At 32.1% G+C, this 144,179-nt stretch overlaps 13 protein-coding genes, 2 long non-coding RNA genes and 2 pseudogenes across 33 annotated transcripts in view; 9 read left to right on the top strand and 8 right to left on the bottom strand.

Annotated features, from left to right (window-relative positions):
* The window catches only part of LOC107933581 (protein LOL1), a 2,194-nt gene extending 505 nt beyond the window's left edge, over positions 1 to 1,689 (top strand). Inside the window, exons 2-6 of one of the 2 annotated variants that reach the window (XM_016865837.2) lie at positions 154 to 303; positions 720 to 833; positions 940 to 1,053; positions 1,137 to 1,246; positions 1,336 to 1,689. In XM_016865837.2, coding sequence (XP_016721326.1) covers positions 243 to 303; positions 720 to 833; positions 940 to 1,053; positions 1,137 to 1,246; positions 1,336 to 1,380 — 444 coding nt within the window. In that variant the 5' untranslated portion in view covers positions 154 to 242 and the 3' untranslated portion in view covers positions 1,381 to 1,689. Of the gene's footprint in view, positions 1 to 111; positions 304 to 719; positions 834 to 939; positions 1,054 to 1,136; positions 1,247 to 1,335 lie in introns of both variants that reach the window. The other variant, XM_016865838.2, reaches the window with a different exon arrangement.
* A 2,289-nt stretch (positions 1,690 to 3,978) lies between these two features.
* LOC107933582 (late embryogenesis abundant protein 6) lies at positions 3,979 to 4,618 on the top strand. Its single transcript, XM_016865839.2, has 2 exons — positions 3,979 to 4,153; positions 4,246 to 4,618. Exons 1-2 carry the CDS (start codon positions 4,067 to 4,069, stop codon positions 4,507 to 4,509), a joined length of 351 nt encoding a protein of 116 aa, XP_016721328.1. The 5' UTR covers positions 3,979 to 4,066; the 3' UTR covers positions 4,510 to 4,618.
* Positions 4,619 to 4,664: 46 nt separating this feature from the next.
* Positions 4,665 to 7,795, bottom strand: LOC107933580 (uncharacterized). The gene is made up of 2 exons (XM_016865836.2): positions 7,245 to 7,795; positions 4,665 to 5,160 (listed from the first exon to the last, which is right to left on the bottom strand). Exons 1-2 carry the CDS (start codon positions 7,479 to 7,481, stop codon positions 4,921 to 4,923), a joined length of 477 nt encoding a protein of 158 aa, XP_016721325.1. The 5' UTR covers positions 7,482 to 7,795; the 3' UTR covers positions 4,665 to 4,920.
* Positions 7,796 to 17,938: 10,143 nt separating this feature from the next.
* Positions 17,939 to 22,710, top strand: LOC107933558 (AP-2 complex subunit mu-like; annotated as a pseudogene).
* Positions 22,393 to 26,699, top strand: LOC107933578 (AT-hook motif nuclear-localized protein 13). The gene is made up of 6 exons (XM_016865834.2): positions 22,393 to 22,710; positions 22,796 to 23,366; positions 23,456 to 23,511; positions 24,026 to 24,157; positions 25,696 to 25,857; positions 26,058 to 26,699. Exons 2-6 carry the CDS (start codon positions 22,814 to 22,816, stop codon positions 26,343 to 26,345), a joined length of 1,191 nt encoding a protein of 396 aa, XP_016721323.1. The 5' UTR covers positions 22,393 to 22,710; positions 22,796 to 22,813; the 3' UTR covers positions 26,346 to 26,699.
* A 2,807-nt stretch (positions 26,700 to 29,506) lies between these two features.
* Positions 29,507 to 31,140, bottom strand: LOC107933544 (AT-hook motif nuclear-localized protein 23). Its single transcript, XM_016865781.2, has one exon. It carries the CDS (start codon positions 30,765 to 30,767, stop codon positions 29,904 to 29,906), a length of 864 nt encoding a protein of 287 aa, XP_016721270.1. The 5' UTR covers positions 30,768 to 31,140; the 3' UTR covers positions 29,507 to 29,903.
* Positions 31,141 to 56,847: 25,707 nt separating this feature from the next.
* LOC107933548 (transcriptional regulator SUPERMAN) lies at positions 56,848 to 58,022 on the top strand. Its single transcript, XM_016865784.2, has one exon. It carries the CDS (start codon positions 56,977 to 56,979, stop codon positions 57,778 to 57,780), a length of 804 nt encoding a protein of 267 aa, XP_016721273.1. The 5' UTR covers positions 56,848 to 56,976; the 3' UTR covers positions 57,781 to 58,022.
* A 6,411-nt stretch (positions 58,023 to 64,433) lies between these two features.
* LOC107933592 (uncharacterized) lies at positions 64,434 to 67,618 on the bottom strand. 2 transcript variants are annotated; one of them, XM_016865848.2, is made up of 9 exons: positions 67,045 to 67,618; positions 66,328 to 66,479; positions 65,972 to 66,067; positions 65,814 to 65,876; positions 65,554 to 65,622; positions 65,333 to 65,435; positions 65,172 to 65,243; positions 64,888 to 64,976; positions 64,434 to 64,798 (listed from the first exon to the last, which is right to left on the bottom strand). In XM_016865848.2, exons 1-9 carry the CDS (start codon positions 67,343 to 67,345, stop codon positions 64,646 to 64,648), a joined length of 1,098 nt encoding a protein of 365 aa, XP_016721337.2. In that variant the 5' UTR covers positions 67,346 to 67,618; the 3' UTR covers positions 64,434 to 64,645. The 2 variants fall into 2 exon arrangements, with proteins under 2 accessions (XP_016721337.2, XP_040954439.1); XM_041098505.1 differs by lacking the exon at positions 67,045 to 67,618 and adding an exon at positions 66,774 to 66,795.
* A 585-nt stretch (positions 67,619 to 68,203) lies between these two features.
* LOC107933559 (phosphatidylinositol N-acetylglucosaminyltransferase subunit P) lies at positions 68,204 to 72,948 on the top strand. 11 transcript variants are annotated; one of them, XM_041098495.1, is made up of 7 exons: positions 68,229 to 68,528; positions 68,838 to 68,878; positions 68,967 to 69,569; positions 70,439 to 70,724; positions 71,435 to 71,507; positions 72,279 to 72,397; positions 72,535 to 72,948. In XM_041098495.1, the coding sequence occupies exons 4-7, from the start codon at positions 70,538 to 70,540 to the stop codon at positions 72,657 to 72,659; spliced, it is 504 nt and encodes a 167-aa protein (XP_040954429.1). In that variant the 5' UTR covers positions 68,229 to 68,528; positions 68,838 to 68,878; positions 68,967 to 69,569; positions 70,439 to 70,537; the 3' UTR covers positions 72,660 to 72,948. The 11 variants fall into 11 exon arrangements, with proteins under 11 accessions (XP_040954428.1, XP_040954437.1, XP_040954438.1 ...); XM_041098501.1 differs by adding an exon at positions 68,663 to 68,698 and having other exon boundaries at positions 68,794 to 69,569; XM_041098494.1 differs by lacking the exon at positions 68,838 to 68,878 and having other exon boundaries at positions 68,204 to 68,528; positions 69,526 to 69,569.
* A 3,173-nt stretch (positions 72,949 to 76,121) lies between these two features.
* LOC107933549 (uncharacterized) lies at positions 76,122 to 76,837 on the bottom strand. The gene is made up of 2 exons (XR_001693655.2): positions 76,699 to 76,837; positions 76,122 to 76,627 (listed from the first exon to the last, which is right to left on the bottom strand). It is a non-coding gene; the product is annotated as an uncharacterized lncRNA (long non-coding RNA).
* A 15,172-nt stretch (positions 76,838 to 92,009) lies between these two features.
* Positions 92,010 to 92,997, top strand: LOC107933560 (protein HAIKU1-like; annotated as a pseudogene).
* Positions 92,998 to 93,667: 670 nt separating this feature from the next.
* LOC107933564 (uncharacterized) lies at positions 93,668 to 94,806 on the bottom strand. Of its 2 annotated transcripts, none has more exons than XM_041098493.1 (4): positions 94,609 to 94,806; positions 94,340 to 94,480; positions 94,077 to 94,262; positions 93,668 to 93,988 (listed from the first exon to the last, which is right to left on the bottom strand). In XM_041098493.1, exons 1-4 carry the CDS (start codon positions 94,789 to 94,791, stop codon positions 93,836 to 93,838), a joined length of 663 nt encoding a protein of 220 aa, XP_040954427.1. In that variant the 5' UTR covers positions 94,792 to 94,806; the 3' UTR covers positions 93,668 to 93,835. The 2 variants fall into 2 exon arrangements, with proteins under 2 accessions (XP_040954427.1, XP_016721287.1); XM_016865798.2 differs by having other exon boundaries at positions 94,587 to 94,734.
* A 2,871-nt stretch (positions 94,807 to 97,677) lies between these two features.
* On the top strand, positions 97,678 to 101,710 carry LOC107933545 (uncharacterized). The gene is made up of 3 exons (XR_005916887.1): positions 97,678 to 98,135; positions 98,347 to 98,536; positions 101,470 to 101,710. It is a non-coding gene; the product is annotated as an uncharacterized lncRNA (long non-coding RNA).
* A 1,578-nt stretch (positions 101,711 to 103,288) lies between these two features.
* On the top strand, positions 103,289 to 112,650 carry LOC107933543 (uncharacterized). Of its 6 annotated transcripts, XR_005916885.1 has the most exons (5): positions 103,311 to 103,579; positions 103,669 to 103,829; positions 104,533 to 104,641; positions 110,243 to 110,333; positions 111,731 to 112,650. XR_005916885.1 is itself a non-coding variant. In XM_041098492.1 (4 exons), exons 3-4 carry the CDS (start codon positions 110,243 to 110,245, stop codon positions 111,121 to 111,123), a joined length of 801 nt encoding a protein of 266 aa, XP_040954426.1. In that variant the 5' UTR covers positions 103,289 to 103,579; positions 103,669 to 104,641; positions 110,209 to 110,242; the 3' UTR covers positions 111,124 to 111,624. The 6 variants fall into 6 exon arrangements, 3 of the variants coding, with proteins under 3 accessions (XP_040954426.1, XP_040954424.1, XP_040954425.1); XM_041098492.1 differs by lacking the exon at positions 111,731 to 112,650 and adding an exon at positions 111,044 to 111,624 and having other exon boundaries at positions 103,289 to 103,579; positions 103,669 to 104,641; positions 110,209 to 110,963; XM_041098490.1 differs by lacking the exon at positions 111,731 to 112,650 and adding an exon at positions 111,044 to 111,623 and having other exon boundaries at positions 103,291 to 103,579; positions 103,669 to 104,641; positions 110,243 to 110,963.
* A 9,756-nt stretch (positions 112,651 to 122,406) lies between these two features.
* LOC107933572 (transcription factor MYC2) lies at positions 122,407 to 125,105 on the bottom strand. Its single transcript, XM_016865820.2, has one exon. It carries the CDS (start codon positions 124,812 to 124,814, stop codon positions 122,787 to 122,789), a length of 2,028 nt encoding a protein of 675 aa, XP_016721309.2. The 5' UTR covers positions 124,815 to 125,105; the 3' UTR covers positions 122,407 to 122,786.
* An 11,522-nt stretch (positions 125,106 to 136,627) lies between these two features.
* On the bottom strand, positions 136,628 to 137,609 carry LOC121219876 (putative gamma-glutamylcyclotransferase At3g02910). Its single transcript, XM_041098489.1, has one exon. The coding sequence runs from the start codon at positions 137,206 to 137,208 to the stop codon at positions 136,708 to 136,710; it is 501 nt and encodes a 166-aa protein (XP_040954423.1). The 5' UTR covers positions 137,209 to 137,609; the 3' UTR covers positions 136,628 to 136,707.
* A 4,129-nt stretch (positions 137,610 to 141,738) lies between these two features.
* LOC107933535 (uncharacterized) lies at positions 141,739 to 143,101 on the bottom strand. Its single transcript, XM_016865772.2, has one exon. It carries the CDS (start codon positions 142,615 to 142,617, stop codon positions 141,997 to 141,999), a length of 621 nt encoding a protein of 206 aa, XP_016721261.1. The 5' UTR covers positions 142,618 to 143,101; the 3' UTR covers positions 141,739 to 141,996.
* Between the last annotated feature and the right edge of the window lie 1,078 nt (positions 143,102 to 144,179).

The raw sequence follows: 144,179 nt of genomic DNA, 5'->3' as shown, positions 1-144,179 counted from the left end.
TTTTGTTGTTATACATACACTCCTTTCCCATCATTTCCCTTTCTGTTTCATTGGCAACTGTTTTAATCTTCATTATAGTCCATTCTGATTCCACTTTCTGAGTTTTTGCAGTTTCTAAATTTCTTGTTTCTTACTTTTTGTGGACATGGTAAGAATGGGAGAAGGATTGGTGCTATCTGTTTAGAAGGCAGTGAACTATTAGGATCCCCCAAAAGGGACTTTACCCTCTGCCTGATTTTACAATGCCAGTTCCTCTTGCTCCATATCCAACACCTTCAGGGTCATATACTCCTCCTGCGAATGGTATCTTGTTCTTCCCTGCAACAGATTTATCTTGAAACTGTGTGAATTCTATTATTGTTTAGTTGCTGTGATGAAAGAATGACCTTCTTAAGAAACTTTGATTAGCTGCAACAGCTAAAGCCATAGGAATAGCAAATCTAAATAGATTTATTGATATCTGAACTATGGAAGAATATCTGCAGTTACTGATGAACGGTTTAGGTTGCTGCTTTCCCTTTTCTGATGTGCATGTTGCCAGGATATGAGTAGTGCATTAGGGTATAAATGAATGGTTCAAGTTTAGTTTTCAAACACTAGTTTGCTTTCTGACAAGCTTGGTCTCATCATAATATGAACCTATCTTTCTAAATCAACAAAAGTTACTATGTTTTTTTATCCATTATCAACTGATATTGTAGCCAAATCTATGTGAGCAGGGGCTCAAAGCCAGCTTGTATGTTCTGGATGCCGAAATCTATTAATGTATCCAGCTGGAGCAACCTCTGTGTGTTGTGCTGTTTGCAATGCAATAACAGCTGTACCACCTCCTGGTACATCATCTGCTATTCACTTCATACCCTGAATCTTTCTTCTGTTTTAAGTTATTCTTATATCTGTCAAACGAAAAAAATGTTAATCGAAAGTTAGAAATTACAGGCACAGAAATGGCCCAGATAGTTTGTGGAGGCTGCCATACCTTATTGATGTACATTCGTGGAGCCACAAGTGTTCAATGTTCATGCTGTCACACTGTCAATTTGGCCTTGGAAGGTATGCCTAACAAGTTATGATGTTCCCTAAATTCAACAATGTGGGTTCGTAAATCTGGTAGATTAAGCTTCCAGTTTTTACAGCAAATCAGGTGGCACATGTAAATTGTGGGAACTGCAGGATGCTACTAATGTACCAGTATGGAGCAAGATCTGTAAAATGTGCAGTTTGCAATTTTGTCACATCAGCTGGGGTCAGTTAACTGTTTAATAACCATACAAAGGGATTACACAGTTAGTTCATCTTGCGTCTGTTTGAAATTTGTTTCATTGAATGATGCAGGGATCAGCAAGTGGTGCAGCAGAACAGAAGTTGAACAACACCTAAATTTAACTTCACAGTTGAGAAAAAAATACTAGTTTACAACTTTGGTTTTGCATATTACAAATATCCTCTTCCATTGCACCCCTCAGCAACATAGAGGAAATCAAATCCTTGCATTGTATAGAGTTGCCCTTTCTTTTCCTTTTTTGCTTGCGTGGCCTGTTACTGAATAAGCAGTTTTTGACTTTCTGTTTTTTGTTTTTAAAGTTGAACAATCGTTTATCATATGATAAGATAAACTTCATTTTCATTTACAGTGCTATCAGCTATGTATGAGTGGCATTAAATACACGGCATTGAAGTTTATCTCTAGTACTTTTTTTCCTTTTTTCCTACTTAATTGTCAATGCTCTAAAGGTTCAAACAACTGTTTCAATGTCATTCAGGTTGTACCAAATACATTGAATTTTGGAGACCATATAGAATTTTCGTTTAACATTTAAGTTTTTTTTTTTTTAAAATTAATTGGGTTGAAAGTCAAGTTGGAATTAAAGGGATTGTAGCTTTCAAATTTTTTTGGCACCTACTAATCTATAGCAAGGTATAAATTTTTTGTTCAACATAAGATTATGTTCTAAGGTAGTTTCTGCTATACTGGCAAATGTATAGTTCTTTTGGTATTATGTGTTTTGATGTACGGTTTAACTTTTTTAATATTTTTAATACATATTATAATTTAAATTATGGGACATGAAAAATTGAATTATGTAAAAAAAATATATTTATAAAAAATTGGTATAAATAATGAGACCTTCATAAATATTAAACTTTATAAAGGTTATGGTGTATGTATATTTTCTTTATTTCTCTATATAAAAGATATAAAATAACAATAACAACTTTAAAAATAATGTAATTTACTTTATAAAGTAAAGGATTTTCGTTATTATTCAACTAAGTTGGTTCCAGTTGACTCGTAACACCGACTTAATTAAGTGCTTAATATATACTAGATTATGGTATACTCACGATGTGGAAAAAAAATAATTATGTAACAAATCTATAAAAAATAATAATAATAAATGCCAAATGTGACTTCTATTGAAATGACAAAGTTGAAGTAATGAAGATTTTAAGCTCTTCGTTATAAATCTCATCATTTGAAAGTATTTTTCTAAATTATATGTAAAAAGATAAAAATATTCTCTACCACAGTCGAGTTAGGATCTAGTTGAGGGTGACACTTAGGCTTTTACTAAATCCACCATCACTCCATAGTTAGCATGCTCTACTTAACCATTCATCCTACTCCATTACAAATATATCATATTGAAAGCCACTACCATCTCCATGGATGTTGGATGCATCCATCTCTATCCGCTTTATTTCAATTTAATTTTTACTACTTATCTTTAATATTTTCAATCGTTTTAAAGGCGAGTGGATATTTATACATAAAATATATGAATTCTTTCTACAACACATTATTAAATTTTTACCCTTTTAATAGTTATATATACAAGGGTAAAATGATAATTTTATATAGTGCTGGGAGGAGCGAGGTAAGTAATTATCATAATCACTCCATACCCACTATCCAAAAAAAAAAAATCTACCTTATCCCACCCCGCATCAACTTTTCAAAAATAAATTTGTTCCATTTGAAGCGAACCAATTCGAAATCCATCAATCAGTTCGATTTTTATCATCCCTAATGACACTAAATCAAAATTTTAAATAATAATATATACATGCTCAAATACGTACACAAATATATTTATATGAACATATTAATTTTAAAATTACTTATTATGTTCAATAGATTATATTTTATTTCTAAAATTAATTATAAAAGATAATAACAATGAGATAAAAATATTTTTAATAAATAGTTGAAAATATTAAAATTTTATATCAAGAATTAATATGCACCGGTATAGACCAAGACACGCCAATATAATTAGTAACAACCAAAATGCAAAATTTGCATGAAGTGAAAATTAAAATTAAAATTAATTGACATAACCTTCTGACTTTACAAAAAAGTTTTTTTTTTTTTTGCTTCTTTTAACCTTTGAATTTGTTTTTTTTTTTGTTAAATCAACTCAAAATAGATGAAAAAATTAAATGGTAATTAACTTTGCTGATGTAGAATACATGTAGATTGTCACGTAGATAACACATAAGCATTTAATTGTTTTTAAAAATTTAAATGATATTAAAAAATTATAATTAAAAAAAAACGTAAATTTAAGGCTGCAAAAATATTTTTTTTTTGTAAAATTGAATAGCTAAAAAAAGTTATTAAGCCATTATTGTGGTTTATTACCAAAACAGGTTCCGACCGTGTTGGTACGAGATTCCTTGTTACGTTTCCCCATAAAGATTAAATACTCGTGATGCTAAATTATCAGCTCAACTGCTCGAAATTATCGTGGATTCTTTCAACTATACTCTGACTGCTCTCTCTAGGTTGATGTTTATCTTATATATTATGTTTTATTTTTATCAACAACTCGTTAGAAAGATATAGATAGGTAGCTGGAGGTCCAACGTGGCAAAACTCCACGGCACTGCATGCATGACTCGTGGCTAAAACTTCAACGTGGCAACTTGAACGTTTTTGTTCATAAAGATGGCTGCTGGTTATAATTTCGTGATGATTACTATATTAACGGAGAAAAACCGAAGGAAAGTGCATCAGATTTCAATCGTTACCGTTTACAGCTAAGTTTGATCGAGAAAAACGATGCACACAATGAAGGAGAAGATTAGCAACATGGCCAGTAGCGCCAAGGAGCATGTCAACATCGGCAAAGCTCAACTTGAAGAAAAGGTACGTAGCTTCCTCTTTCCTTATTTTTCACCATAAAAGAAATAAAGAATGAAGGTAGTGTGTTTTATGGTATTTAATTAATTGGATTGCAGTTGGAGAAAGCATCGGCTTCTACGGAAGAACAGAAGGAGTTGGCTCATGAGCGTAAAAAAGCCAAGGAAGCTCGAGCAAAGATGGAGTTGCATCAGGATAAGGTCAAGCATATACAGGAGAAAATGAGGGCTAAACAACCCCAATATCTCCATGGCTATGGCTATGACCTTGATCATGACCCAACAGTTGATAGGGATGAAACCACCGCTCCTCCCTATCATCATACAGCGCATCCCCCAACTCACGGCCATCACAAGTATTAATCAGGTTGACCACTCTCATGGCCATGGCAACACTATCTGTGTTTTAGCCTCTTGTTTCATTTGCTGTCCCACTTATGACGTTTATCTGTAATAGTAATTCAAACACTCATCCATCTTTTCTTTTCTTTTTTTTCCCTATAATAGTCTCAACAAAGTAATTAAATGAGAATATATATATAATATATTAGATCATTCAACAAACCACTTATACAAATGCCTTCATCTAGTGTTTCTAGCCAATATCCTCTTTAGAAACCACCTTACGTACATGATACTTATACAGTGAAATGAAGCTTATTACCATTAGTACAGAAGTTGAGAACCAAAGGGAAAAAAATATAATCAAAAGAAGTTGATTGGTACTACGCACGCATTTGATGCAAGACTTGACAAAGAAAAATAAACCAACAATCATATCCACTGTAATCTTCCTTGGTACTCTACACACTGCTGGATTTTACCATCATGTGACATGACTTGGGTCTTCACATTGGCTGCTCTCGTATTATACTTCACTTGGAACTTGGGGAATGCCTTCTCATTTTCTGCATTAGCTGACCCTGATGTTTGTGGCAAAACTTCATCCAAGAACTCATCCGCTACGTCTCCATCTTCATCTATCCTAAGACGCTTTGCATACCATTTCAGACCCTGCATCCGAAAAATCAATACAGGCTTCATGAATAACCTAATGAATATAGTGTAGAATGTAGAGGGCAAAAAGGTGGGGGTGCTTAACATGTCACATATTGACCTCTCAGCTTAAAATAAGAAGGGATATGCTTAACATGTTCACTTCAGAAAACAAACGAGCATGGGAATGCGTGCCTAAACTAGATTCATTCTTTTGGGCCTAACACAGCATACATTACTCCTTTTATTCCTTGCTGAAACTGGATACGAACTATCTGTTTACTTCAAACATGATTGATCTTAGCAACTCAATTTACATGTCAGCATGTATAAATACACAACTCCTCTATTATTGTCATATTAAGCAAATCATGGTTCAAACAGACAATCGCTCAAGTCTTCCAAGGTAGTAATGTTAGTTTTCTCTCAAGTACTGCTTATGACACATCTAGCTATCATCAAAATAGAGGAGCCTCTGTCGTCTTAAGAAGAAGACAATAGAGACAGAACAAATCAGTTTGCATGTACTTGAACTGTTAAAGACATGTCGCTACATGGCACCATATCTATTCAATAGGATTAAAAACAACTGTGGAGATCAGCCTTCATCCCCAAACACAGAAGATCTTGGTACAAATTGATATATAAGTTCTTCAAAAAGCAAGACAACACACAAGTTTTCAGTAAGATTGGAGGAAGCATTCCCTTTTATTTAGTTGGTCAATTGTAACAGGATTCACAGGATCTGAGGGGAAGAAATGAAAGTCAATCCCAAGTTCAAAGAGAAAAGGGAAAGAATAATCCAATGTTAAAAAATAAGGGAAAGAACGTAAATTTAAAGAAAATAAAAAAGATGAAAAAGGATTGATGGTAAAAATGCAAGTCAAAGACGAGGAATGTATTACATGCACTACCATAATTAAACCTAAATATAACATGAACTAGAATGCATCTTCCTGCAATGAGCATCAAACCATCAACTATATCTGGATCTTAGGCCAATCCTTTACATCTGGATCTTATTGCCTGCTTTATATACACAGCTAACACTCAACTCCATAAGTTCATTAACTTCAACAGCAATCATACAGGTCAATTAATTTCATTGACACTAAAGTACAGCAACGTTGATTGGAAATGCATGCTGCAGAATTCAGATAACACATCATACACTCGATGGAACGCAAACAAAAAAAGAGAATCCATTATCCTTCCATTATACTTGACTAATGGATTCTACCAAGTTAAAAAGTCACAAAAAGCAACCGTTAAACAAAATTCTGGAATCTTCATTTGAAAATAGCTTCAAACAAGAACAATATCAACATAACACCAGAAATGGATAAAAAATTTAAAATAGAAAATTATAAGGGAGCTTGATAACCATAAGACACGTGCAATATCAGCAGTGGACAATTTTAACAATAGAAGCAGAAGTTAGCGACATAAACGAAATCCAGAACAGACCCTGAGAAGAAAGGGGGATTGCACGATTTAACTACAATGTGATCTAGGTTTGCCACTAAATCCAAGATTGGGAGTCTAACTGTGGTAGCGTGCATGATCAGAAAGGAAACAGCAGCAATAAAACATTTTTATAGCCCACTTTGCATTCAATTTCAGCACATTATCATATGTGTTCATACGGGAAGAAGATGATGTTGCCTGAAAAACGCCCTCTAGCACATAGTTCCTGTAGTCAATGACATCAAAGATTCTGTATATCCAACATACCAAGGGAAAAGGTTATAGTAAATCTTCAAATGCCAGCTAGCCTCAAGCTATTTAGAACCAAATTACACAACTCAGAGATACTTTCTCCCTTTCTATGTTCAGTGATTTGTTCTATCTGGTCTTAATCCCAAACTACTAATAATTACTTTGAACATTGCGTTCTTCTTTTAACCACGCTAAATAGGACAAGCAATAATTAATCTCTTAAGCATAAAATCACCTTAATGTTTTCTAATTTTATTACCTAGAAGTCATCTCATAACAAAAAGTAACTACATTTAACATTATAACAATCAACGATACATGAAGAACCCATATTACAAAATTCGTTAAAAAAATTAAAGGGAAAGAGAGAAATTGAGAAGGACCTGGACGCCGCCGTCAGAGGAAGAGCAGGGGAGGAGGAGAGGAGCAGGATGGGGACGAGCGGCAGCGACCTGAACAGGGACGCTAAAGCCCCTACGAGGAAGCCCAGTTTCTTGGAAAACGGGAGGGTTGTTGGGTGTTTGGGAATTGTTTTGAGGGTCATTTTCTTGGTCTTTCACTTCCTGGCCATCGTCTCTGGCAAGGCCCAGCAGCCCCGCTATTCTTCTAAAGAATCGCATAATTAAAGATCAATTGTATTCGATCACCGATTAGATGAGCTCAGCGGAGCAAATCGAGATTAAGAAAAAAAAAAGAGAGAGAGAGAGAGAGGGGATGAAATCAAAATTGGATGTGTAGGGTTTGGAAAGAGGGGAAAGAGGGCAAGAGATAAAGGTAAGGTAGGGGTCCGGTTCGTAGTGGACAGCAAGCTCCAGCACCGGAGACGATGCGCAGAAACGTGATTTATAAACACATCCAGAAGAATTCGTAAGGTTAAACTATCATTATGTATTTAGTTATCAGTAAGGATAATTAAAGAAAATATAAAAACTAAGGCATAATGACATTATTTGGTTATCTATTTTATTTTTAAAACCTTTCATTTAGTGATCCATTTTTTTAAAAATTTAACTTTTTTTAACTTTATTAATGCGTGGATTGTTACTTCAATCAACATTTAATTATTTTTTTAAAAATTTCTAATTTTTTTAAAATTTCTAAAAGAATATTAATTATATTAAGTATTTTTAAAAAATATTTCAAAACTATAAAAATATATTTAATATTTTTTAAAATTTTAAAAAATTAATTAAATGTCGACATATCATTCACGTATCAATCCACTTGTATGCAATCAACTAAGTCAACAAACTAACTTTTTTCCATCTATTTTGGGTGATTTGACAAAAATTACAAGTTTAAGGGTTAAAAGAAGTGAAAAATTAGTTGAAAAACTAAAATGATTTTTTAAAAAAATTGGAGGGCTTAATAAGTCATGATGCCATAATTATATGTTTTATCTATGCTACTATTATTATTTAAATTCAATTAAAAATTATTTACAACTTTTCTTTTTCTTTTTACATATTAATAAAAATAACTCTTTATTAGTAGTAAAATTTTATATACTTTATATTTTCTATGTTTATAAGTATAGGCTTTAGAGAAACATCATAAATATCTTATTGATTAATAAAATACTATCTTTTCTTTGTTCACATATCGGTGCTAGAATGAGGATTCATAGCTGGGACCTCTGATATCTCAATGCCTCTTACTGCTCAATTACTCCAAGACTTTTAAGTCTTCAGATTTATTTTGCTAGAAATTTTAATTTTAATTCATGGTTAATTATGATTGATTTAATTAACTTGTTTTATTTCTATCTTTTTTAGGATGACTAAAGATTTGATTTCAACATTAATTATGGTTATTGATCTTGGATTTATCAAACAAAATTTAGATTTATGTTTATGTTTATGTTTATATTAATTTGAATTTTAATTCATGATTAATTATGATTGATTTGGTTTCATGATTAATTATGATTGATTTGGTTAACTTCTTTTAGTTTCGTCATTTCAATGATGGTGAAAGATTTGATCTCAAGTGTTAATTTTGGTTCTTGATCTTGGTGAAAGATTTTATGCCTAGTAGTTTGCTAATTCACTTTCATTTAACCTGTTCCACGAGGAGTTGGGAATTTGATGGTCAAGTTGAATGTCGGCAAAATCAACTTAGCTTTTCCCATTAAAAGCCTTCCAAAATGGCATTGAATGCAAATGGTTGGTTAACTACTAAGACCCAACTTTGACTGTTACTGTGCAATCTCCTTCCTTAGAGTGACCAGGAGGGTAATAGATCCTTTCACTTCGAAGGGTTGGTTTGCAAAACCATATATAAGGCTTGCTTTTCCTAACTACGACTCCGAGAGGTTTAACTTCTGAAAAGTTTTCCAGTGCAATACTTCTACTGCACATCCACTATCAATCAATATTCATTCAACATCATAGTTCCCAATCTGAGTTGTTACCCCTAGAGGGTCATTAGTTGTATCATTTAGGACTGTAGCTAAATCCTTATTTTCAAAAGTTATCTTTCAATCATTGGGAGGGTGAACTCTTTTTGTTGTTGTGTTTATGGAGTAAACATTCCTGGGATTAACTTTCCATTTGTGGGAGAAGGTTGCCTTGTCTACTCCCCCCACTATCACATGGATCACTCCCCTTACGAGTTATTTTCCCTTTGTCTTAGAGTGCTTTTGCCTATCGCTTTTATGATGTAACCTACCATGGGCTTTCCCATCTACAAATTAGGTTAATTGGCCTATTTGTATTGCACTTTCAACTGCATCTTTGAGGGAGACACATTCCTTGATGGTGAAACTTACACCTTTGAGAAGAGTTTTTCCTTAGGCTTGGTTTTATTAGAGGAAAAGGATCTAGTTTTCCCGAATTTTTTACTTGATTTCAATAGGGTGTACTCACCATATTGTCTCCAAGGTCATTTGGACTTATACTCTTTTCCTCTTGCAAAATTGAATTATTTTAAATGAGCATTGTGAGGATAATCTTCAAGTTTTCATTTTCTAAATTTAAAATATTTTAGGGAAGATTGTTCTCTTTTATTGATTTTTAGGGACTTTGCATCCTCTCTTTGTCACATCCCAAAAACTAGGTTAGTAGAAATTGGGTTAATGAATCGACAATGATCATGTCTGATTTTTTTTAGCGATCGAGTAGTTGTGGAGCTGTCCTTGTTGATCAGTGTTCGAGTTCCTTCCCTCTCATTATTTTCTAAATAATTCAGCTTAAGTACAACTTCCAATCATTCATTCTAATCATAGCCACATGTTTGGGCCTTAAATTGAGCTTTCGAGGTCCTACAAACAATTTAAAAGCAGCTAGGGATAAATTTGAATAAATTAGAAAATTTTGAGAAAAACATGAAAAATTAGGAAAACAGAGGTCACACGGCCGTGTGACATAGCCCAAATCGTGTGGACCTTAGAAGTAGAGACACACGCCCGTGTCTCAGCCCGTGTATCCGGCCGTGTGGGTATTCGAAATAGGACTACACAGTTGTGTTGCAGACCGTGTGCCAAACCGTGTGTATATTTGAAGTTGGGTCACACGACTATGTCGCAGGTTGTGTGCTAGACCGTGTAACAAATTGTTTTGAGACACATTGCCATGTTATAAATCCTGTCTCAGACCATGTAAAACTTATACCTAAAATATAAATGTCACACAGCCGTGTGAGGTAACTATGTGTGACACACGGTCGTGCAATAGCCCATGTCCCAGGCCGTGTGCTACCAAAATAGCCCATAAAACAAGCCATTTCTATACCAACCCTTGCCCAACAAGTTACACCATTTACACATGCATTCAATTGACCAAAATACTCATTAAACACACATAAAACATACCAAATCAATCAACCTATAAATTCTAACCAATATACCATTTAAAGGCACCTCAATTCATGCCAACTTCAACTCACATTATAACCTAAACTTACATCATCACATTCACAAACCATTCATCTATTTCAATCACATATGGCCATACCTCAAGTCATATATTTACATATCAACCAAAAGTGACCAAAGGCATATTCATACTAAGCATTTCAAATCCAAAAAACATATATTCAAAGACAAAACTAAACCAAGTGGACTAAATAACATTAATCACAACACCTATTACATTAAGCCTTATACATGTCATTTATAACCTTAGCCAAATTATTCAAAAACTACCAAATTGATTATTGGATAGTGTGATAGGAGTCCGATAATGTTCCAACCGATCGAACTTCCAATGATCTACAAAAAAGAGGAAAACAACTACGTAAGCAACTAGTGCTTAGTAAGCTCGTATAAGAGAAACTTAAACTTACCGTTCCTCAACATTCAATCATTCAATCATGCTCATTAAATCATATAAGTACTTGACTTTCCTATTCACAACAATCCACATCATTAGTTGAGAGTTTAAAAATATAACATCAAATAACATGACATATATCATGAAATGAAGTTGATTCCTTCATCTTTCTCACATGATTGATTAGTAATCTTTCCCATCCTTTTTCAAGTACCAAATTTACCATTTCATAAGATCATTAACAATAATTACTTTGTATTCATGTCTTTCTATTAACCTTTACTTGCCCGTTGAACCATATAGAATAACACCGAATACTCAGGAATGCTCACACATAGTGTGCCTTTTCAAGTAATCATGTCCTTTTCAATAACGTTCACACAAGCTGTCAAATAGGCTTGCTCATACGAGTTATGGATCGAAATGTTAGCTACATGATGCTGCTCATACGAGTTGTGGAGAATCCGCAGCAAATGCAGGACCTCAGCCATCGGTAGGACATCAGAGACCAACACCCGAAACCGTATAAACCCTAATGACATGTCATTTGTATCCTAAGAATTCTTAAGGTTCAGATGGAATTATTTAACCGTCAATTATTCAAAACATCGTGATATTGTCAAGTCAAATTATATTTAACATATTATAAAGAATAATCAATTCAAACAATTATTAATAAGATTATAACTCATACAAACTTACCTCGATAACTATGGTTGCAAAAACAGAGTTGTAAAGTAGTTCGTGGCTTTAGTTTTTCCCTGATTTAAATCCAGTTGTTGCGTATCTTGATCTAAATAATAATTTCATTCAATTAAGTAATTCAAATAACTTCAAATATCCAATTCAAACCTATAATCCATATTAATGTAAAATTATGAAATTACTCCTAATATTTTAATTTTTAAACAATTTAATCCCTATGCCCAAACTTACAAATTCACCATTTTTCTAGTAAAAACATACTAGCCGATTTTCCCCTAGGTTTATACCAATCCACATTATTCCTCAATTTGCATGGAATTTTGCTATTTTAACTAATTAACCCTTAAACACAAATTCATCAAAAATCACTTAACAAAATAAGTTTATTTAACAACCAAGTTTGATAATCTATCAATTAAACTCAAAACACATTAAAATTCATCCATAGTATGTCCCTCAACCTTTAACAGTTATGCAAATTAACCTTCGGGCTAGCTAGACTAAGTTAAAACGAGCAACAAAACATAAGAATCATTAAAAACGGACATTGAAAACATACCATGCAATATATTCTAGCTTGGTCGAAATCTTACACCTCCTATAATGGTTTTTCGGTTTTTTCAATACCAAAATGAAAAAGACGATGATTTTTAGTTAGTTTAATTTTAGGTTTATTTAGTAAATTACCAACTTAACCTTTAAGAATCATAAAAATTTCACTAAAATCAATCCATAACCTTCCACTAACTTGGAGTATGGTAATATTACCAACTAAATCCTTTAATTTACATTTATAAAGCCATTTAATCCATTTAATTAATATAAACCATCTTTTGGATCTTTCATGATTTGGTCCTTTTTGCCTAATTAACCATTTAAACTTTAAAATTTCTTAACGAAAATTTAATATGACCTTAAAATAATCCTCTAGATATTAAATAAACATTAAAATATTTACCCACTCATTAGAATTGTGGTCCCAAAACCACTATTTTTGACACCACTAAAAACAGACTGTTACATATTGTGTCAATTTTGAATGTTGGTACGACTTGACACATATTTTATACCTAATTTTGAGTAATGCTTGAGGTATGAATTAGTAATGATAGAGTTGGATATAAATTCTATGCTCAAATAATTGAAAATGGTACGTTATAGTGTATGGTATAAGATATGCATGTGGTCTTTGATATGGTGTATGTATATGTAAATTTGGCATTGTCAAAGTTAGAAATTGGCAAATAACTTATATAGAATCTTATGGCATTTGAATAGGTGACTTAGGTTGATATGAAATTGATTAATGAATTTTAAAGGTTGGGTACGTTTAAATGGTATGAAATGGTGCCAAATTGAGGCATATTAGATTGGTTGATTTTGGAAATGGTTAAATAAATGTTTTAGTATGTGTATTGGTTGATTTTATGCAGGTTAAGTGTGCAAGTAAGTATCGTTTATGCATTTTGTTAAATTTGGCATGAAAAATGTACCAAAATTTTATTTTTTTACCATTTTGGCTCAGAGGTATTAGTACATTAAGTAAGAGTATCAGTACTATAACAACCCATTTTTCAGTGGTGTTAGAAATAATGGTTTCAGGATCATAATTCCAACGAGAGGGGCCATGATTTTTTAATTAATATTTATGAGTTAAATATAGTATAATAGTGAATCATGAATTAATATATTTTATTAATTGGTCAGTTGGTCAAGGTACAAGTGGTACGTACCAAAAGTCAAGTGGTTTTAGAAAATGAGGTATCTGGACCCCCTTTCTATAAACTGAACCTGTGAATATTTTATAAAATATTTAAGGAGCTGATAAATAGGCGAATTGAAGTTAGTTCAAAAAATTTTAGTGTTTGGATAGTTAATTATGAAAAAAGGACTAAATCGTAAAACTATAAAAATTAATCGGTATTGATTTTTAGTAACTCAATGGCTTAATTAATAAGTGATTAAGGTTCAAACTGGTAATTATGCCATAATTCTATAATGGTGGTTGGTTGGTGTGGTTTTCTAACATTAAATATTTATTTTTAATTAAATAATTAAAATGAAAATAGTTAAAACATAAAATAATTAGGAAATGGTCATCACTTTCATGTTTTTTCTTCTCCCAAAACCGAAAACACCATGGATGAATACTCCAAGGTTCGGCCAAGTTCATGTTTATGCATGTAAGTCTTTTTGAAGTCCGTTTTTCGAAATTTTTATGTTTTTGATGTCGTTGCAACTAGGTCCAGCTAAACCGTATCTCCATTATCAAAACTATTAAAATTTTAAAATGTTTACATTGATGAAAATTGAATCTTTTGATGTTTAATGGTATGATTTTGAGCTTAGTTGTGAATAGGGATTAATTTGTTAAGTAAATTTTGTTAGTTTTGCATTTAAGGACTAATATGTAAAAATGTTAAACTTAGCATGAAATTATTGAAATTTTTAAGTGATTGAAGGATGATATTGGATGGAATTGTAATCGATTATGTGTATTGGGGCTTAAATGTGAAACTTTTAATAGTTTCGGGTTTAGGGACTAAATTGAATAAAGTGTAAAAGTTTAGGGAAAATTTGTAAAATAAAAATTATAAGTCATATTTATTAAAATGAGTATGATAATTTATTTATTTTTAATTTAATAAATTGAATTTAATTATTATATAGATTAAGGATTGAATCGTACGGATGATAACAAGAGAAAAGGGAAATTCGTGAATTAGCCCCTACGAGTCAACCGATAGCGTATCTTAGGTAAGTTCATAGATTAGATATATGTTTATACGTTCATGTTACATGTTGCATGAATTAATTAATTAATTAATTTGTGATTGAATTATTAATATGAAATTGAGAGTATTAACTATTTAAGGTTGAATGTAAGTGAGTAAGATTTACTTGAAATGTGATGAATGTATATGTAAATATTTATAATTCATGCTATCTTGAATTAGATAAAATTGATATGTGATTGAATATTTAATATCGGATTGTAATGATAAATTGTTTACAATTAAGTATAAAGGTGAAATAGTATGTAATTGGAAATTGATGAATGATTGTGAAATATGAATTATATGATCTTGAAATGGATGTAATGGAATTACAGTCTGTGTACGGATATTATGGAAGTGCCTCTAATTTTTTAATGTGATGAATTCAATTAAAGTGCCCGTTTGAACGTAGTAAACGAAGGATACGATTGGCATGCCAATAGGGTTATTTGCGCGTTGTACGGGACATATGTGTGATGGTACGAAGATATTACTAATTATACTGGAATCCAGCATTTGTTGCGGATTACCGAGTTATACTGGTGTGGTGGAGGGATGTATTGATACTGATTATATGATGCTGACGGGCTTTGCACTTCGATGCTCTAGTGTGTTGTAGTTTCAGCTCTTATGAGTATTCTGGTGTGGTGTAGTTACCCATGTATCTGTATCTGTTTATTATAGTTCGTCGGGCCATATGATGAATATATATGTATTGAATTCATGAATTATTTGGAGATGATATGTTTATATGAATTTTGAAATGTTAAGTGATGAAATTGAATAATTAATAATTATGTATTTAAAAGTTGTTCGAAACGATATTAAAACGACTGGAAAGTTTATAGTATGTATGAAACGCTTACCTGATAAATGCAATATTGGTGACAAAGTTGTGTGTATAAAAGAAATGGAAGATGAATATGAATTGACATGATCAATTGGTTAATACGATTTATATATTGAATCTTTCCTAATTGAATGATACGAAAGTATGTTGTATTGAATGATTGAGAGATTATACAAATGATATGTGAAACACTCACCTTATTGTTGTAAATTTCTTGACAGGGAATACATATTAAATTAGTTATATTTGTTTACTTAATTGTAAACCAAGGTAAGAATTTTGTTTAAGTAATTATGAACTTACTAAGCTATATAAGCTTAATCTGTTATATTCACTTCAAGGCTCACACTATCAAGTTTCTGTTTTGGTATTTTTTGACTTGGTTATTCCAGTTTGTGGCATGTATATAGGGTTTTGAAGTTGTCAAATTTAAGGTTTTAGTTTAATACGTAAATAAGCGAATGTTGGTATATGATGTAAGCTTGTGTTTCATGTTGATCTTGTGATGAATGTGGGGTAAGTAGTAGAATTATCATGTTGATCTTATTTAGTTTGAATATGTTTTGTGTCATTTGAATGGTAGGCATGTTTTGGTTTTGATATCTTACTTGTGAATTGATATGGAAATGGTCATTTACTATTGGTAACTTGTGGTTCTAGAAGTGAGTATAATTGTCTTTGTTAAGTAGCATGAATGAGTGATTTTGGTAATTAGATTTGAAACCTTATTGATGATGAAATAAGTTTCATATGATGATTGCATACTTAGTTATTAATTGTAATAGATAAGATGGTTAATAGATCATGATTGAACTATGACATGTTTGTAATGGATTGAGTGAGTTTTATGCAGGTCATATGTGTACCTATTTGTATTTATGAATTAAAATATAGCTTTGGGCATGAAATGAATTTTCAAACTTGTAATTTTTAACCAATTGGATAGAAATATCAATACTAGGGACCAAAGTATCGATACTTGACCAAATAAACAATGTTTTCAAATTACAGAATGCCAAAATGGTATCGATATTGATTTTGGTATCGATACCTATCACAAAAATATCGATACTTATTTTTTTTTGGTATTGATACTTAGCCCAAAGTTTTGCAAAATTTACAATTTGGTCATTTTTCATGCTCGAATTTAATCTATTGTATTTAGAAGCTCGGTTTAGTTCTGTTTTCATTGTTAATAACTAATGTGTGTATTTATATGATCATTAAATGTTTTAAATTACACGTGATTATTCCAGATTTATTCGTAACATCTCGTAGCTCGGGTTCGGCAATCTGACCAGGTATGGGGTGTTACAAGTAGTTAGTGATTTTCTTCAAAATTTTTAAACATCGAACTTTAAAATGGTATCGATACAAAGTTAATGTATAGATATCTTAAAAGAAGTATCGGTATTTTAAGTCTGGTATCGATACCTTTGGTTTAAATTAATTTTTTGAAACATCGAAGTTCATATTAGTATCAATACCTAGATAGGGTATCAATTCTTGATCTGAAAACTTTAAAAATATTGTAATTTGGTCCTTTTTCAAGCTCGGGTTAGGAAATGAGCTTTCTTAAGCTCGTATAAATCTCAAAAAAGATTGTATAATGTGATTATGAGTTGTTTTGATGATGATTGCTTGTATTATAATGTAAAATGATTATTAATTGTTTGTAGTTACTCTAGTAATGACTGTAGCATTTTGTAACTTGAACCCGACGATCAAGCCGGGTAAGGGGTGTTATAGATGACTAGGGTGGTGATTGGACATGTTAATAATTTTGGATGAGACATGATAGTTGGTATCATAAATGACAGTTAGGTGGGCCCTTGTACAATCTTGGAGTAAGAAGAGTTGTCTTGAGGGATTTTCACGAGAAGTTGTATCGAGAGGTTGGCCACAAGGAATGGTTCTTGGCTTGGTCACAAAAAGTGGATGTTTGAGGAGTCTTTCCAAGGTGTAGGGTATAACAATATTCAAAGGTAACAATGTTAATTTTTAGTATTAAATTTAAATTTTAGAAGTGATTTCATGAAAATTAATTGTTAATATTATTATCTTTGTCCTTTCAAGTTTATGTTAATATAATAAATTTAGCCTTAATTGTGAATTGATTTAATTTTACCTTTTATTTGTTAAATACAAGTGGATCATTATGATTTTTTAGAGTTAATTCACTGAATTTTTTTATTATAAAAAATTCAATGAATGTTAATTTCCAAAGTTGTTAACTAATTATAATATTTTATCAAATTAACCCTAAAATTTGAATTAAACACTTAAAAATAAATATTTTTTATTTTTTAATAAAATAATCACTTTTATCAAATATAAATACGAGTAAAAACAAATATATCGACCACTTAAAAAAAAGTTAATCTTCTGTATCTTTTATGTCCCTCGACCATTAATCCTCTCGACCTTTTCTTTGAACACATTTTCCATTCCTTCATAAATTCTCTTCTTCATCGATGCGAGGATCACCAAAGAAAATTCGAAGCAAGCGTCCTCTACTTATCCAGATTCGGTTCCGCCACTGGTTTCTGCCGTCGCCAGCTCAATTGGAACGCAAGCTTAGTTGTTTTTTTCAAGTATGATAATTGCTCAAGTGTTTTAGGTTTTTTCCCCCCGCGTGTAGTTGATTTAGTATAATTTTCATATAGGGGAAATATGGTGGATTCCTTCCTATGCACATTTTGCTAACCAAGGAACCCGTTACATGTCCCGTGCGACAGATTGGAGATTGCTTTTAATTTTACATGAGAATCAGCAATGTATACACCGGTAGATGTTGTCATCTAACTTGTGGGGTTCAATTAAAATTTTCAAGATTTGGGGTCCAATTAAAAATTTCAAACTTTTTATGATTTAACGAGAATTTTCAAAACATTTTTGGGGTCTAATTAAAATTTTCAAAAATTTAAATTTTGGGGCTAATTAAAGTTTTCAAAAAAATTGGGACTTAATGATAAATATTCAAAATTTTGTGGTTAACGTTCCGCCTCTGTATACATATTAATTATCGTTAGTAGTAATGCTAATGTAGCTTGTGCGTTCAAGTTTGTTGTTGACGTACAGTAGATATCTTTGTTCTCATGTTTCAGTTTATTGGATATTAGATATAGAAAAGATTATGCTGTCATTTATACTTCTGCAGGCTGTTGCATTGCTCAATCTTATTTAAGTGGCGCCTTTGACGGAAATGGTGTTCATAATAATCTTATTTAAGGACATTTGAATGGTTTGCCTTAAATACACATCCTCTTGCTTGATTTATAGTTCGTTTTACTATTTTTTTTGGTTTAATTCATGATGTTCTGTAACTTCTGTTGCTATATCGTGCATGAACTTACATTTGACTCTTAACTCCTGGAATTATGGACTGCAAATCTGTAATAAGAAGCTTAGATCGACATGATTAATACTGGTAGCAACTAGTAACTGAATGTGTTGATTTAACTGATCAATCAATCAACTATTGAATAATGATGAATACAATTTCTGTCTCTTAAATTGCATGTTAACTTCTGTACCATACATTTATAATGAGACATTTTGTGCTGCTGAAGGGAAGTTGGAAGGTTGAAGAAAGTTGTACACTCAGGAAGGAGTGCAATCTCCATTTTCATCCAAGGTGAGCTGTATTTTATGTATTATAGGTATATTTTATTTTGACAATTGATGCATGTAGGTAATACTTGTATGGCAAAGGTAGGTATATTATTGTGCTTTAGTTTTTATGTAAAGGTGCATTCTCATTGACCGTTTTCATTTTCTATATGCGTTAAACAGGTAGCCATCAGATGAGCCTGTTCCAAATGCAACTTCACAAGTTACCAGTGCTGTTGGCTGGTGAAGAGAAGGGCTTGCTTATAAAAAGGAATTAGGTGCTAGCTTCTGAATTCTGTCAAATTCCTTTCTATCAGATGTGGTGGCTTAGGTTGTAACCGTTGTTTGTTTCTGATGTTTCTGGACATTGTGGAAAGTGTAAAGCTGCTTATGTCTTAAAAAGGTTGGTGCTGGTTTCAGAAGTGTTCTTGTTTGTTGATGTCTGTTTGGCTGAAAATAAACCATTTGGTGATTACAGGCAGTGTGCTTCATTGTGATGTTATGAGGAAGAATAAAAGATTCTTAAGAAGTGCTTCCTCTCTGGAATGCCTGATTCAAAGTTGGACTTGAGAAAGAATTACAACTAAAATCCCATCCTACTAAAGGGTGGCTTCTGATTGCATTCAAGTCCCCGTCTAATACTGTTTCACTATGTTCATATGTCACTCTCTTGTTTTCTTGCTTGTTAAAGTTGCAGTGTTTATGATGGAATTTTGATTATTCATGTGACTTTCAAAAGCATTTCGTATTGGATTGCCTATTTTCTTAAACTCTGTGACTTCTGTTAATATTGCTCCTGTTGCCATGATGTTAAAATTTCCTGATATTCGTTTCAGAGCATACTAGTCCAGCTTTGTTTCTGTGTCTTACAATGCTATATTCTGCAGTGGCAAAACTATTAAGCTGGACAATGTTACTTTCCATCAGTATGTGAATCTTACTAGATTCAAGTCAGAAAAGACAGTTAGTTTTGTGCCACCAGATGGTGATTTTGAATTGATGAAGTTTGTGGTTTAAGTTTGTGTTATTTAGTATGTAAGGTCAGTCACATAGAAGTTTGTTACTTAAGATAATTGTGAATGATAAATTCTATATCTATCTATAGTTCGCTTCGAAGACTACCAAGGTGTGTTCATTATTTGCTTGCTATGTTACTTTTAGAATGCTTTTGTTGATCATGGAGCCATTTGAACCAAGTAATCCAGTTAGATTGTGAAAACAAATGCTTAGTGGTGCAATCTCTATCTATTCCCTTTTATATTGGTGACGCCTGATCATATTTCTATGTTTCTTGCACTCTAAAACTGTTTTATATAGACTTTTTAATATTCTTTTTGACTTGATGGACGCATAGGTACTGTTTCACTGAGGGTGTTAGTCTTCCTTTCCAGATATTGCCAACAATTAAGGAACTTGGTCAAACATTGATGCAAGTAAATGTTAAGGTTTATAATCATACATTTTGAAATTGTCCATATTTGGAAGTTTGTGGTTCTGTTGGCTTATTTATATTAATATTTCAGGTTAAAAGCGTCTTTGGAGTAAAAATGTTTGCACTTGTAGTTATCAGAATTCCTGTCCCAAAACAAACAGTGAAACAAGTTTCCAAGTCACATCAGGTTGAGCAAAGTATAATGCTTCCTATTGATAGCTTGCTCTGGAAGTAAGTGTTTAGTTTGTTAATATGCAATGTGGGTGCCAAAGCCCCAACCTCAATCCTGTTCCTGCACCCATCTCTTCGGAAATTACCCAATGAGTTTATTGTCCTTTACTGCTCAGTAGTTTTTTCATGCCTGCGGTTTATATCTAGATTGACTTCTGCAGTTGCTAAGTGTTAAAATTCATGTGATTCTCTAGGATAAGAAAATTCCCGGGACAAACAAAGCCGACCTTGAGTGCAGAAGTTGAGTTAATTTCCATGATGGCTGAAAAGAGATCTTGGATGAGACCACCAATTCAGATGGAATTTGAGGTGCCTAAATAGATTGCTATCTTACTGCTCAATCATGTTGAATCCATTTTGCTTTGGTTTTAATTTCTCCTGAAAAATATAGAAAAAATGTTGTTCTTGAAACTATTCTCCTAGTTTTTTGATGTACTTATTACCCTCATTATCTGTAATCTTTATCATTGATGCTGTAGATTCTTTTTTACCCTTCAAAGATTGCTGAATTTTCATGTATGTTAGATGAATAGGAAATAGGGAATCAGTGTTGCTACCAGGAATTATTGGATGATCAATGGATTATGAAGGGAACTAAGGTCTTATTTGGTTCTCAATGAAACATCTTGGGCAACAAAAACTGATTATTTGTGTATCATGAAATTGCTGAAGAACATAAATTCTAGGTGACTTAAAACAGGGGATATTGACACCCTACCATGCTTTTGCAAAACACGTGTCTTAATGCCTTCTGGTGAAAGAAATACAGATGAAACTTATCCCAAAATTTCCTCTCAGTTTCCAATGTTTACAGCCTCTGTAAGCATACCTATATATTCTGAACGTATTTTGTAATTCTTGTAGCTGAAGATGCTATTGTTGACTTCATAATGTCACAGGTATGGGAGAAGAGTGGGTTGGCCATATTACCAAGGGCAGGGCTGGCTCATATGAGATCAGGTGCTAGTAGCTTGGGGTAGCTACTGTGAGATTGTATCCACATGTAACTTGAACCATGATAAAGTGGAGGTTTTTGCCCAGTAAAAGAGCATAAAGCATAGCCCATTTCAAGCATATTCCATAATTTTAAGCATCATTCTTAGTGTTAGCTCCATTATCAAAGTGTCTGGGAGATATCAGGTGCAATGTTTTGGTAGGTATCATAGATGGTTGAATGGTGTGGCCAGGTAAGGCGTGGATACCCGAGTCATGTGTTGACTACTGAAATTGAGATTGTTGTTGTCATTGATATTGTTAGAGCTTATCTTATCCATTTTCCCCTCTTTTAGATAAATTATGTACAACACCCATTAAATTCACGGCAGTTACATACATCTGTATTTCAGCAAAGCAACCATCCGTCGAAGTAATGCATTGTCTGTTATGTTTTGCCCTTTTCCTTTTCGTCAAAGATGACGCCAATACCATATCTATCACATGCAGCCTACTAAATTTCCTTGCCTCTTAAAGAACGAGGTAATAAATAACACAAACCACAATTAAAATGATAAGTATTTTTTTTTTGGACTCTTAACAAAAATTCACTAATGTAAGTGCTTGAATGTGTCAATTGGGACGTTAAATTATCATTTAATGTCTATAAGACTGAAACTTTGAATTAAAAATGTTGCTTGAAATTTTTACCCTCAAAATAATCACATTCGTACGGGTTGAAATCCGGCAGTTGGCTCCCCCACGACAAAATCTAGGGGCAAAAAAGGTGCACCTGGAAATGTATGAAAACCCTAAACTTAAAATAAATAAATGAATAACAAAAACCCTACTTTAAGGTGGATAATTATAATAAGGAAATGTTATATTAATTTAATCTAGATGTTGAGTTTTTTAATTCCAATGGTACTCTTCCTTTTTGGAGTTGGCACTTCTTTCAGTTCTTGAAGTAGATAACTCATACAACTCTTGAACTTAACTCCTTCGAGTTATTTTCTCCAACACTTCTTCGCAATTTCAGTTGAGTTACAAATTACACTTCTTCTTTCTTTTCATTTTTTCCCTATTTCATCAAACTCTGAGAGAAAGAATTTCTTGTTTTTAGAAAGAAAAAGAAAAAGAAATGGAGTCGAGAGCAGTGCAGGGAGCGGCAGCGGGGGGAAGGGGATTACAGGCACAACAAGCGCAGCAGATGGTAATAGGACCCACGTCTTCATCGTATCCGTCCAACTCCACCTTGATCACCTCTAATCAGACGGCTAATATCCCTCCTTCTTCAGCTCATCGTTTCTCTTTCAACCCCTTAACTTCGCCGCCTCAGCACCATTTACAACAGTTTCATCAACAGCATCATCATCATCAACAACATCATCAAAACCAACAACAACTCAAGCCGCTTCATTCTTTGAACTCCGTCGCCTTTGATGGATCGCCGCAATTTCAGTACAATACAGAGCCCACCATTAAAAAGAAGCGAGGTAGGCCTAGGAAATATGCTCCTGATGGTAACATTGCGTTACAATTGGCACCCACTACCCAAATTCCTAGTCACTCCGCCAATCACGCTGGTAACGACTCCGTCGGTTTACCAAGTGTTGGTGCTGCCGCTGAACCGCCTCCTAAAAGGAATCGTGGAAGGCCGCCCGGTTCTGGGAAAAGACAGATCGATGCATTAGGTAACTCTTACTCTCAGTGTCAAATGTTATATCTTCTTCTTTCATCATAATTCGTTGTTTAAATTTTGTGCGTCTGTTTCTCTGGTTAGGTGGAGTTTCAGGGGTGGGATTTACTCCTCATGTGATCACCGTGAACACCGGTGAGGTGAGTGGTGTATATATACTTTGTAACGATGGTTGTTTTAGATGGAATGGAGAATGTGTGAAGTTTTCTTGGTCTTAAGGGATTTATATTGGGAGATGATTAAATTCTCTTATATTGTGTTTTCAAATGTTTTAAGCTAGCATGAAAGAGTGTCTTCAGACCCTTTGTAATACAACTGGAATTATGGATATGGAAAATATTGCATAAAAGCAACTCATCCTATAATTGCTAAGCCGAGCACCATGAAGTAATTAAGATCTAAATACTGAATTGAGCAATGTAAAATATGTAGAGCATGTGGATCCTAGCTTGAGTCATGTCATATTTACGCCTTTTATATGCTGTTTCATAAATTCATTGTTGGAGATACTTCTCTGTTTATCAGCCTTAAATTTTATTGCTTGCCAATAAACGTGCAATACTATTGTATTTGCAGAGGTTCTGATTGATCATGTTTGTAATTCTTGAACGTTATTTATGATGTTCCTTAACAGTATAGCCTTTTCATGTGTAGGATATAGCATCAAAGATTACTGCTTTTTCACAGCAAGGGCCACGCACGATTTGTATTCTCTCTGCAAATGGTGCTGTCTGTAATGTTACACTCCGCCAGTCTGTATTATCTGGTAGTATGGTGAAATTTGAGGTATTTTTAACATCAATATAATATCCATCTGATAAACTAAGTTTGATCTTGAATGAAATCATCTGGTTAGGACCTTGGCTTAAGTTGGACTGCTTACATATTTACAGGGCTGCTGAAGTTTAAACTTTCTGCACTTTCCTTTAACATAAAAAGGCATTTCCTGTCTCCCCATGTATGTGTTTGTGAGCTTGTGTGTATATGTCCACAATGCACACACACATCTGTTGGTGTCTTTTTTATTTTAGAGAATAATTTATTTACTTTTTGCAACTTTTAGATGCATTTTAATTTAACCTATCATAAGTTTTTTGTTGCATGTTAGTATCTCAGTCTGAAAGCAAATGAATTAGTTCAGAAGAAAAGGAACTTATGAATGTGAATACAGATCTGCCAAGAGACTAATGCTCATACCTTATGTCTTGTCTTTTTGGCTTAGTGAAGAACAATGTCTAAATGACTTTGTTGATTGTTGCTTGCGAGACCACTGTTAGATTTTAAGTTTTGAGGTAAATCCTCAGTTTCATGATTTATTTCATCTATTCCATGACCAGAACAGGGGGGGGGGGGATACTAGTTGCACCACAATTTTGAATCAAAAGAGATTTTAATAAATGGAAAATCCATTCACTCTATCAATAACCCAATGAAAAGACTGAATAATACTGGGAAAATAGTTAACAGAGTAGGTCAGTTATTGGAAGGATTTTTATTGTTAATGTCATCTTGTTGATAACAGTGGATTTTTGTGTTCATTTTGCTAATTGGCTCTTTTGATGTGCAGTTCTGTTAGATGAACTTGTTGGTTTTAGATACAATTATTAGGTTTAGAGCTAACATTTCATGTCAGGTAACAAATGGGTTTACCATTACCATCATTTAGTGACAGCAGCAGCAATATTTCAAACAAAAAAAAAAAAACAAAAATAATGCTTAGCTGGCTCCATTTGGAGGTATAAAAGAGAATTGATGTGAGAACTATTCTTGAAGCAAAACCAACTAGAAGACAGCATGTATGAAAACCTTATATTGGAAATCCATGTACCAGAACACAATACAAGCAAGCCCATATAAGGTGCAATCTTGAGTCACTGGTCTCATATGTACTGCTGTTTAAAGTCAAATTATTGATGATCCTCCATTTATACTAGCTAGTCAAATAAGTTTGATTTGAAAGAAAGAGAGGAACAGGTGAGTGCATGTGTGAGAATGAGATCACGTTATAGTTGGATGATTGGCATGTATAGGTTGTTGAGGTCAACTGAAGAATATAAATTGAAGTAGGCTAGTAATGCCATGCAGCCATGGGTTGTTTGTCTATTCAGTCACAGGTTTTTCCCCTTGAGTTTACTTTCTGAGATTTATATAGCTAATGGTATGGAAAGACATGTATAAAGCTGAAATCTCAGCATTACATGGCTATAGACACATGAAATATTCTCAAGCTGAAATGGTCCATGCAGTTTTAGCAGTTTGAATTATAATATTTTATCAATAATGTGCAATTTAGTTATGGCAATATATATTTTTTCTAATTGCAGGGCCGATATGAAATTATTTCTTTATCAGGTTCGTTCTTGGTTTCTGAAAACAGTGGTAGTTGCAGCAGGACTGGTGGATTAAATGTTTCCTTGGCTGGGTCTGATGGTCGAGTGGTAGGTGGTGGAGTTGTAGGCGCACTACAGGCAGCATCACCAGTTCAGGTATATCTGATACTTATACTAAATCTCGTAACGGTATGATAGAATTTTTGCTGCATTCACATCTCAGAAGACTAGTAGTTTCAGTTTAAATATGTGCATTTCAGACACCATGCAACTGGGTAATCATCCGGGTACTAAGGGGGTTGCTTCTCATGGCATGACATAAATTTATTTCATTCTTGTTTTCTATCTCCTGCCAGGTCATTGTTGGCAGCTTTATTGCGGATGGGAGAAAACAGAACTTAGATGTTTTCAAAACGGTACCTCTCATGCCAACGTCAAATATGCAAAACTTTGGGGGTCCAGGGACAGCAGGTAGTTCTCCGTCGCAAGGTGGGTCAAGCGAGTCTTCTGATGAAAACGGTGGTAGCCCTCTTAATGGAGGGTCTGGATTCTATAGTAATTCGGCTCCTCCATCCATGCATAATAATAATATGCAAATGAATTCACAAATGAACTCACTTTGGCCTGGCCACACTCAACAATGAAGATGCCTGCTGCATTCTGAATTAAACAGTTGAGCGCTTGGGGCTCGGGCATCAACTTGGTGACTGTTCTTGCATCGAATATGCAACACCCTTAGCTGTCAAACTGGGAAAGAATGGTGGAGAATCAATTTTCTTATAGATCCAGTCTTTTGTTCTTTCTTGTTGAGTAGTTTTTTAAGTTTTCTTCACCTCACTAAAAAATGACTGCTTTTGACACCTTTTTCTTTAGAATCTCAAATTTACTTTGGTCAGAGTGTTTGTTCCTCCTCTTCTTCTGGTTGGTGCTTTTAGAGTTTAGATGTAAGACTCGTGTTTATGGATCTGAATATGATAGGAGTCTTCTATAGTTCTCAATGGGATTTGTTGTCACCATTGACAATGCATCTATATCAATTATTACACTTACTCCAACAATAATTAGGCACTGTGCAAATGGGTTATTATATTCAGCCCAACTGATACAGCCCAGTCCGAAGATGAAGCAACAAGAAGCATTGGGTTCTTGGGGGGCAATAACCAGAAAAGCTGCTTAATCATTTGTGCGATCTGTTGGGTTAATTAATTATAAATGGTGGTTCCCTTTTGGTTAATAATATGACTTCGATTCAGTGGTTTGCATAATTGCTAATTACTTTTTGGTCAATGGTAATCATGATGTACTTTGGAACTTATAATAAGTACTGTTGATAGGTTCTCAGGACAACATCATTTCTTAGTATTTCTATCTTAAACTTCATTTTCATGTCTGGGTTTGCTATTATATTATACATTAGATTTGGTATTTTATGCATTTTGAGCACCCGTTAATGTAATAAAATCATTTTGTGGGTTTATTCTATCATCACTGTCATTGGAAACAAACAACAACCACAATAATAATAAAATTCTTGGAAATAATTAGGTCGTTAGGCTTAATCAAACAAGGGGAGTTTTCTTGCGAGAATAGGTCAGCTCTTGTTTGTAGAAAACCAGGTAATTTCCTTATAATAAAAATGTTCCACCACATCTAAACTACTTTATTTATGTCGTTAAGCTAAAAATCTTATCATTTTCTTTGTGTTGTTAATTAGCATAATTAGTAGGAAACTTTGACTCTATTTGTAATTACAAAAAATAATTGGTATGAGATACTACTTGATGCTTGGGGCATTTTCTCATAATAAGGGGCAAAATATATATATAAAGATTGGCAAGTTGGATATAGGGTAGATACCTCCTTAATAACATACATATTCTTATTATTATAAATATTCATGTTTCTAGTTTATAGATGCAACTAAAATAATATTTTATTTTATCTAGCAATATATTAAATTTCTAGATAATCCGTTCCTCTTTATTATAACTATTCAAACTTTCCATTCAATCTAACACTACTATTGGGATATATATATATACATATTAGAGTAGAGGTCTGCATGTGTTTAACATTAATTATGTCTAAGTTGAAATGGTATTCAAGTAAAGTGTTCTTAATAACTACAACTCCAAAATTTGAATTTAAATAGCTACAATCAAAGCATCTTTTATATGAATACAACTTGCGGAAATGAAAAAAAAAATCCCGGATTTTGCTTAAAACAAAATATTGTGGGCATCTTGTGATTCCAGAAATTTACGAAACTTGTTTGAATGATTTCTCCCATTAAGCCAAAATTAAGCACAATGAGAACAATCTGCTTTCAACTGCTGATAGTTGGCGTACGGCAAAGCGAGCATTTTGTTTCTCCACGATGGAATTCAAAGTGGAGATAAGAATAAATTCAGTCACACATAGATATATAGTTTATATTTTATATATTTATTAAAGTCAGTCCACTATTAAAAGAATACCTAACTCAGTGATTAAACAGACTAATATGAAGATGATGAAGAAGAGGCTGTAATCGTAAGCAAGAAAGGAATCAGCATCAAAGATGGATAAACAACACCTTTATTATTTTATAAAAAATAAAAAAAAGGGCTACCCCAAGCTTCCAATCCCTATTATTCTTAAACTTCTCATGCTGTATCTATGACTATATTATATACATATATATGTTAAATCATCATCGTAAGGCTATATGTCGCTTTATAAAAAGAAAGGGATTTGCATATGGTCTTATATTGAGTCTGTTAAATTACTTGCTCTAATATAAATGACGACTGATAACAAGCTTTTCACTACCTACACAACCATGCATATATATATATATATCCTTTCTCATGCTACAGATTCATATTTTTAAAGCCATTTCCAAACTGTTGTGATTCATTATAATCACCAAAAAATAATATTTGAATATGAAGACACTACTGTGGCTTTATATTATTTAATATGCAAAAAAAAAAAGTTTGTATAATTAAAGACTGCTTCATGAGTTGATTATTAATTCATAATTTAGTATACAGCTTGTAGTTTATTTAGAGACTACAAATTGACATTTCTTGTGAGGAAATAAAATTCGTCATCCATCCCTGGAACTACAATAAGGTTGTCTCGAAGGACAACATTAATCTCCATTCTTATAGTACCCATTCCCACCCTAAATGGGTGTCCAAATTTGTCACAAAACAACATTAATGGAGTCTGAGTGGACAAGCCACAAATTGCAAAATATACTGCAATTATATATATATTGGATCACCCTACATAGGTAAGTCACCTATAAGCTAATTAGTTGATGTACATTTGAGAGGGTTATTTGAAGAAGAAATGGAAGGTAGCTAGTTTTGTGATGTGTATTGATATAGTTGAAAAGATTTGGAAGAGAGGAAATATGATGCAATAGAAAAATAGAAGGGGCTTGTTCCCAAGAGAGCTGTGTAGGAAGGTAATTGAACTTCAATGCAAAAGCAAAAACTGATATGTTGTGTGAGGCACAGGCACCCATTAGAAACAATTAAGAAGAAATTAGTCCCCCCCCCCCAAGTGACGAAACCTTTGCTCTTAATTTACTATAATTTTATACTGTTTTATTTATTATCTACTGAAAACTATGCAAACATAACACAATCCCATGTTACCAAATCCTGCAAGATTTACTTTGGAAAGCCTGTGAGTACTTTCCATTACAAGGAATATATATATATGTTGTGTCTGAAACATATATAGGAGATGAAACAGATTGATATGTGATGCAATTTAAAGAAAAGAATGAAAACCCTAGTTGACCTGTTAGTAACACTGGAATTCAGTGACTGATATTATCCAACAAGAGTTAAATTAATACATCATCAAACCATTTCTTATAGGGAGAAAGAAGAAAGTCCACCATGAACAAGAGAAAGGACTATTTCCAGAAATTATAGATTCCAAAATCAGAAAAAGAAAAATTACTAAAACAAAGATCAAAAAGGGAAAAAAAAAACTAAGATTAACATCAACATCAGAGGAAGTGGGAGAAGAAGAAGAAGAAGAAAAAGAAGCAGCAGCATGATAGCGATGAGGATGATAAGTAGTCCATGAATTTCCTGACCTCTATGATCCAAGAATCCCGATTATATCACCAATGAAACCCGCTTTTGAGCAGTTTTTAATTTTCCGTCCAAAGCTCTCATTTTGACCCAAGCTTGATCTCAAAACGGAGGTCGACCACCTGAATTTCCAGGCCATCCTTCAACAGGTAACTGCACATTAGGCGGCATATTCAGAGGCAAATTCAAGAAAGGCAACCCACCAGCGCCACTTCCCCCATCACCAAACATGTTATTTCCACCACCGCTTCCTCCGCCAACGCTGCCGCTTTGCATCTGCAACTGGTCATCCTCTTCTAAAGGCAGCCTTTCATAGGCCACATTTGTGAACGATGCAGCTATGACAATAACAGGCCCTGCCGTCATCAGTTCCCCAACTACACTTCCTCCTACAACCTGGCCTTGCCCGCCAGCCAAATAGATTGTTAAGCTCGTAGCACCTGGAGGAGCTGGCGGTGGCAAAAACGAACCCGAAAGTGATAGTATTTCAAATCTGCCATGAAGGGTAACTACAGCCCCAGCTGCAGCTGGTTGCCTAATGCTCACGTTGGTCACCGTACCGCTTCCACTCAGTATGCAGATTCCCCTTTGCCTTCTCCGAGCGTAGTTGGCAACACAGTCAAACACATCACAGCCATTCCCAACTTCAAGAATGTGAGCTCGGAGCGTGTTTGCACTCTCCCTTGTGATGATGACTGGAGGCTTGGGTTTGTTCTTGGAACCTGGAGGACGACCTCTGGGCCTACGGGCAACAAGGTCACCCGCACCCGAGTTGCCCGCGTTGACTAAATCCAGGGCTTGGCGTGAACCATCGTCTCGGTGATGGTCAGCTGACCCATAGTGACCACCAACACGGTTGTTGGAAGCTTCTTGTTCCTCCGGTTCAGGTTGGTGTTGGAGGTGAAGGTCCGGTCTATGAAGCTGATGAAAATAGCGAGAAGCAGTGCCTAAATCAAGACCAGCCATGCCAGCATCAAAGGACGACACAAAATAAGGAAAAACAAAGGATTAAAAATATTTTTCCCTTTTTCTTTAAAAAAAAGAAAAATTATATATAAAATTATGGGGTTTAGATTAAAAACAGTTTGGGGGGGGGGTGGAGGATTTGTTTATTTTAAGGAAGGAAAAAGAAAGGGCCTCTCTGGGACTCGAAGAAAACAAAAGGATTTGAATAGCTACAGCAATAAAAAGGGTGGGGTTTTTTTTCTTTTCTATTTTTTAAGAAATTAAAAACAACAAGAGGGAGGAGTTGGAGTACAGAGAAAGGGAAGGGGAAGGGGGAAGATGAAGGAGAAAGATGATATATGATCAAACAAAGTCTCTTAAAAAACGCAGTCATTCCTCACTCCTCAATGCTTAAACCTATATACATAAAATAATACGGTTGAGAAATTCTTTTATTTGCTTTTTTTCTTCAGTGGTGGATGCCATTCCTACTCTCATTATTGGAGCGTGCAGCTCACATATCATTAAAATTTTCTCAATTAGGTCGGTTTAATTGCCAGTAAAATATTTTCCGTAAAATAATTTCGGGAAAATGTTTTATTTTTCTGTAAAATGATTTACTGGAAAATATTTTCTGGTGTTTGATTGAATCTGTGTAAAATATTTTCGGCTGTTTGGCATATTTCCTGGAAATATTTTTCAAAAAAATTGTTTTTACATATATTGATATGTATTAATAAATTTTTATATTTTAAATTATTTTTACATATATTGCAATGATTTATTTATAATAATACTCAATTATTAAGCTACAATATTAATCGTTATAAATTGAAAAAAATTAATATCAAATAAATTATTTGTAATTGTGTTAAAAAAATAAGTATTGAATAATTAAAAAAACAAGTTACTGGAAAATCGATAAGCAGAAGCAATTTTCTACCGGAAATGAAGGAATGAATGAAGGAGGCGATAGAGAGAAGAGCATGGAAAATGTCTTACGGAAATTGAAAGGGTAAGACATTTTCCTTAAAATGTAACTCATTTTCCCTTGTTTTGGAGTTCATTTTCCAAATGGAAATGTTTTCCGCCAATCAAACGCTGCAAAAGTTGGAAATGATTTTCCGGAAAATCAATTCCTTCAATCAAACAGAACCTTAAACTATTTATTTTTGTAGCTTTATTTCATGAAATTCCTTTTAAATTACTGTTATAAATAAAAATAGTTACATTACTGATGTCCAAACAATTTACCAATTAAATTAACTTTTATAATAATTAATTATATCATCAAAATCAATTAATAGAAAATTAAAGAGAAATGATTGTATGAAACAGAAAAGTCACATTCTCTTGTATTTTTTATCAATTATTTAAGGTTGTTTCAATATTTTTTTATGTCATTGGCACATCATTTTAATAATTTTTTTTACCTAAATCTTGAACCTTAAATCCTAAATCTTAGACTTTGAATCTTAAATCCCAAACCTTAAATTTTAAACCTTATATCTTAAAACCTTGGATCCTCGACCTTGCACTCTAGACTTTGAAACCCTTAATCCTAAGCTTTCTTTCAATTTTAATTTAAATCTTAATCCAAATTTAATATGGTAATTTTCAATCTAATTATATTTTATATTAATTTAATCCTAATTATATATTTTTTTATGATTGTATTTTTATACCTATAAAAACTAGGAAAAATCTAACTGAAAAACATAACCCTTAAAATATGAATTCTTTTTCTTAACGTGCTTTACTATACTGCCAAATATTCATTTATTTACTGGAAATTTAGACTATTTGTGGCAACCCTAAATTACATTACATTTTAATAAGAGATTTTACATTTTTAGATTTAAATTTTAAAAATAATATTATTAAAAAATAAGTACAAAACTCGGAAAGATTAATATCACACCTTAATAAAGAAATAAATCAATTAAGACTATCCTAGCTTCAAAAAAAAAGGGAAAAGAAAACTTAGTCCCACTTTTTTTATCAACTTGCTGATAGCCTTTTTTTTTTTTGGTAGTAAAAATAGGAGAGGATCAATTACAAATTAATAGAGACACCATTAGAATTAGACAACAAGGATAGACTATCTAATCGAATCTGGTTAGGTACTTTAGCAGGAGCAACATAGAAAACTCGGGGGACAAACGAAACCTCTTTTATTAATCCCGCCAAAATGTGAGGAGTAAAATTTGCTTCTCTTGGAATCTGCTTAATGACCACTCGCCATTCATGTCTGCACGATTATTGGATTCATAAAATTAAATCTCTATTCACTTGTCCTTTAAGACCACCATGAATACCTTTAACAACCAAAGCGCAATCAGTCTCAAGGATAACCTCATTCCACTTGAAATGCTATGCTAGTTGAAAGTCGTTATAAATAGCCCAAAGTTCATCTTGTTCAACACTACATCTTCCAATATTTCTCCCAATCCCCCATAACCACCTACCATGCTCATCTTTTGCCATTATTTTTAAAGATGAAAGACCTAAAGACGGATTACGGGCACCATCAACATTTAATTTAAAAGAACCAATAGATGGTAGACTCCACCTACAATTTCTACTTCGATTGCTAGTAGTTCCACTAGACCTGCCAGGCCTCAACTTAATATATCTCGTCCAACACCACAAAGACTGTATTACATTGGCAAAGTCAAAAGGAACTTCTTGGAGAACTATAGGATTCCTTTGTTTCCAAAGCTTCCAACAGACAATATCAAAGAAAGATTGCCAAATCACATCTTGATACTCTAAGCCAAAAGTGTTCCTCAAGTTCGACGATATCCAATCCTGTAGAGAATAAGAAAAAAATTGAGCTAAGAGGCTAGAGGGAATAATCGTTTCCAAACCTCCCAAGCTTGCCAACAGTCTCTTAAAATGTGAACACAATATTCCTCAGCTCTCCCACAAATCACACAAGAAGGGACCGTCGAAACTCCTCTTTTACAATGTTCTACATTAGTCATTAGACGTTCCTTAAGGACCAGCTAAAGAAAATGACGAACCCGCTGAGAACCATCCAAAGAGTACTATAAGCAAATTTGACTGTATAATCACCACTAGGAGACCGTCTAGAGATAAGTGCATCCTAACCAATCAGGGGATTCGAAGCTGAGATTCTCACAATATAAGAGAGAGTATCACTATCCAAAAAATAATGTAAATAACCCCAATTCCAATTTCCATCCGTAGATACAACCTCACTCAAGGTGATAGGAGCATTAATGAGAGATGGAAACCGAAAAAAATTAATAAGAGGACCTACATCTGCTATCCAATTATCAGTCTAAAATTTTACAAGGTTCCCATCACCAACAGACCATAGTAGACTTTAGCGTAACAAAGACCAAACCTTCGTAAGCGATCGCCAAACGAAAGAACATTTACTTCAATAAATATCTTTCGGAACTACCTTAGGAATCTTATATTTGTCATAGCCTTCTCTTTCATTCTTCATCGATGGTGGGGCCAGTTTGCCAACTATCGTCCACTTGATCCTCATTATCTCTTTTCCCTTCAATAGAAAATAATATTTTCCTCTCTCGTCATTTTTGTAAGGGATGTCACTATTCACCCATTCCAAATCTCATTTGACGAGGTTGGTTGGGTATTTGATCGAAGATTCTTATGAGAGAGGCTTGGTAGAAGCCTCATTGGCTACCTTCCTCACCAACGATGATTTTATGCATTGGCTTTTGTCTAGTTCTCTTTTTTTACCTTTTTTGGAAGACCCCTCCTCCAACACAAGAGGCTTGGTCTATGGCAGTTGGATGCTAGGGGATCTAACTTGTGATGTGGTGCCTTTGACAGCGTTGCTTTTCTTTTCTTTTCCTTTTGTTTTTGTTTTTGTTTTTTGCAAGTTTATGGTTATACTCCTTAGCAAACTAGGGAGGTTTGCGGCCTTTTTCTAGTTCAGGTGAGAGTGTTGTTAACTCAATTTTTTAGGCTTGGTTTCCAGTCAAACCATCACACTCTCATCTTTTGGTGCAAGTGATTGAAGGACATTCTTTCGTTTATGGCTCCTCCTATTGGTTAAGTCTTCAAACTTATTTGGCAATGGTGCTCTTGTTCGGACATTTACTTATGTTCGACAATGGTGAATCGATTTTATGAATGAACTTGCTTTCACTTGGTTTGAGTCATTGTTTTAAAGCTCTATCCCTTAGTATATTACTGCATTTTTTAAATGTGAATCATGGGTATAAACTTTGGTACTTTTTTTTTTTACTTTGTAATTGTTTCGATTTTGTTGTTACTCTTGTAATTGACCTTTTGTTGATTAATATTTTGGTTGTTAACAAAAACTAGAAACATTTTACAATATATGAATGTGCAACTAAGTGAGAAAACTTTTAGGTACTTGTGTATACCAAAAATAAATAACTTAAGATTATGTATCATTGGAGTGAGATATCTCACCATGACATTTTTTAATTTTATTTTTTCAAATTAAAAATCAAACATTTTATCGATTGAGTCTTAACTTGATGGGTATGGGCATTGTTGCCAATGTAGAAGGATGTGTGCTTGAGTGCACTGAAGCGCATTATCCTCCTATTTATTAGTTGGGGAGGGGCTATGGGTAGTTCTAGGAATTGTGTCAAAAAGAGAAAATATGGTCAGAATCTATCATGAGATTGTTAAAAAAATCAAATATTTTAATAAGAAATAACATAACTGTAATTAAAACTCTACTTTAGCACATCGAACTATATGGAATAATTTTTTTTAATGATAAATTTTTTATTTTAAAAATAATATATTTAAATTATTGGATTTTAAGTAGAAATAATTTAAAATATTATATTCTTTAATTTATATCATTAAATTGAAAATCAAAGTATGGAATGATTGTCTCTAATTTCATGCCCCAAGCTTCATTCATATAAATATAAGTATAAATATATATATTTTTTGTCTCCTGTCTTGAGGTGTCACGTGTTAAGTTGCTATTAGTGGGTCAAGAACAAGTGACCTTATGGTTCAGTGTCATAGGCCTAGGTGGAGTGACACATGATGTGCCACTGGTTGCATCGGATGAGACATGGTTGTTGAAGTCTAGTGCGATAATTAATGAGTGAATCCAATTGCTAAGGCTGAGGGGTTTTTGTAAGGGATATGCACGTAGGATTCTTATAGGGGTTTCTCAGAGGAGTTTACATGAAGAAAATGTGAAGTTGGCAGCCTGGGTCATCCTAGCAATATGGACCACAAACATTTTTATAATCATTTTTAAAAAAACTATTTAAAATAATAAAAGTTTAAACATTTTCTAATAAATAAAAAATTTATTGTTAAGTGCATGAATAACTAATTAATTAAGATGTGTTTGAGCACCATAAAATCATAAAAAATAGTAATTACTATAAATAGCATTTCCATCAACCACATTTAAAGTAATTACCTTCCCATAATTATATTGTCTTGTAATTATTAAGAAATTCTAATTTCATTTTCTTAAAAGTTTTATTACTACAAATAATATATATATATTTTTTAATTTCATAAATATATTTGTCTTATAGAATAATGTGAAATCACAATTTTATATACAATCGTGATTAAATTACTCAAATAATTCTTAATTAGAATGTGTTGTAGGTACTGAAAAGATTCTAATTTTATACACGTATTTACCTTGTAGAGTTCAATTACATTTTTATAAAAAATAAAAAATAAAAACTATACCGACTAATTATTCAAATAATTCTCCCAATTCTCATCTCATAAAAGATTGGATAATGTAATTAAAGAACCCTAATAACAATTCAATAAAATAATAGGATTAATTGAACAAGCAATTGAGCATCTCTCAAACTGTATATATATTTTAATTAGTTATGATCCAACCAGATAGCTAAATTATAATTCCATAATTATTATGAGTTTCTATCGTTATATCCATCTAAAAAAACCCCCTTAAACCAGATATTGCATTTTTTTAATTATAATAAAATTTTAAATTTAATATTAAATAAAAATTAAATTAATATTTAGTATTTAATATTATAATTTTTCTCTCCCCCTCCATCTTCATATTCCTCCTTTCATCTTCACCCCTCTCTCTAATGGAAATATTAAAAATCACCATTGAAATATAAAAAAATCTATTGTATTAGCAAAGCTAGTCACTTTCCCAAATAGCTAGATTGCAATGCATATGAAATTAAAACAAATCAAGCAAAAATGAAATGATTTTGTCAATCAAAATGTTATGAAACTAAAGAATAACTTCATTTTGTATTTGGGGGTTTAGGATTCAATGTAGGGTTTTCTGGTTTAAGCTCTTAATACGAGGGTTTAAGGTTTCAATTACCCAAATCCATTTGGGTTGCTCAATAATAAAAGGATTTCCCCATACAAATTTTTGATTCAAAGAAAGAAAAGACGGAATCAACAATCACCACTTCCACAAAGATTTTTGGTTCAAAATTTCGAATAAGAAAGGGGGGTTTTTTTCATAGGAAGAGGGGAAGGGTCGACAATGGGTACAACTTTGAGATGTAAATTTTTTATTTTATTGTGTTGAATTTTAATTAAAATTACTTATTTTGTTTTTTAAAATTTTCAAATTACATTAAAGGAAAATATATATATTGCATATGTGTTGATTTTTTATTTTAATGATTGTAAAAATATAATTTAAGTGCTTAGTTCGGCCAAAAAAAAATTTAGTACCTAACTCAAAAAAGTAATATAATTTAAAGGTTGAACTAATTTGTGAAAGTGGCCGTTATTGATTCCCTCAAATAACAAAATCTTACATTTCAATCAAATAATCCAGATAAGGTAGTGTAACATACTTGAGAATGTGCTAAGTTACATTTCAATAATCCTATTATCAAAGGTAATCTTAACCAAGCGTCCCTTTAAAATATATTTTTATTGATAAATCGTATATATTATCTAAATTTTAAATTAATCTCTAAATTTTATAATATTTTTATTAAATTTTCAAAAAATAAATATTATATTAATTATGTTTTTTTTGACAATTTCATTGTCAATTTAGACATTAAATATTAATATGAATTTCCAGTGTAGCATATCTAAAATACATAAATAAAATTATAAAGACGTGTATACTTATTGCATAAATAATTTAAATTTGACATGTTAAATAAATATATAGTGTTAATAAAATTTAGGACAATTATTTATTCTTTAATTGTCGCATCTAAGTTGTTTTCAATATACGACACCTCAAATTTTAGTTAGCATTCAACAGCTAAGCAAAAACTCATATCAATGAAATAACTTAATTGGTATGAGATTGATATTTTGAGGATTTGATTACGTGCTTCGAAGTTTGGAATGCAAATTAAGATATCAACAATAATTTGAGGATGTTTAATGGAATTGTCCCTATTTTTTTATATTTTTATATAATATTATGGTTTGAGTTTCCAAATATCTATAAATAAGCTTAAAAGTTAATATATTTATTAGAGAGGTATTTACTTACATTAGTCTAACATAATTTTATAAATTTTTTGTGATTAATATTTTGATAATTGTAAAAAAATTATGAATGTGTATAAAACTATGTTAGCTTTAAATCAAGATTTTTAAATATAGAAAATTATTTAGTACACGTTCAGTGGAGTTTTTAGACTCCATAAATATAATTAGGAAATTGATGAAAGTTGTAAAATACTAAAAAATTAAATATTAAAAAAATACATATCAATATTTTAAACTTTGTATTCCAAATTTTTTATAATAAAAAGAGTTAATTTTAGGAAGCATATGTGTTTTATGCTCCGAAACAGGTATTAATCTCTGATTTGGGACACCTTTGATTTACACACACTAAACATTATTAAATGATATATTTTATTTTATTAAATAATAAATTTCTAAAAAATAATTTCTACTTAACTGAAGCTTTTCTTTATTGATGTGTGACGTGAGAAAAAAAATTATGTTACGTCATCAATAAAAAAAAGTAACGCACTTGAATATAATTGAAGAAGTTGATCAGTTATCTTCAAAATCATCCTTATTTATAAATATAAAATTTATAAATTAAAAGCATATAAATTTGTGAAAAGAAAAATAATGGGAAATATTTGCAGCGGCGCGTGGGTCCCATTCATGTGTCGTCTCCTTCCGATGGCCGTCTATTCTCCTCCTTTAGCCGTCACCGCCCTTTGCAGCGGCAAATTTGTTTTACATTAGCTCAGGTACAAAAGAGAGGTGCCTTGAAAATGAAAGCCTAACCAATTGCCTTGACGCCTTTCGCATGGTGCCCTGACTAAGCAAAATTAGGTCTTTTCTAAGGGATATTATTATTGGTTAACACACTTATCCACCTCCAAATATCCAAACTAATTATTTTATTTTATTTTTAAATTTGAGATTTAGTTTTAGTTCTTTTATTTGTTTAATTTAATCGGTGGTTCATAACATATTTATTTTTTGACAAAAATATTTATGATTTAATGATTGGATAAAGATTTTTAAATTAAAAAAATTGAAGGGCTTAATTTCTAACCTCTTAAGCATGAAAACTGAATCTTAAATTTTGTTAAAGTTCAAGAACTAACAACATATTTTAACCTCGTCTTCTTTATTACTTTCTTAATTCATAATTACTACTTACTTAAGTCATGATTCAACTACTGAATTATACCCATTTTTCATTTTGATCCAAAACTTTTTTTTTTCACTTTAGTACATAAACAATTGTTTTTATCATGGTTTACCAAAAATTTAAAAAATGTGACACATGAACCCTTAAAATTATTGGGATAAAATAAAAACAAAAACAGGAGTTAAATCATTTAATATCCATTACACCTTGAAAGACAGCAAAGCAAATTGTAATCGTGTAATTTGAGTGATATTGATAACATATTAAATTCTAAGTTAATGAAATATGGGAGATAGTCCCTACAATTTATCTCTTCTCTTGATTTTGTTATTTGAAATTATAAAACACAAAAAAGACAAAGTTACACAGTGATCCATGTGTTCAATGATGCAAATATAATATAATTAAATAAATTTGTGGATTGACAATTGGCATATAAACACGACATGAAGAGTTAAATTTGGTGTATCTTTTTCCTTTGCTTTTTATAATTGTAGGATTTGGTTTTCCACACCACACAAATAAAAAAACCTTTATCAATTATTACGAAAAATATGTAAGTCAATGAACATTATTTTATACGCTTACATTCTATTTTATTGTACATTCGCATTGGAATTGCTTACCAACGAAACTGTTTCTTCTCTTTTTTTTTAATAAAACAATATAGAAAATTATTGATACAAGATACAATAAAGGAGTTAGATAAGATAGAGCAAGGAGATTAAGGTGATGTAATGGAGGCCGGTTCACCTGAAAAGATTGAGAGTTGAAATAAGGACAAGAGGATAGACCGATCAAAAGCTTAAGTGTGCAAAATAACTCTAGGGTGCTAAAAGGTCTCCTTGTCCGCGGGTATTCATTCATCCCCATTAAATACGTAATGGATAATCATAAGCATATATCATGGGATTCTACTAATACGAAGTAGTTTTGCCTAAATAGGCTCTCCTTATCATCTTGGAAGTGTGATCACATTAGGATAGTATTCACAGTTAAGCCTAGGTGGATGACTCCTTTAAGGTAAAGTGGGTGGTCACATTCAGGGATATTGTGAACTAGAGGTCTATCAAGATGCTATTTAAAAGGAAGTCAGCATGGGGTCAATGATACCTTTGGTGCTGACACGTGTACACTTAGTGGAGGGATATAATAATATCCCCCTTCAATCAAGCACTGGGGGGGTTGCAAAATGGCTTTCCGTGAAACATGCTCTAAAGTTTGCTCAAAGGTGCATCCTGCAAGGAAAGGTTGGGCAAATTAGTCTTTATACGTTAGATCAAAGAACAAATTGGTTATTCTGTTAAAAAATTCATCTATTTTTAATGTTAAAAATCGGTCCATGTCTGCTAGCAAAAGGTGAAAGTGGCACGTCATGTGTTACTATCTAGTTATTCCGTCAACCACACCAGTTTTTAATGGTACAAATGGATGAATTATTTTACAAAAATTATAAATTTGCTCTTTAATCTAATGTACAATGACTAATTTACCTATTTTTTAAGTAGAGACGATAAAATACAATCTAACTTTTAGTACAAGAGCCTCTATAGTACTTTTAACATAAAAGTTCTACTAAAATTTTTAAGATATAAAACTCAAGGAGTACTTATTATTATAATACAAGTAAGCAAAGCAAAGACAATGGTGGGAGGAATTTATAAATACAGGGATGAAATTCTAAAGCTCATATTACTTAACTTAAACAAATGAGGCAATGAAGTGATCGGCAATTAAGTAGAAAGCATAAGAAATGGGGAAGGGAAAGTAAAAAAGGGGTTCTTGCATGTGAAGTCTTACCTTAGGATTCAAATTTTAAGCTTCTAAAATGAAAGAAAAGATGAAAAGTTTTGATATTCAAAGCACGAGGGTTACACTTATTTGTGGCGTTGAAATTTAGCAATGTGGATATTTGACACAATAACCAGTGTTGGTGTAATTTGTTGATCATCAGAATTAGACTTTAGCAATAGCCAATGCATGATTCACAAAACAATGTAAAAGGGCTTTTCATTACAAGATTTAAATCTTGCATAACATTGAATTTAATTGTTTCTTTTTGTTGAATCTCTGGGATTTTTTTTTCCTTTTTTGGGTACAATTTTTTGTTTTATTTTTATCTAAAAATCGGAAAGAGTTGCGTGTGTTATAAACAAGTTGGGAGGAAGAGTACATATATATATATATATATATATATATATCTCCGTACGTGCTGCCCATCTCGTCATAAATAGAATTTTTAAAAATTATTTTAAAAGAATTTAAATTAAACAATTAATTTTTAAAGAGGGTAAAAAAATATTTTTACCCAAATGATTAGAGGCTTTAAATTAAATTACTAATATTTAAAACACATTAAAATGGCTTTTTTATTCTTTCATTCTACCACTTGACTTTGTCATAGTATATCGGTTTAATAAGAATTATATTTAATCTTTTTACGGGATAAATCTTAAAATTATAAATAAATTATGGTTTAATGTGTAATTATATACATGAAATTCTGGTTAAATCCATTTCCTGTAAATTCTTAACATAATTGTTGATATAATATTATTTTATGTTTATATATTTCATGCATAAATAATTATATTTATCTAATATAAAAATAAATTTATATATTTATTTGTGTATGATTAAATTAAAATTTTAAGTATATATAATTATAAATTAATACGCAGTGATGATGAGAATGGAAGGACACCAATATTGACCATACATCAATTCAAAAGGTTATTGAATTTGCGGAGGGGTTTTTCTAATTTCTTTTCTGAAAATATAAAATCTTGTTTGACTTGAAACCAAGGCTAATGTAGCTTTCCTACAAGTCGTAAGAAATGTGTGGTTAAGAAAGTCCAAGACTCATTGTACTTGATTTTCAAATGGAAAAGTTTAATAATTCTGCTTGACAGGAAAGCCACACAATTCCCTTCGTACAGGAAGAAGCTTCAATTATCATGTTACGAAATCTACGAGTTGCTGTAATAGAAAACAGTGAGTGAATATCATACGAGGTTGTGAACTGGAGAAAAGAAAGCATATATACCCCTTCACTCTACTCAGTGAAGAAGAAATAACATACGCATGCAATAGTTTGCAACTGTAAGGATTAAATGCTGAGGGTGAGTGTAGTTGCAGCAGAAACTGGGAGTGAAAGAACAAGTTGCAAAGTGTAAGACAAGGAAGGGATATCACGTGCGGTGTCTCAAGTCAAAACGTAAGGGAAGGCCACCGTATAGCTGTCGGCCACGAGGCAACTGTCACTTTCATCGGGAATTGCTCTCTCTCTCTGCCAAAACAAAATTTCTTTCATTCACCCCCTTGGATTCCGGGGGTAAACCAAAGCTAACATCCACTGCAGCAATTTTACCTGTCCCCCACCCACCACCTTCACCCTCTCTACTACATATCTCTAACCCCTGTACATCCCTTTCACTGACAAAATACTAAAACCCTAAGAGAGAGGTGATGGGGGCATAATGGAAAGCGGAGTTGGTGCATCTTTCTTTCAAGGACGGATCGGGTCAATCTCTTTTGGCTTTTCTCAAAAACAATGTGCCCAAAATATTAGAAAAGAAAAAAACCGCCTTCTTCCTATTTTCACGGGCTGCCCGTGAAAATAGGCGTCAGCTGCTCTTCCATTGTATTTATATAAAGGATCAATTCTACAAGCTCTTGTAGACATATTTTTGCATTCCATGCAACTCGGTCCTCTCCAAACACATACACTTGTTTGACATTCAATGCAATTTGGTCAATTGCTACATCCATCAAACATCAATCTCTCCCTTGTTGGTTAAATGAAGGCATCCAATCCAAATCAAGAAAAAAAAATTCTCATATGGCTTTGTATTAATAGGTCAAAGAACAGGAGTTGGATATTAATGGTAATTTAACAATCTTTGGTTCTTTCCAATCTAAACATTAACGTGAATATAAAGGTCAAGCATAAGCTATTTATGAATGTGCCAAATTGATCACCTCAAATAATAGAGATCAGTAGCAGGCCGTCTTCAAAGTGCTACCATGGAGTCTAATTTCATGTGCTAATTTGTCGTTTCTCTAAATTAACAATCCTTTTGATAATCTCAATGAAAACATCCACATCAACCCATTCAACCCCATCTTCGGATACGAACCAAGTAAATTAACTCCCCTAATCCCTGCTTAAATCCGTGGTCCCACTAGTTTTTTTTTCTTTCTTAAATCAACTTGATTAATTTAATAATCTAATGACCTACCAAAAACTTGCTTACTATTTCACATGGAAAACTTCGTGGTGCTTCATCTTAATTATGATTAACAAATAACCATCCTTAACGGTCCTCAGGTTTTTGGGTCGTGGAGTTTCAAAGATTAATTTAAAGCTACTTTCTTTGATTTTTAATTTTTTTTTGGTCATAAAATATTGGGATTTATGAAAAAAACCATCCTGTCCAATCATCATGGGATAAGCAAATTGTTCCTTAAGTTTTGTAAACAAAAAAAGTAGAATAATAAAAAGAAAATGTGCAGAGCTATTGGAGCTTTTCTACTACAAAAGTAACATTCTTTTTCTTATTTTAAGTTAATCCAATTAATTATAATTCACCCAGAAATATTATGGCATACAAGGGAACAGCCTCATTTGATTTTCTTAATTTTTGAAACAATTATTGGGTCAAATATTAAACTATATATATATATTTGCCATGGGTTTCCAAAAAGGTGGTTTTATGAGACAGAAAATGAAGGATGTGATGCTTGTGATTATAATAAATGAGCAAATTTTAATTTTAATTTTGGATCTCAGTAAATCTTCACTAGATATTGTAAAATACTAAGTTGCTCATTATGAAATTTATTTTCATTCTGCGCCATTCAATATTATTTTAAAAATTAAAATATTTGGCACAAGTTTTACTCACTTCTGCTTCTGTGTCATATTATTATCTTTTTGCATTACCTTTTTTATTGTTTATCTTTCATATGCTTATTTCTTTGCATCTATTAGGATAGTTTCTGGTAGATATCCATGAATTGGGACGAGGTACGATTTTAAAAAGTTTTTTGCTTACCCTCATTTTCGGATTGGTTCAGCCTCCTCAAAAAATTTATTTTACTATTTAAAAATATTTTTTTATTTGCTATTTTATAATTCAATTTAAATTTAAAAATATTTTTATTATTTAAATTGAATTTAGGTTAACCTGAGCTACAAATATCCTGGTCCAAGTCGGGTCAAGTTTATTAGGTTGGGCGGACTACTTGGCCCTTGGACTAGTCTACTTCGAATGGAGTGGATTTTTTTCCAAACCAAATAGGTAGGTTTTCTTTTTCTTTTTTTAAACATTGGGTATGAAACGATTACAGTAATTACTTGCCTTGTCCCATTATATAACATTAACATTTTACCTTTGTATATATATAACTATTATCAGGGTAGATTTGTGATAATGTGTTAAAAAAAACCAAATATTTTTTTATAAAAAAATTATGATTAAATATTTATTTATTTTTAAAGGGATTGAAAATATTAAAAATAACTAGTGAATTTTTAATTGAAGTGAAACAGAGCAGAGTGGAGTAGATCCATCTAACATTTAGTGATGTGATAATAATTTTTAAGATTATATATTCATAATGAAATAAAACGGGTAATGGAATTATGGATGGATAGTAAATTTCACAATACTCACATCGTCTGCTTTATTGTTATCTCTAAACTTGGGTTTTCATAATTTGCACCAAACTTGCTATTAAATAATATTGACAAGTACTTGGCGTTCTCTCATAGGAAGAGCCTTTGATACCAATTCATGGGTTCCATTTGTTTATATTATAGATAGAGGGTGTTACAACTGACCACCAACACCACTATGTATTAAGGTTGCTTTGATGTTTCATCAAACTACGATACTACCCTCTCTTTTTATGTTTTAAATGCTTAACCAGCAAGCAATTGTGGAAGAGATTCAAGGATGAAGTGAACAATAACAACCATGACTATAAACTCTTACCATATCTGCTTTAATTTGCATGCACTTTATCAGGACCCAGAAGAAAAAAAGTATGAAACTTTAATTAGTTAAAATCCTTAAGTTTTGATGGTTTTGATTGAACTTAAAGCAACTAAAAACCTTAACTCAAATCTCAGATATTCTCATTAGTACTAGAATTTCATTTCCCAACTCAAATTTATTCTGAGAAATCATATGACTCTCAAATAAACTCTTCCTCCAAGAATAGGTTACCATGCATGCATGATATGCTACTGTCTTTTTATCATCATACAGTGAAATGGTCATATGATACCAAGATTGCAGGGCCAGCGAAGATCATGTAAATTTAAAAAAAAAAAAAAGTAGTACTAGTTAAAGCTTTTTTAATCTGTATCAGCAAACAATTCCATAGTGAATCATATTAGCTGTGCTAATTGCTTTTGGAAGGCTTGAAAACTCATCACCATCATTTTGAAAAATGCTTCACTAAAGCCAACTTGTAAAACATCATATGTAGATGCATTATTCAATCAATGATTATATAATTTGTTTTTAATATTCCTTTGTAGCTTTCAAAAAGACCCTACACTTAGAAAAAAGAAGACAAAAACCTATTTGCATAAACAAAACCCATTGACGCATACATAGATTCCATTGTATTTACAACATTAATAATCATAAAGGAAAAGTTAAAAAAAATATTAATAAATAAAAATATATCATGGGTACAACACCATGATCATGAGGGAACCACATGGATGATTAAGACTTGGTTGTCGTTTTATTATCATTTTGATTGGACCGGGACTAGGAGGGAGGGCTCTCTCTATTTTCTCAGCTTTGCTTTACTATTAAAACATTGGTTACCTGTAGGTACAACTACAATGAAATTACACTGGTATGATTAAGGATTGTTTTTAAAAAATATGGTCAAGAAATCAAGGCAATTTTTTATTATTATTTTATATTCTTCGGGATTGTTAAGTTAATAACTTATATTTATCAACCATTGTATATGCAGTAATCAAATATTGTCTCCTCATCCATTGCCACAGCTAAAGCACATTCTTCATGTTAAATAAAACATATAATTAGATAAGAATGATACACATAAGTTATTTATAAAGGGAAAAAGAAAAACAGTTCAAGCAATATTATAATCTGGGAAAACCTAATATAATTTTAAGAAACCTTTTGCTTTGTATCGGTAAACGTTCCTGGGATAAACATATAAACGGTCTGTCGGCGCATAATTTTTATTTAGGGTCCTAAGTATAAGAGACACGACACAAATGATGTTGCAGTTAAGGGGGTTAGAATAGAGAAATGAGTGCATGGCATGAACCAGTTGCATTTGGCCTTCACATGATGTTCATATTGTTTTATATCTTCATAGATAGATGCTGCAGCTTTTTATGTCAAAGCAAGGTTTTTTGCTTTCCATGGGTGTTTTCCCTAGAATGCAGGATATGTTCATGCACTTGTTTAAACTATATTTCCCTTACTTTTAGGTCAGCTTTGCACAATGATCATGACATATAGCTTAAGTTTATGTTTATCCAAAAATGAACATAGAAATTTATTAAATTCAGTTCACGTTTAAGGTAAGCTGTGTTTTCTTCAAAAAGAAAAAAGAGAAAATCAGTGAGATCACATAGAGCAAGTTCAGTTCAGATCAGCCATTGTCATTGCCATGGATGGACCACGGAGTAGGCAGCTAGGCCAAGTATTGTAGTTTGTGAGACTCATGAGCACGTGTTATAGAGGAGGCTCAATGTTCAATGCGTTCCCATGTGGGGTTTTGGGGTTTCGGGGCTTATTCTATCCATGCTCCCACGTGACACCAGTTTTGCATCTCCACATTTCAGATCTGGTGCCCCCACCATGAGCATAGTGCAAAATTTTGTACTTTCTCTTCTGATACTTAAACCCTAATTTACCAACTTATAATCCAAACTTGCAATATATTTAACCCAAATTTCATGACCCAATTACCATGTTGTTTAAGTCTATGAGCAGGATTTTGTTTCTCATGGTTATCTGTACTTTTACATGTGAACCCCTTGAAAGCTTTACTAGATTGAGTTTTTTTTTTCCTTCCAAGAAGACTTTAATGAATGGAACAGGAATCTTTTCCCAATATTCTAATTGAACAAAGGACAACTAAAAGTCAAAACAAGAAAAGATTATAATAGGACTAATTAAGAGAATATAATAATGTGAAAATGGGGATAAAAGCAAAAGAAAGCTTAGCTAACGGAGCCAAAAGAGGCCAAAGAAGAGGGTCTCCTTTTGAGGAGGAGCGGAAAGCATATGCAAATGCAAGCTGGGGTAGATGGTAGATAGTGCCAAGAGTGGGTAGATAGTGCCGTGAGAAACGCTCTTTGATTTGTTGTTTGCAGCGTTGGGTGGGTGGCTTGTTTGTGCCGACAGCCCAACACCCTCGCAACTTATAATGGACTCCAACCCTAAACACAACGGCTAAAGCTTCATCTATTGTATTGTTAAGTCCCCAAGGTCAACCTACCTGGGCAGCTGCTTTGCTTGCAATTTGTGTGTACCAACATTTACGGGGAAGAAAGACATGAGGTCTGTCTGTCACTAAGAATGGTTGGCTTGCTTAGGTCAACAAGCTGAGGATGCTGCTGCCTTCACGGAGATCAATAATTATACTGAATTTGGGCCCGTGCAGTTAAGTTGCTTCAAGTAGATAGTTTGAGCCATGATGAGTAGTTAATGAACATAAATTACTAAGGAATAATGAATTAAATGCACGACAGTCTCAGCTACGATTGTGACACAATTATCTGCCGTTAATTCATAATCATAATATATTTTTCTTGACATTTTCTTAATAAAACAATCTTGATCATGAGAGAAAACAACACACATCTGGTTTAGCATTGCAGTGCAGTTAGGTTTTTGCATGGTTTGTTCGATTCTCTAAAAAAAAAAAAGCATAAGGGTAGGTGTAGTTATGGATTTGGTCGAAAAAGGGACTATTTATATCCTCAAAAAAGTCCAAAAACACAACAAATATACCGGTTCGCCCAAGCCCTCCATGGCTGCATTTGTTATCATTAGGCTCAATTATATACCATTTCAAAGCCATCAATATTTGCCAATGATAATGCATTTACGGGGTGCGTTCAACATACAGAATCATGACTTGGATAGTATGAAATTAGATTAAATAATGTCATTTTATCTCATATGTTTGGTGAGTGAGTGAAAGGATTAAGAGTAGGATTAAATTTTACCAACTGATTATTTAAAAAAAAAATCAAATTGCTATTATCATCTGATTCACTGATATTATATATAAATGTACACTATGCGAGCATCAAATACAAACGCATGCATAAATATCCAGTATGCACCAAACATAGGATAAATGGCATCCTACATAGGTATCAATCATCCTATGTATCAAACATTCTATTAGCTGACTACGTCTTTCATCCGCTTCCAATAACTACTACAAAGTTATTGAGGATCTTTAAAGCTTTAAAGCTCCAGAGAGAAAACACTGACAAAAAGTTGCATTTAAGCCCCAGAAAACAAGAAACAATGAAGATGCAGTGACCTTTAGAGCTCTATAAAAACATGCCTACAAAATAACACATCCATTACCTGTATATGCACTCATCACTATATATCACTTGTTTATATGCTCTTATATTTGTTTATACTGCAATAAACAAGGCATAACTGTGTGCAATTAGAAGATAATCACTCTTAAATGAGTAATTTAGACATTGAGGCAGAAAAAAAAGACCAAAAGTAAACGAGTTATCTGTTATAAAGAAGAAATTAAACTGGATTAGGGAACTGTAGATTTCAACTGTATCTCCATGCTGAAAGAAGCATATGACATGGAAACAAAGGTCCATCTCTCCACATAAGCCGAGACTCAGAGCAAATGAGGGGATTGTACATAAATCTAATCAGCATTAAGGGGTTTGATGCTGCAATTAACTTAAATGATCCTAGAAGTTTCCGTTATCCACCATTTCATCCGCTTGACTGATGTTAGAGGTTACAGTGAATTATAACATGAGTGTAGATAGCTAGTCCACTACTGCTAATTTGTAATTACACAAGGCAGTTGACCCTGGAACATCCAACCTCACCATACGGCAACGAAAGAATAGGATTTGATTTCTTGGACAGTTTGGTAGCAAAAATGAACATGATACTACGAATTGTATATTATGCTTCAGAATCATGTATATAAGAAACTAACTGCTCAAAGAAAGTTCACATCCATGAAGGTTAGTTACTCCTAGTAGATAAGAGGAGCTTATGCCCCCCACATTTAACTTAATTCAGACATTACAAAATCCTGATCCACCCGTGGATTTGATCCTACATTCTCGTTCATAACAGTATACGAATCCTTGAAAAGCAAGTTTTGTTGAAACTTTCAAATGAGAGTAAAGAAAAACAAAACTCTTCAGCCATCTCCTGTAATCAATCCCATACGCTCACAAGGAATCTAAACTCATCCGCTTCAATGCCTTTCCATTGCCTAATTCTAAAATATCTGACCTCAAATCTAGAATTTGGTTTATCCATCAATATAAAGGTAGAAATCTAGCAATCCAAATCTTCAACATGCTTCAACTCCAAAATCCTCTTCTCTAGAGGTCATCATGCTAAAGACTACCTCTCTCTTCTATTGAATACGGCCATACATTCATCGATAAAAAATATCAAATAGAAAAGAGCATCATCTTCCTTAATTCCAAGTTAATGGACATTATCATCCAAAAAAATTAATGTCCCAATGGGACAAAAATGAATTCAACCTTCAAAACCACAAATGCTATTTGAACTCCATAACACACGGACCGGATAAAATTTTCTGTAATTTCTGAACATACTTATTGAGAATACATGCATAGAGATATTGACAATCAAAGCACAATGGGTTGAAACTGAGTTTAGTTCTTCATAATAAGATCTACTGACCTCCTTCAAACCTTTTCCACTACAGAATTCAGACACCCTAAACCATGATCAACCAACAGTAAACTCCAGTAAGTCATTGGTAAATGGTAAGAAGTACACTTAACAAGCTAAAATGCAAGCCCAATCCCCCAATCCGTTGAAGGCTTGAAACTATCGATGCCTCCTAGCAGTTATTCATGTATTTTCCATGATCTCAGAAAGCACACAAAAATAACAAAGATGCACTTGCACAAGGTTAAATAGGAATGGATTATGATAAATGAACACATTCCTCGAGGCACAACTTCAAACTTCCAAAACATAGCCTTTCTTCTTTCTCATCTATAAAGTGCTCCAAATGATTGAATAACTACCAGAAAAAAGTTTAGACAGACTTCTAATTCCAACTAAAATTGATTAAAACATCTATGTTGGATCAAACATATGTTATACATCAACACTTCCCATGTCTCAATAGAAAATTGGCCAACAAATTTACTAAAAGAGAGTGCATTGATACCTAAACCTCAAATAAGATCTCCATTTTGCAATGAACAGGTGTTGGATGTCGAAACTCAAATTAGATTTAGAAATGGATGGAAACCGTTTTAAGTGGGGAATTCAAAACAAAAGTACAAGTCCTTCATTTCCAATACCCCTCTATAGTTAGATTCCGGAACACACCTAATCGTTTAGGACTTCATTTCTTATAATCATCTGTAATTAAACAAAATTCCATGTATATGGCCAAACAACTAAAAACATAAAAAGGTTTGTCCAGATAAAATGAGCTGTGAGAGGAGTACCAAAACAATGATTGATGTTGCCATTTGTATAGGAAAGCACATATGTATGTATACATTTCAATATCCCCTCTCATGCCACTCAAGGTTACCTTATTTTCGTCATGATAGTGGACAAAACTACCTAAGTGCACTGAAATTAACAGGCATAGGACAAGCTTGATGCAAGCCATGGTAATTGTCAGTGAATAACAGCTTCTCAGTTTCTGACTATTACTAATAAATATAATTGACATCATTTCAATATACACATGCGAAACAAGGAAACAAATCACAAATCACACCCCAAACTGTTCAAGGCAACTGCCATGGGGAATTTCTCCGAATGAAATAGCAAATAAACAAAGGCATCTTTCTAAATTTGCAGGAGAACCCATCAATAACAAACAAATGCTAAAATAGAAACCATGAACATAATATTTTCAAAGAAATCATTTCCTCTAACCAATAAAACAGGGTCTAAGAGGGAAAATAAAAGGGGGGGGGGAAGAAAGTGAATGCACAAGCACTGACCTTTTAATGCATTATGGGGATGTTTGATTGCATAGACAAGAGAGACATCAGGCAGCTGTATGAGTAAGAAACAATAAGAGACAGACAAAGGGTGGATCAGTTTTGTTGGTGTCTGATGGAGGCCAAGAGATCTCATCAGAGGTTCAGCTGTTTTTTTTTTTTTTACTTAAAAAGGTTCAGTTGGGCAACTGCAGACTGAACCGAGGGATAATACTTTTTCGGGTACTTCCACAATTCACGGTACAGAATCCACACAAGGACTCATTCCTACTTGAATTATATTTTGTGGGTCTCCAATCTCCTTATCCTCCTTTTCCTTTTCATCTCTTTATTGTTTTTAATGCTTTTTCCAGAACAAAATCCGGGAAAGGAGCAGCGAAACTGAATTGAAGCTAGGCTTTAAAATTTCTCAAAAAAATTTGTAGAAAATGGGTTTGAAAGCTAGAACTGATTGAAAGTAAAATCACAACTAAAGTGGGATATCAGTACTTAACCCTAAAATGGATTTCATTGTCACCAATTTCAGCAGTAAACTGTTGAACTTATCATTTTTCCATAACCAAAAACCTGAACCCTTTTATCGTAGTGTTGGCTGATCTGTAGCATCGTGCAATTGTTTTAACATTGCATCCAACCTGTTGATGTAAATGAGAAATAGTTGTAGGTCATGCAATGGAACTCAACAGTTGGGCAATGGGCCTCATTCGTATACATAGGCATCAGGTATATATTGGGCCTGTATTATTATGTTTTAAGACCAATCTTTTTATACTTACCAGCTACCACTTGGAAACACTGAAAACCGAAAAGAAATAGGTATGAGTTGAAAGGGATGAAACGCATGTTGGGTCAATTCCTAGTAACATTTTAAGATGAGATTACGATAATTGACATTTCTCAAATCTGAAATTTTAGATGACAATATCATTTATCTTTATATTACGTGGATTGTTGAATGTTTGTTAAACGTTTTGGGTAAATGATTTTTTTAATAAACTTTGAATTTATTTGATTACTTTTTATGAAAATTATTTGAGTAATCTTAATTACTAGTTTGTGGTTTTACTTTTTGGAAATAAAGTTCCATTTTTTTATCTTATAAAATTTACAAACTTACATTACCATTCAAAATTCAAATTCACCCTTCAACTTATAATAAGCACAATTTAATAAATTTTTATTTTAAACCAAATAAAATAATTTTCTATTCTCATAATTCTATTACAAAACTTAATCTAAAATTCGATAAACCAAACACCCCTTTAAATTCGAGTTTTGTAAAAAAAAATCATCTTAATTTAAAGTTTTGATATGATTAGATTCTAACTTTAATTGAAGTTTAATGTGTTTACCTAACATCAAATTTCGATAAAAGTAACACAAAGGCTCTTGTATTAGGAGTCAGATTTTTGCCCTCTCTACTTCATAAATGGGCAAATTAGTCCATGCACATTAGATTAAAGAGCAAACTGAACCTCTTGTTAAAAATTCCATTTATTTATATTGTTAAAAACCAGCTTCTGTATGCCAAAATAAGGTACGCCTGACATGTCATGTCAACTATGCTAATTTTTAACAGTAAAAATAGATATAAAATTTGAATAGAAAGGATCATTTTATCTTTTAATTTAATATAAAAAATTAATCTACTCTACTTTTAATAAAAAATATAATTTAATTCTTAATATAAATCTTTTACCTCGAAATTCACAGTAATAGAAAAATATAAAAAACATTGTTGAGAAAGAAGTGAAATGCGTCAGTGGGGATGTCGACCCTTCATTTCCATTTTTCTTGTCACTGGAGAACACGAAAGATGAGTTACCCCCGAAACCAGCATGTTTTTTTGGCATTCTATTGCGGCTCTGATAATTGAGAAGATGTTCAAAATTTAATCTCCGAAGTACAATATTAAAATTAATGAGTTGAGGCTCAATTAAATTATATTTGGTTTTTCTCTTTATTGAATTGGTGTCACAAATTAATTAGATGTTAATTTTGTTTCAACAATAATTAAAATCTATTTATTTATATATATATTTTAGTTTGATAACATTTGTAATTCAAAAATCACTAATTTTATTGGCTCGGCATATCGATTATCTTTTTCAATCGTTTGAATGTTTATGTAGGGGCAGAGTCAGAAAATTTTTTGAGGGGGAGCCAAAATAAAGTTATATATTTTTATGATAACAAAAGTGAAATTTCACCATTTTGATAGTCTATATCCTTATAATGTTTAAAGGATGAAATCAATCTTTTATCATTCTTGAAGGGTCAAAATGTAATTTTCTCATATACGAATTTAAATTTTTTAAAATTATAAAAGAACTAAATATAAAAATTTCAATTTTAGGGAGAGGCAGCCCCTGCCAGCCCTCCTTGACTTCGCCCTTGTGTTTATGATATTAATATTTTAACACTCAAATGGTTTATCATCAAATTAAGACCTTTTAAATTTTCTTAATATTAAAAAACATATTTTTATAGTTTTAAATATATTTTGTAATTAAATAAATTAAAGTATATTTTACAAATCATTTATAATAAATCTATTTTTATTTCAAATCTATATGCATATATTATTCTTTTAACCCGTTAATAATATTTCTAGCTTCACTAATACTAAAAGAATATATGTAATTGTCTTAACTTGTATAGTGTGATGGTTAAAATTTTTTATCAAATATTTATTTAACGCAAGTTCAAACAGGCTCAATATCGTATTAAAATAATGAATAACAATAATGTTAGAAAAACTGTCAAGGAAGCAAAGCACCCAAATTGACATAGAGAGAAGCGACAGATAGACTGGTTATGTAGGTACGCAAATGGAAGAGATAAAGAGGCTTATCATCAATTGGATATATATATATACATTATAAATATAGTGATATCGTGGGATCAAATGCTTTGATGTGCAATCTTTGTTAAACTAAGAATTTTCCTCAGCCTCAAGACTAAAACATCACTTGGTTAGATAGATACAATTAAGGGGATAATTAAAAAGAATAATATAGTATGGATTTCATACAGCTACTTGAAGTGACTACGTTTCCGCACCCTTCACTTCTTTTTGAACTTTTTCTTACTGGCTATTTATCTTTGTCCACCTTGCATATATAAAAATAAAAATCTAAAACTAGTAACAATGACTTGATAGATATTCAATGTTTTATTTGTTGTTGTCAGAAATAAATTTATTAAAATATATGATACAGCTAATGAATTTTATCCATGACTTCAAGTCATACTGGCACAACAACGGACATTAAACCCAACACAAAATTATCTTGGAATTTATGAAGTGGGAATGGGATAACCTTCTGTCACTAAGAACATCCTTTTGGAAAGTTGTAAGGCAGAAGATTATGATTAAAAGGTTGTCCCCATAAGTAAACCTCGTTACTTGAATCAAACTGGTTAAAAGTCAACTTGTTAGTTTAGTGGGATACGGCAACAATTGGTGGCTAAACTCAACATCAAACAGGACGTTGCAAACAATGGGTGAATAATTAATTAATTAAGTAAGATTAAAAGAGCCTGTTTCTCGGTTTACTCGAATTTGGCGAAAACTGCTATGTCATTTAACTTACCTTATATAATTAATATTTTATAAGTTTTGAGATTTAAATACTAATATTTATGATATTTTTCCACTTTTTTTTAAAAAAAAAATTAAGTGTTTTCATTATATATTTCTCTATATGTTAGATTTGTATATTGGTCATGAAAAAAGAAACAGGTTTTCTTGATAGAATAATGCATTGGTGTTAATGCATGCAACAATTAGAAACCAACAAAATATAGAATTTAGATCCTAATTTATAAAATGTATTGACAGTCGAGAATGCATAGGACAGGGCACACATATTCTTAATTCTTTAAATGAAATTTTATTATGTTCATTTTTTATGGATGTCTTTTCTTTTCTTCTTTTTTGTTTAATTCCAACCATAGATTTGGTAAATGATGCATATCTTTATAAGAATATCAAACTAAATATAAATAATAATATTTTAACCTGTTATTTAGGTATATATTGGCGTTGTTGGTAAGGTTGATGTCTTCAAATTTTAACTACCAAGATTTGACTCTCATAGCTAGTTGAGTTTAAGTTTAGTTAAGTTATTCGATTAATAATTTATTTTGATTTTAAATTATTAATGTAGTTAATTATAATTTTTTTTAAAAAATTAACATTATTCATGATTTTTTTAAAAAAAATATTGATGCACTATTCGTGTATAAATTTATATAAGAATTATAAATTCTATGATGTCACTTGTCAAAAAATTTTATATATCTATGGGTTTTTATGTTAAACTTTTTTAAAAAAAAGGAAATAATAATAATATATTAATAATCAAGAAATAAAGATAGATCCCAAGATTAGAATATATGAATCCAAGCCAACAAACTTACTTCATACATCATGCCTCTTGTCCTACTGTCTCTTGAAATCTCAAAATTAAGAACATTATTATCCAAAATCAAAACCGATTGAATACAAGAAAGAACAGATGACCAAATAGCACGGTTTGCATATAATAAAATCACCTTAACGAACAAATGACTCACTTTAATTTATTAGCATTCTGATGAATCTATCGAAAGAAGTTGCTTTTCTAACATGCAGTCCTAATCAAAGAAATAAAGATTTCCATGCTATCAAGCTCAACAATTGCCTGCTCAAAATTCTGCGCTTTGATCCACTACAAAGATTCACGCACTGAGATTGTTTCTTTAATGAGGTCTTGTGTAATTCATATATGGATCCTTATAATTAATTTGGGATCATTTCATCTAAAAATTTATTTGTTTGCTTTTACTTTAAAAAGGATTTACTGAGGTTTTGTTAATATGTCGATTTAAAGTTATGTTAGGTTTTTTAAATTTGATAATTAATTTAGTATAATTTTATCTCTTTATTTTTATAATACTGTTAATTACTTAATCATCTCGATTAAAATGTTAATATGAAGTTTTTCTTAAAAATAACCTTTCATGACATGAAGTTTTTTTGTGGGGACAGGTGATTTTAAGCAAATTTTAAATTAACATTTTCATCGAAATATTTAGGTTAACAAATAATTTTATATTTATAGAATTAAATTATATCAAAGTGAAAAACCAAAACCAAAATTTTATTTAGATTTAAACATTTGCAAAATATAAATGTTATATTTTAGAAAGAATAGAAGAAGAAGAAATGCAGGAGAGGAAATTGAAGCGGTAAACAGAGTTGGCGTTGCAGGCAAAAGTATGGCAATGTGCGTGCACACACACAGAGGAATAGGATAGCTAGTTGAGTTGAGTGGGCAAACTTTAATTATTATAAATGACATGTTGCAACAATCCAAATGCTTTGCTACAACATTTGGGTGATATGCCCGGTGTTAGGGTTTTATTTTGTCTCTACCTTTTCCCTCTTTAACCCCCCCTATTCCCTTCCTATATTTAACCCATTTCCCCCTCAACTCTCTCCATCTCCTTTCTCAAATGTTGCTACCACCACCATGGCTGCTGACCTTCGCCTTCTCTCACTGACCCAACTTCAAAAGCTAGCTCACTCTCAACACAACCAGAACCTAATGGCTGCCTCCTGGGTGTGGAACCCTCAAGAAGCAGCTGACGATGATTCGTGGGAGGTCAGGGCCTTTGCCCAGGACACAGGTAATGTTATGGGCACAACTTGGCCCCCTAGGTCTTATACTTGCACTTTTTGCAGAAGGGAGTTCCGTTCAGCTCAAGCTCTTGGGGGTCACATGAATGTGCACCGCCGTGACAGGGCTCGCCTTCACCAAACTCACCCACCTGCTCCTACTGTTCCATTAATCAATCAAACCTCATCATCAACTACTCAAGATTTCGTCTCCGATGGCGGCCTCTGCCTCCTCTACCAAATCCCCACCCCTAATGGGGCTTTCAATTCTCCATCTATGAACCCATGCTCCCTTGATTCAACCTCGCCTCTTCTCTCTATGTCACCCTATCCTTCAAACAACTTGATGGCACCACCACCACCACCGTATATAAATTATCCAGCAACACCTCCGGGATTGCATAATTCTTCATCGGCGGATAATAACATCAGCAGCATGGAAACATCAATCGAAGAGCTTGATCTAGAGCTTCGACTAGGGCAAAGACCAACACCATCTTGACGGTCAAAAATCAAAGACAGTGAGTGTGAAATTTCCCTTTTCTTCATATAATTTTACCTGCAGTTTGAGGAAGGAAGAGTGGTAATGGATGTGTAAGATAGTTAATTTTGATTAACTTGTTGTGAGATATTTTTTTGTTTTTTCAATGTTTGATATAAACAAATTTTCATTTACTACTGAGATGAAAATAAAAAAGTTAAAAAAAAAAAACAGAAAAGCACCCTGTAAAGAAATTTATTTTATATATAATATAAAAACAAATGAAAACATATATATATTACGGTTTCATAGGGTGATGTAAGTGAATGCAGTGCAGTATCATTTTCTAGTGACAGGTTTTTTCTGAGGAAATCAGAGTCAGTAGGTACAGTGTTTCTTTCTCTGGGCATATATTTCCGTGGGGATTATTTCTATCACAAGATAGAAGGCTGTTGTGTGTGTATATATAATAAAGTTAAAAGGAGAAGAAGGCCATTTGTGGGTGCATTTAGATTGAGTCAGTTGTTTGTGTGTGTGTGTGTGTATATGTATAATAAAGTTAAAAGGAGAAGAAGGCCATTTGTGGGTGCATTTAGATTGAGTCAGTTGTTGGTACGTTTACCAAACATTTATAGCTATGAGCGAGGAAAATACAGGTGATAAAAGGGTCATTTATGCAATTCTAGGAAACTTAAATTGCATTAATATTAAGGATGGTCAGCTACCCTTTTCTTTTATATTTAACCTCATCAGGTGACTTCCACATTAATGTTATGCATTAGATTTACAATTACATGCTAGGTCATGTATATAAAAACAGTTTTTCTTTTTTCATGAAAGAATACATCCATGCTTAACTGAGGTATACAAATGTACTTTATATTAAGATTGCGAAAAGCAAATGTTGGGGAAAAGGAAAACAAGATTAATGTCTGTCTTAAACCTATAATTTAAGGATTCTTTTTTATAATTAAATTTGTCAAATTGAATTTTAATTATTAAAATAAAAATATAACATTTATAATAAGATGATATCAAAATCATTCATTGGAGTTCAGACAAATGCTTCAAAAATTCCATTCTCTTTGCAAAGAAAGATAAAATCCAATTAACTTATCTATTTCAGATGGTTGTGAACTTGAAATGATTAGTTATATACGCAAACAATTTACTTTTTTTTTTATCCTTAAATTAAAAAAAAATGCGCATAAGCATGATTGTTAAGGGGATCGGTTCTTTCGGGAGAAATTTTTAAAATGTTGTTTTTGGAGATACCGACTCGATCCCTCAACAATGGAAGATATTATCTCAGGAGAATATTTTTACCCCGAACCCCGTCCTCCTAGTTATTATAATAAAAAAGATGTCAACTGAGTTAAAGTTGAATCTAATAATATAAATAAATCTTAAATACAGATAGATTAGTATATCAATTCTAAATGAATCATTTATTATACTATCGAGTATCTATTAAATATATTATATTCATGTATATTTTTAGGTATTCAAAAATGTTAAAATTTAACGTTTCTATCTAGAAATTATTCAAAGTGAAAATCTTACTTAATTGTTTCGTTCCATTGGAAAAGCACTATATTTTTTTTGTATGGCTTCCAAATTCTTTTACTTCGAAAACTCATAAATATAATAATAAAATAAACTTTAGAATTATTATTCTGAGATTATATAAACTTTTGACAATGAAATGCACACATTATTTAATTATCAATGTGCTTTAATATTTGAAAATTATTAAAAAAATAAAAAATTCAAATTCATTAAATAAACAATCAACTAATCCATAAATAAATTTTTATGGTACCTCATTGATGCATTCCAATTTATTCAGTTTGTAAAATTAACTTCATGTTAATGTCACATGGTACTGAAATAAATCTATAGCTAAAACCTCAACAAACTTTCCTATTTTTTGGGATACTACTAATTACCCTTTAGCGATGCAGGCTTCAATTGGGACTAAATTTTTATAATGAAAATCTAACAACAGTAGAGTCATCAATTAACAGAGGGACTAAATTTCAAAAGCCTGAATAGTACAAGGAGTGAAGGCATATTTAAACCTTTTATTTTCCATAATATCACTCAACCATTAAAAGTGAAGCATATTTTGTCAATAAAAAATTGTTAAAATCAACAACCTAAAATACCCACCTTAACGACCAACCATGTTTTAGTTAAGCTATATCAAACATGTGTTTTGTCTCTTACAGCTTTGTTTTGTTTTCAGTTTGTTTCTTATGCTAAATTTTTGTATTGATGGGTTCCATGCTAAAAACAGTAATTTAATTGTAGGTTAATGTCGTTTGTGATGAACTCTTTCAGGCCTGCAAATGCAACCCTACTTCTTACAAAGCTGCATCGCACACAGCTATCATCTATACCCACCTTTCACTTCAATTTTCCCAAATTGTAAACCATAGTAACAAACATTCCCATAAGTCAGATAAGAAAAAAAAAAAACACCCCATTTCTTCCTTGTCATTTTCTAGTTTTTCTGATCCAACCTGTGCTCTCTTTGTCACCTCAATAAAACTTATGTTATCTTGTAAGAACTTTAAACTCCAACTATCATTGAACGTGTATTTCTCTGCCAAACTGTACTAATATGGGGTCATGCTTGTGGTAATTTATTTCTCGTATATATATACATTGTGGTCCATTGGATTCGAGAGTGAGGTGAATAGTGACCCACACGAACTCGTGGCCTGAAATTGAATTTTGGGTTAAGCTTAGCTAGCCATGTGATGGTGGAACTGCTGAAGAAGCACTTATACCATTTATTGCTGGATCATAAAAATACGTATATCTTGATTAATTATGGAAAAAAAAAACCCCATAAGGCTTAGGATTTAGAAGAAAACGAAAGAATAAGAAAAACACATGTTGGGTAAGGAGTTCAATGTCCTTGCTATCGGATTTGAGTCTTGATTTAGTCCGGACACCAGCGAAAATTTGCTGAAGAGTGATGATATTTATTGATAAATATAGTATGTATGCAGTATATACAATACTGAAATAATTTTAGAGATAGTAGTGTTGGACCACTTCACTTCCCTTATCAATTGGCTGAAGCTATCGATGCATCGATGTTCGAGGAGTCGGTAATACCTACTTTCATACAAATACATGATCCCCTGGTTTATCTCTTTATCTTGTTTGTGTTTTATCAACTATACTGCAGCAAGGAAAATTTGAAAGTACAAATTTCTATATATACAGCATGCAGTGAGCTTAAAAACATAGGCTTCATACATCTAAGTTCCATGCATGATGGTTTTCAGTGTATCAGATGTCACTTCATTTAAAGTTGTTAAAAGGTAAATACAAATAATTTAGTTGAAGTAAAAAAATTACTGAACCCCAGATGCTGGATGGATCCATAAGCGCATCAGTACAGTAGAGAGTGCAGATGGAAAAAAGAGTAGGTTGCAAGCAGACAGTGATGAGTCTATGTATATATGTTGAGAGAGATCTTTGTTTGCTCAACTTGTTACTACTGACAGGTGACTGCTGGGTTCAGTGCTGGTACATTATCCTTTCAGCTTTTGCCCTGTCTACGACCCCACCCAAAATCCGTAAAAGCCAGCCAGCTAAGAGACCAGCACCATTTATAGGGCTTGGAGATGGTTTTAAATTAGCTTGGTCCCCCTTCCCCCACTGATCTTTTAATCTCTTCCCCTTCGGGTCATACATAATAAACGTTGATACATAAATCCAACGAAGAAAAATCCATCAACCATGAATTCAATGTCCCACCTAGGCCTACCTATTTCATTTATAGCCCCTCATCATCTGCAACACCGTCTTTTTCGTTCTTTTGTTTGATGAAATGAAAACCCCTTTTTTCTTTCTTTTTTTTCCCCTTATTTTCGACCAAGATTCTGATAGTTAAAAGTTAAGAGATGAGGTACATGAATGGTGGTGGGGTCGTTTAATTAAGATTTTAAGAGTAAAATAAAAGAAGAAAAAGTAATGAAGAGATGCAGCAAGTGAAATGCGTGCATGGGAAGGTGAGTTTTAAGGAATGGTCAAGGTCAGTGCATGGGGTGGGCTCATATTCCCAGGTCACCCACTCTACCCTCTAACAAAGTCAGTAATCATTATCTTTCTCTTATCTTCATCTGCATGGGAAGCCCCCTGCCCCTCTCTTTAACAATCTCTGTAAGTGTTAAATACGATCACACTGTCTCCATTAAACTCTGCAGCTAGAAATTAAAGAACCATACTTTGTTAACCCTTTTGAGCTTGCTGGTGTTTTAGCAAAACAATATTCAAACCTCATTTCTCTCAACTTATTTTTGGCTGCTAATGCTATGATTTTCTCTCTACTTACGAAGAGAAATAACACTTATCAAGTAGAAATGGGAAAATACTAACCACGAAAAATAAATCAGAAATTTAGGGTTTTACCTGAAGTTTCATCCCTTTACTATAAAATATGCCTTGGGGGGGATTCAACCTTTTTCATACAGAATTACATTAAAAAAGGCTGGGCCTGGGCTCCTCTTCAAAAAAATTTTGGCCTGAAGATGACCAGATTTGGGTGATTCAAAGGGTACTGGGGAAAGGCCCACTTCCATTTTGAATTGGGTAAATATCAAACAAGCTCAATAAAGTTTCAATCTTTTATTCTGCTTTTTGAATTCGACCAACCTCTAGCTTAAATGGTCTAATTTTCAATTACATATTTTAAAAAATAAAAATAAAAATTCCTCTATTTCACCTGCTGCACCCGTTTTATCAGCTAAAATGAATAAATCAAGAAACCTAAATTGAATATATTGAAATAATTTGGTTTTCATTATCATTTTCGGTTTATTTTTTGTTTTGAATATCCAAATCGAATCAATTGAATAGACCGATTAAGTCTGGATTCATTGGAATATTGAGAACATAGACAGAATCAAATTGATGTCGGGAGATTGAAGTGTTGCTGGTTACTATGGAAAAATTGAATAAATTTATTTTTAACAAGGGTAATTTATGTAGCAGGAACATTCTTAGTGTCAGCCTTGCTTGGACTGGTAGTATATCTGATGGCAAGAAGAGCAGGCAATACGGATAAAGGTTGTTGCATATAAGCAAGGAAGGCGGTTGGCTACTGATGGTGCAGTGTCGAGAGTCAATGGAAGCTCGGCAACTAGGGGCATAATTTGAGATGCAAACGGGATATGAGGATTCTCACGGAATTTGGGAATATGTTAGAGTTCTCCAAGTAGAAGGTTGGGCAATATATGTGGGCCTGCATAAAGCATGGAATATTGGTTATCGCAGGGTCATGGTAGAATGTGATAAAGCAGAGCTCGTAGATGTTTTAGTGAAGCAAATAGGAGATACGAATGGTGAAGTTCTGATCAGATATATTAGCCTCCTTTATAGCCATAGTTGGTAGGTCCATAACTCCGTTTCCAGCATATCAATCGCAATGCAAATTGTGCAGCTCATCTTTTGTCGAAGAAAGGTCTTAATAAGGAGCCTTTTGTCGTTTACTATGAAAATCCTATAGTTTGGTAGTTCAATTGTAACAAATATTCCATTCTGCTAGTTTCTGTTTTTTTTTCTCCACCAAAAAATACACAATGCCACACACAAATATAAAATTACCAAACCTGCTGATTGAATCTTAACTTAATTGACATTGGCATTGTTTTAGTGCAGGAAGACGTGGATTCAATCATGCTAAAGCGCGTTATCTTCTTATTTAATGGTTAGGGAGAGGTTATGGTTAATTAGTTCTAGATATTGTATAAAAAATACCAGATATGATAAAAGAACTTATAATGAAATTAATATTTAAAAAGAAAAAAAATACCCAACCTAATTATAATATTCAAATATAAAACTAAATACCCAAATATAAAATAACTCAATGCAATTAATTAAATTAATCTAAATATAAATTTTCAATAAATTTATTTAGATAAATATATATTTAAATGTTTTACATATAAAATTAATACCCAAATATAAAAGATCCCAACTCAATTAATTAAATTAATTTAAGTATAAAATTTCGATATCTACCGAAAAAAATATATAAATTCGATAAAATTATTTAGATAAAAATATAATATTTTTAAAATGAGACAATTTTTTTAAATTTATAAATAAATCTTTAAAATACCGAGAAAAAAAACAACCTAACCATAAAATTATTCAATTTTAAATCTAAATGATTGGATTCTTGATATGCCTCCTGACTTATTTAGGTTCTAAATCCACTAAAAGCATTCATTCTTCCACTGGTAGCAATGATTTTGGAATTTGGGGGGGTTGCATTTGGCTTAGAAAGAAAGCAGATATACAAGGACACGTGTTTGGTTGTTAGCGGCAGAAGCCACTATCAACAGTAACAAATAAAAGCATCACAAAACATTAAATTCCTTCCTTTCATGGCTAAAACTGTTTCACATGTAGCCAAAGAACATTGTCAATTTAAGACACTGGTTCCTTTTACTTGTTCAACTTGTCTTGGCACCCCCACAAACAGAACAAATGCATTGAATTATTATACCTTTGTCGTTGCATCACAATTAAACCAAAGTAACTTTCATGGCATGGTATAATGCTTGATCCTTGACTTACCATTCTACCATTGTTTTCAATAACAAGACAAGAAAAAAAAAAGGCAGAACTAGCTAGCAGATGCCAACTTGGAGAAACCTTCCTTTCTTTTGAAAAAAAAAAAGAAAACTGGTATTATTTTGTAAATACATTCAGGGTGCCCTAATTTCCTTCGGCACACTGTTAGTATACATTATAAATGATGTATTAATTCATATATTATTTCTACTTTTCACTAGACTCGTGTGCGATATACAAAATTCCTCCATGCCTTGATTTTTTTTACACATCAGCAGCTTCTTCATAGTTTGGTTGAGTTCTTTCCTTCTGATTTAAGCTGTTGAATCCTCTGGCGTAGCCTTCTCCGGTGGTCATGTATCTTCCAAAGACCATGTCCCAGAATAACGGCGGAGTATATACCATGTGTTATAATAGGTGCAAGAATGTTGTTTGTCTGTAAACAAGCCCAATTAGTTTAGCTGTTCTAAGATAAATGGTTTAGTTGATTCCTCAGCTCCTTAAATAGTGCAACAAAATTGTTACCTCGATCCATTCAAATCCAAGGTAAAGGGCCAATATTCCTTCCAAAAGGGGAGAGTAGATCTTTTTCATTTGTCTCCTCTCATACCAGGCTGCAACATGTTTGCCAAAAAAAAAAAATCAAGGATGAATGCTTACATAAGATACTGTCGGATTACAACATTTAGTTCCCAGTGATGCAATTATATTAGGTTTGCCTCAAGGCCATGGAGAAAGATTAGCCTTCTGAAATTTTACAATGGAAAAATACCATTGAATGAATGATGTTTTACGGGTAGAATGAGCACCTGCGAATAGCTTTTTCAGATCTTCACGAGCAGAACCGGATCGTTGAACTGGTGCAACTACGTAAGTAGGATCTGAAGAGGAGAAAGAGTAAAGGAATAAGTAAAAAATTGAACTCGAGGATATCTAAAAATTTCTCAAAAAGAGCAGTGACAGAATCTACCTTTCGGAGAGGCAGCCACATAATATAGAGAACCGGTAAGAGCAGCAGTTATTACTGCTGCAAATGCCTGAGCAAATGGAACAAAGGGAGGTAGCACACCAGTCTGTAATTGCGGAGGAACAAACAAAATCACAAAATTTTCAGTATTGAGCAAAAAAAAAAAACAAAGATAAATTATTACCACAGATTAGAATATATAATTCGTAGAACAGAATGTATACCAAAGCTGCCATTCCTCGAGCATCCGAAACCAACTCAGTGCCTCTAAGGAATATATCAGCCAATGCGCCCTAAACATTTTTCAAACAGAAGCAAATTTTTTATAAGTTGATTTTCATTATAGGTTAGAACAGTTGAGACAAGAAGTTCATAATCCAGATATAAAAAATGTGACACTTTCGACATAAAAACCATCAAGTATATGCATAGCAAGCTTCATGAGAAAATTATAGCAGAATAGAGAGCTTTTAAGATGACAGACCTGAACAGCTGCCCTATAGAAAAGCTCCTCTCCAACTGAGCTTGCAGCGACCATAAGTATGAACTACAAAGTTTGTGCAAAGTGAAACCAGTTAGTTGCTAAAGATGAAGCATGTGGGAGGGGATATCTAAGCAACAAATACATTTAAGATGGTTTACCTGCCAAGGTGACATTCCATAAAAGAAGCTCCTTAATTCCTCATCCTCCACATCTCTTATTGCACGAGCATGAGGAGAAAGTTTCACTACTTCATCCTGTGACCATGCAAGTTCATCAAAATATAAACTTCTGAACAAGAACCTAAGCTGAAAATCAATGTGAGTTTTTTTATTTATAACACCTTGAAACCCCACCTAATCAATTTCTACTTTCTTTAAAAGCATAGACTCAAATCTATAATCTTTACCAAGATTCCCATGACATAAAGGAAGAACATGGTTAATCTTAGCCAAGGTCCAAAAAGTAATTAGGTAGAAAACCAAAGATAAAACTGACAAGGAAATAATGAACTTACATCTAATATGAAAAGAAGGGCCATGATTGGAGGAGCTGCATAACCAAGTCCTTCAAGAATGGCATCCAATGAAGGGTGAAAACCTCCCATGCAGTCAATTCCAGTAATTGAACATATGAACCTCCCAGCTAAAACCATTCCTCCATATATCCCTAAACACACATACAAAACAAAACAAAACAAAAATTAGAACTATTTATTGCTACTAATTATTCTGTTTTACCTAAACAAGACCACCAAAATAGGATACAAGATTGAATAGTTGATAATGCTTTAAATAATCACAAATTTGAAAACTAAAATAAAAAACAGCAGCACTTTTTACATCAGTCTTTCTTCTCAGAGAAGGAAAAGTAAAAATATATACAATATGAAAGAAAAAGAAATATTTAATCTTGAAATTAAACCTCAAAATCATTTTATGGGCAGAGAAAAAGAAAATCCACCTTTACTTGACTACCTTGGACCATTAGCTTTAACAGGAATCCCCCCCCTTTTTTTTCCTGTTTCTAGCGATTTGGGAAATAAAACCCTTAAAAAAGCCCTTTACTTCAAATTAATACTTTCTGAAATTCCAAAGGAAATATAAAGACAAAAAGTTTAGCCTTTAATTAATCAATGTTTGCAATAATTTTTTTCTTATTTATGGACGAAAGTAGGCTTTTTTTTTCTTTTAGCAAAACCCAAATAATTAATACTAATAAGAAGAAAGATTACCAATTCCATAGCTGAGTCTAACAACAGCACCAATTTTATCCCAAACAGGAAAGTCTTCACCGAAGCTTTGATCCAGTGTGGTAACTCCCATGGCACTTCCAGTAAAGCTCTCTCTTTCTTCAATCGCAGCTTCACCAGTCCTTTCCACGGACGCCTTTGCGCACCGTACCGACATTCTCCTCTTCCTCGCCCCAAACTCGCACAGCAACCTGAAATTGGAGTTAGAAGAGGAAGAAGAAAAGCAACAGGAACCCAAGTACGGCGTCGTCTTGGAAGATAAGGACAGTATGGGGATCTCCATAGCTTGTTTCGTGATTCTCTCTTCCTCTGTGGTGATCGTCGAAAAGTATTGACCGCAGGTTTCCAGTTTTGGATATATTGATTTGGAGTGGTGGAGTGACTGATATTTTGGTGTAATGTGAATTGATTGGGGTTGTTTAATTCGTGGGATCTTTGCTAGGAAAATCTAACATCACCAATGTTTGAATGACATGTAGCGATAATGCTCGCCACACTATGGGATTGGGCTCCCACTTTTTTTATTTTTGGTGCTTTGAATAAATCAATTTCAACTCTCCCTTGGCAGTATTGAGTATACAATAAAAGCTTTATTATAAAGAAATATAATTTTTTTAGAGATTATTTTTTGGTAGTATAAATTTATACAGTTATATAATAAAAATATTAATTATTATATAAGATCAATATATTATTATACGTTGATTCTTTTTTGAATAAAATCAACTATTTTTACATGAATTCAATATTATATATAAATATACTTTATTTTTACATCGATATTTTTATATGATAAAACTTAATATTAAATATACACTAAAAATGCAAAATTAAAATTAATTATAATTCTATCTATAATTAAGTTAAATATGGCATAGGAAATACAAACTATAAAAAAATTGTAAAATTTTAAACTTAAAATATATTTATAAAAATTGTCATGTCATCACAACTTTTATGATTAGAAGTCTGTTAATTTCTGTTTATTTTCATTTTTGTTTAACAATTGTAAAACGCTGCGTTTAACTTAGTGATTAATGAAACGAAGCGTTTAGGGGGAAGGTTCGGTACGATCTAAAACGACATCGTGTAAGGGATATTCCCAGGTACTAAAAACGGTACGTTTTTGATGAGCTGTATCAACAGTTGTCAGCTATTGAGAAGCCGTTATCACCATAAAAACGTCGAGCATGGGCTGGGAAGGCAGTTATCGAATGAATACAGTCATCTTATACTCTTCTTTTCTCTAATCTTTCTCCTCTTATCTTCTTCTTCTTCTCTCTACTACTCTGTTTTTCTACTGCCCAAGGGGTTGCTCCGTGACATATTTGCTGCTCTATTTAGTTACTTATTTATTGCTTCAATTGTTTCCAGATAGAATGAATCAAATTTGACGCAAAGCGAAATCCAATAGTGGGTCTGATTCAATACTCTGATAAATACTTCGATAATGCTTACAAGTACAGGTAATCTTAATTTTCGTTCATTTCAGTCTCTCTAGTTTTCTCCCCTCACTTTTTCCATTTTTTTTAAAAATTTAGATTTAATATTTTCTATAATTTAATTTCTTTTTATATTTTAATAAATTTTTTGGGTGGAGACTGTATGCGTTGTTCTTCCTCCTGAAGTGGCCAAAGTATGTTCCTTTAGGGTTTTAATTGTATATTGTTTCATTTTTCAAAATTGATTCCAGTATTAGTGTAATTCTCATAAGGTTTTATACTACAATAGTTTGAATAGAAACTGAATTCTGGAAATTATGGTGCTGAGGCCAGTTGTCTTCATCATATACTGGCATCCTTGAATTAGAATTGAGGCAAGTTTTCAGGCATATTTATTTTGATCATTTGTATAAAATCCTATGTTGACAGTGGAAAGTTTTGTGGCGTCACCTGTTGTGATAGGTGGATGTGAAAGCTGCTAATATTAGGTGCTCGCCAAGTGTTTGATGAATTGTGGCTGAAAGAAAAGACGGGAACAGAAAGAATTTCCAGAGAGAGGGAAAAGAGAAATTGACAGAATAAGAGAGAATTTTAGAGAATAATTCCATACTGGATTTTCCATTCATCCGTTACAGTTTATATCCCTAGATTCTGCTTTACACACTTGACCGCAACAACAACATCTATCTAACAAAAAAGTAAAATGAAAATTGCAAAAATAGAACTAAATAGTAAATAAGAGTTGGGCTTTACTATTGACCCGTGTACTAACTCTCCAAGGACCTAACCACAATCAAATTAAGTGACTCAATAAAGCAATAAGACTAACTCAACAGATTTGGAAATTGCTTCTGCATCTTGATTTTTTCTTCTTTGGTTTTGAAAGAGGATTTTGAAACATTTTTGCTGATTTTCATGTTCATTATATTCATGTTTGAATCTGGTAGTTATGTTTATGGATGTAATATTGATGAGTAAAGAAATATTGATTATTGTCAAATGTTCATTTTGTTTTTCTCAGCGTGGATTTGAAAGATAGTCCAAGAAACAGTCATTTGGATTAAGGTTAGTTTCATTTCCTTTTTCTTTCTTTTTTTGCTCTATCGTGTTTGAATATCTAATTTCAGCACTTTTGTATTCAGCTGTCTCCTGATACTTAAGGATTTGTTTATTAATATATGAACATGTTTTTAAAAGGATTTTATTATTATTAATATATGGGCAATCTGGAAAAGGGTTTTATTTCTCTTGTCTTAATCATGATAAATAGAGAGTATAAGAGAAACTTGTTTTATGAACTTGATTTTAAAATGAAGTATTATTGCAGGTTAGAGTATCTTTTTCGAGGATCTGCTTGCAAAAGAATAGCTCTTATAACGATTCACTTCTTTGCTAGCTGCAATTAAAAGGAAAAATAAAAATTAAAAGATTACAAATAAAAATTTTATTAGAAAGGTTTATATTTGAAAATATCTATATTTATAGAACTTGAGTATCTTAGTGAAGATGCTTGTATCTACAGATATAAGCTTTTATGCCATAAACTTATGTGAAACTGTAAATAGTGACATTAAATTTGTATGAATACTTTAATACTTGTTAGCTTTTTGCTGTGTAAGAGAATATATAAGGTTCGAAGTAGCACTGCATGTTATGGATGATGAGGTTAAATTTCATCAAATTTCTAGGTTTAAAAGAGTTCGTGTTGACATTTTTTGTGTGTTATGAATTCCAATGTAGCAAAAACGGGAGATTCTTTTTCCCTCTCCAAAATGCATACTATGCATTGCTATTTGGGCCCTCCACCACATTTACCACAAAAAACTATTACTCCTAAATGATGCTCTCTCATTTGTAATATACATATATGTGTGTGTGCGCGTGTGTGTTTCCTTTTTTATGGTTTGACAGTTTTCTGAGTGTCTTTGCTCTAGTCTTCTCTGATCTCCAGCAGGTCAGCTCCACCACATTTACCATAAAAAATTACAGTGATTTGGATTCTATAATATTCAGAAGAAAGGGGGGAAAAACCGATGGAAGAGCCCCATTCAGTGAATAGTCCGAGGACAATCCTCAGTTTTTCAAAAAGAGGTAGAACAACAACAGCCTCCGTCTCATTTGTTGATCCAAATGACGAAAAATCTAATTCCGGGGAACATGGTCCAAAGCCTTCCGAGGTTTATGGCTTTGTTGGTTCCATTACAACAGTTGTTGCTACAGGTCCTAATCTCATGATTTCCCTCTTTTTCTATCATTACATTGTTTTTTATCCATGTTATTATTTAATTGTGTCAGATTTTATGTTTATTTTAGGTTTTGTTTAGTTGTGACTTTTGTTAATTGGTCTTTGTTTCTGGAAACATATCAAGCACTAGATAGCTTTTTTAACTTGATTTTTGTTGAACAATCAACCAAACTGGAAGTATAGTGTTAAATTTCAACGAAACTGAAGCTCGGTGGCTAAGTTTCACATTCACCCATAGCACGTTGACTAATTTCACTTTCACCTCAATAGTAAAATACGATTAATAAAACAATGAAATCAAGCTTTTTTTGGTAACATGTGGAAATCTAAGTTGGGGTCTGAGAAGGAATGTCTTGCATGCTCATTAGAAGACTTCACCATTGTTGTCTTTGTTGGAAGCATTAATATTTAAGTAGGAACTAATGGGTCTAGCTTAATACTGTTATGGTTCTCGAGTGTTGCTTTTCCAGTTAATACTTGAGTATGCTTGGACATTCTTGTAAGCTGTGATATCTTAGAAATTGTTAAAATTTTGTTCATATGGGTACACTTGTTTGTCCATTGCTCTTTGTAAACCTTAGTGCACAATCTCATTTAAAACTAGATGCATTTGAAGCTATGTAATGAGGGATTTATTTAAAGGCCTAAACTATCTCACATATTTATCTAACATGTTTTTGCACAGCTATTTACTTAGCATGGGCATATATTCCTGAACCTTGGTTACATTCAATCGGGATCTTCTATTATCCTAGCAGGTCAGCAACATTTCCTTTGCTTACTCAATTTTGGTTTCACATACATCTCTATCCTAGTAAAAATGGATGATATAATGTGGGACTAAGTAGTTTGCTTGAGTGGTTGCTTTTATATATGTTTGGTGGTTTAATATTTGAGGGATGATCGGAGATCTAATATTACATCAAGAATGTGTTGAAACTTAGATCTTGGGATTTTATGGCAAAGAAAACAAAAAGGTAGATTGTAGGAAAGCAAATATAAGATCTTTGCTCAATTGACATGAGGGAAAAAGGAGAGAAGAATGAAAGAAAGAATAAGGCAGCAGTGGAATGCAGGCAGTCACACACTTATTTCTCATTAAAAGAAGCTGAATTGAACTCTGATATATTCTCTTTGCTACTCTCTATTCAACTGAAAGTTACCGTAGGTTTATATTGGTTGTGAAGAAGTCTGCACCAATCTTTCAATTCTTTTAACCTCATTTTCAATAAGACAAAGTCCATAGGGAACCCTGGACCTCTTGAACTTATGTCTTGCTAACTTCCAGCGAAAGCTTTAACAATGACAGGAAGTCCTTGAAATGACGGGATTGAAATATCAAATATGGTAGTAGCCGAATGAATTTTCATGTAAGTTAAACAGAATGTATTGCTAATTTGGGAAGATTCTGCCTTTGTTGATCCATTCACTAACCTTCAAATTAGCTATGTGAAATTTTGTTGCCTAGACCATTGGTTTAACTTAACAATTTTGTTGTGAGGATAATATAGCTAATATTTGATTTTCAGATATTGGGCTTTGGCAGTTCCAAGTTATGCTATGGTAATAATAGTATTAGCTGTTATATTTTATATCGGCCTCAACTTCATGTCAACCCCACCACCAACTTCATTAACCACAATGTTTGGTAAGTTTTAACTTGCGTTTCTATTGATGTGTTAATGGTTTGTTGAATAAATTTGTTCCAACATTTTCTAAATTCAGTATTCTTTGCATTGCAATTGCTTGACTGGACTTTATAGTCTATTTTACACTTCTTTGTAGATGAATTTAGTAGAGAACCTTCAAGCTTTTTGTCTCATATGGAGGGAGATGAACAGCCAATTGAACCCATATCTGATCTTGGGATCGACAAGATTAACGTTCTCATGTTCGATGATGCTAAATGATACATCCACTCTAGTTGTCCATCTATCCCGTCTCACCATTATTGGGTTTAAGGAAGGAAACCGAATTAGTTGGCAAGTTTTGAAGAGATTTGAATGCATAAATTTTGATTGTTCGAGAAAAAAAAAAGTAGGTTGTTTCTTTTTGTTAATGTGATAATGAACATATTAACTAGGCATAGAAATAATTTGTTTATCACTTCAAACAATTAGCAATAGATTTTTTTTTGCGAACTTCTTAAAATTTGTTTGGCAAGAAATTTTTTAAGGCATTAATATAAGATCCTTTACATGACCAATTGCAATTATGGCAGTATACTGCAATTGTCATTAGGGTTTAGGAGATATATTTCTTAGATGAATCAAGCTATCTTCACTTTGTGAGATAGTTTGTGTTAGGTCGTGTGCTCGGTACAACCCTTTCTTTTGTATCCAAAAAAAAAAAATCATATTTTACAATTTTCAATTGTTACAAGTTTTTATATTCCCATTATATTTGAGACTCACATTTAACTTTGATACCAGTCAATCAAGTAGGGGTGGTTGGTAATTTCAAGTTTTGATTTTGGATCTGAATTTCTTTGAGCTTTTTAGTTTTATTGTGGCTTCAAGTTATATGATTTTGACATTTGGATAGCTTAAAGAGTTGAGAATAAATATTTGCTATTGGGGAATGTAGTATAAGATTTGATGTATTTGTGATTGAGGGAACAACATCTGTTTTTAAAATAATATGATACAACTTTTAGCTGAGTGAGGTACTAAGAGTGATATAATCTCTTGTGGTTAATGTGTTTGTTTAATTTTTATATGGTAGTTAATGCAAGTATTTTATATTACCTTAGTGCATGCAAAATGAATATGTTGATTTTGATTTCTGCATTCCTTTGAGACTTACTTCTACAACATTTTCTACAAATTTCACTTTCATCTTTCAAAGTTTTAATTTATTATAAATTGGGTAATTTTGTTATAGATTAAAGAAAGTAAAACGTGTTTCCATTTTGATATTGATCAAACTAGTCTCTCTCAAAAAAATTGGAGTAATTTAATCCCTCAATTTTGAAAACGATCAATTAAGGACAATTAATCATGGTGTTAATGACTTTCTCAATTGTATGTAATTTTGATTGGTATAATAACAAATTTAACCTTCGATGTTGACATATTTTGTTAATTTGGTCTTGATGCTAAAAAATTTCAACAATTTTAACTTCCATTTACACATTTACAAAAATATTGTGGGCTAAAATTTTTAAATCATGACCAAATTGATAGAATATGTATATTATGATAGCTAAATTTATTATTATACTTATCAAATTTATGTAAAATTGACGAAAAATATTAATCTTGTGATTAATTATCCTTGGTTGCTCACTTTCGAAATTGACAGGGATTAAATTGCTTCAATTTTTTTAAGAGGGACCAATTTGCTCAATATCAAAATTGAAAGGGAATGAAGAGATCTTTTTACGAATTAAAAACATTCTAGAGACTTTTATAGATATATATATTAATATTTTAAATTTCAATAAATTTAATAATGTGAATTTTAATTTTAAATGTAGGTAATTTTATAGATATTATAATAATAAATTAGTAAATAAAAATTAATATTTTGATGATGAAATGTGTCTATAAATAATATTTATTTGGAGATTTAGAGACGAATATGTCATTAAATATTTATTTATTTTTAAATGAGACAATTTTTGCCTGAAATATTTTTCTAATTATTTTAGTACTTTTTTTATGAATTTAGGGACGACATTTTTCTTTAAAGCTTTGGGAATGAAATTTGTCCTTAATTATGAAAATAAAAATTAATAGTTGGGCTTGGAAAAAGTCCTTGAATTTAAGGGAGCTTATGTTGGAGGTTGGTGAGATAAAAGGTTCTTACAAAGCTAGTAAAGTTTGGGAGATTACAAGGAACAAGCAAGACAAAGTGCCTTGGCATAAGGTCATATAGGGAGGACTTTCAATTCCTAGGCATTCTTTTATTTCTTGGTTAGCAATTCAAAACATGCTACCAAATAAGGATAGGTTAATTTCTTGAGGTTGTCACCTTGACTCTGTTTGTGTTCTTTGTGGTGTTGCTGATGAAACTAGGGATCAAATTTATGTTGATTGTTCTTATTCTTAGATTCTCTGGGAGCCAAGTTTGGAGGCCTGTTCTTTTCATGAGGAACATGATTCTTGGTAGGATATGTTCGATTGGGTTCTTGGGAATGGTAGAGGAAGATCTCTTTCTTCAACTCTTCTTAGGCTGGCTTGGTGTGCATTTCTTTATATGATATGGAGAGAACATGATAGAAAGCTTCATCAAAGTTCGCCTACATTGGTTCAGGTTCTTTTCAAAAAAACTAAAGGAGTTGAAAGGAATAGATTATCTAGATGTAAGTCAATTTTGAATGTTTCTGATTGTTTGACAAGAGAATGGGGACTCAACGCAATTATTGTGCATTTGTAGTGCTTTTTTCTTGTAGCAAACATTTGCTTTTTTCTTTTTTGGATGAATAAAAATTCTTACTTATCCAAAAAAACACATATATTACAATATCTTATATTATATGTGACAACGAAAAGCCAAAAAAGAAAAGAGTTCATTGAGAGAGAGAGAGTGTGTGAAGCATGCAAGTGTGCCAGGTAATGGAGAGATTTTTTTATCATATAGATAAGGTTAAAATGTGCTTTTGGTCCTTATACTTGTATAAAATTTGAGACTCGGTCCCTATACGTAGAAGTTAAAATTCAATTTCCCTACTTTTTCAATTTAAAAATCCTAGTCCAATTATTGTCGTCGTTGGTAGTTTCTATCAAAGTTTATCAATTTAATATTTTCTTTGTCAATCATATGTTAGGTCATACGAGGACAACCTAATCAAAATTCCAAGTTGACAAATTTTGGCAAAAAATACTTACAGTTTTAATTACTAGACTAAATTGTTAAATAAAAAAGATTTAATTTTTAACTTTTTAAGTATAAAGGCTAAATCTCGAATTTTGTCAAACTATAGGGACTAACAACATATTTTAACCTATTATTATAACGATAGGGACACATCGTAATGATATAATTAAGAAAAAAAGTATAGTTTGATAAGTAAAAAAAATAAGGCTAAATAATTACTATAATAATATAAATATATCTATTGAGTTTTTTTTCCCATCCCTTCACTAAGCCATAAGCATGAACTCAATCCTGTTAAAAATGACTAAAGCCTCCAAGAAGATGATAAATCAAACTTAAAACAATACACTCACCTTCATCAAACTTTGGCTAGAAGCATCAGCAAACTTTGGCTAAAAACTATAATGGAACCTTTATACTCCATATGCTATCAAATTGAAAGTTCAAAACCGATGCACTCACCTTCATCAAGCTCAAAGCTCATCCTAAGCTACGATCAGTTTAACCACTTCAGAATAAACATAAACATGATCGAATTTGCACCCAAAAAAGAAAAAAAAAAAACATGATCGAATTCAAATGAATTTAAATCTTGAATACCAAATTTAGCTCAAACTCAGCTGGCTTTGATTACACTCCTATTATTCATAAATGTTAATGCCTTTTGGCTACTGGCTAACATTTTTGTTTAAAAAACAGAGACACTTTAGCTTTAGCTAAAACTCATCTCGCAAGCAAAGCAATATGCCAATTCAATGAGGCTTTTATTCCATTATCCCCATCACTATATACACCCCAACAAATGCATGTTAAACAAACCACGAAACAACTAAATCACTAAAAGAAACTATCCATTGTTTTGGGAAAACGTTTCCAGATATGGCAACCTAAAGCTCACACACACAGCAAACTTCTAAATCGCAGCAACCGATTAGAAGTGAGCCATGGATGTTCTCATAAAATATCAAATCAGATAAACTCACCTTCAGTGGTACGAGGGAAGATAAAAGCGGAAGCTTCGATTGAATCACAACCTTTAAATTTTGGAAATTTCTAGCTTCAAATAACAAATATCAAATTAAACAAAAAAAATGGAATTAAACAAAAAGAAGGATTAGAGAGACGAACCCTAGACGAAACTTTGAAATTTTCAATTGGATTAAACAATTTCTACGTTTAGACGAACCCTTAGAAATACCAAACAAAGAGAAAATATAGAGGGAAAGCAAATTTTTCTTTTTTGTTTTTCTTTAACTAAATTTGATGATACTGGATACGAGGGATTAATATGATCATGGATGTGGGCCTTCATATCACTGAAATTTTAAAATAGAATTGGGTATGTCCTTTTATTTGGAAATGGGCTTGAAATGACCCATTAATAGATTTTTTTAGATTAGTCATCCCCAAACTATTTCTTTTTTATTTAAATCGTCCCCAAACTATTAAATGAAACAATGCAAAAGAAAATTTGGGGATATAAATGGAAAATGTTCTTGATATTGTTAAATTAAAGACAAGGGAGACGATTATTTTATTATCCTCTTATTTTGTCCTTAAAAATTGCTTATTCTAAAAATTTTTACCAATTTTTAATTAAAATTGTTCTTTCTTCTAAGCATGTCTTAGGGTTTTTTTGTTTCATTCTTTTCATCCTTTTCTATCAAGTCAGCGATAAGCAGTACAGATTAAAGTAGCTTTTGTTTTATTTGATTTTGAATTAAAAGTATTCCAAAAACAAAGAATCAATATATCGACATCAATGGAAGAGAAACTAGCAAGACTTAATATCGAAGATGAGGAGGAAGATCCAGTTCTGGGGCAAGAAGAGGATGCTAACAGCGAAGATGAATATAATTTTTACCTAGTAGGAAGAGTCCCAACTGACAGCATGGTACACTTTCTTTCAATGAGTAATACCTGGAGTTATGACATCCGCTTGAGGGAGTTACAATTACAGAAATTGAAGACAAAAGGGTGCAATTTCGATTTTATAACACGATTGACTTGAATAGGGTTTGGGATGGAATGCCTTGGTTTTTTAATAGGCATCTGAATATCTTCTACCATTTAATGAAATGAGAGGATCCGGTCCAAGTCCCTCTTTTTCACACAAAATTCTGGGTACAAATCCATAATTTTCCAATGGGGTTCATGTCAGAAAGGATGGCATAGCAATTTGGAAATTTCATTGGGGATTTTTTAGATTATGATGCTGTGGCAATAACTAGAGGAATAAAAATATTCATGCGTATCAAGGTAAGATTAAATGTTCGTCTCTCATTAAAAAGGAAGAAGCGTATAATTTATGAGAAGGATAATTCTTCATATGCGATCTTCCAATCTGAAAAATTATCTTTGTTTTGTTTTTTATGTAGACGTTTAGGGCATAGAGAAAGTTTTTGCCCAATAAGGTTAATCAAAGTTTTTGCCCAATAAGGTTAATCATGAGATCACATGAGGCATAATTTGGGTGGGATAGTTCATTAAGAGCCCTGTCAAGAAGGGCGGAGCATGCTGTGAGTAGATGGTTAAGGGAAGATCCGAAAGAAGGAGGAAAGACTAATGTGGACATGGAAAATAAGGATGAATAAAGGGCCACTAGATTTTCCAATGCAAGGCAATCGAACCAAATTAGAAACATGGGGATGATTACTATTCCTAATAGGGTGGTCAAAAACGGTGGGCGAACAGGTAAAAAATGAAGCCGAAGGCAAAGGATAGGTTTAGACCATATGAACTCATTAGAGGTAAATCAGGAGCTGAAAGATAGACCAATGGGATTAGTGGAAGGGAAGAAAAGGTAAAAGGTGCAACAAAAATACTACATAAGGGATATTGCTTTTATGTATACGAAGTTGGACAATGATTTATCGACGACCACTATGAAGCTAGCCTACCGGTCATAATGAAAACCTTAAGCTAGAATGACCGTGGCCTGGGGCAACCCCGAACAGTTAAACGTCTTAAACACAAATTGAGACAAGTCCAGCCTCAAATTTTTTTTCTTATTGAAATGAAAGTAAGTATAAAAAAGATAGAAAGTATAAGAAGGAAATGTGGATTTGCGAATGGGATTAATGTAGGTGTTGAAGGTTTGAGAGGAGGTCTGTTATTAGGATGGAAGGATAACTTGAATGTTACTCTTAAAAATTTCTCGAAATCACATAATGAAAGTTGAGGTAACTAAAGAGAAAGAAAAGGTGTGTTGGAGACTTACAAGTTTCTACGGTTCCCCTGTAGAACAGCTGCGGAAAGAGTCGTGGAACTTATTAAGACAGTTAAAAGGGAATAGTCAATTTCTGTGGCTGGTTGTGGATGATTTCAATGAGATAATGTATTCTTTTGAGAAAAAAGAAGGTCGTGTGCGTAAAGATAGAAAAATGCTTGTTTTTAGAGAAGTTCTAGAAGATTGCGATTTAAATGACCTTGGTTTATTAGGACAATGGTTTACATGAGAAATGAAAAGATTACTAGAAAAAACCATTATGGAAAGGCTTGATAGGGGAGTTGCAAGTTCAGCTTGGTGGGAGATTTTTCCAAGATTTTTGGTTGTTCATTTAAATCATAGCTTTTCTGACCATTGTCAATTATTAGTTTATATAGGAGAAGGGAAAAGGGAGAGGTTAATGCAAGGCGAATTTCCTTTTAGATTTGATGCAAATTGGATTTTGGAAGAGGTTTTTAAGGATCAAGTTAAAAAAGAGTGGGATTATTATGGGAATGCGTTATAAAAAAACTTGACGGGTTGGGGAATTCATTAAAAGAGTGGGTGAAAATAAAAAGAGGACTCTAGTATAGAAGAAGGGTGTAACACCCCTAACCCATATCCGTCATCGGAATAGGGCTACAGAGTATTACCAGAGTTTATATTTCAAAGCTATCAAAAATATTAAAATATTTAATTCTTATCATCAATCACAACAAAACCAATCCATACCATATATATTGTCTCTTATATGAGCCCTCGAGGCCCTAAAAACACATTAGAAACAAATTGGGACTAAATCAGAAACATATAGAAATTTCAAGGAAAAGATGAAAATTTACAAACTGTAGGGGTCACACGGCCGTGTGGTCAGGCTATGTGGCTTACACGGCCAAGAGACACGCCCATGTCTTAGGTCATGTGGGCATTCAAAATAGGGCCACACGGCTGTGTCCCAGACCGTGTCCGTGCCCATGTAACTCACTGACTTGGATTACAAGGCCAAGCCACATGCCCGTGTGCCAAGCCGTGTGCTAGGCCTTGTAAAACCTGAATTGAAACCCTTTGAAAACTACAGGGGACACAGGGCCGTGCTGCCTGGCCGTGTGTCACACAAGACTGAGACACACACCCGTGTCTCTGCCCATGTGGACAAAAATAGGCTATTTTACAAACCATTTTTCTCACCCAACAAGGCATGTACCTATAGTAAAAAATGCACATGTATACCAACCATAGCAAGGCTCCAAAATCATGCATAATCTAGCTTTATAAATTTAGTATAACCACACTCAACCAATAAGCACATAGGCGTCTCAAATAACAACTTATAAATATGTATAACCAAGTACTCCATTTGGTCAAAATAAACAACTAAATTCCAATTTGATTTGCATCCATACATACCATAAATCTTACTTATGAAAACGCAAACCATTTGGTACCAAAATGCCATTCTTTAACTAATATCAATTAACCATAACAAGGCTACTCATATACATGCCAAACTTTGCCATTATACCATCAATATACCAAAACTCAACCAAGTCAAATGGTCATTTCGACATTCAAACACATAGACCAATATTAATCAGAATACTTATACATGCCATTATAACTAAAATCAAAACATTTGAAAGCACTGATAAAACCAGTGGATAGTGTGATATAACTCCGACTAGCTTCCAACCCGACTGAGCTTCCGATAATCTAAAAACTAAAGAAAAAAATAACTACGTAAGCAATGAATGCTTAGTAAGCTCGTATAAATTTAATCATATCAATCTATTTCCAATATGAAATTTATACATATCAAGAATAATCATATACCGATACCACACGATTCATGAAACCAAATTCAACAACTCACAAAATGAGTAAATTCATAGCATCACTTATACATATTATCCCTAGCATAGTAATAATTTAGACAACTTTAAACTTTTCCAAATTTCTTTATTTTCATTTTCATTTCATTATTATCCACACCCATTCCTTATGCATAACACACAAGTCATAAGCATATCATTCAACCATAGCCACAAGCTAGTGCATTTAAACATAGTCATTTTCGAATTAGTCACATGATAAGCCATTTCATAAGAAATTGCATAATTTAGACTTTACCACTTTTTCATGAGCACAAATATATTTTCATTTGAGCACTTACCATTTCAATGCAACTTATAAGTAAACGGAATACCATTTAACCAACAGCTTCGTGCTTGCCTACGCATCAAACAACAACACATGTTAGCTTACTTGAACATATTTCATATAAATTCAACATTGATAACCTTATTTTCTCAACATGTCACACTTGAGTTTATTACTCGTCTCCACTTACATAATTTCCATGTATCAACATATCAAAGATATTCATATATGTACATGTCATGATACATCTCATTCTCTTACCGTTTCTTCATATATATATCATCCATTTCAATATATCAATATATCATGTACCATTATTTTTGTGTATTTCATATATATATACACATGTATTAGTTCGTATCGAACTCATATTGTCTCGTAACAGAACATTTCCCGTTGAACCACTAGAATAATATCGGATACGCGAGAATCTCGCACACTATGTGCCAACATGTAGTCAAAACCACTACTATCTCATATCTCATATCAGTGCTCTCTCTCGAGCCATAAATGGGTCTGCTCACACAAGCTATCAGTCAAGACGTAGCTACACAGTGCTGCTCACACAAGCTGTCAAATAACCGCAACAACTATCGAAAACTCAGCCACCGGTGGGACGTACGAGACCAACACCCAAAACATGGTAACCCCTAATGACATGTCGTTTGTATCCTAAATATTCCTAAGGTTCAAACTGGACTCGATAGTCGTCGTGTGTCGTTGAATTTTCCTCGTTTCGTTATAAATTAAATTGTATTATAACATATATATATCGATTCATTTTCAATAAAATTTCATATAACAACATTCAATTTAATTAAAAATATACATAGTATAGTTCATATGGACTTACCTGACTAAATTGTAGAAATACCAAAGTTTATAGGCATTTTGGTAATTTTCCATTTTCCTCGATTTTCCACCCGATCTTGATCTAAATTAATAATTTCATTCAATGTATTAATTTAGACAATAAAACAATTAATTTCATACAATTTTTTCATTTTTAACATTTTTACAAAATTGCCCTTTAAGTTTTACTTTTATTCGATTTAGTCCATAATCCCAAAACATGCAAATTAACCATTTCTACCCAGAATTGAGCTTAGATGAATGTTCATGGTATCTAAAACAATCCATTTATGCAACAATTTCACATTAAATCATTGTACTTCTATTAATTTATCAAATTAGTCCCTAATCAAAAATTTTCATCAAAATCACTTAAGAAAATACTTTTAAATATAAATCAACATTCTAAATTCATCATATAACATAAAAAATCACAAGATTCATCAATGGCAACATTCAAAATCTTTAACAGTTTCAAAATCGAAGGTACGAGCTAGTTAGACCTAGTTGCGACAATCTAAAAAACATAAAAATTACAAGAAACTGATAGTTTAGGGGCTTACATGAAAGGAATTTTTATTGCTGAAATTTTCAAGCTTCAATGGCTTATTTTCTTTTCATTTTTGGTTGGAGAAGAGAAATAAAAGATGACAACTTTATTTTATTTAATTTATCTTTTATTATTTATTTACAAAATTACCCTTACAAAACCTTAAAAATTACACTAATGCCAAGCCATGCACATCCACTATCACCTTTAATGGTCTATTTACCATATAAGGACTCCCACTTTAAAGTTCTATAGCTATTTAATACATTTAGCTTATAGAACACAACTTTTGCACTTTACGCGATTCAGTCCTTTTTGCTTAATTAACCATCGAAACGATAAAATTTTCCAACAAAACTTTAATACCACATTAATTACATTTTGTAAATATTTATAAAAATATGTACAGCTCGGTTTATAGAAATAAGGTCCCGATACCTCATTTTTTAAAACCACTTGAACTTAATAAATCATTTATACAACAAAAATCACTATATCAAAAACCTTTTTTTTAAATCACAATTAACTAGTAAATATTAAATATAATATTTACAAACTTACTCGTCGGATTTGGTGGCCCTGAAACCATCATCTTTGACACCACTGAAAGACGGGCTGTTACAAAGGGAGGATTTGAATTTAAGCCTTAGTAAGCTAAACAATAAAGAACCAAATAAAGAAAAATTGGCAGAAATTACCAAGGTAAAGTTATCTTTAAATATGGAAGTAGATAAGGAATAACTTTTCTAGGAGCAAAGGGCAAGAGTGAATTGGCTTCGAATGGGGGATCGTAATACAATGTATTTCTACAGTTTTACCTCATACCGAAAAAGAAAAAAAATACAATTAAAGGCTTTGAAGATGACAATGGAGTATGGATATATGATGATGAATGAATGGTAGAGTTGGCAACCAGTTATTTCAAGGATTTTTTCTCATCGAAACCCGTACAAAATAATGAAAGGTTGCTAACTGAGGTACAACCGTGGATAACAAGAAGTTTGAGCGAAGATTTAATGGCAAAATTCAAGGAAGAAAAATAGTGGAAGCACTAAAATCAATGGCTCCACTTAAGGCATCAAGGAGGGATGGATACCCAGCCTTGTTCTATCAAAAGTTCTGGCATATTGTGAGGAGTGAGGTTTGTAAGTTTTGCCTTGAGGTGTTGAATGAGCAAAAAGATATAGAAGAAATAAGCAAAAAAAAATAGTGCTAATTCCTAAAATATCTGCACCAAAGAATATAGGACAATTCCGACCTATCAGCCTATGTAATGTGCTTTATAAAATCATCTCTAAAACAATGATGAATAGGTTCAAAAGAGTTTTTAATCTTTGCATTGAGGAAACACAAGGTGCTTTTGTACTAGGTAGACAAATAACATACAACATACTAGTGGCATACGAAGTTTTACATTCATTTAAAAATAAAAAGCTAGAGGAGTAGGTTCTTTTACACTGAAACGGGATATGCGTAAGGCTTATGACAGGGTGGAGTGGAGTGGAACTTTCTAGAGAATATGATGAGAAGATTAGGCTTTTGCAAGGATTGGATATCTATTATTATAATATGTGTAAAAGGCATCTCCTATTCAAGATCCCTTAATAGAATCCAATGAGAGGACTTCAAACCTTCACGAAGGCTACGATAAGGGGACTTCCTAAGCCCATATCTTTTTATTATTTGTGTAAAAGGATTTTCTACATTATTAAATATAACCAAAAAGGAGGGTAAAATTGGTGGAGCTAGAATGGAAAGGGGTAACTTATCGATTTGTAGACGATAGTATCCTATTTAGAGAAGACTCACTAGAAGGCGCTAATGCAATAAAATCAATGATTAAAGAATACAAAGAGGTTTCGGGCCAGCTTATTAATTTTGACAAATATTTAATATATTTCAGTAGTAACGTGGATGAAAGAGTATGAAATCAGGTAGGACGTTTGTTGGGTGTGCAAGTCTCAAATAACCTAGAAAGGTACCTCTGTCTACCAATTATGGTGGGAAGACAAGAAAAAGAATTCTTTTGTGGATATTAAGGAAATATTCATTAAAAATATGTGTAATTGGAGTATGCGTAATTTTTCAATAGGGAGAAAAGAGGTGTTCATTAAGTCTGTTTTACAAGCCATCCCAATTTATGCCTTGTAGTGTTTTAAGTTGCCTGTTTCGTTTTGATGTGAATTGGAAAACTTAATGTGCAGATTTTGGTGGCAAAACTTAAAATCAAATAAAGGCATTCCCTGGTGAATTGGAGTGCATTGAGCAAACCAAAAACGCGAGAAAGGATTGGGTTTAAGGAGCTGTCAAAGTTCAATTTAGCCCTATTGGCGAAACAAGGATGGAAACTAATCAACAATCCTACTTGTTTGTTTGCACAAGTCATGAAAGCTAGATATTACCCTCAAGGGGATTTTATGGGTGCAAATTTAGGGTTTTAGCCTTCTTTTACTTGGTGTAACATTTGGGGTGCTTGCAGACTGTTGGAAAAAGAAATTGGATGGAATATTGGGAACGGGGAATCTATAAATATTTGGATCAATGTGCGGCTGCCTTGGCCTAGAGATGGAAGAATAAAGTGTCAAAATATTAACACTAATTATACTTTTGTTGCAGATTTGATTAACAGTGAAATGGTTTTCTGGAGAAGCGAAGAAGTTAAAAGGCTTGTCAATGAAGAGGAATCAGAAAGAATACTATCGGTTCCGCTGACCAATAGCAAGCAGATATATGAAGTAGTTTGAAGGGGTGACAACACTGGAGTCTACACAACTAAAAGTGGGTATAAATAGTTAATTATAGAAGATACAAATGAGCTATGATACAGCAGTACAACCAAAACTGAATATCTAAGCAATTATTTTACAAATCTATGGAATCTTAAAGTCCCTAGCAAAATCAGAATAAATCTATAGAAGATCACAATAGATTTTATTCCCACGTTAGGTAATCTTAAAGTCAAAGGACTAATTGAGAATGCTTTTTGCCTAGCTTGCAAAGAAGAAAAAGAGACCATGACCCATCTGTTCAGAGACTGCAATTTTACAAAACTTGTCCTGCAAAAGTTAGGGATAACTCCCTCAACCATTAATAGAGAGGAAAGTTGGAAGTAGTAGTTAGTAGCTGATTTTGGTGATAAAACTCACAGGAATGCTCAGTGATTGCTATTGTTTTTTGGGCGCTATGGTATAACAGAAATATAACACATCATGAAGGAATAAAATATAAAGTACAAGAGGTCGCAGGATTTATCAACGCATATAAACTAGAATTAGAGAAAATAGCAAACTTACCCAAGGTTACACAAGAGACACGAAATGAGAGGTGGAGGCCATTGGACAATGGAATGGTGAAAGCAAACTTTGACGTGGGAGACACAATATCCATGTCTAAATATGATACTATCATCTACAAATCTATGTCTAATGTTAATTAAATAGATCCACGTCTACAAATCCTACTTAAACATGTTAAGGTCTCTTACATTTTTCATCAGGTAAGCACATGAAGCCATAACAAAACCTTTTATATTTCTAACTATAACTGTAACAACCCAGTTTTAGCTAAATCAGAACAGTGGTTTCAGAACCACAAATTTGAAGTCGTAAAATTATTTTAATATTATTTCTAGTATTTACAGCATGTTACTTGATATGTGTGAAAATTTCGTGAGCTAATTTTATCATTTAATTGCTCAATTTGAAAAAAAAGGACTTAATCGCGTAAAATGCAAAAGTTGCATTCTACTTGTTAAAGGTATTAAATAGCTATGGAATATTAAATAAGAGGTCATTATGTTGTAATTAGACCATAATTAAATTGAGTGGACATTAATGGGCATAATATCATGAAATTTGATGGTTTTTCACTAAGGTTAATTTAGTAAAATGATAAATAACATAAGTTAAATAAAACAAAAGCTAAAATTTGGTGTTCATCTTCTTCCTTAACCAAAAATATGAGAGGAATACACCATTTTTTAGCTTTAAAAGATTCGGCCATAGTTCCTTATGTATGATCAAGAAAGAAAGAAATCGGATTTAGATCGGGGGAAGTCGAAAGTTGACGAGTAGTCGATCCAATCTGTTCATCGTATATGCGAGGTAAGTTCATATGCAAATAAATACCTTTAAATTGATTTATATATGTTTATTTGTTATTGAATTGCTTTGGATGCTGAATATTTAAATTCGAGAAAGTATCAATAGAATTACGACGTTCAATAGCCTCGTACGAACCATAGGAATAGTATAGGATACGTATGTCATGACATTAGGATTCTGATGTGTGATTTCGTGTAAGACCTTGTCTCGGACAGTGGCATCGATATATTATAACATGTAAGACCTTATCTGAGATATAGTATTGTACAAGCTTTATGTACTCTCCAAGTATCCTTATCAATTTCGAACGGTTCAACGGGTAATGTTGAGAAGTGAATGAATATGAGAATAAGTAATCAATTCAGATATGTATGATGTTATATGAAAATTGAAAGGTTAAGGTAAGTGATGCTTATGAATCATTAACAAGTGAGTTAGATGAGGAATGTGATATTTATACATGTGATTAGACATGATCTTTCATTGATGAGTTGGTTATATTTACTTCATGTATTATAAGTTTATTTGCATATGGCTTACTAAGCTTTTAAAGCTTACTATGTTTTTTTTCACTATTTTATAGATTATCGAAGCTAGTTCGGACTCGGGGATCGTTGGGAAACATCATCACACTATCGATCATCTTGTTAGTACTTTTGAAGCTTTGTATATATGGTATATGGCATGTATAGGCTAATGAACTTTTGGTATGTTTTGAATTGTAATTCTAGCCATGTGAGTTGGCTTGGAAATGGTATATCTTGTGTGATGGATGGGCAATTCGGTTTTTGTGATGATAAGATGCTGTCCAAATTGGTGCTTAATTGCTGTCCATTTTTGAGCATATTAATGATGTCCAAATTAGTGCTTAAATGCTGTCCATATTTTTTTGAGCATATTAATGTTGTCCAAATTGATGCTTAATTGTTGTCCATTTTTTAGTGCATTAATCTTGTCCAAATTGGTGCTTAATTGCTGTCCATTTTTGTACAAATCAATGTTGTCTAAATGTTGTTACTGTTGTCCAAATATTTGTGAATTAATGATGTATGAATGTTGCAAATCAAAGCTGTCCAAAATAGGACATGTTTCCTATGATCACCTAGTGTAAATGCTTGTTTAATTGGAGTATAAATGTTGTCCAAAATAGGGTAGGTTACCTATGTTTTGTCTTATTTTACATGCTTATTGTCGAAATGTGTTGTCATTTATCTGGTTTTATTTAACTAACTAAGCTGTTCAAATGTGTTGATTTTCACTGACCAAGTGTGATGTTGTTATGTTGCTATATTATGTAATTTAGTTGCTATCCAAATGGAGGAAAACTTGTTGACCTAAATGCTATATGTTGCTGCTGTTTATTGAATTAACTGTGAAATGTTAAGTGCTGCTCGAAAAAAAATAGGGATTGTCCGAATGTTGAAATTTCGACATTTATCTTTTGATTATAATGTGTCTCGCTGGGTTAGTATGGCTTGGTATGCGAATCTGCATAGGTTTATAAAATAGAATGATTAGTAATTTGTTAATGAAATAAATGTATGCAAATGGATGTTTTGGCATATGCTCAGTATATGAAATGTAATGATATATGCTTGAATATATTTTAAGTATTCGAATGACATGAATTTGATGGTAATGAAATGGTTGAATTTCAAAGCGTGATTTGAAAATGTGATTTAATTTGTAAAAAATGTTTGTTTAAATTAGTTATGTGTTTTAATTATGTGTTTTATTTATATGATTGAATATTGAAATAAAGTTCGATTATGTGAAATGATTAGTAAGGCATGATTGATTTTTGGTTGGCTATGAGAATCTAATATGCGAATTTGGTTTATGTGAATAGGAGAATTGAGGCTAATTGAGTTTAGAAAATTTTGTAAAGAAGTGGGTATAAATTTGTGCATGAAATGTAATAAATGATTGTGCTTAACTATGTTTTATTCGATAATGCATCATAACCTTAATCCGGTGACGGATACGGGTTAAGGGTGTTGCAATAACTTCTTATATGGATCTATTTAAGTGACACAATATCCATGTCTAATGTTAATTAAATAGATCCTATTTAGACATGGATCTAGTTATAGTTATGTCTAAATAGGATACTATCATCTACAAATCCATATCTAATGTTAATTAAATAAATCCTCGCTGGAAAACACAATATTCATGTCTAATGTTAATTGATATTAATGTCACAATTTCCTGACCATTCTAGAAACTGGTAAAATTTTAGAGTCAAAGAGTCTTCCACTAATGGTAGCCCCATTCTATGTTTTACAACCCGAGTCTTTATAGCTAACAATTTCCCATCCTGTGGGTTTTCAAATGGATTGACTAGAAAACTGCATCGTCTTTTTTAAGCCATATCTGAAAGTTGAACAATAGTTATACTTATCACATGTGAATTCATTAATTAACAAGGAAGAAAAGTCAAAAAGTTCTCCGTGAAGTGGATGAGAGGACATACGCAATCACCGAAACCCTAAAAAAAACCAAACTTGGTCAGAAATGGAGATCGTTGAATTTAACTCCATTTGTATACTGACCCACCACGCTTGCTAGTCTCTTCCTTTGATTTTTCGTTTGATTTCATTTGTTCTCATTTTACAAAAAGAAAAAAAAACAGAGGGGAAGAAGAAGATCTTCACGGCTATGAGTCTTTTTTTATGATTCATTTCGTTTTATTTTTTTGTTGTTTTTTACCTTCACAATCGTTTTTAGTGAAACTAGTGGAATTTAATGATGTGGGTTTTGATTTGGAGTTAATTATTAAACAAATATTTTATCTTTATTATTTCCTCTGGGATTTGATTTTTCAGTGAAAAGTTTTGTAGGTTGATTTTGGGTTTTTTTTTTGTAGGAAGCAAAGGTTGCTCTTTTTCTTACTGAATCAATACCAGGTTTGGGATTTGGTTTGGTGGTCTTTAATTCGATCTGTGCTTACATTACTGTGAAGAGCCATGATTGTTTGTGTAATAGGCCCAATTTGCTTGGGCCCGCATGCACATAAAAAATAAACCAAATAAAAAAACAAATAAAGTCCAATATTTATAAAGTCCATTTACATTTGTCTAAAATGGCCCAAATTACATTAGCCCAAATGATTTACCCTAGCCCAATTTCAATATGGCCCAAAACAGATGTTTAGAAGCAGCAACCCCAGCCGCATACCACCCAGCGTCGTAGCCTAGCCTCTGCCCTCACATGACTCAGAACCAGCCCTTCGCCACGTTTGCCTACAAAACGGACTAGGAGAGTCCAATACCAACACAAACACAATGTAAAAGTAGAGAAAATAGGGAGATTTCGGGTTATAAAAAACACCGATTCCATGTATTTTTGTTACGGAGAAATAAAAAAGAAAAGAAGAAAATCAAATCAAATACTAGTTTTATATAAAGGTAGTTTTTTTTTATTTCGGCTTATTTTTATTTATTTATTTTGTTTTGTTTTAAATAAACCGAAAATATAGAGGTTAAAAATCCTACCTTTATTGCAGAGGAGGTGCCGATTCCGATGAAAATCGGCGTTCCATAAGTCCAGGGATTGGAAAAACCAAAAAAAATTGTGACTTTTCATTTTCCAGCGACTGGCGGCCGGATCTAGGCCGGAGGAGGAGAGGGCTGGGAGAGTCTGAGAGAGTTTTTTTTTGTTTTTGTTTTTGAAAGAGGAATAAAATGAAATTTTGGGAATTTTTTTAACTTAAATAGGCCCTACAAAACGACGCCGTTTTGGGCTTATGCGCAGATGCTAGAACGGCGTCGTTTCACTCACTTGACCCGCGCGGTGACCCGGCCCAGGGGAAGGATCCGCGTGTTTTTGCTTTGATGGGATATTTTTGATGTAGGCCCTTCCGTAATTTTCAGTTGTTTTAATCCAATCTTTTTATTTTTTCTAATTTATACTTATAATTTTATTTTATTTTCAATTTGGCCCTAACGATGGCGCGTTTCGGAGGGTGGGGAGTATTTCCTTATTTGGTCCCTCTAAATTATTCGCACCTTTCAATTGGGCCCTCTCCTTTATTTTTTACTTTCGATTATTACCCTATTATTTTATTAAACTTCAATTTAGTCCTTTTGCACTTATTTATTTATAATTTCAACCCCCATCTTATTCAAAAAAAAATTAGCCCCTTATTTTTATTCCAGGGACAATTTAGCCTTTTTTTTTGTCTGTCTTATTTTAATTTTGTTTCATGTTTTTTTTATCATGATTTTTTATGTTTAACTTTGCGTTTGTTTTGTTTTGTTTTGTTTTTATTTGTGAACTTTATTATTATTATTATTATTATTACCCTAATGTTATTATTTTCACTATATTACATATTACTATTATTCTTAGCATTATAGATTATTATCGTATTGATTTATGTCATCATTTATTTTTTAATATATATGTATTATTTAAATTGTTGTGCATTTAATTTAATTTCCATTCTTTTAAGCCATTTGTTCTTTAGTTTTTTAAAACTTGTTTTTTTATGTATGTTAGTTTTTGCTTGATATTTCTTTAGGACTAACTCTTAGTTCATTGGTATGTTAACATCAATATTTGCACAATATATAATGTGGAACCATTGCCACTATGTGCTTTATATGATTACTTGTATTTATTGATTATTCAATATTCAATAGCGTACGTTTTAGTTTATAAATTATTATTTTGTGCTACGTTATTATTCCATCGCTTTTTTATTTTAAAAATAAACATCACGTTTAGTTAAAATATTAAAATCGTTTTATTCAAAAATCTTAAAATGTACTATTCGGTATCCAAAAATTTTCAAGAAGATTGTATCTAAACTTACTGGGCTTCAATTTTCTTCATTGCATTTAGGTAACCGAGTATTTCTTTTTCAATACAAATGAAAAATTTCCAAACCAAAACTCTTTCGAGAATTCGAAATGTTATATCCTAACTCACTGGATCTGACATTTCATTATCTCGAAATGAGATTTTTTTTCCTTTATTTAAAAAAATAAAGTCAAATTCGTGGGTTGTCATTGGAACTTCAAAGAATCGTATTCCAACTTACAGGGTTTCGATTTCTTCGTTGGAGCAAGTCAACCAAATTTTCTTAGTTTTCAAATTAATAAATTTCAATAAAAATTTTAAAAGGAGAATAGTTTTTTTAATCTTTTTCATTCGACCTTAAGACATTAAATAATTAATTTGGTACCAATTTTGGGCGTTACTAGGGTGCTAATCCTTCATTGTACGTAACTAACTCCAAAACCCATTTTTCTAAAACTCGTAGACCAAATTGTTTTTTAGGTGATCCAATCACATTTCAATAAAAGATTGGTGGCGACTTCAATTTTCATTCTTAAGTCGACAACTAATTTTTTATTTTCAAAAAGTGGTTTCGACAGTTTGAACTGAGAAATTGAAACTATTACCCCATTGTGGATGGCTTTGATAGATTGATTACTGGTGTTTGAGCCTAAGGTTCTAATATATTCATTTGAAGCTTTTTGAATGGTTTGACTTTGTGAGTGTTTGTAAAAAAGACTAGAATTTGCTTTTTGTAGTTCACTTTGCAGTTTGGTTTTTGAAAATGAATAATTCAAAGAATTAGCTTAATGATCATCTAGGTGTGAACAAGACAGGAAAAAATATAAGGAAGAGCCCATTGCATCAACCTAATTTTGGTAATAATGCTACTAGGGAGCAGCCTCAACCTTAGGTTTACAACATCAGCAAGAATAATTTTCGGAACATTGTTCAGCAGCTCACTGGTTCACCTTCACGCAATGATCCTTTGCCCAGACCTCCCCAGAATCCTTCCAAACCCTAAAGTATGAGGTTGCAAAAAATTAGGCCTTCTCCATTGACACCCATGGGTCGCCCCCATATTCCAGCTCCAGTTCTTGCCCCTAGCCCCTCTCATACACCAGCTTTAGTTCCCCCTCCTGCTCACTAAAATAATAGCTTAGTTAGACCTGGTCAATATGGACAACCATCACCTGGAATGTTGCAACCTATGATACCTGGAGATGCTATTTGGGCAAACACAGCTGAATCTCCAATCTCAGCTTATATGTGATACCTTATAAATCCAATCCCAATTGGAAAACAAGTTCAACCTCAACTATACCCTCCAGTTCCGGGTGACCCTCATGTTCCGCCACCTTCTTCTAGTTTACTTCCTAATCCACCAATGTCAGCTCTTCCTTCCCCTAGAGGAGTCAATGGTGCTGTACCACAAATGCCTAATCCACCTTCTCAACAAATGAATGGTTCCATTCCACTGATACCAATGAATGGGCCTGCCCTTTTACCCTCACCAACTTCTCAGTTTCTTTGGCCATCTCTTACTGGTTTTATGAATTTGTTGTCCCCCAGATCGACATATCCATTGATTTCTCCAGGTGTTCAATTTCCTCCAATGACTCCCAATTTTGCTTTCTCACCCATTGTTCAGCCCGAGGTTTTAGGTCCAGGGCCTCAACCTCCACCTTCCTCCGGTTTTGTGTTTCCACTCTTGCCATCTGGTTTCTTTCCCTTCCCAAGTCCTAGATGGAGTGATTAACAATTCAAGTTATTACATTCTCGTTCACATCAATTTCATGGATTAACAACCCCCTTTCACAGAGTTTCAATTGTGAAATATATTGTATACTGCTTGTAACATGTATGTTTTTTTTGGTATGTTCTTGGACCAGTTCTGCTAGTGGAGATCATCAGATAACTCGTATGACATCTGAAAAGAAGTTGTAATTTTTAAGTAGGTAAGATCACAGGCATAAAAAAATTATAGATAGGCAATCCTGTTGAAAATTCCTGTTTACTTGTATTTCCATGGATTAAATCCTAATTAACTTCAGTTAAAATCCTGTTCAATTGAGTGACATTTGGCAATGAAATGTTCAAACATTCTTCATATTCATCTTTCCATGTTTTCGAAAATAAAGGTTCAATGCTGTTAGAGTTAGACCAAGTCCAGATGTTTGATTTTTCATCATATTGATTTATAGATAAACCATTAATGAAGCAGACAAGCAGGGTTCTCTATCAGTTTTCATTAACTGTTTCCTTGTGAAAAGGGGAAGCAAAGAACCATTGGCCTCACTGAAAGCATTGCCATATACTACATGTTCTTCCTTTGAGCTTTAACCTATAGTTTGAACATTTTCCTGTTCTTTGCTTATAAAGTGTACATGCATTTTTTTAAAATTTCAATTCTTAGGCCACTGTTAATCAGTTTGGAAATCCTTGGCAAATCAACAATGTCAAATCCATTTAAAACATATTTCCTTTCCTAATACACCGACAAGATCTTAATAATTCATTGCAACCAAGAGGACAAAATTCATTAAGAAGTTGAAATTGGAACATCCAAGTATGTCAACGGAAAGCAAACTAGAAAGAAAGGCATGTTCATTAGCAACCCAATATTTTCCAATGTGACCATTTGAGAGATGTCTTTTTCCCACTTTTGCCGCATATCTTGTCTTTCTTGTTGCTCCTTTTGTTCCCAACTTGTTGCTCAAGAGGTTTCGGGTCTTTTTGCAGTAGCAGCGTTTCAGACTCTTCCTGTTCAAAACATAACAACTGAATAAAAAACCAGATTATATATTTCAATGACATGCAAAAGCCAATGGCAATAACAACCATTGTTTACCTGAATTTCAGACCTGGAAAGCAGAGGTTGACGGGATTCCTGTTTGTGAAATTGATTTGGGTTGGTGAAGGTTGGTAAGGAACGAGGTATGGATTGTCCTCTGGATCCTCCTCGGCTGGAAGATGCATAACCAGATGTGGATGTTGAAGTGCTGGATGTGCTACTAAATTCCAAATCCAAACATAGCTACAACAACCGACAAGAAGATGATAAGCAAAGATCAACTACTTTATATTCTGACAACTGAAGACCATTGGTTTTACCTGAAAAACTCTATGTTCAAGAGATGTCACCCTATCCAACAAGGAGCCTTTGAAGTAAGCTTCCCTCATTGCCAAATCTAATGGCAAGCGTGCCTTTTCCATTCCTTTCTGCAAACTTAATTTCCCTTCTAAATATTTCATCTGCATGAAAACAAAGAACAGATTTAAAAAAAAAAAGAATAAGAATAAGAAAACCCAAAGCATAAAATTTGAAGACAAATGCATGTAGTTTATTTTTGGGACTCACAATGAAATCCAAATGATCCAACCTGGAAACAAGAGGCATGGAGGAGTGGTGAGATATTCTTCCATTTTCCATTTCTTTCATTGTAGGGTTGGTTTTTGGGGGGTTTAGATGATTGAAATAAGTGAAATATGCTTTTATGTAAAGCTATTAAGTAAGGAACGGTTACATATTCCCTCCTTTTTCTGTAGTCTGCCTCGCAAGTCATGCGCTAGTTTGTTACGGTACGTGGCCGAATATCTAAACAAAAGCTAGAAATGGATCATACTCAGCCTACCTGTTCAATGTACCATCGGCCTATCTCCGTGGATTCTTCTCACCTAATATCAAACTCGTTCTAACATTATCGCTTGCAAAAATAACCACAACATACATACAATCTCTTAAAAACAATAATTTTATTTTATAAATTTTCAATTATTTATTAATTTACATATGATGCGGGTATGTAAAATCATATACTATTAGCTGATTGAGTCTTAGCTCGATTGCATTGACATTGTTGTTAGAATAGGAGGACGTGAATTCGAGTGTGCTAAAGCGTATTATTTTTCTATTTTAGGGTTAGGGTGAGATTATAAGTAATTTTAAGTATTGTATAAAAAAAACAAATATAACAAAAATTTATAATCAAATTAATGTTAAAAAAATTATACACTATTAATGTATTAAATATAAATCTATTTAAAACACATGGATATATAGACTGGAACCTCGTTGTTTATGCAATTTAAATATATTCTCGAGTTAACTTATAAATAAATAATTATATCTATTTCTACCAAAAAAAATATATTAAATCTACACATGGATGTTTCCAAAAAATATGTGTATTATCCCGGTTCAAGTGATGGCATTTCTACGGTTAATTTAAAACATGAATGAATTAGAGATTTATTAATTTAATTATTTTTGAAAGTAAATATTTATTGCAAGTATTACAAGTCTGAGTCTTGCATCATTCCATGAATGACTGAATAGGAGGAAAGGAATAACAGAATGAGTGAAGAAAATATGAACAATTATGTGAAAAATATATATTTCAAAAAATAAATGATGTTTTGGTTGAAAGGATGGGATTGAAGTTTCGGAAATTATAATTTTGATTATTAGTTGATTTTTCCAGTTTAAATTGATTTTTATAGATTTTATATAGAAAGAAAAAAAAAACATTATCATAGTAATATTTGTTTGTTTGCAAAATGAACGGTTTTTAATTAATTTTCACTTGATTTGGTATCTAATTAATTCATGATACAACCTCAATTAAGAACTTAAATATAATATAGATATAAAAGTGAGGGATCTACTTGCGCTCATATAAAACAAAAGTAATTTTACACTATTTTGTATCTCTTTGTATGATTAATATTTTAATGATTCAACCATCAAATTTTATGTTTCATTCATATCGGTCATGCATGTCAAATTTGATGTAAATTAAAAAAATTTCTAATTATTTGCTTTATGTAAAAAAAAATTCAACCGTTCAATAAATATTAATATATAGTATTTTAGATAAATATAATAGAGACATTGAATTGGTTTGGAAATTTACATGTATAACAAGTACAATCATATCAAAAAATTAAACGATTAAATTATTAAAATATTAATCGTACAAAAAAATACGAAGTTTTAATTTTTAATTTTATAGTAGCGTAAGCGAATCCCACCCTAAACATAAATATAGATTGATAGTTCTTAGAATCTGAAGCTCTGAATGATAAAAATATTTCACATAATGGTTAGTTTTTGGTAATGGCCTTGTGGTTTGGTTTTGTTTCCTCACAGTTAATTTAGGTTATTTAAAAAAAAAAACTCTAATCCTAACCGATCATACAAGCGTAAGCAGAAAAAGAAAAATCCTGAATGGTGGCGAATTCATGTATCAGAAAGCTGTAATGATTTGTCCAATAGGGAAAAGTAAAATCAAATAAGAACCTCAAATTTGCAAGAAATTTTGTTGTTTTTTTTCAAAAAAAAGCGTGACGAAAAGCACTAGTCCCAGCCATATTGGAACAAGGACTTGTTTTGCAGAAAGCGGAATGTGATAGTAAGTATTGACGTGGGTTTGCTTGTTCATTTACTGGATTATTCTGTGTTCCAAGTAGAAATACTTTGATGATGACACAACTATTATTGGTTATATTCCATGTTCGACCTTAGCCCACTTTCCTTCATTTAATGTATAACATTTTTTACACATTATAATATAAAATTAGAAAACAAAGAGAGATGATGGGTGGGACGTATGTCCAACCATGCTATTTAAGCATTTAAAAAGGCCAAGAGGGACACAGCATAAAAGACGAACGAGTTTAAACACACATTATGACTTTACGCAAAGGGGAAGATATGTGTGTATACACAAGTTTATAGTTAGAATAAAATCTAAAAATTTGCAAGTAATTCAAAGAAAATTATTTTATAAATTAATTATGATATCCAATCTCTAGATATGAATCTAAGAGTTATTCAGACTTGATATTGGATTACTGCTTCATAAATCATTGCAACTTGATTTTAAAATTGAATTTGAAAATATGTTTGTTTGAAAATTTGATTTGGTTTCAAGATTATTTAAGATTTCTTCTTGAATGGTTGAATCCGCTTCATTGATCTTCCACACTTACTCATAATAAAAATTTATTTATTTAAAAATATTTTTATTCTGATAAGTACATTAACTATTTTACTTTCACTATTTTTATACTACTTTAATTTTTTTGGACTTTCTTATCCCATTATAACTAGACAAGTACGTTAGCTACTTTTTTTTTCCTTTCTTACCCAGACACTTTTTTACCCCTGTTTTACTTTCTCGTCTAAAAAATTTCCCTTATATATGCCTTTACCTTTGTCTTTCTTCCCTACAAAGTCTCCATCATTGTCGTCGTCGTCGTCGTTATCGTCATTTGCATATAAGTGAATACACGAAAGTCTAGGAAATTATATCACGACTCCAAAAAAGACAAGTATGTTAAAAGTCTCATAAATTATCACAATTAAATGCTAAAGTTCCCCTTTTTATTGGGTTACAAAAATTCTTATATATGATTTTTTTTGTGTTTCTAATTCAGGCCAAAAGAAAGTCTAACAATGTCCCCTTTTTAACACGCGTTGAGCTGTGTTTGGTACGTATTTGGCCGTGTCGGTGCTTCATAGAAGAAAAGTCAAAAAGTTCTTCGTGAAATGGATGAGAGGGATTTAAATAGCGGTCCGTTACCGAAATAGCGGCCATTATATAGCGGTAGCGGCACCGTCCGAAACCGCAACTGCCGAAACCGCTATTATATTTTACAATAAGTTGTGTGAATTTTTTTTTAAAATTCACGACCACGATACCCGCAATGATCGCAATAGCATCCGTTATGTCCGCAATCGCGATAAACGCAATGCGACCGAAAACGCGGCCACGACCGCAATTTAAATCCCTGATACTGACCCACCGCGCTTGCTAGTCTCTTCCTTTGATTTTTCATTTGATTTCATTTGTTCTAATTTTACAAAAAAAAATAGAGGGGAAGAAGAAGATCTTCACGGCTACAGGTATTTTTTTATGATTCATTTCGTTTTAATTTTTTGTTGCCTTTTACCTTCACAATCATTTTTAGTGAAATTAGCGGAATTTAATGATGTGGGCTTTGATTTTGGAGTTAATTATTAAACAAATATTTTGTCTCTTTTATTTTCTCTAGGATTTGATTTTTCAGTGAAAAGTTTGATGGGCTATTTTGGGTTTTCTTTTTTTTTTTTGCAGGAAGCAAAGGTTGCTATTTTTCTTACTGAATCAATACCAGGTTTGGGATTTGGTTTGGTGGTCTTTGATTCGATCTGTGCTTACATTACTGTGAAGAGTCATGATTGTTTGAACTGAGAAGTCGAAACTATTACCCCCTTGTGGATGGCTTTGACAGATTGATTGCTAGAGTTTGAGCTTGGATCCTAAGGTTCTGGTATATTCATTTGAAGCTTTTTGAATGGTTTGACTTTGTGGGTGTTTGTAAAAAAAATTGGGATTGGCTTTTTGTAGTTCACTTTGCGATTTGGTTTTTGGAAATGAATAATTCGAAGAATTAGCTTAATGATCATCTAGGTGTGAACAAGACAGGGAAGAATATAAGGAAGAGCCCATTTCATCAACCTAATTTTGGTAATAATGCTGCTAGGGAGCAGCTTCAACCTTAGGTTTACAACACCAGCAAGAATGATTTTCGGAACATTGTTCAGCAGCTCACCGGTTCACCTTCACGCAATGATCCTTTGCCCAAACCTCCCAGAAGCCTCTAAACCCCAAAGTATGAGGTTGCAGAAAATTAGGCCTTCTCCATTGACACCCATGGGTCGCCCCCATATTCCAGCTCCAGTCTCTGCCACTACCCCCTTTCATGCACCAGCTTAGTTAGACTGCATGTTATGGATGATGAGGTTAAATTTTATTAAATTTCTAGGTTTAAGAAGAGTTGGTGTTGACATTTTTTTTTATGTTATGAATTCCAATGTAGCCAAAAAGAGAGATTCCCTTTCCCTCTTCAAAATGCATACTATGCATTACTATTTGGGCCCTCCACCACATTTACCATAAAAAACAATTACACCTAAATAATGTTGTCTCATCTGTAATATACATATGTGTGTGTGTGTTTCCTTTTTCATGCTTTGTCAATTTTTTAAGTGTCTTATTCTTTGTTCTAGTCTTCTCTGATCTCCAGTAGGTCAGTTCCACCACATTTACCATAAAAATTTATAGTGATTTGGATTCTATAATATTCAAAAGAAAGGGGAAAAACTGATGGAAGAGCCCTATTCAGTGAATAGTCTAAGGACAATCCTTAGTTTTTCAAAAAGAGGGAGAACAACAACAGCCTCCGTCTCATTTGTTGGTTTAGGGGAACATGATCCAAAGCCTTCCGAGGTTTATGGCTTTGTTGGTTCCATTACGACAGTTGTTGCTACAAGACCTAATATTATCATTTCCCTCTTTTTCTATTTGCTACAAGTCCTAATATTATTATTTCCCTCTTTTTCTATCATTACATTATTTTTTATTCATGTTATTATTTAATTGTGTCAAATCTTATGTTTATTTCATTTTTTTTTAGTTGTGACTTTTATTAATTGGTCTTTGTTTCTAGAAACATATCAAGCACTAGATAGCTTTTTTAACTTGATTTTTGCTGAACAATCAACTGAATTGAAAGTATAGTGTTAAATTTCAACGAAATTGAAGCTCAGTGGCTAAGTTTCACATTCACCCATTGCACGTTGACCAATTTCACTTTCACCACAATAGTAAAATACGATTAATAAAAAAATGAAATCAAGCTTTTTTTTTGGTAACATGTAGAAATCTAAGTTAGGGTCTGAGAAGAAATACCTTGCATGCTCATTAGAAGACTTCACCATTGTTGTATTTGTTGGAAGAATTAATATTTAAGTAGGAACTAATGGGTCTAGCGTAATACTGTTATGGTTCTTGAGTGTTGCTTTTCTAGTTAATACTTGCGTATGCTTGGACATTCTTGTAAGCTGTAATATCTTAGAAATTCTTAAAATTTTATTTGTATGGGTACACTTGTTTGTCCATTGCTCTTTGTAAACCTTAGTGCACAATCTCATTTAAAGCAAGATGCATTTGAAGCTATGTAATGAGGGATTTATTTAAAGGTCTAAATTATCTCACATATTTATCTAACATATTTTTGCATAGCTATTTACTTAGCATGGCATATATTCCCGAACCTTGGTTACATTCAATCGTGATATTCTATTATCCTAACAAGTCAGCAACATTTTCTTTGCTTACTCAATTTTGGTTTCACATACATCTCTATCCTAGTAAAAATGGATGATATAATGTGAGGCTAAGTGGTTTGCTTGAGTGGTAGCTTTTATACATGTTTGGTCGTTTAATATTTGAGGGATGATCGTAGATCTAATATTACATCAAAAATGTGTTGAAACTTAGATCTTGGGATTTTATGGCAAAGAAAACAAAAAAAGTAGATTGTAGGAAAGCAAATATAAGATCTTTGCTCAATTGACATGAGGGAAAAAGAAGAGAAGAAATAAATAAAGAATAAGGCAGCGGTGGAACGCAAGCAGTCACACACTTATTTCTCATTAAAAGAAGATGAAATAGTGAACTTTGATATATTCTCTTTGGTACTCTCTATTCAACTGAAAGTTACCATAGGTTTATATTGGTTGTGAAGAAGTCTACACCAATCTTGGAATTCTTTTAACCTCATTTTCAGTAAGACAAGCTCATAGGGAACCCTGGACCTTTTGAACTTATGTCTTGCTAACTTCCAGTGAAAGCTTTAACCATGATAGAAAGTCCTTGAAATGACGGGATTGAAATATCAAATATGGTAGTAGCTGGATGAATTTTCATGTAAGTTAAACAGAATGTATTGCTAATCTGGGAAGATTCTGCCTTTGGAAAGATTCTGCCTTTGTTGATCCATTCACTAAACTTCAAATTAGCTATGTGAAATTTTGTTGCCTAGAAAATTGGTTTAACTTAACAATTTTGTTGCGAGGATAATATAGCTAATGTTTGATTTTCAAATGTTGGGCTTTGGCAGTTCCAACTTATGCTATGGTAATAATAGTATTAGCTGTTATATTTTATATCGGCCTCAACTTCATGTCAACTCCACCACCAACTTTATTAACCACAATGTTCGGTAAGTTTTAACTTGTTTTTCTATTGATGTGTTAATGGTTTACATTAGGACCAGACATATCTATAAAGATACCATATTATTAGTCAAAATGGTTTGTTGAATAAATTTGTTCCAACATTTTCTAAATTCAGTATTCTTTGCATTGCAATTGCTTGACTGGACTTTATAGTCTATTTTACACTTCTTTGTAGATGAATTTAGTAGAGAACCTTCAAGCTTTTTGTCTCATATGGAGGGAGATGAACAGCCAATTGAACCCATATCTGATCTTGGGATCGACAAGATTAACGTTCTCATGTTCGATGATGCTAAATGATACATCCACTCTAGTTGTCCATCTATCCCGTCTCACCATTATTGGGTTTAAGGAAGGAAACCGAATTAGTTGGCAAGTTTTGAAGAGATTTGAATGCATAAATTTTGATTGTTCGAGAAAAAAAAAGTAGGTTGTTTCTTTTTGTTAATGTGATAATGAACATATTGACTAGGCATAGAAATAATTTGTTTATCACTTCAAACAATTAGCAATAGATTTTTTTTTGCGGACTTCTTAAAATTTGTTTGGCAATAGATTTTTTTTGCGGACTTCTTACAATTATGGCAGTATACTGCAATTGTCTTTAGGGTTTAGGAGATGTATTTATGAGATGAATCAAGCTATCTTCACTTTGTGAGGTAGTTTGTGTTAGGTCATGTGCTCTGTACAACCCTTTCTTTTGTAACAAAAAAATGATCATATTGTACAATTTTCAATTGTTACAACTTTTTATATTCCCACTATATTTGAGACTCACATTTAGCTTTGATACCAATCAATCGAGTAGGGGTGGTTTGTAATTTCAAGTTTTGATTTTGGATTTTAATTTCTTTGGGTTTTTAGTGTCATTGTGGCTTCAAGTTATATGAGTTTAACATTTAGATAATTTGAAGAGTTGGGGATAAAATATTTGCTATTGGGGAATGTAGTATAAGATTTGATGTATTTGTGATTGAGGGAACATCTGTTTTTAAATTATTATGATACAACTTTTAGCTTAGTGAAGTACTAAAAGTGATATAATCTCTTGTGGTTAGTATGTTTGTTTAATTTTTATATGGTAGTTAATGCAAGTTTTTATATAACCTTCATGCATGCAAAATGAATATGTTGATTTTGACTTATGCATTCCTTTGAGACTGACTTCTACAACATTTTCTACAAATTCCACGCACATCTTTCAAAGTTTTAATTTATTATAAATTGGGTAATTTTGTTATAGATTAAAGAAAGTAAAAAGTGTTTCCATTTCGAAATTGAGCAAACTAGTCTCTCTCAAAAAAAATTGGAGCAATTTAATCTCTCTAAATTTTTAAAACGATCAATTAAGGACAATTAATCATGGTGTTAATGGCTTTCTCAATTGCATGTAATTTTGATTGGTATAATAACAAATTTAACCTTCGATGTTGACATATTTTTTTAATTTGGTCTTGATGCTAAAAAAATTCAACAATTTTAACTTCAATTTACACATTTACAAAAATATTGTGGGCTAAATTTTTTAAATCATGACCAAATTAATAGAATATGTAAATTATGGTAGCTAAATTTATTATTATACCAATCAAATTTATATACAATTGACCAAAAATATTAATCTTGTGATTAATTATCCTTGGTTGCTTACTTTCGAAATTGACAGGGATTAAATTGCTTCAATTTTTTTAAGAGGGACCAATTTGGTCAATATCAAAATTGAAAGGGAATGAAGAGGTCTTTTTACGAATTAAAGACATACTAGAGGCTTTTATAGATATATATATATTAATATTTTCAACTTCAATAAATTTAATATTGTGAATTTTAATTTTAAATGTAGGTAATAATTTTTTGAAAGAATTTGTATTATTAGATATTGTAAAAATACATTTGTAAATAAAAATTAATATTTTAACGACAATTCTTGCCTCTAAAGGGATGAAATATTTTTCTAATTATTTTAGTATGTTCTCTTTTATGAATTTAGGGACGACATTTTTCTTTAAAGCTTTGGGAATGAAATTTGTCCTTAATTATGAGGATGAATTTCTGCAATATTCCTTAAAACTTTTCAAATAAACGATTGTAAAGGATGTGTTTATGACAACATAACTTGTCTCTAAATCTTTTTGAGACAATTTTCAAGCTTTTAGTGGCTAATAATGAATTTTAGGGTCTGATTGTTTTGGGTGAAAAGGTTTTTAGGAAAACATTTTCCTTATTTTACACTGTTTGTTTGCTAGAAAATGAAACCCTATAGGAAAACATCCTCCAAAACACAGGTAAATCATTTCATAATTTTCAGAAAACGTCTTACCGATTTCTAAGCCATAAGACATTTTATATTCTCTTCTCTTCACTCTCATCGCAGTGGTTCTCCCTTCCTCTCTGTCCATCAGCCTCCGCCTCTCCTCTTCATCTCTGTTCGTTGGCCTCACATCATCATTTCTGCCTCGTCATCTCTGTCGGTCGACCTTCATCCCTACCAAGTCTGTATTTTGAAGAAACCCTAAAAAATTGAAGACCCAGAAGGTTTCTCTTCTTTTCTCATTGTTGGTTCCTTCAAAATCCCTGGCGAAGTTTATCTCAACTCGGTCCTTATTTTTACTCACTTTGTTTTTATATCACCTCTTATTAGATAGCAATTATCGATTTTGGAAGTTCATGGTTTGATTGTTTGGTTGGGGAGCAAAAAGGAATTTCAGGGAAAATCATTTGAATTTCATTTTCTTTTGTTTTGATTCAAAATAGGGATTTTTTAAAGCATGACTCTATGTTTGAATGAATAAAGTTCTATTCTTTTGGATACAAAGTATATAAATTTTATGATAATTTTACTTACTTTTATTTTCTTACTATAGCCTCACTTGATCTCACTGCTTATGCCTTATATTTTTGTTTTATTACAAATTAGATTCTTTGCTTTATCTTTACCTCTTATTAGATAGAAATTATTGCTTTCGGAAGTTCTTGGATTCGATTCTTCGTTCGCAGAAGGAAAGAATTTTCATGGGAAATAGTTGACCTTTTTCCCTTCATTTTGCTTTTATTGAAAAACAGATTATTCTTTGAGCATAATACTATGTTTGAACTAGTAAAGTTCCATTTTTTTGGCCGTCACCTTTGCCTCAAACATGTAATGAACATTTCATAGGATTGAAATAGCATGTTCTGCCTGTTCTTTTTTCCATGCTTATGGTAAGTTATCTAACAAGTGGTTTTGTAAGTTTATCAGTCAGATACTGCAAGTGTAAAAGTCCCAGAACTTGATTTGGAGCTAGCTAGTGGCACACTCGGTGGGGTTGTTACAACGGTTGAAGGTTTGATTACCAAAATTAGTGAAAGTGAGTACTTTATTACTCATTTAGTTTTTCCATGTGAAACTCTATTCGATTGTTGATTTTGTTATTTATAGTTCTTTTTCCTTCATTGTTTGCTAAGTTTGAACACTTCACCCTCAAATGGTTCTCTTCACAACCTCGTTTAGGTGTTCTAGAAGAGAGAATTTCGTTTTCTTGCTGATTCTATTGTTTATAGTCCACATCCACCTTTATTTACTAAGTTTGAGCCTTTCACCCTATAATGGCTCTATCTTACAAGTGATGCTTTAGATTTCTAGAGTAGAGTGAGGCTAGTTTGCTACTATGTACAGCGTAGACCTCCGCATCTTCATTTGGCTAAAACTTTTGCTTCATTCCTAGGTTATTAAACCAATTTCCCTCTATTTGCTTCCACATTTTTTTTATTTGATGTTCTTGGGCAACTAAATTGGGGAATATTTTGAAAGTTACCTCAGATGAGATGGATGGGAATATTATGTGGTGTAAGGGCAGCATACATTACATACATACATACATACATACATACATACATACATACATACATACATACATTCACATATATGTTTTTCAGTTTTTTATTACAGTAATAATATGAGCCATGTATATGTATGTATATACTGTTGGGAGTTGGGACATATGTTCCAAATATATTAGACATGATAATTGAAGTAAGGAAAGTGAAGTTGAAGGCAATTATTCGTATCCTTGTGCCATGGTAAAAAATGCTAGGAACACAAGAGCAGCGATTAGAGAATAATTCAAATGGGAATGCTTTCTTACCGACTACTATGATCCATAAGTATCCTCCATTTGAGATCACATTGAGTTCAGCCAGTTAAGTAGTCTTGGTTATATTAAGTTATAATCTCAATGAGATTGATATTTAATTTATTGATATATATTATATATCTTTTTAGTCTGTTGCTCAGCTAGAGGTATAGTAAAATAAATGGCAGTGTTCTTCTGCTCAAGTTTGGTTATTTTGCTAAAATTTATTTGTTAGGCTAAATTTTTTGAACTATGATTCTATCTTAAGTCATAATGTGTTAATGATATGGTTGTAAAAGGTTTTTCTGTAACACCCCTTACCCGTATTCGATGCCGGAATAGGGTACGAGGCATTACTAGAACACATACATTTGCATACGTATTAAACCGAGTTACAAAATTTCATTCAAATTAAGGTTTTCCAAATTATTAACATGCTTTTATAAATATTTACATTATAACTTCAAAATACTATAATTATAACAAATAGGGCCTACGAGACCCGATACTTACTCATGTAATTCAATGCTTCATTTTTATTTCATTCAATTCACAATTTCTCATGTTCACAATTCAAATTAATTTCTCAATCCAATATACATTTCAGTACCACCATAATTCTTTTAATTCAAAACATATCACTAGAAACTTCCATTTAATTCACGTACAATTCAATATCATTAAGTTTCATACTAATACGTATTCACTATTTAACTTAACGTTTATCGATTTTACCCTTCATTAACACATTTATAAAATTCTTAGTATTGCAATGCAAACATCACTTAAGCTTAAATAACAACATCGAATCAACTCATCATCCTCTTTTTCGTCATTTTATTCTTCAAGTATGAACTTAGTATTTCATTTCCTTTTCACACCCATTTCCTACGAATATCACACAAAACAATAACATATCATTCAACCATAGTCGCAAGCTAGTGCATTTAATCCACATACCATTCATGGCCTTACTTCATACCAAATCATATACCAAATATACCATACATACATACTATGAAACTTTATTTTCCAATATGAGCTTAAACCATGATCAATAATATACAAATGTAAGCATCATTTCTATTTCCACGTTTATCGATTATAATCGATCATATAACCAATTATACATAAATCATTCATATATATATATTTAATTTTCCTCCTCTTCCTCTCTATTCCACATCCTTAGTGTACTTAACATTCTTAGAAATAACATTTTCTATAGTTTCTTTATTCACCATTATGTATATTCAAAGTTGTCTATCCAAGTCAGTATCACTAAATTATTTTTATTTGGAGCTACAGAACTTCAAATTAAGAACCATTAATTTTTCCTGAAACTAGACTCACATATCTTCTTACCATAAAAATTTCAGAATTTTTGGTTTAGCCAAATAGTACAGTTTATTGTTTAAAGTTTACCCTATTACGTAGTCTGACAGTTCTAACCACTCTTCACTAAAAATGTATTATCTAATTGTACAGAATTCAAATAGTGTTCTTGTTTGTTTATCTTGAAAATATACTCATTAAGGATTCTAAAAATATAAATTATAACTCATAATTATTTTTGTATAAATTTTAATGATTTTCAAAAATCAGAACAGGGGATTCCGAAATCAATCCGTCCCTGTCTCACTAAAATTCAAATATCTCAAAATATATAACTCTTTTCCTTGCTCTGTTTCTTTTATGTAAAAATAGACTCACTAATCTTTCATTTCATATCTTATTTACTCTCTAATTCTATTTTGACCATTTTTTGTGATTTTTCAAATTCACATGATTGTTGCTATCCAAAACTATTTTGTTGCTAATTTCACTTTTTCACTTTCAATCACTATTCAATTCAAAATTCACTTTGCCATTTTCAAGTCAATATTCAATTCAATTCCACACATATATTCATGATTCAATTACACTTAATCATTACATGATCTCATGTATTTTCACTTAGTCAATTTCCCGATGAACACTTCGGAATAATAACAGATACACGGTGGATTCAGCATACAGCAACCACCCTTTGTAATCAATGATATCCGGTGGGATCAGCACATAGCAACCACCTTATAATTAATGATACTGGTTCACATAGTAGCCTACACATAGTACTACACATGTAACCATCACTATCCGATACACATAGTAGCCTGCACATAGTACTACACACGTGATCGAAGCTATCCGGTACGCATAGTAGCCTGCACATAGTACTACACATGCGACCTATCATTCTGGTACATGTAGTAGCCTGAAAATAGTACTACACACGTGACCATCACTTTCACTTTCACTTTCACATATTGGCCTACTCACAGTTCGTGCCACACATGTGATCATTTCTGTCACTTCATTTGTATCCCTGTTTATTCCGAAGGTTCAACCAGGAATTTCTCACTTTTCTTTTTCACTAATCAAAGTCAATTCTTTATCTTTCTTGACTTATAGTGACACATTTAAATTATTTAACACTAAAATTTATCAAAACAGTCCTTGGCTCGAACTTTAGCAAAATTACGATTTTACCCTTAAACTTTTGCATATTTACACTTTTGGCCAAAAGCTCGAAAATTAAACTTCATCTCTTATTCTTATGTGTTATGACATTCTGAACATTTTTCCCTTCTATGGCAACATCAAATTCCCACTCTAACACTTACTTATGAATATTAGGTATTTTTACCAATTATGTCATTTTACTCGTTTTCACTTAAAATCGCTTAGTAAAAGTTGTTTAACATAATTTATAGTTTCATATTCTACCATAAAACATCAAAATAAACATATTTCACCTATGGGTATTTTTCCAAATATAAACCCTAGATTAAATTATTGCTAGAATAAGCTAAATCAAGTTACCAAGACTCTAAAAACGTAAGGAACATTAAAAACGGGGTTAGAACGGACTTACAATCGAGCTTGGAAGCTTGAAAACCCTAACCATGGCTTTCCCCTTGCTAATTTCGGCCATGAGGTTGAAGATGATGATTTTTGTCCTATTTTGTCTTTTTAATACTTTTTAATTACCAAATTACCAAATGCCCCTAACTTAAAAATTTCCTATTTCACTTATCTCATGTCCATTTTTGTCCACAATTTAACCAATGGTCTAATTACCATTTAAGGACCTCCAATTTAAAATTTCATAACAATTGGACACTTCTAACATGTAGAATTCAACTTTTGCACTTTTTACAATTTAGTCCTTTTGGCTAAATTGAGTGCCCAATGTCGATATTTTTTTTGAATGAAATTTTCACAAAATCATTCCGTGAAATTGTAGACCATAAAAATATAATAAAAATAATTTTTTTCCTCGTCAAATTTGTGGTCGCGAAACCACTATTCCGACTACGCCTAAAATCGGGCTGTTACATTTTCCACACATAAACCCTGATTTTTAACTTTATCAATCTCTGATTCATGATTCTGATTCTGATATGTTTGTTTTATTAAATTTGTGCTGCAGAGATGGGCAAACAGCCTTAGTAGCAATTTTTATTTTGATGCATGAGAGGTGATTTACATAAAGGAGTTATACATTTTAGAAACTTATTTAAATAAAAAGTAAATTGAATTGGTGGTTCAATCATGATTTTACATTCATATGGGTTTTACTGGAAAGTGCCTTAAGTAAACTATTATAGTGGATTATTTATTTTAAATGTAGTAGTTGACTATTAATGAAATGAATTTCGATGCATTGGAGAAAATATTACGTAATATGATAATAACATTGAAGTGTGTCCTTTGGGGACTTTTTTACTTGTTCCCTATTTATATTCAAGGCATTTTATGATATATTAGTTTGTCTTTAATGATTTACTGAGTGTGAGGGTAAATATCTAATTGATCTTAGTTCTCTGTAGCTTTTGATTATTGAGTTAGTGAAGTTATTGTGTGATTCAGAGCATTGGCTATTGCTTAGAATTTCTAGCTGATTGTATACATGTGCCACTTGCTAGCCGTTATAGATGAATATAACATAAAAAATTGAAAAATTGACTATTCAATGTTTTGAAAAGAATCTAACCATGCCTCATGAATATCCATAAGCTCCAGCGACGTTGCATAGGGGCTATTTTTATTGATGAATATTTATCTAAAATGTTTTGTAGGATGTTTATCTACTAGGAAAATTTATTTGTTGATGAATTTTCAGAGTATGAAATCTGAAGAAAGAATTACCTTATTTAATTTTTATGGAGGGACCAAAATTGAGTTATAAAATTTTGCAAACATTATAATATAATTTTATTATTGTACTACTTTTATAGCTTTCAAATTTTTATAAATTAAAGAATAATTATTTTTTTCTATTTGTGAGGGAGGCAAAAATACTTGACAACCTCTGTCGCCACCTCTGTTTTTATGTATCTAACTTTTTAATAAAAAAATTTACTTTATAATCAGTTCCATTGGGTTCCATTTTGATAGCTAAGTATATATGCCCAAGAATATGCAATCTTTAATTAAAAAATATTTTGATTACGTGATACCAGAAAATAAATAAAATAATATATTTAAAAACTAATACTGATATGATTAATATTTTAACGAACTAACCATTGAATTCATCAATATACTTGTACTTGTCATGCATATAAAATTTTAAATTAATCTAAAATATTGTATATATTAATATTTATTGAAGTATTGGTACAAAGAAAGTAGCTTAATTTCTCAAAAAATGATTAATGCAATTATAAATAGCTTGATATGTGTGTATGCATTTTAGTCATGGTAACTTTTATTCATATATGTGATCTTATGAAAATCTTGCATCTTTTTTGTAGTGATCAAATATTTGTGTGGCATTATTTTGTGTAGATGGATCGTAATCAAGATCAAAATGCAATTGTCGGAGTCATGACTTCAGTTTTCGCTTTTGGGGCTCTTTGGATTAAAAAATTAAAAACTAGTAAGGAAATTGCTTCTCACCCTCATGTGAATCGAGATTATGAAAGAGAAAATTATATTAATAGTATTTTATATAGTGGTGACCAACATTGTATTGATGTGATAAGGATGAGACTGATCGCCTTTTTTAATTTGTGTGATATTCTTAGTAGGAATAACTTGTTACAATCAACTAAATCTGTGAATATTAGGGAGCAAGTAGTTATATTTTTACATATAATTGGTCATAATGTAAGGTTTCGAGTGATTGGATCTAGATATTATAGATCAACTGAGACAGTTCACCGTTACTTTAGGATTGTATTGAGAGCTATTTTGAAATTGTATAAACTAGTTATTAGATTACCTGATGAGTCAACTCCTAGTGAAATCAGAAACAATCCAAGGTTTTATCTTTATTTTAAAGATTGTATTAGAGCATTAGATGGAACTCATATTCGTGCATCCGTTCCATTTAGCATTCAAGGAAGATTTTATAGCCGTAAAGGGGGGACAACACAAAATGTATTGGCTGTCATTACATTTGATTTGAAATTTTCCCATGTTCTAGCTGGTTGGGAAGGTAGTGCACATGATTCTCGTATTTTAAGTGATGCACTTTCACGCCCAGGAGGATTAAGAATTCCGAAAGGTAATAATTATCATTACATACCAAATAGTTCTAGTAAGCTCATAATTTATTAGTATTAATTATGTTTTGTAAAATTGTAGGTAAATATTATCTTGCTGATGCTAAATATGGCATCCGAAATGGATATATTACCCCATATCGCGGTGTCCGATATCATTAAAAGAGTTTAGTGCTCAGGAGCCTAAAAATGCAAATGAACTCTTTAATCTTCGTCATTCATCATTACGAATCACTATTGAACGTGTTTTTGGGATTTTGAAGAAACAATTTCGTGTATTAGATGCTGAACCATTTTGGAATTTTCAAACTCAAGTAGATATAATTTTGGCTTGTTGTATCATTCATAATCATATAATGGGAGTTGATCCTAGTGATTTACTTAATCAAGGATTATACAAGGAAGAGTCTGATTTGATAATACCAACTCTTACGGAGCGAGAAGAAAGAGAAGAAGCAAGAGAATGGTCTGCTAAGATAGACGAAATTGCACAAACTATGTGGACTAATTATATTGTTAGAAATATTAGATTTAAGGCTTAGGGTTATTATTTCTATGTTAGGCATGTTTTAGTATTAAAATTGTTTTTTTTCTTTTGTCAATGTTGGTTGGATAATAATATTGAAATTTTAGTTTGTTGGATTTTGAAATTATTATGTCTTGAATTTGTTAGATATTGATTATGTTTTAAGCTTGTTAGATATTCAATTTATTTTGTTTTAAGCTTCTTGGATATTGAAATGATTGACAATGACAATTATTAATGTAGAATGGGTAAGGGCAACAAAGAAGGGACCTCCAAGCAATTCAGGTGGACAAAACTGATGGAACATCTTTTTCTTGAAATTCTAGCAGAGGAGGCCCAGAGAGGAAATAAGTGTTATAATACTTTCAAAGCAGTTTCTATTAATCGAGTTGTCGAAGCTATTTTTGAAAGATTTCAAGTCCAATGTGATGCGAAGCATGTGGAAAATCATTTGAGGACTGTAAAAAACCAGTGGCAGATTATATGCACAATTCGGGGTGAAAGTGGTTTTCGATGGGATCATAACATGAAAATGATCACATGTGATAGAGCGACATATGATGCAACAGTGATGGTAATATATGTATATATATGTTAAGTATATTTCAATTGTTTTTTACTTGTTATTCTAATTGTGTATAATATCCAACAAGCACACAAGAAGTATGAACCATTTTTGAATAAAAGCATTGATCATTATGATGAAATGGCTTTGGTTGTTGGCAAAGATATGGCAACAGGGAGTTTTTCCAGAACATTTGCTAATATAGATTTGGATGATGGTAACCAAGATTCAGTGCCTATAGACTGCGACAATGAAGAGACTGAAGAGGTAAGAACAAAAGTATCTTCATCTGGCACATCCAAATGTAAAAGACAAAAGGTTCAAGAAAGTGTCATTGATGAACAAATTAAATTTGTGAGTGAAAAACTTGGCAAAATTACTAATGCTTTGGAACAATTTATTGCGGATAAGACACCACATCTTTACGAAGAAGTGATGTCAGTGGAGGAGGAAGGATTTGATGATGACTTCCTGTGTTCTTTGTTTGATTATCTAATGAGTCATGAATCTGAGGCCAAAGCTTTTTTAGTTAAAAGTAAGAAGCATAAAAAATTTTGGCTTCAAAAATTTTCTCAAGGTTGAAGATATTGATACTTTTAATGTGGTGTAATATTAGTTATGCACTTGGACATTGTTGTTGTTATTATGTGGTGTACTACTAATTATGCATTTGGATAATATTATTAATTTCTAGTATTAATTGTGGTTTGGAAGCTAATTTATAATTATTCAATCCTTTTTTTTTATAACACAATTACAAATAATTTATTTGACTTTGGTTGTTTTCAATTTATGACGGTTAATATTCTAGCTTTATAATTGAGTATTATTATATATTTAATTTTATTTATATATAAATCATTGCAATATATGTAAAAATAATTTAAAATATAAAATTATTAATATGTATATAAATTTATTAATATATGTAAAAACAGCTTTTCCGAAAAATATTTTCAGGAAATCTGCCAAACAACAGAAAATATTTTACACAGATTTATCCAAACACCAGAAAAGTAAATCATTTTCTAGAAATCATTTTCCGGAAAACATTTTACTGGCAAACAAACGGAGCCTTAATCATTTCGTAGGCTTATATTTTTAATTCCATGGAGTATTTTGTACAATTATAAATAAATAAATAAACATAAGCAATTTTTTTATAATTATGAAATATATAGTTTTGTTATGGTGTTCGCCATCACCAACCCTTAAACCAAGTCTAGAACACTTAAAACCAAGTTTGAACAATCATAAGTCATTCCATATCACTTTTTAAAGTTATAATACATTATTTTCCTTTAAAACATCATATAATTCAACATATAACTCAATCAAATATAACTAAGTTTGCAAAGTTAACAAGGTGATCAAAATCCATCAAAAGTTTCCATTAGAATTCTTTCACATACATACTCGATTTAAACTTATGTACATGCCATAAAGTATTGCCAAGAACCAAAACCATACTCTTTTCCAAGCTTCAGTATGTGATGAGATGAGTAGGGGATGATCTTCGCTCTAGAACTTCAAGTCTAGTCCTCACCTACTTGTTAAGCTTGCGAAAGGTTAGTAAGTACATCAATAATTAAACTTTCCATTAAAATTTTAACAAGAGCTAATATATATAAATTTATGGGTTAATACTAACATATGTGAAACTAATTAGAAAATATCTATAATGGAGTTTCAAACTTACAATTCATAAGTCACTTACTAATCTCATTATTAAATTCACTTACCATTAAAATTTATAGCCCAATTGTAGACTCAATAGAACATATACGATATTTGAAAGTATCAATAATCTACACCAAAGTGCCACTATTACTTGTATAGAGGTGCCACTGTCACTTGCACGAGAGTGCTATTGTCACTTGCGCGCATGAAAATTTCCTAATTGCATGCCATTTATATCCTACTAGTTCCCATTTTGTCTACATGGAGATTTAAATATTTAATTTCATTACATTCTCTCAATAAATAAAAGTAATTCAAACTTTACTTTTTTATGATTTAGTCCTTATCTATAAAAAGTCAACAATCATCATATATCATTTGACGTTTATTTTATCATTATTTAACACTTCACTTAAGAGCTTATCTAGTTATCTATTTCACTTATCTAATTTTTATACACTTTGTAATTTTTTTCCTTTTTCTTCAAATTCACTACAGATAAGCTATTCAATATATTTTAAGAATTCATCTTCACTTTCAAATAAAGTCCATAATACATATAAACAAATATCTTGTAACACCCCTAACCCGTATCTGTCACCGGAATAGGGTGTTAGGACATTACCAAGTAATCATATTCTAATAATTCATTTCAAACATCATAAAATGATTTTATATTAACATGCATAAAGTCCTTTAATAAGCCTTTGAGAGTTTGAAATCACTTTAGAAACGATTTTAGACTAAATCGGGAACATTTGAAAATTTTAGAGAAAGAATAAAAAAAATTAGCTATAGGGTTCACACAGCCGTGTGGGCATTCGAAGTAGGGACACACGGCCGTGTCCCAGCCCATGTGTGTGCCCGTGTAACTCTTTGACTTGGGTCACACGCCCGTGTGCCATGCCGTGTACCCTTTGAAATGGCCTCGCCTACTCGTGTGCTAGCCGTGTGTCTCACACGGCCAAGTCACACACCCGTCAGTTTGGCCGTGTGGACCTAAAAGGTGCCTTAAACAATAATTTACCATTCCTTGCAAGCTTGGACATTAAACAACTCAAAAACCATTCGTTTAACCAATTCAAAATACGATCAAATACAATCAAAACATGTCAAAACAATCATCCTAGGTGCCTAACCAATGTACCCTCATTGGTACCACATTTATATCATCAAAGCATCATTCAAATCCAAATTATAAACATACCAAATTCAATCCATTTTGCCTAGTTCATTTTCACAATTTGATTCACATTTCATTTAAACAATGGCATTATCCATTCCATATTTACTTCATGAGTAAATAACTCATGTATCTCATTTTCATGTTCCAAATCACTATCCCATTTTCAATTCCTATACAATATCATCTAATATCAATCATAGTACCGTTTTATTTAATAACCCCTATTAACACGACTCGAACACGGATCCAACCAACACACCAGTTTGGCACCCAGTGACTAATCGGATAAATCTTAAGTAGTAATTGCGCCCAATGCTATATAAATTTGACACCTAGTGTCTCATCGGTTAAACCGAAGTAAATTGGCACCTAGTGCCTCATCGACTCGAAGTCGAAGAAATCCCTGAACTTTTCCTATCCTATGGCATGCCATCTATACCTGACTCAGTCTGATACAGTTAATACGGTTACATTTTACTTTTCAAAAACAACCAATATCCAATATAAATTTTTCATATAATCACATATATACATGAATATTCATTTCAATTCTAATAATCAATACATTCATAATATGTATACTAATTCAATCCATTTCAATCGACTTTAATTCAATTCAATATCAAAGTGCCAAATACTCACCTCAACACTTACCATATGTATTAAATTGAATTAAAACAATTAACAACTAAGTTCGGATTATAGAAATACAAACTGTGAATTCTGAGCTATTTCATGTCGATTTTATCTTTCCCCTTTTTAGTCGAGGATTCTAGTACGACGTTAGCTACGGAATTAAAACAATTAAAATTCATCAATATAACACAATTCAGTTTCATATTGAATATTTCAATTTTTACTCAATATTTGCCTAAATTCTAAAAACCGAGACTAATTGTTATTCTTCACATTTAATTCTATATTTTCATACAAATTCCACTTTAAACTAAATTTAACTCCCTATTTTCACTTAAACCCCTAAATTTTGAATTTTTTACAATTTAGTTCCTAATACCCAAATTTTACATTTTGTTCTACAATTTAATCCTTTTCCATTTCTAACTTAAAAATCTATCAATTTAATCTTTAATACTAAAATTATTCAACATTAACAACACTTAAAAACTTAATAATTGCTAAAATTTCAACATGGGTCGGATAATACTTAATACCGGAATTCCAAAAATATACAAATTACAAAAAAAAAGACTAAATTAACTAATCAATTAAACTTCAAAATTTTGGAGCACTTAGGCCGTGCGTCTCCTTTTTTCCTTTTTCTTTTTCTTTTCTTTCTTTTTCTTTCAAATTTTGTTTGGCTTTCTATTTCTTTTTCTTTTACTTATTTGTTTTATTATTATATAATATATATTTACTTAATACTTAAGATAACATATTATGATATATTTTTAACTTTAATATTATAATATATATAAAATAAATTTACACACCTACTTTACTTAATGGGAGTCCCTTTAATTATTCTTTGATCTATAATTCAACTTTCGCCCTATATGCAATTTAGTCCTTATATCTGATTACTTCTAATTCAAGTAAATTCATTTAATCGAAACCTAATTAACTACACAACTAGCTTCGTAAAATATTTACGAGTCCGATTTACAGGAACGGAGTCTCGAAAATACACTTTCCGACACCCTTGACTATCAGGTTGTTACATATCTATCTAATTTAGTGTTTAAAATATTAAAAATTATTTAACTAAAAAAAATCTAAACATCATCATATACATGTTGTGGTTCACAACTAATTTCAATCTCATCCACACTTAAAACACTCTCTTGGTTAAACTGCACTTCTAATCATTCTTCCTTTTCCCATTAATCTCATCTAATCATTGTTATTTTTAATTTTCATACTTTTACCCTAATATTTTACACTATTACAATTTAGTCAATATCTCAAATTAGTTTCTCTCAATTCAAAAATCTTTTTAATTTCCTATAGTATCCAATTACCTTCTCCACTAACATTAATAATTTCCATTTTATCTACTTCAAAATTTTAATATATGCAAGTTTCAAAATGATAGTGTTCTTATTTCAAAAGGTGTTAAGAATATTACATAGTTTGTTTGTTTATCCTAATAGAATTTGACAATTATCATGTACATGAATGGTTTGATCGTGTCTATCTTTATATCTAATGTTTGTTTTATGCCATATTAATGAAATATTGGTTTATGTAATTAATTAATTTTCATATATGTTTATATTTTAATTGTCAATTATGGTATAAGGTGGGGAGTTTTAGAGCTTAACAAGTGTAGAATAAGTGTCCATGGTGTTGGGATGGCGTAGGACAAATGTAAAGCTATTGGGTTGGGTGTGTGTGTAGAGGTCCATCTTAATAAGTCAAAGATGGACCCAACAAGATGTGTAGAGGTTGGCATTCAATGTTGCAAATTTATCAAACTCCCGATGCATGCTTTGAGAGGGGATCTTTAGTTGGTACGTTAGACTAAATATTTTGACAACCAAATTTAGGCATCGATGTACCTGTCTTTGCGGAAGCATCTATTACTCTCAGAAAATAGCAAATCCAAAGCAATGATTCTAATTTCATACCAGAATCTGTTTAATTACCCACTTTAAACTTCATTAAATTTCTCAATGAACATCTTTTGCTTTGAAATCCCACTATTCCTTTACCAATTGTCCTTCAAATCTCGATAAAAGAAATATTCATATTGGTATGGCGGGACAAACAAGAACCGAAGCGACCATGAGCCTCAATTGCTTGAGTTGCCAACACAGATCAAATTCAAACAACTATAGGGAATATTGTGCTAAAGAAGAGAATTGTAAAGAGAGGGTTGGTACAAGTTGTTCAGGCATTAGCCCCGCATATTACGATGAAATTAAAAGTGATCATGAGCCAACATCGTTGGTGATCGCTAAAAATAAGATAAACAAGGGTCATCGCCGCCTAAAGACAATCGATTCCCCTTACAGAGCTACGGCATTTGAATCTGACAATGATGAACCTAAGCTGGTGAGGAGTAGTGGGGTGAGGAGGAATTGGAGCTTTAAGGACATGTGAGGATAACTTGATATTATCATCCAACTTTATTTAAGAATGTGGGCTCATCTCATTTCAAGTTTTAGATGCAAAGGGTATTTAATATATATTCATTATGTAATATTTGTAGTTGAATATAATGTTATTGTCTAGCAAGAACCCTAATCCCATTCTCGAATCAAATCTAAGGTTGGAATTTTAGCATTTTATTTTTATTCCAAACCAGATAATGAGAGCTCGGCTCAGGCACAACATTGTTCCCATACCACTTCATTATCTTTAAAGATATTCCACTGGGATTTTTACAGAATCTGAAAATGGGTTAGAGAAATTCCTCAACTATACAAAAGGTGCTTCAATAGGTATTGAATTTTCTAAAATTTTTAAGCTTTAAATCCTATCCTTAAAACTAATCTAAAAACCTCTAAAATGTCATATAATTCAATATTACGAGATACTACTACAATATTATTCCCCCCCCCTTCTATTTTCTCTGCAAATAGAGCGTACATCTCATTTTTATATAACCAAAAAAACATGTTAGTTGTTCATAAGTCAATAATGAAACCACACTATCATAAAATCATATTTTGCTATCACTTTGAAAATGTTAAGAAAACAAAAAGGCAAATTACACTGGTAGTCACCTAACTATTAATAAATTTCTTTTTTGGTCACTCAATTATGAAAACTACAAAAATGGTCACCTAACTATTCGACTTTCTTTTTTGGGTCACCAACTGTTAAATTATTAACGGAAAGATAGTTAGACAGCTTTAAAACTGGCATGATAGTAACTTTAACTCATAACATTTATACATTATGTCAATTTAGTCTTGATTCCAAAAAAAATTAACCCTAAATACTTACATATTGTGTAATTTAATTTTTTTTACAGATTTACTTTTATTTGTGACATTGAAGGTTAGTTTTAAAAGAATGAGAAAATAAGAAAATTATTATCTTGGATTTTTTTTTTTTGTGTTTTCATTTTTGGTATATTCTCAATCAAATTTTGTTGATAGATTTGTTCTTTTTTTAGCTTTTTAGGTGAAAGGGTTGTAAAGAAAAACAATATTGAAAAGAAAAGGGGATCAAATTATATAATGTGTAAACATTGAGGGTTAATTTTTTAAAAAATCAATACTAAATTGATACAATGTATCAATATTGAGGGTTAAAGTTGTTATTATGTCAATTTTAAAAATTATCACATCGTTTTCTTGTCCTCCATTTAGTGGCTAGTAACAAAAAAAATCGAATAGTTAAGTGACTATTTTGTAACTTTTCATAATTGGATGATAAAAAATAAATTCACTAATAGTTGGATGAATACAAGTGCAACGTACCCAACACAAAATTCACCATGAAAACACGAAACTGAGACTAACAGTTTAAGTTGTATAAACTAAACCCCAGATATAGAAATGAAGGTTGCAAAGGCAAAAAGGGATTTAGTGAAGAATTAAGTAATGAAATTAGTGAAGTAACTTTTATTCACACATCACATATCCTTTTTTGTCCACAAACAAACAAAAAACCGAAGGATCCAAAACCTGTTGTGCATGAAAGATAGACAAGAATGGTGGACAAAGGTAGGCCTTCACATGCAATTCTAGAGATCAAAAGAGAGGAACAAAGCTTTTTCTTTTCCTGTCAAAAAATGTGGGCGCATTTCTGGCAAAGAAAAATTAGATTTTATTTTCCTAAATAATATGGGGAAAAAAAACTATTTACTGGAATAATATGAACGGTGGATGAGAACTTCAAATTCGCACGACAGTCGATGATTTGAAAGGGTTACGAGGCAACGATTGTGATAGAAATAAACATGGATAGCTGACATATTGATTTAGGTTCCAATGAGTAGTCAGAATTTTTTAACCATCAATAATGTTTACATATTGTGTTGATGTAGTATTAATTTAAAAAATCTAACTTTTAATATTTACATATTATTTAAATTTATCTTATCTTTTTTACATAAATACATAATTCAATACATAGTGTAAATTAGAAATAAAAACAAAAATATTTTTTTAATACAGTTTCTTGATGAGACGTGTTAAGGGATAATTAGGTACCATACACACCAACACGTTACTCCTCTAGGTTTGACACGCAATCTCAGAGGTATCTTTGAAGGGGCCTCTTTGCGAATGGGCAAGCTGGGAGATGAGGTTGGAAAGTGGCGAACTGACCAACTGGTGAACAAGGAAATGACAAATAGCAGGTCAACTACATGGGGAACTGGCAATCTGGGGAAGGTGGCAAGTCGTGACCATCAAGCGAACCGGTGAATGGCGAGCTGTGGCCATCAGATGAGCAGGGGATGGCGAGCTATTCAAGTTTCCAAGTTGGGTTGCAAGACACGTAGTGGAAACACTCTCAATGATAATTAATTCATTTTTTGTTAATTAGAATTGATTATTGTCATTGATGAAGCAAATCAAAGCTCAATTTTTTTTAAGCAATTAGACTTATAATTGGAATGAATTAATGAAGTTTTTCAAATTTTGGGTTGTTCTATTTTTTATTACTGTTCATTTTTCCATTCAATTAAACATAGAGAACATGTCAAAAAAGGTCCAAAGAAAAATAAAAGTGTAGAAAGATCAAATTACACAATGTATAAACATTGAGAGTTTAATTTTTTTAAATCAAGACTAAATTGGCATAATGTATAAATATTGAGAGTTAAATTTATTATTATGCCGCATTTAAAAACTACCACGTCAACTTTTTGTTAATCATTAGACGGCGGGTGACAAAAAAGAAAAAATCTAATAATTAGATGACAATTTTATAACTTTTTATTATTTACTATAAAAAAACTTAGTAATAATTGAGTGCTACCAATATAATTCGATTTGATTTATCTGAATGGTTGATTTTAATTACTCAAAAGCTTAATGTTTTTTTTTTCATTTTAATGTGTTTCAATTTTTAATTATTGATAATAAACTTTAATTCAATATGAGGTGTGAACTTTAATTTATTTTACTAAATAATAATTCTAATTTAATAAACTTATTACCGAAAAATTAATAATCCGGAATAATGAATGTGACAAAATGCGTTGGTATCGTGAGATTAGATGTTGGCCGTCGATTGGGTCTCCAAATAAAATAATGTATTGATTCCCATATCTTTTTAATTGATTAATGGTTGATGCTTTTATAGTGATATTTTAATGGACTATTTTGTGGGGCAGTTTGCCATGTGAAAATACCACCCTCATTTCTTTCTTATTTTTTTAAAACCTTCTTTGCTTTTATTTGCTCTTCTAACCATGTTCTTTTTGGCCACTTCCAAGTTTAGTCCCTAGCCTAAACAATACCTCAACTATTTTACAATTTAATCCTTCATCTAAAATATTTGGTCCTTTTTGTTCGTTTCTCAATCAGAACTACCAACAACATCTTGGGTTATTAACAAGATATTTGTGTTGTGTGGTATGTCTCTAATTGAGAAAAAAGTAATATGTCTTTTTCTTTGTCTTTGCAATCAAGGTGGAAGTCACCAAATATTTCGAGCTAACCTAATTAATTGAGTTGGTACAATTTTGTTGTTTTTAGCTATAAATAAAATCAATCATACGTCTGCATATACATATATTATAATCTCTTTGAATAACTGTCTCGAATTTTTGTTGAGCATTTTTTTCTATAAAGTTGCTCTAATTTATGAGGTTGTAATACATGTTGCTTAATTTTTGGTATAATGTTTAAAATTATCTATAAATCGTGTTAAATAATTTTAATGTCGACCAAATTAAGAAGAAGAGTGGATGTATTGATTAATTAAGTATAAAGGAAAACAAAAGTTAAGGGATAGGAAATATAAAGTTTGTAAAGTAGGTGGGTATATAAGAAATAATTTGGGTTGAATGCAGCCATCCCTTTCCAACCTGTCTCCCTGCCCCCCCATAAACTTTTATACACAGCAACCATAATGTTTTTGAATACTATTTGGTTACTTACTGGATTCCAAAGCAAGATGGAGCCTACAAAAGTTGGCAACTTGCAAAGCACATTCCCCAACAAATTAGAAATGAAAGAAAAAGGAATTTTTTATTTTTTTATTTTGCAAGTTCATGTAGCCATCAAAAACCAAAGGAAATGGTAATTACAACAATCCCATATTTCTGATTTCATTGTTGACTGTGAACTAAACGAATTCCCATGGCTTGTAGATTTTGGTCTTCAAAAATCAATAATTCCCACAAGTTACACATGCCCATGTTAGTCTTGAATATATAAATATCTTTTTTAAATGTCCCATCCCACAAGTGTATACACAACAAAAAAAGGTAGCATGCACATGAATGGTTAAGAAAAAGTGCAAGAAACATCACTACCAAGAACAGCAATAGCATATTTCCAATGCCCCCTTTGTTCTTGTTCAAAAACACTCAAAATGGTTAATATTCCTGAAGCATAATAATTATAACAACAAACCCAGAACTTGTTCATTCAGGTTCATATTCTTAACATTAACAAGCTATTTACATTGAATTCAAGACATACTACAAGATTTAACACAAAAAAAAGGGGGGGGGGGCTATTTTCACTTGATTGGAGCTCAACAAATGTTAAACCAGTGTTTTTAAAGTTATTGGGAAATCAACCCACCACCTGCTAACCAGTTAAGCTCCTGATTCATTAACACCACCTCTCAAACTATTATTAACTACACTAAACAGTAATAAGACCAAAATAGAACATTATTTTACAGAGCTCGTGCTACCAGGAGCCTTAAAATATCCCAGAACCCTGCAGCCATTTTAAACAATGATCTTTCAATCAAGCTCTGCTCAATACTCTCTATCTTGCATCTCCAAGTTTGGTTGTTAGGGCTGATTTTAATTGCTCCTGCGTGAAAAACCGGCTCCCCATCTTCACATTGGCTTGTTGGATCATCAAGTCTTTCACTACTGATACACTAGCGTGGTGCACATCCAGGTCTAATTCCTTCAAGGCAACCATTAGCTTTGCTGCTGGATGGTTCTTCTTACTGCATTGGATTTGAATCATTGCATCCCATCCAATAATCTTCACCTCAATCTCCAAATCTATCAATTTATCGCCAGTGTGATTTGAAATCTTGAGGTCTTGATCATGTGGTGGTGGAGCTTTACTTGACAAATTTTTCTTCAATGCCTCTAATTGGCTCTGCATCTCCTCTTTCTCCGAATCTGCACTTTGTAGCTTCGACTTGAGCTCGTTAATATATGAAATAGCATCACCCAAGAGCGATGCTTTATCCATCTTCGACACGTTAGGAACCACCGCACGCAGGGCGTAGAACTTCTGGTTAAGCTTCTCCCTTCTTTGACGCTCTGCTTCAACATGATTTAGAGGCTCTTCTCTTCCGTTAGCCGGTTTTCTCCCCCGTTTTCGAGGCCTCTTTTCAGGCTCTACGACTCGACTACTATCGGCCTCCTTAACAACGGAAGCTTCAAGATCAGAGTGATCTGAATCCCCGGCACCCCCACTTGATTTCACCACACCAGATGAAGGTAAAATTACACCTGAAGTAAACGAAAGCATAGCTTCTTCGTTACTCCCTCTTGAATTAGGCGACCTCTTCTTGTTCTCCACAGCGAACGGAGAGTTCCCTGTGAACAAATTCCCATTCCCACTTCTCTTACTCTCACCAAAATTCAATATCTCTCCGGATTCAGGTTTCAATAAATGAGAAGATGAATTCCCATTCCTCACACTGCTACTCTCATCAAAGCCATAATCGGAAAAATTCAAGCATAAACTTTGCCCCTGCTGATGACTCTGCTGCTGCTGGTGATGATTTCCAGCAGGAATAGAACTCGGATTCTCGGTTAAACTACTGGAACTACGATTGTCGCAGAACTGAATTGACTTCTGAGTCTGCTGATTCTGGTTGCTAGTATGATTGGTGGTGGTGGTGGTGGTGGTGTTGCTGCTTTCCTTAAACTCGACTCCAGCATGTGGGTCACTAATCCAAAGCGAAGAGGGGTCATTTTCGCCTTGATCAGCAGTGTTGTTACTCATACACCAAGAACCAGCTTCGATCTCGATATTGAAATTAAACAAAACCCGAACCTTGTTCATTATATCTGAGCTTTGCGTGATGAGTTCCGTTGACCCTAACTCAACAACCCCATTTGCCGACGGTATACAAACCAAGGTTTGCAAACCAAAAACTTGCGCTTGCTTCGCCCTCTCGCACATGGAACTCTCTAACCGATCCGGCCCAGCAACCCAAACGGGACTTGAATTGAAAAAAGCCTGGCCCGGAAGGCCGCTGCCGTCGACAAAAGACTGCGTCATGGATACCAAAAAGAACCACTCGGTGTCGGTGACTTCTTCGTCGACGGCATCGTCGGTGGGAGCTGCGGATCCAGAAATCAAGGAGTTGAGTTCTCGAAGCACTTTTTTACGGTGTTCTTGTTCAGCAACAGAAGATGAAGAAGCTTTCAACTTTGCCTTCCCTTTGTCTTCTTCGCCTTTGTAATAGCCGTCCCCCCAACCGAGCACGGTAGTGGCGGAGCAATCGTAAGAAGACTGCCAGAAAATGGCGTAAGTCCAGCTCTCGCGAGCCCCTTCGATGAGGGCTTGGAGACGTTGTTGAAGAGACTCTTGATTGAGGAGAGAAACGGAGGGCTGGGAGTGGGGGAGGAAGGACTTTGATGGGTCGAGCCCAGCAGGAGGAGGAGGAGGAGCAGCAGCAGCAACAACCGGAGTGGAAGTGGAAGCAGAGGATTGTGGAAGTGGCCATATAGAAGAAAGATCAGAGGTCATGAAAGCTTCCATAACAGATGCATTATCGTCGGTCCAAAGATTCATGGTGGGTGCTAACTGATAGTCCGTCATTCCATAAGATTTCGCCAGATTTATTTCCTTGGAATTTGTTTTGGTGGAGGTGAATGAGGAGGAGGAAAATAAAGCACGGAAGCTGGGAGTGGGGGGATGGGATCAGATTATTTTGGGGATGCAACTGGGTTTGCCTTCAGATTTATTTGGAGTGAAAGCTCAACTGTTTTTTTTTTTCTTTTTTGTTTTAGCGCGTGGAGTTAAAAAACAAAAACCTAAATTTTACATATACTACTCAACTATTAGCATGTTTCTATTTTGATCATCCAGGTTTAAAACTTTTCATTTTAGTCATTAACATTATCCAATTTTAATATTTTGGTCACTCCTTCATTTCAAATTCTATCAAATAATGTGGCCCTTTTTATTAGAATAATAATAAATTTATCTCTCTAATATTTATAAATCCTATCAATTTGACTCTAATTCTAAAAAAATTTCAAATTCAACCCTCAATTTTACACACTCTATTAATTTAGTCTTGGTTCTTAAAAAATCAAAAAATTAAAAAAACATTTAAAATCTTAATTTTTGATACAAATATAGAATATTTTATAAAAAATAAATGAAAAATTATAAATATTATACCCATTTTTCTCTTTTTCTAACATGAAATTTATTTATTAAAATAGTAATTTTATAAATAAAATATTTATAAAAAAAAGACTCCAGACAAGACTTAAACCAAAATATTAGATTTTGATAACATTAGTGACTAAAATAAAACTTTTTAAATCTGAGTGACCAAAATAGAAACATGTTAATAGTTGGATAACTATTTGTACAATTTACCCAAAGACAAAAGGATGGTTTCAATGCGTTGGTATGTACCGAGAAGGTTCTGTTTAGGTTTAATGCACACTTTAGTCTCTCAAGTATACCAATTTTCTCACATTGGTTCTTAAAATTTATTTTTGGCCCACTTTGGTCTTTAATGTTATCTGACGTTCTGAGTTTAGTCCTTTAGATATTAAAAATTAATGGTTGGAATATCCAACCAATCAGTGGCTGCCACTTGTCATAGAATAATTCATAATGATGTTGAATTTTTTTTATAAAATTATAATAACAATTTAAAATTTACTAATTTTTTAAAAATATTAAATATTTTTATATTTTTAAAATTTTATAAATCACAAATATTAGAGGTTCAAGGATCATTATCTCTTAGAAGGATACGCCTACTATATTGTTTTATAATTCAATCAATCGAAATTTACAATTGGTAGATTTTTTTAAGTGATAAATTTAGATAATTTTTTTCTCAATTTATTTAAATAATGAAAATTAATATTATTTCAATTTAATAATATTTTTAATTATTTCAAAAAAATTTATCTTTTAACCAAAATTATTTGTCTCAACACCAATATTTTAAGAAATATTGTTAAGTATTTGATCATTCTAAAGAACTTTAGTACAAAAAAAAAATAGCATGTTCACAATCATGAATGAAGGAAGCTTACTCCAAACATTAAATAGGGAGTTGAGCAAAAAAAAAACATGCTGTCACTAATGTTGATAAAGTACTAAAAATGGTTGTATTTTAAAATATTAAAAATTTGATATAAAAATTTATTCAGTTTTTATTAAAATATTTTAAAAATACAATGTTTATAAAAATTGATTGCATTATTATACACAATTTTATAGCAAAATTTTTAATATTTTAAATGTGATTAGTGAATGTATAATTTATTCCAAGATACAATAATTTTTACTACATTTAAATTTTTTAAATAATTTTTTATTATAAGTTTTGATCATATTTGCTCTTTTGAGACAATGCTTAGAACTACCTATAGCCCTCCCAACCCATAAATAGGAGGATAACACGCTTCAGCGCATTTGAACTCATGTCCTCTATTGGCAACCTATGTCTATGCTAATCGACGTAAGACTCAATCAAAAATTTTATAACATATTTTTAATTTTTAAGTAATTTTTCAATTTTTTTTCGAATGATGGTGTCATTGTAGCGTTATCATATGCCACGTGATAATTTATGATTGGTGGGATATCCCGATGGATTTATTTTAATGCTTAAAGGGCGTGTAATAAGATTAAAAATTAAAATGAAAAAAAAAATCAAGGATGAAAGTGAAAAAAGTAATATAGTTTGGCCCCTAAAGTGTGGATTAAGTAGTGTATTTATTGAATTCAAAAGTAGGATGAAGCCTAGAAAGTGGGCAAGTTGCAAAGCACATTCCCCAACACGCTGAAAAAGAAAAAGGAAAAATTATTAGTAACTTTAAAATTAAGATGGTAATTAGAATCCCATATGGCTGCTCCTTGACTGTGAACTCATGGCTTCTAGATCCCACAAGTTTCACATGCCCATCTTACTCTGTATTATATGATTTAATACAACTATCAATAGTCCTAAATAATATTAGATTTTAGTGTATTACAAGGTAACCAAATCTTGCTTGCTTATCCTCAAAATCCCGCTATCTCTTTTCTTTCATTTTATATCTTTGCCTTTCTTGTCTTTTCCGCCTCTCTTATTTATAAATTTAATTATTAAAGGGGTTAGAGAGGGAATAAAAGCAAAAATGAGGGACCCAAAAGAAAATTTATAAAAGCTAAATATGTAATATTGTTTAATTCATTATATAAAAACAGGAGTGGACGGCAGCTCCACGTGATTCATGCTTCAAAAAAGGCGTGTCCACGCGTTGCTAGTGACGTGTCAACTGTGTTCTTTCTTCCACTTTGGCAGCACTCACCATAAAAACTCCACCCCCCATAATTGCATTTGCAGATGCTGCCAAGAATTTAAAGAAAAGAAAAAAGAATAATGCGTTTATATTGATAAATAATATACATGTCGTCAATGGAGTTATTATTACAATTAAAAAGCTATTACTCATATATATGTTGCTAAAAAAATTTATTATTACAATTATTTAAATAAAAATTTACTATTTATTTCCCGAAAGTTATATATTTTTATATCCTTCAATCATCAAATCGTGCTCTTTTACTGTTTGTTGCACTCACTTTCCTACCCTCTTCCATTTCCTTCCTCTCTTTCCTTTCTTTTTCCATTTTTACACAAAACTGAAAATTTTAGTATTCTACATTTGGTTTGATACATTACAAACAGTGGGTAAAGGATGTCATTAGACATTATATTTAAATGTGGGGAGGCAACGAAAAACTTTCAATCAGCCCCGGGACATTTTGAGATAATGTATAAGGAATATAGTGTATCAAAACATAGATTCTTGCTATATATAATGTAACCCGTAAAAGGTGTGATGAAATGTGAGATTCCCCAGAAATGATTAGAATGTTTGGTCCATATTGCAGGATAGGATATCTGCAATTGGCACTCACAAACGAAAAATATCAAATCTTTGATAAAAGATGAGATTGTTCCAAAAAGTGATGCGGCATGTGGTTGTTTCACAACTGCTTATAAATGTTTGGCCCTAATATTGTCGCAATCAATTGAATCCCCCAAATGGTAAATGGAACAAAAATAAAATCCCCATTTAGTTATATGGAGACTACATAATTAAGATGTCAATTTATTATGGTGTATTCAGATATTCAATTTTCCGACCATCTCTAAGTAGTAACTCAAATTAAGTTTAGGTATATGAAAGTATCACAAACCCGGAGGAATCTGGTTGAGAGCCAGTCTCCAAGAAGAAGGTGCCAAAACAAAACAAAAAAAAGAGTCAACCCACAGTTCAGCAAAGCCAAACATAATGAAACAAACAAAATGTTATTAATTAGTAGCACGTGAATAATCAGTTTGATGCAAAAACAATCTACAGCCGCTAAGGTTAAAAAAAAAAAACTTACCTATTGGCATTATGGTTAGTGCAGAGTATGTTGCAACGCAATATCCTTCCATTTAAGGATTGTGGGGCTATACTTCATTCTAAGTATTGTGTTAAAAAACAGATATGATCAGAATCTAGGTTAAAATTGTTCAAAAAAAAGTTGTAATTATGCCTCCCAGTCCTTTGGAGTTTAATTTTTAAATCAAATAAGTAGAAGTACTAAGTTTCAAAAGTTTGAAGAAGAATAAGGACTTAGAACAAAAATAAACCTAAAAAAGTGAGACCCACACCTGAAAATTTCAAAATCATTTTTAACATAAATGGATGAAAGTTCTTTTTTAATATATGAATCGTGACGTCTAGCAAAGACAAACACATTAGCACACAAATTAAAGAAGGGATTCGTGTTGGATTCCATGTGGAGACCCAAATATATTGGGAATTTAAGAGAAGATAACGTGAAAGCAAAGTGAGTGAAGCAGCAATGATCATGTCTTTTTCGTTTATAAATTATATGGGAAACACAGAACGCACATTATTCACAAGCTTATATATATGGCCACTGATGATCTCTATTAGATTATCATCTTCAACCTACAGATGATCAATTAATGGCTGCAGCGTTCGTTCCTGGCTACTGCTGCTGCGAGTTCCATTACTCCCATTTCCTATCTCATCTTTTGTTAACAATTGCCAATGACAGAAAATGATTAACAATGAAACTATATAAACCTTTTTCAATTCTAGATGGTTGGATATTGACAAGTGTTGAGTGTAGTAATAAAGGATATTGTGTTCTTTAAAAAAAACACAATGTTGTTGAAAGAAACAATAATAAACCTTAAAAGGATTAATTTCCATGTATCAGAAGATATCCTTCTAGTTCAAGAATTTCAATACACCCCTAAGATCTTAAATTGTAGGTTTATGATGTCCACAAAACCAACCAAAAATTTGACAAACGCAAGTGTACCTATTAATTAATAGTATAGCTACGGTAAGCACAAATATTGTTCCCACGAAGACTAAAAGTACTAATAATTATCGTCTTTCTATTATTTAATCAACAAATTGGAGTGAATGATTAAAACTAAAATTGACCAAACTAATTAACTAAAGAACGCGACTAAGAACAAATCAGGAAAATAATCAATTAACAACCAAAAAGCGAAACAATACCAAGGAAAGAATCCACCTAGACTACATCTGTCATTATTAATCCGAATTAAACAATTTATTCACTTAATATCTTAATTCGTAGAAATTATTAAATTATGTTAATATTTCTCTTCAAAACTAAGGGCAACTGACTATAAGTTGATTAATTAAAATTTATTTCTAATTAAAACCCTTATTATCGCATTAACTTGATCTATTAGATTTGACTCTAATCCGGTAGATTTATATCGTTCTATTTCTAGGATTGCATGCAACTCTACTCAATTATGCTAGATCTACTCTTAAATAGGGTTTATTCCTCCTTTAAATTAAGCACATCAAGCATGAATTAATAACTCAGAAATATGAAATCAATTAAGCACACATAACTAAGAACAAGATTCAAGTATTTACTGCATAAAACAAAAATCATAAGACAGAATTCATCATAGGGTTCATCTCCCCTAAGTATTTAGAAAATTAATTCATAATCGCGAATAAAAAATTTCAAAAACAGTATAACCACAAGAAATAGAGAAACTCATAATAAACTTCAAAGAAATCAAAAGGAGATCTTCAACCTTGGTGAAAATTTGCTTTAGAGTCGGCTTCAATGATGTTTTCCGAGTTGTTTTCTTCAATATTCTTTGATAGCTCCCTTCCCCTCTTCTTATATTTGGTATTTATATGACTTAGAATGCCTAAAAAACCTAAAACTTACGGTTTTTTTTCGCATATTTGGAGTGCAAGTCGCGAAATTCACACGGTCTAGCACATAGCCGTGTGGCAGCCCATGTGTCTCACACAGTCGTGTGTCCAACCCGTGTGGGAAGACCCAACCCATGTGGCTTCTGAAATCTGCTTCAATTGTCTGATTTTCGCTCCGTTTTCGTTTGTTTTGCTCTCAGATACTCTCCTAAATATAGAAACATGATTTTAAAGGATTAGGAGAATAAAATTCACCATTTTGCATTGATTAATCATCTAAAAATGCATTAAGAACGAGATTAAAATATGTTATTTTTTACACTTATCAGTTTAAGAAAAGATTTCTTAATGCTTATCTCTCCCTATTAAATTCTTTTTATAAGCTATAAAAAGGTCCTCGAAGGATTTAAAAAAAAATTAAGTATCTTTTTTTTTTCTTTTTTTGCATCCATGAATTTACAAAATTGATCAAATTAGCTATTTAATTAATGTTGATCCTTACTTTCTAATAGAATCACTAACGTGACCCTTAATATTGTCACTCAACAAAACAAAAATTCAAAAAATGTTTTTATAATCTTTTAAAAATTTAAGTTCAAAATGAACCTAAACAAATGAATGTCCAGATAAATGAATTTCGACAATTATTTATTTAAATTCATTCTGAAATTATAAAAGTCATAAAATTTTAGAAAAATATAAAAATAATTAAAATTACAAAAATTATAAAAAAAACCATAATTTTGTTAATGAAATAAATCTCAAGTCCACAAATCTATTACGAGAAAGAAACAATTTGATATTTGAATAAAAAAAATATGGTTTAATTGTAAATTTATTATTTTAAATTCGAATTCAAAGTAATTTTTTATGGTTGAATTTGATATGAGGAAAAAATGTTTATAATGATTTTATTTTTTATATTTTAATGATTTTAAATTCGATTATGGTTCAATTGTCTCTTTTTATAAATTTTAGTATTTTTATAATTTTATTTTTTAAAAAAATTAATGGTTTATTAATATTTTTTTTTTATAAATTTGATAATTTTTATAATTCCGAAATGAATCTAAACAAATAAGTGTTAAGATTTAAATGAATTTAGTTCAATCATTTGTCTAAGGATTTTAAACTTAAAATTTTAAAACATATTTTTCCTTCTTTGAGTTTTGTTGATGTGGCGTTAGCCAACGGATGCTGATTTAACAGTTGATAATAATCTTGTTACAAACTAACGGTCAACATCAATTAAAGAGTTGATTTGATCAATTTTATAAATTTGGGAAGTTGAAAAGAAAATTAATTAATATTTTTTTTTAAATTCCTCGAGGACGCCTTATACCCTTAAGCATTTTTGTTACCAAAGTGATTGATTAGGTTAACTTTGGTTAAGTTAGGATTTAATTCTTATCCATATTTAGCATATATAATCAAATAGCGACCTTTTCTTTAAGAAATATAAAATTTTTAACTTGTACTGTTGAAAGGAACTGCCTTTGTGTTAATTCATCATTAAAGATTATACGCAGATTAATATTGGTTAATTAATATACCATGACGTAAGAGCTGATTTCAGTAATAATCTGTAATGTTAGACAGGAGAAAAGGGGTACCCCATCTACAGTTTCTAGGGAGAATGATAAAAATATCAATCTCTAAATTATAAAATAATACTTAATTATTTTGGGAAACAAAATATATGAATCACTTGGGTTGGGCTAAGAGCAACCTGCAGTTTATCAGTCCGTCCTTGGGCCATGTTTCGAAAAACTTTGACCCATGGTGGGTTGGTTTTGGGTTATAGTTTTGCAGGGATTTAGAGATATTCATTGGTTGGATCCATGTGAGGTATTTAGACTTATTTTTTAATTCTAGGTCTAGCTTAACTAAAAATATGTACTTACCTTTTCATTCTAATTTGACCTAGTTTAAGAAAGGTAAACCCAAACCCGACCAAGCCGCCCATATTTAATTTTTTTAATATTACTTTTTTTTTTAAATACAATACACTAAATGCACTAAAAACACTAAAATAAAAGTTTTCTAACATATTAAAAATTATTTATATTAAAAAACACTACCATAAATATGATAAATGTTTTTATTATATTAAAAAAACACAAATAAATATAAAAAATTATTTTATTGTATTAAGTATAATCTTAAAAATTTTATATTTTGGGTCAAGTTATTTAGTTGGGTAAGTTTATTTTAGGTTTTGCATAATGGGTTTAATTTTTATTAAATTAGTCATTTAATATAAATATATATTATTAATATAATATTTTTTATAACATAACATATTTGGGCCGAACTCGAGCTAAAAAAATCTTGCCCAAAGGTCGACCCATATAGAAAATGAGCCTTAAATTTTACTCAAGCCTATTTTTCAAGCTTCGTATTTTTATCCAAACCCTCCCATTTTTTTGTGGACCTTTGAGCCTAGGCGAGTGGCCTGACCCTTAAGCAGGTTTAAAGACAACTTAAACGTAGGAGCTTTTGTTTACTTGGCCTTGAAAAGGTTGCATTTTCACTTGAAAAGGATTGATTTTGAAATAACTGGCTCAATCAATTATTGGAAATTCACTTTACTGTTTTTACACTTCTAGGAAAAGTGAAAAGGATGTTATATATAACTTGTTAGTAGTGTTAAAAAAGTATAATGTTTGATCTAAAAAAACATTGAGCAAAACATTGAAACATCAAATAATAAGAAAAGTCAAAATAACCAGTAATGCACAACAAAACAGAACAATTGAAAGCCAAGGATAAGATAGTTATAAACAGAGTTTTCCACAGGCCAGTTACCCCAGCAATTCATCAAGACAAACAGAAGTTCATAGCAGGGGCATATTCTAGGAATTCTTATGGAAATAGTATATATGGCAATAAAGACACAACAAGGAGTTCATGCTAATAGAATACAAGCAATGGAAAAATTAGTATTGTACTCTGAATAGAAAAATCTGAGATAGAAATGTTAGCATAATGACACAATAGGGAGTTCAAGACAGTAGAATACTAAGCAATGGAAAAATTAGCATTACTCAGAATAGAAAAATCGGAGATAGCAATGTTGGTAGTGGAAAAATCAAAGCAAATTTTACATAATAATTCAAATGAAAAGTATAATTATAAGCAAATATATGTCAATCGAGCATAACATATATAACTTCCACATTGTTCACAAATATTCATTTTTAACTTAAGCAATTTCTTATAATTTAATCCATAACAATTTTAGCATTGAACCACAAATGTTTGTATGGCAATAAAGACACAACAGGGAGTTCAGACTAGTAGAATACAAGCAATGGAAAAATCAGCATTGTACTCAAAATAGAAAAAACCAGATATAGCAATGTTGGTAGTGAAAAAATCAAAGAAAAATTTACCTAATAATGAACTTTGGTGTTGAAAGAGACGAAGCGAAAATGATGGTTTTCTGGACTCGGTGTTGAAAGAGGTGAATCAAGAATGATGGATTTCGGTGATCGATTTCAGCAATAGTTGTCGGTGATAGGATTCAGTTGAAAGGGAGATTTTATTATATTGACTTTCGATTTGGTAATCTTGCAAAATGGGAAGGAAAGAGAGAGTTTTTACTTGAGTTAGGTTCGAGTTCTCAGTCTTGCTGCAATAGTGGAAATAGGTGAAGCGACAAAGGAAGAAGGCGACAGGGATTAGGTCTAAGGAAATTTGAACTACCTATTCTGCTACTCAAAATACTTCGGTTGTTGTTCGGGTTGCTTGGAAAATACTCAAAATACTAGTTTCAATGTTGTTCCATTCTTTTAGCTTTTTTTAAATTGACCTAAAATTATTGATTAATTACAAAAATACCCACTTGCAAAATCTTGTACGAAAATTTAAACTTTTGGTCTGTTTGTATATTAGGTCTATCTCATTTTGAAATTAAATTTAAATAGCGTAGAATCGAATTAAAATTGAACTTGGTCATTTTAATGCGATTTAAGTATTTTACATCGAATTAAACTTTCTGTGCAAGCATTTGAGGGAAGAAGGAAGTCTTTACCCAAGTGCAATTAAGTATTGGTAACTTGGAGCCAATCAAGGGTAAAACTGGAAATGGGTTATGTGCTAACTTTTTTCTTTTTCTAACTTATGTGTTAACTTATGGGGAAATCAAACTCTGAAATTCTTGTCAGTGAATGTTTTACCAAACTGCCAATGGGCGAGGACGGTGTTCCAAGAGATGGAAGTGCACCTGTCACTGCCTGTGACCCTGAATGAGAGCGACTGACCAACCAACACAGCGTTTGACTGCTAATTTTGACCTCAGTTTTGGCTCATGCTCATCCACCCTGTCCTTGATCCTTTCATGCTAGCCTTCATGATATCCCCTGCACCCATTACGTTGAGATCAACACCAAGTTGAAGTATCGGAATCCATTGATTGTGAACCTTATCCTTCCCCTTTTCTGGTATGGCACCTTACATAATTTAAATCAAAATCACCACCTTTTTAATCTTATGCAAGTCTCATTATAACAATGATTAAAGAAATTTCTTCTTTGAAAAATACATATAATAATGATTTGACTCTTAAAAAAAGGTTTTGAAAAAGTTGAGAGTTTTGACCAATTTAAAAGATCATTTAATGTAATTAAAATAATTGAACTTTGGGTTGTTCGATCAAGTAAGGGAAATTAGATGGAATTTATACTCAATGTTATTATTATTTTTACTTTTCTCTTGCTTTCTTTTTATTATTTGAATATTCAAGAACTAAAATAATTTTAATCTTTCTTTTCGCCATGCATACACTGAGCCAACAATTAGGATAAACACGAAAATAAAAATTTCTATGAATATGGGTACCCAAAACTCACACATTCTATTTGTGAGGGGAGGAGTCCCATTTTTCCTTCATATAAATAAACATCTCTGGATTGATGAGTTGGGTTCTAGAATCCAATAGAAAAGGGGCGAGCTGGCTTCGGCCAGCTTCTATAAACTTGGCCTTTCCAGTTTTCTAAATCACCATTTTTCTCTAGAGAAAAAAAATAAACAGCCTATTATATCATTAATTGAAGCTAAATATTGGGGTAAAAAAAGCTTGAAAAGTCGATGTAATTGCGACCATAATGCCTATCCCTCCATGTGAAATTGGGTGCTTTCCAACCAAAAGCACCGACAAGGAGGTATAGAATCAAGTATGTTAATTAGCATTGCGGATGGGATTGGGTGTAAGTCACATTTTTTATCCATGATTCTCAAAAACATTTGATCAAAGGTTGAAAACTTAAATTAAGTTTCATCTTTACATAAGTGCCACTTAATCACTAGTACCGTGTTGATAAAACAATTTCATAAAAAATAATCGTATCATATGTATAAATAAAATTATAAATGAAATATATTAGTTAATGGCTATATTATTTTTAAATTAAAAATAAATATAAAATATAATAAAAAAATTTAATTATATACTTTTAAAAAATTAGAGTTTTTTTGTAGGTAAACATATGTAATAAATTATGTTACAAAATATATATTATTTAGTTAAATTATAGGGTAAACTATACAAATAGCCACCCAAATATGTATTTGATTCTAATTTGGTCATTTAACTATTAATTATTTCGATTTAATTATTCAATTTTTTGAAATAAAATATTTTAATCAATCTCCCGTTAGCAAGCTAATCAAAGTCCAACGTGAGCTTTTCTTTATTGCTTACACAAATATTACAGTAATAAACAATTAAAGTATATTTAATATTTTTAATTTAATAAATTATCTATTTAAAATTTGTTCACTCGCAATTTAAATTATTATTATGATTTAGTTTAAGTACATGTATGTTGTTAACCTCGTTCCTTCTCATTGTATGAGACTTGTTGTAACTTCCTCATTACATATATATTTTTTGAAACGAGTCCATAATAACATCCACGTTGGAAGGGTCGTTAATTAAATATGGTTTTAGGGGATGCCAAGCACCAATCAAGGATATCACTGGTTACAATAAACCTGGTAGGTTTTTAATTTAAATTTTTTATAATTTATAAAATTTTAAATTATTGATAATAAAATTATATTTTAATTTCTTTTAAAAATTATAAAAAAAACATACTATTAAAATAATAAAACTATTACAAAAATATAAAATTTAATTCCACAGAATAGAAAACAAAGAAACTTCGTATAAAACCAATTGTAACCATACAATTTATTTGATTCAAACTGCACTTTAAAGGAGCAAATTAATCATCAGAGGTGATAAATGATGCAATATCATGAAGAATACTACCGCTTCCTGGAGCCCCATCCTCTTTTCCCTCTTTATCCCCAAACTCCGCCAAACCCACCTTCCCTTTCCTCTCCCACAACTTTTCCCCGAAACTCCGATGAGCGAAATAACCTTGCGCCGCCACCAAGACGCTATCTTTCCCTTCTTCGCACACTTGAATGGGTAATCGCTCGTAGTGTCCGATACTGGTGCCTTCCAGTTCATCCACTCGTACTAGTCCCTGAGCGGACACAGGGTACAACTCGCCCTTCACTCGATGACCGCATCCAGGGTGGTTGATGAGGTAGGGGATGCCGTGTGGGCCTATAACAAGTGGGTGGGATTGATGGATCACATAGGGTCCTAAAAAATTAGCGTCTTTTTTGCGGATAAGGTCTTGCATTAGGAAATGGTTTTGATGGCCTTGTTTCAAAGTTCCATTGCAGAAGAGCAGCGTCCTACTGGCTTCAGCCATGGAGATCGGCGGGCGAAACAGAGAAAAAAAGGAAGATGGTTTAGATGAGAAAAGTGTGAATAAAAAACGCTATTTCCTTGTTCGGACGGCATTGCGATGGGCTAAAAGCCCTCTTGAATGAAACCAATCCAGGATTCAAAACCCATTTAGGGAAAGAAAAGCCTGCCCAACTTTTATGAATATGCCCAATCCAAGATTCATACCTCAAATCTTGAATGTGAGAGATGATTTAAGCAAAAAAAAAAAAACAATGGATAGTCAAATAGATGATGGTTTTGACCAAAGATGCTGGGTGCTCTTGAGTCCCTTGGCAAAGCGCGTTATCCAACATCTAGAAAAACCTCCGATCGGCAATTTAATTAATTAAATTAGAACCATCTACGCCACTCTCCACTTACTTTGGCTTCACCTGATACCCACTCCAATTCATTTATTGTTATTTAATAAGGAAAAAAGGAAATAGCATTCGTGTGCGTATGTCTGTCGCCATTCGAATTGGCACGAGTCCCTAAAATGCGCTACTGAATTAAAAAAGAAAAAAATGAAACTGAAAGCGATAGATATAGATGTCTGATGTGAAACATCCAATGAAACAAAGAAGCTACAGTGAAATTTATCTGTGTGGACAAATACCAAAAGGGGACCTCCAAGTTCTATGCCCCCACATGACATGCCTTACATCCCATGTTCCAGTCCTCAAAATTTGTGAACTAAATGATAGGCTTCCTTTCTCCTCCTCTTTGCTTCACTTCACCCACAATTTGCTTTGATTTCAACGCCTCATATATTAGATATTTTATGCACTCTAATATTATCCTAACTCCATCAAATTCCACATCCTCACATACCCAAAAGATAAAAAAAAAAAAAGGTAATCACATTGAAAGATTGGTGGAGGATGCAAACTATACAAAGAGACAATGGAGAGATGCAACTGTGGTGGTGCAGAAAGGCATGTTCCTATGTACATTCTTGCCTGTACATTGTACACTGCCCAAACAAATATCCCCTCCATTGCATCGGTTTATGTGTAATCTCGGTTTAATTTATACACCACGCACGCTTTATCGCTTTGCTTGCATTGTATCTGATCAACTTCTCCTAAATTCTATATAGGTTGCCATGATATGGTAGGGCAACAATACTACAAACCTACAACACTGCATCATTAAGTTTTCAGCTCTTTGTTTTGGTTTGTTGTTCAAGTTACCGAAGACTACCCCTCCAAGATTTTGAATATATAGTCGGAAAGCTAGCTTCATTCATGGTTAAAGATGTAGGTTCAAGTAATAAGTTGATGGAATAAGTATCTTTGGGAGAGCTTTGTACTTCTTTTTAGGAATCCCACTTGACTTTAGTTTTAGTCATATTCTAATGTGACTATTGAATATAGAGAGGACTTAGATAAAAAAACAACAACAACAAAATCTTTAGATTCAAGCTTTGTAGATGAAAAAATAATTTTAAAAGAATTTTGCCTTCCATTTAAAGATCCAACTTGATTTGACTTCTAATTTATTCAAGTTTTAATGTGACTCTTGGATAATTGGAGACCCCAGACAAAAAAGAAAAAAAAACAAGTTGTAGACCAAGATACCAAAATGTAAATTATTAAATTTATTGTTCATATAATGGTAAAAATATGAGTTGAAGGAGAAAGGCCAACAATGGAGGAAATACAATTCATCCAATAAGGGAAAAGAGTCCTAAGATGAAGATAGGGAGGAATAGTTGAAGCACCAAAAGAAGAGGATGAGTAGAGAGAGAGAGAGGCTCATTGTTAAGGAGTAGGAAAAGTATATATAAGGGTTAACTTCTTACGTCACATATAATTTCATAATAGATCAATTTGTCTTTCATTGATTTCTTGTTAAATTATCAATGTAACATGAGATGTCCGTGACAAGTGGTAAATGTCTCGTTAAAGTTGTTAGGTTATCAATCAAAAGAAATAATTGGCATGACAAGTGGTAAATGTCTCGTTAAAGTTGTTAGATTATCAATCAAAAGAAATGATTGGCAAACATAATCAACAGAACATGTTGAACGGGTTAAGAGGACAAAGGAAATAGAGGCAGCGGAAAATATATAGATGGTAAAATGGTCAAAGAAATCAGGGAATTAATGTTATTTTAAAACTCATGTAGTGAGTAGTGACGGTCACAAACGGGGAGGATTGCGGTAAAATTTTCCTGCATACTTAAAAGTTATTTAATTTCCCTTGTTTTCCACAATATCTTAACTAAAGATGACTGAAAAAACTCAAGAGCCTGACCGATAGGAAAACAAAATATATTTTATATGGTTGACTAATTCACATTCAAAGTTAAAATGCCCTTCGTCAAGTCCCTCGGGGCATCCTTTTGCTGAATGCTAACCAATGTTGACTATTCTAGACATATAAGAATGTTAAATTAGATTAACTGCAGACGACAGAGAAATAAAGCAGATTTTGAGAAATTAATTACAGATTGAATTCACGTTAGAGGTTAGGTTTTTGGCCTCTTGAATTGCAAATTGGGTTTAGGTTATTCCTTCAAATAGGGTAACATGTGACAATGTTCTGCATGTATTTTGTGTACAATATTCTGGCTGAAATTAAAAATGGTTTTCAGATTCTGAATATCTAATTAATTCCATGTGGAAGATTTTTAAAAATGAAAGTTAACAAAGGAAAACAAGATGAACATGAGGTGTGGTTCACCCTCTCAAATATTAAATAAATAAAATTACAAAGAAATACATGAGTCAAGCATGACTTATAATAATGTCTTCTACATTAATCAAACATTATAAGTTTGAACAGGGAATTGAAAACTTTTGACTTAAAATATATTATATGCTTTGTCTTTAATTCATATCAAACACCTTTTCGATTAAAGTCTCAAAAACATTTTTATTAACAAAAGTGTTAAAACAAATATGAGCAGGAACCTCAAAGGATGACTTGCTTTGAGGGCCTTAAATTATTGTGATATCAATTTCTTAATTTTAATTAATTATATAATTAAAGTGATATCACGTCCTTTTCTCCATTCTATAGCATACCCCAAGATATACAATTGATAAACTAATTTATGTTCTAAAAATATTCACTTACAATTACAACTAAGGAAAGAAAAAAAATTTTGGGTATCTCAAAATATTTTTTTTTCTTATCAATTTAAAACAGTGTTGTGGTTCAGGTTCATTATTTTAAAGATTTCGAAATTTCTAATTTTGATTAAAATGTAACCTGAATTGGTTTTTTTTTTTGTTGAACGAGTTTCAGGGTGAGTAAATTTTGATTTGATTCGAAAAAATTGAATAAATTCCGAATTTCGAGTTAATCAAATCAAATTATTCAATTTTTTAAGTCAACTCGAATAAGTAATTCGAATTCAAGTCAAGTTGAATTTTACAATTCAAATAACTCGAATAATAGGTTGATGTAAATTCCCCTTTGGTTCCTGTCAGTTTTGGAAATGAGCAAATTGGTCTCTCTCTCAACAAAAATTTCAAAATAATTTTTAAAATTCAAACTATTTATAAAAAATTATAAGTTTTTTTAAAAAAATCTAAAGAATATATAAAGGAGGTTAAAATTTTAAAAATTTTCTAAAATAATAATTTGGGGACCTAAATATGTTAATTAACAATTCAAGTTTACCATACTAAAGTATTTTTTTTCTTATTTTGCTTTGAAAATTTTTTCAAATATATATTGTTTCAAATTTATGTGGTCTCTAACATAAATTTAGTTATATTGTAACAAGATTTTAAATTGACATGTTTTATTTTTTAATTTAACTAAAACAATTTCACTTGATTTGACTCGACTTGAATTTTATTTTACTTAACTTGATTCAAAAAAGTTAAAATTGAGTTAAAAGATAATAAAATAAGACTCATCTACTTAAAATCTTTTTACTCGATTCGATTGAACGCTCACCCCTAGAATTAATTATATTATCAAATAAAATTTTTAAATACCATAAATAAAAGTCATAGAATTGGTAATGAGATATTGCTTAATGAAAAAGTCAAGGTTTTAAAAAATTGATTTTACAAATATTATTGGTATCATCCCCTATCTAAGCCCCAGCTTCATGATGACTAAAGTTAGTATCATTCTCTTTGATTAAAGGTACTTCTTTGGGTACACTCCAATCTTTGAATTTTCATTTTTTTTTTGGGTGATATCTGACAGTACAAGTTGTGATTATTTTCTCATGATTTTAACTTCAACCACATTTTATTATGTTATGTGGGTCCAAATAAGTTACTCCTTTTCCCAAAACCAAAATGTGCATGTAAAATGTAATGACTTTTTGGAGTCAACTAAAAATTAGCATTTGTAAAAAAGATTAATTTCTTTTATATAGTTTGTACTTTGAATATTTTTGAAAAGAAAAATTCTAGCTTTCTTTTATTGCAATGAATAACGGAAAAGTAGTAAAATTAATACTCACATTGAAATGCAAAATCCATTATTAAGATGGTTTTACAGCTTTTGGTGGATGAGGTGGCACATGAATTTAAGAGAATTAATTTGCACACAATTTTTAAAATAAAGTGGGCATTGAAATTAAATCAATTGCAATAATACATTAACCACACAGAGAGGGGAAATTCCTTCATCTGCCAATTCAGTCATTCATACTCGATCGGCTTGACAAAACCATAATTGTAAAAAGTTTTAAAATATAAAATTCATACTCTTTCGGTTCGTTTCTATTGTTAATTTTCCACATTTACTTATTTATTTACTATAGAAAATAACAATGAATAAAGGAGGCTAAAAAGAAATCAACCTCTATACAAAGGAGAGCGTTCTTGGAAAACCAATTTCGAAACCCTAGTTTGCCTGAGAACTTTCATCGGACTAGGAAAATACCAGCTCTTCCCTTTCGTCACAGCCACAGACCTTGACTTCCTCATCATCCTCCTCCTCCGTTCTTCGTCCGCCGCTGCTCTTCTCTCTTTCTCCCCTTGGCTCTGATCATCTTCACTCTCGTACCGCTTGCTCTTATTACTAGCTCTAAATATCGACCAAAAGGACGGCGTCTTGCTCTTCCTACCCGCCAAACCATTCCTTTCGCTTGAATCCTCAGGTTTGGATCGGAGGAATGGAATCGCCAGGGATCTGGATCGTCGAAACGCAGGTTCGCTTTCGATAAGATTAGAAACTCGACCAACAGAACCGACACCTGTGTTGCCACCGGCCGCCGCAGTTGAGAAGCGAGAGAAGGAGGAAGAGGAGGAAGAAGAAGAGGTTGTGATACATGAGCAAGGACGCGCGTGGGCGCAATCGGGGCAAAGAGAAGCAAGTTTGTCTCGGAGACAAACCGGACAGATACCAGTACGGCGACGCTTAGAAGGATGACTCGGGCATTTCCAGACCTCTTCTTCGTCGACGTAAAACGCCATTTTTTTTTTCTTGAGTTAAGGTATCAACCTTTTTATATCTCCACTTTTTCTTGAGAAAACTTTTGCACTTTTCCTGCACTTGCCGTTGGTTCTCACTTAACCTTTTTTTTTTTTTTCTCTCTCTTGCGGTTTCGTTCTTTCTCTGTGGTATTCGGTGAGGGTGAGGTTTTTAAAAGGGGAAGGTTTGATTAAGGCGGAATATATTAACCATGGTTACGTCGATAACATATTAGGATTCTTAACCGTGGTTAGATTTCTCTGGTTTTTTAGCTTTTGTTCTGTTGTTTGACAGTTGGGCGCCGTCGTTTGGTATGCTTTGGTAGACTGAACTAAACGCTGCGTTTCAATGCCAACTTCTGAAGATTACCCATCTATTTATTCGTTATTAACGAAAATGCCATTCCTTTTAGGAAAATTTGTGATCTGTTCACACGTACTTAGCATAGGCCAAAATTGAATAAATTAAAGAGGAGACACATTTCACACCTGGAGTGGTACCGGTTCAAAGCAAATCCCATGACTTAAAAGTTAATTAATGAAAAACAGGAAATATTAATATGAGTTGGTTGTGATTAAGGTGCAATGGTAGAAAAAAACAACATAATCTTCAGCATTAAATATGCGACAATGTCCATGGGCTACGGGCGTCTGTAACAGTAGCGAATTATGGAAGCTTCTAACGGTTTATATCCGCAATCAGTGATGAGGTTGACCAACCTAAACAGTTCCTGATATCAAGGGATGGAGAAAATTGCAAATCTCCTCTTCTGTAGTTTGGAAAGAAAAAACATTGAAGGATTTGAATATTTTTAATTTTTGTAGGGTTGGTTTCCACTTTAATTTCAACCGATTCATAATTTTCTTCTTTTCCCTCTAAATAATTAGTTTTTATTTTCTTAAACATGGCCATCCAAATAATTCCAATAAATAGTCCAACATTTTCTTGCCAATAATACCCCTCAAAAGAGAAATGAAAGTTATTAAATGAGAGGGAGAAAGAAAACCATTACTTTTTAGGTTTTGAGCTCCGAAAACCCGACCCTATTCTATCTTCTAGCCTTCCCCAATTTTCTCTTTATTGTCACAAAATTATTTCTCTACTACTAGTAGATTGCATCACTTTTCAATTTCGTTTACTTTTTTTTATGTGTGTAAATCTCAACAAATGATTACGATCCTCGAGTTTATCATCCCTACTCTAAAACACATAGATCATTTATCCAGTGACTCAAGCCCAAATGGGACAACATTTAAGTGCAACTTTTGTCTGGTATAATGTTAGTTGTGAATTTATATTCAAACTTCATTAACCTAAAATCAATATTAATATATCTATACTATCTATATTATTACTAAATTATAAAAATATGTATGTAATAATTTATATAAAATTAAATATTACTTCAGTTGATACGGTAAGGGTTAAATATAAAATTGCTATCCGGATTAATATTTATTATTTTTTGTCCCAGATTGATACTTAAACTTTTTTTCCATCCACTATATTAGTACCCCAGCCTAACGTTGTTGCTAACGTGGCAATGTTGGCTATTCGCGAGCCA

Source organism: Gossypium hirsutum, chromosome D08, assembly GCF_007990345.1.
Source record: "Gossypium hirsutum isolate 1008001.06 chromosome D08, Gossypium_hirsutum_v2.1, whole genome shotgun sequence".
Taxonomy (NCBI): Eukaryota; Viridiplantae; Streptophyta; class Magnoliopsida; order Malvales; family Malvaceae; genus Gossypium; species Gossypium hirsutum.
Note: the sequence above shows the minus strand (reverse complement) of the source record. Positions and strands in the feature narration are given on the sequence as shown.

What these genes read in the sequence shown, in the direction of transcription:
- LOC107933544 (XM_016865781.2), bottom strand. Translation starts at nt 30,767, where the DNA reads ATGGCTGGTCTTGATTTAGGCACTGCTTCTCGCTATTTTCATCAGCTT.
- LOC107933578 (XM_016865834.2), top strand. Translation starts at nt 22,814, where the DNA reads ATGGAGTCGAGAGCAGTGCAGGGAGCGGCAGCGGGGGGAAGGGGATTA. An exon ending in AAGACAGATCGATGCATTAG is followed by an intron (nt 23,367 to 23,455) that starts GTAACTCTTACT and finishes TTCTCTGGTTAG; the next exon opens with GTGGAGTTTCAGGGGTGGGA. An exon ending in GTAGTATGGTGAAATTTGAG is followed by an intron (nt 24,158 to 25,695) that starts GTATTTTTAACA and finishes TTCTAATTGCAG; the next exon opens with GGCCGATATGAAATTATTTC.
- LOC107933580 (XM_016865836.2), bottom strand. Translation starts at nt 7,481, where the DNA reads ATGCGATTCTTTAGAAGAATAGCGGGGCTGCTGGGCCTTGCCAGAGAC. An exon ending in CCTCTGACGGCGGCGTCCAG is followed by an intron (nt 5,161 to 7,244) that starts GTCCTTCTCAAT and finishes TTTCGGATGCAG; the next exon opens with GGTCTGAAATGGTATGCAAA.
- LOC107933582 (XM_016865839.2), top strand. Translation starts at nt 4,067, where the DNA reads ATGCACACAATGAAGGAGAAGATTAGCAACATGGCCAGTAGCGCCAAG. An exon ending in AAGCTCAACTTGAAGAAAAG is followed by an intron (nt 4,154 to 4,245) that starts GTACGTAGCTTC and finishes ATTGGATTGCAG; the next exon opens with TTGGAGAAAGCATCGGCTTC.
- LOC121219876 (XM_041098489.1), bottom strand. Translation starts at nt 137,208, where the DNA reads ATGGCTGAAGCCAGTAGGACGCTGCTCTTCTGCAATGGAACTTTGAAA.
- LOC107933543 (XM_041098492.1), top strand. Translation starts at nt 110,243, where the DNA reads ATGGATCGTAATCAAGATCAAAATGCAATTGTCGGAGTCATGACTTCA. An exon ending in AGGATTAAGAATTCCGAAAG is followed by an intron (nt 110,964 to 111,043) that starts GTAATAATTATC and finishes GTAAAATTGTAG; the next exon opens with GTAAATATTATCTTGCTGAT.
- LOC107933535 (XM_016865772.2), bottom strand. Translation starts at nt 142,617, where the DNA reads ATGGCGTTTTACGTCGACGAAGAAGAGGTCTGGAAATGCCCGAGTCAT.
- LOC107933572 (XM_016865820.2), bottom strand. Translation starts at nt 124,814, where the DNA reads ATGACGGACTATCAGTTAGCACCCACCATGAATCTTTGGACCGACGAT.
- LOC107933548 (XM_016865784.2), top strand. Translation starts at nt 56,977, where the DNA reads ATGCTTTGCTACAACATTTGGGTGATATGCCCGGTGTTAGGGTTTTAT.
- LOC107933564 (XM_041098493.1), bottom strand. Translation starts at nt 94,791, where the DNA reads ATGACTTGCGAGGCAGACTACAGAAAAAGGAGGGAATATGTAACCGTT. An exon ending in TCCATGCCTCTTGTTTCCAG is followed by an intron (nt 94,481 to 94,608) that starts GTTGGATCATTT and finishes GTTTTCATGCAG; the next exon opens with ATGAAATATTTAGAAGGGAA. An exon ending in TTTCCAGGTCTGAAATTCAG is followed by an intron (nt 93,989 to 94,076) that starts GTAAACAATGGT and finishes TGTTTTGAACAG; the next exon opens with GAAGAGTCTGAAACGCTGCT.
- LOC107933592 (XM_016865848.2), bottom strand. Translation starts at nt 67,345, where the DNA reads ATGGAGATCCCCATACTGTCCTTATCTTCCAAGACGACGCCGTACTTG. An exon ending in CCCTTCTTTTCATATTAGAT is followed by an intron (nt 66,068 to 66,327) that starts GTAAGTTCATTA and finishes GCATGGTCACAG; the next exon opens with GATGAAGTAGTGAAACTTTC. An exon ending in TCTGAAAAAGCTATTCGCAG is followed by an intron (nt 64,977 to 65,171) that starts GTGCTCATTCTA and finishes AACATGTTGCAG; the next exon opens with CCTGGTATGAGAGGAGACAA.
- LOC107933559 (XM_041098494.1), top strand. Translation starts at nt 70,538, where the DNA reads ATGGAAGAGCCCCATTCAGTGAATAGTCCGAGGACAATCCTCAGTTTT. An exon ending in TACAACAGTTGTTGCTACAG is followed by an intron (nt 70,725 to 71,434) that starts GTCCTAATCTCA and finishes GTTTTTGCACAG; the next exon opens with CTATTTACTTAGCATGGGCA. An exon ending in TTCATTAACCACAATGTTTG is followed by an intron (nt 72,398 to 72,534) that starts GTAAGTTTTAAC and finishes ACTTCTTTGTAG; the next exon opens with ATGAATTTAGTAGAGAACCT.